The 120,145-nt window shown below is 40.4% G+C and overlaps 2 protein-coding genes across 7 annotated transcripts; one reads left to right on the forward strand and one right to left on the reverse strand.

Moving 5' to 3' along the window:
* The first annotated feature begins 14,205 nt into the window (after nt 1-14,205).
* On the forward strand, nt 14,206-45,126 carry CNGA3 (cyclic nucleotide gated channel subunit alpha 3). 2 transcript variants are annotated; one of them, XM_039714084.1, is made up of 8 exons: nt 14,206-14,277; nt 23,969-24,100; nt 27,704-27,820; nt 29,259-29,438; nt 34,725-34,844; nt 36,907-37,014; nt 37,893-37,999; nt 41,198-45,126. In XM_039714084.1, the coding sequence occupies exons 2-8, from the start codon at nt 24,000-24,002 to the stop codon at nt 42,598-42,600; spliced, it is 2,136 nt and encodes a 711-aa protein (XP_039570018.1). In that variant the 5' UTR covers nt 14,206-14,277; nt 23,969-23,999; the 3' UTR covers nt 42,601-45,126. The 2 variants fall into 2 exon arrangements, with proteins under 2 accessions (XP_039570018.1, XP_039570019.1); XM_039714085.1 differs by lacking the exon at nt 34,725-34,844.
* Nucleotides 45,127-46,032: 906 nt separating this feature from the next.
* Nucleotides 46,033-106,762, reverse strand: UBE3A (ubiquitin protein ligase E3A). 5 transcript variants are annotated; one of them, XR_005628044.1, is made up of 15 exons: nt 106,418-106,762; nt 103,321-103,408; nt 97,864-97,931; nt 89,464-89,582; nt 85,791-85,835; nt 75,841-76,151; nt 71,439-72,694; nt 62,837-62,981; nt 59,047-59,252; nt 56,454-56,618; nt 55,920-56,075; nt 55,753-55,826; nt 55,142-55,285; nt 49,940-54,931; nt 46,033-46,498 (listed from the first exon to the last, which is right to left on the reverse strand). XR_005628044.1 is itself a non-coding variant. In XM_039714081.1 (15 exons), exons 5-15 carry the CDS (start codon nt 89,481-89,483, stop codon nt 54,811-54,813), a joined length of 2,643 nt encoding a protein of 880 aa, XP_039570015.1. In that variant the 5' UTR covers nt 89,484-89,582; nt 90,186-90,332; nt 97,864-97,931; nt 103,321-103,408; nt 106,418-106,762; the 3' UTR covers nt 53,289-54,810. The 5 variants fall into 5 exon arrangements, 4 of the variants coding, with proteins under 4 accessions (XP_039570015.1, XP_039570014.1, XP_039570016.1 ...); XM_039714081.1 differs by lacking the exon at nt 46,033-46,498 and adding an exon at nt 90,186-90,332 and having other exon boundaries at nt 53,289-54,931; XM_039714080.1 differs by lacking the exon at nt 46,033-46,498 and having other exon boundaries at nt 53,289-54,931; nt 103,321-103,526.
* Between the last annotated feature and the right edge of the window lie 13,383 nt (nt 106,763-120,145).

A 120,145-nucleotide genomic window follows, 5' to 3' on the forward strand; every position in this document is an offset into this window, starting at 1 on the left:
TTTGCCTGGCCTGATTTAGGGAAAACTCAAACCCAGGAGAAACTGAAAGGGTCTATCCTGGAGGTTGCAGTTTGCATAGCTCATATTACCTTCTGTTCTTTCCTTCATCATGTCCTAGAGTTTTCTGTTGGAGAATGGAGCTGGCACACACATGGAGTCCCTGGTTACAGGCAGTCACTGAGGGTCTTTTCTGTACACGGAAGAGATATCACTATAGCACAGCATCCATGAAATTTTAAGGCAGGGCATCTGGAAAGAAATACTTTACTGTGAATATGAACATTTCATTTTGTGAAGGAAATGGCACCACCAGTGGGTGGAAAAGCCCCATACCTGATTGTAGAGAAGAAATCTAAATGAAAAGTTTAGATATCTGTTTTATCCCCAAGAATGGCTTTCACTCACACAGACTTTGGAATTTACCTGCTCACATTTTTTGAGGAAGATGTGTCTCAATCAAATTAATTATTGACATGATCGTCTCACCTATGTCTTTTGTGATTACTGTGTGTTTGAGGCTGAGCAGGTGCAATTCCAATGACATGAAGAAAATGGAGTGAGGGCCAATTCTGTATGTAGATACTGTTAAGTGTGTGCAGATGGATTATGTGCCATCCCACATGAAAAAGACTCAGATCCTGTTTCAAAAAGTGGCTGAAGAAACTTACCTTAGTATTACACAGGGTGCAACACAAACTTGTGAGAAATGCAAACAGGAATGTTAACCAAGCACAGGACCAAAACTGTCAGCACAGGTAGTCTGAATGGCTAATTCTGCATAAAGGGTGGCCATCAATCACTGTTGGGTATTTAAACAAGTTACCTTTAAAATCTGATGTATTATAGAAATATGGATGGTGATGCATGAGTTTCCTTTTCATTTGTTATTAAGGATCCATTGCACTGTTCCATTCTGGATGTGCAGTCTGACCTCAAGAAGCCCCTGTCATGGGATAACATTTATTAATTTTCCCTACTGTGGCCACAAGACTTTTTCCTGCCTGAGTTTGGTTAAATGTTTTGTTGCATTGCTTTGCAATATGCTTGGGAATTGTTAGGATGATTTATTCTTTTCATTCAAACATTCCTGTTGGTGCATTTGCACAAAGTGAGCTCTGTCCCGAGTTCCACACTCTGGTGCAGATGTATGGGAGGTTATGCTTTTGTATGCTTGTGTCTGTCCTCCATCTCTTTTAAAAAGAGAGTAGTATTATGATGGCTTGCCAACAAGATGAATTTTCCAGATTTTTTTGGATTTACCAGAGAGCTGAGCCTGACCAGGAAGGCCTAATTTCAGATTCTGTCAAGGGAGTGTAACCAGACCATCAAAAACCCAGGTTGCTGCTTCATCACACTGCCTCACACAAAGTTGGCAGAGGTGGGGTTTGGATTGCCAAGACTATGCTCAAGCTACTTCTTTCTGACTCTTTCCCAGCTACTAAGATGGTACTTCTCCTACTAGCTAAAGGAACATAGCCTACACAGCAGAAACAGCTAAACCCAAGCCCCCAAACAAACAAACAGAAAGGAATATTCACCTGCATGCGTGTTCATCATTCTGGATCAAGCCTTGGGCCCAGGGCCTGGGACTCAGCCCCTGGCATTCAGCTCTGCATGAAAGGCATAAGAGAGAGCACCTGTTAGCTGTCCTGTTGGTACCAGCTCTTAGAACAGCAGGAAGCTGAAAGGTGTTTGAGCCTGAATTCCTTAGAAAGTCACCAGTAACCTCCTACTCAGTTGTGAAAATGGGAAATCAGATCAATGTCCTATCTTTTGAGAAAAAGGGAAGCTTCATGGAAGTTTATATAACAAACTTTTACTTGATCTTCACAGATATGCAATGGACCATTTCTTCCAGGGCTGTTTCCTTGCTTGCCTGGGGCTTGGCTGCTGTGTGAATACAGCAACGCTGTGAGAGAGCACATTGCTCCTCTTAATCACACATCCCCGTGGCCCTGAGTGCTCCAGGGCCAGCTGTAACCCTCTCCTGGTGATAAAACGAGAGTGTTGGCATCAAAGCTGAGGTTTTCCTCCAGCTGGGAGGTGCTTCTCCTGGGAGGGGGCAGTGCTCAGCAGAAAAGGATCCAGGTTCATGCTGAGTGCCCTTGAAAACTGAGCAGTCAGTGATCCCAGTCCTCCCCACAGTGGCTCTGGAGCCAGGCCAACAGCACTAAGCAAGTGCTGTCCCTGCCCAAGCTAGGAGACAAGGTTTGCTGATGCAGCCTTGCTGCTCCTGCACAGACACACCTCAACCTGGCTCGGTGGTGCCCGGGTTCCAATTTAACAGCAAACATGCTGAGGGCAAAACTGTGTGAGGGATGATTTCAACACATTGTAAGCTCAGTCTTCTAATTACAGGGCTGAAAGAAAAGGTCAGGAACAAACAAATACAGACACATGTGGCCTAAACTGAACACCAGCTCTTTTTGCCCAGTTCTTCCACTCCAAAAGCTATTAAGGTTGGGGTCTCAGCAGTGTCATCCCTTGCTGTGAAAGTTGCCCCATGTCTCAGTCCTTAGCAGGTTTAGAAGAGGTAATTGTCCATCTCCAGTGACATTCCCTGCTCCAGACAGTTTCCCTGACAGGTAACCCAGAGCTGAGCATTACAGCATCCAAGCAGCTGCCTGTCTGCCTCTTTTCCACATGATCTTTAATTGCTTGTGGGTTTTGAGGAGGGGATGTTGGGAAATTTGTGATACAGGCTGTGACATGTAGTGGCAGCTACCTGCATGCACTGATCTAGAGCTCAGATTTGTGACTCTAAGCTGAGTTTTTGCTACATCAGACAGTGAGGAGGAGAATGGAGATCCCTGCACACCTCACCTTTGTTTTATATAATGTGTATGCAGATTTTTTTTTTGCAAAACAGCTCTGTCATTCCCCTGAGTCAACCAGAAGCCACCTGGCAGTGGCTGTTGCTGCACTGATCAGCCCAGACAAGGAGCAGCCTGCACTGGTTTGGAACCCACTCTACAATACTGGTGCTCGTAGGCTCAGAGCTAATGCAGAGCTTGGGTGCTTCTGCTTGCAAACAGAATCCGGGACAGCAGTAAGTAATAAATATTTGGGGATGATGACTTTTCAAGCCCAGCATTCTCCTCAGACAGGTCACTGGCATGACAGCCTCCTTGGAGTGTCCTGTTGGCCCCAGGCTGGGGCTCTGCTGCAGCTGGGGCTCTGCAGGTCTCGGAGCACGGCTCTCCCTGCTGGCTGGGATGGGTGCGACAGTGCTGGGAGCATGGCATGTCAGAAATGCTCTTTCTAATCCAGCATGCTGTGAATCTACGCACTCTTCACAGACGAAATGGAAACCAGAGTGTCCTGTTGGCCCCAGGCTGGGGCTCTGCTGCAGCTGGGGCTCTGCAGGTCTCGGAGCACGGCTCTCCCTGCTGGCTGGGATGTCTGGGACTGTGCTGGGAGCATGGCAGGGGTCCTGGGGGAGATGGTCTCCTTATATGCCAGAAATTAATAGAATCACCCTCCCCCTACTAATCCATCATGCTGTGAATCTACCCACTCTTCACAGACGAAATGGAAACCGAAGTCTTTAACTGAGAAATGGGTGAGGGGAGTAATTCAGGCAATGCAGTGAATACAGTTGGCAAATATAGCAGAACTGGGTTTTGTTTTCTTTCTACTATACTTCATATTTTCAACCTTTTCCGCCTGTATGCAAAGCCTGGTTTTGTTCTGAAAGTCTTTTCATGCATAGTGCATTCGTTTACCACTCACAGATGCTGCCTGTTTATTCTCTTCTGCTGTTTTCATTGATCTAACATGAAAGTCACCTTGAAATGAAAGAGCTTTGCCCTTCCTAGGTGTGCAAAGTATTAAGAGATATAAATACAAGCATATGAAATACAAGCACTAAGCAAGTTTTTTGTAGGGGTTACTGTTACAGGAAGTAATGGGTACTGAATCTGAATTGTCCATAAAAAGGCAAGATGCTCTGGGATTTAATAGATAGCTCATAGAATGGTGGCAAACTAGACACCAAGGCAGGGTGTGCTATATGTGTTATACCTGTCATTCTTGATCTTGGTCCTTTTCTTACTGAACAGAAACATATTTTGGCATTTACTGACCATTTTTTTTACTTACATCTTAATGGGTGACACGGAGTAATTTGCTTGTGATAAATTATAAGAGGTATAGAACCAGTGAAAACTTCTTGCACAAGAAAATTCATGGCAGGATTTACCATCAAGCTTTATTTTATGAAGTTGCTGTACAGATGAAGGAAACTCTGATCCTCTCTCAACAAACAAGAGGCAGCACTTCAGCCCAACAGCTTTGTATTGAGTGTCTAAATATCTTTTGCACGTGAATTTAACAATATGTTTCCAGACAATTACATTGTGAGTATGCCTGCAGGGCTGGCAGCTGAGTGTTGGCCTGTTCGTTCCCTTAATTAAATATGTGGCTAAATGCATTCAGCCACATTAGCTCTGGCTGGGATGAGCAATGCTGTGCTTGCTGATCCCTTCAGTTCTGCCAGCCCTTGTGGTCAGAGAGCAGCTACACTCTCTCACTGTTTTCAGCCCAAGCACAAAAGCTACACAGAATTCCTTTGTGTGCTAAAGGACAAAAATTAATTTTCTCTGCCTCTTCTTTCTAATTTTCTCATTATGGAATCTTTAGCTTAATTCTGGCTGTAAGAACAGCAGGAGATTGCAGTTTTTAACTCCATGGAGAAATGGGTTACACTGGAAAGCTTCAGGGGATGTTGTGGCACAAAACAGCAAAACCCCGACATTTTTCATGGTTGGTGGCAATTTTGGGAATCCTTTCTCTCATAAATGTGTGACATTTTGTGCAAGGTGGGTGTCTGATCCACCAAGAGGAACTTTCCTAGTGACAAACTGGCAGCTGACTAATAGCTTGTGGTCCTTTTTTTCCTCCCTTTTCCGAGCCTACCCACTTTGTGTTGCTTTAAGAGATCAATACAATCAAATGACCAGTCTGACCAGTTTTGACCATTACCTGTATAACTGGGCTGCAAAAGCCTTGAAGTTCACAGCATGCCCAAGCACTGAACACAAAATTCCTCACCTCCCACCAGTGACTAAAGCTCTTGTTCCTGTATAAATGTGACCTTGTGTGTTCATGGTTTGCAGGTGCTTTGCAGTGGCAAACACTTTTTAACTTCAAAGAAGTCAGGGAGAAGCTGAGAGGACAAGGCCACTCCTGCACAGAAACCAACAAAGACAGAGCTCAGAATATTTATGCAGTGGCTCTGGCAAAGCAGGTAATAATAAAGAAAGTTTTATTGTATGTTGTATCTATATCTACATGCACATCCATTGCTGTTTGTATTATTTTTTTTTTTAATTAGACTAAGAACACTTCTACAAGGGCTTTGGACTTCTTACAAGCTGCCCTTTTGATCTTCCCAGTAGTGGCCCCAGATAAGTGTGAGGGCTTCTTGATACAGGAACTCTGGACACAATGTGACTCATAATACTTACCTGGTACTCACAACTGCACAATACTTTAAAAATGTGTCTCATTTGTGATGTTCATGGGGTTTTATGAACTAAAATGTAAATTGAAATGTACAAAAAAAAAGGTAGCCAAGTTTGTGGTAAGGCCCACACTTGACAATTTTCATCTGAGTTGAAATCTAAATGCAAGCACTTGGTGTGTGTCCAGGACACAGATTTAGCATCTGAGTGAATGGAAAGGGAGGAAAGTCCCATGATTCAGGATTTCACATGTGAGGATCATGAATGCTATGACCACAAATATGTTTCCGGAGGACCTCTAAATAACTAAAGGAATGTTTAAAATATCTCTATATATTCTTTCTCTTCAGACCTACAGAATTGAAGCAAACAGGATGAAGTCCAGCTGCCCAAGCATCAGTCCAGAGCTATCTGAGATGTTTAAGGGTGTCCAAGACATCTGGTTCAGGCTGGCATATATGACATAATACTTATTAAAGACTAATTTTTTTCTGGCTGCTAGATGCTGGGGGAAATAATCCACAGCACCTAAAATAGCACTGAGCTCTGTCAGTAAAGTCACTGCCTCTGGTGAGTACTGAATGAGAGGCTTAGGTTTGTCCATTTATATCCATTACCATTTATATCTGCCTAATTATGTGACGAGTGGAAGAAATTGTTTTGACATTAGGAAACTGCAGAAGACAAAGGCAAATCTAGTGATACTGAGACATGCTATAAAAAAATCGACTGAAAACATTTTCTGAGCTGCTATGCAGAAAGTCATCAAAAGAATAATTATCCAATCTGCAAGCTACATTGAAAAATCATTCCAGTCTACTAATTAGTCATGAATGACACAAAAACAGAAGGGCAGTCTCTTCTGCCAGGTAACAAATGACAGAATGAGAGGAAATGGCCTCAAACTGCCAGGAGAGGTTCAGATTAGATATTAGGATTGTCAAGCACTGAAACTGGCTGCCCAGATAATGGTGAAGTGGCCATCCCTGGAGGTATTTAAAACCATGGGACACTTGGGGACATGGTTTAGTGGTGCCAGATTAATAGCTGGACTCAATGATCTTAGAGGTCTTTTCCAACCTAAATAATTCTAAAATTCTATTCTTTTAAGAGGGGTTTGTTTGCAATTCTTTTTTTCCCCTTTACTTTGCTCTTGAGGTGAGGTCATGGACAGGTTCCCCAGTGCCATTTACACCAAGATACAAGGTGCTTCTCAGTAGTACCTGATTTTTTCTTGTAGTGAATTGTATTAAACAGGACATATTCCACAGAGTTAACTCAAGTTTTCCTTTAAGCTAACACCCTCTACTGTTCACTCCTGCATATTATCCATAAACAAAACAGCCACAATTAAAGTGATTACTGACTTTGGTGTGGTACAAGAATTTCTAGAGTATTGTCCTAATTTTAGTTTTGTCATTCTTTGAAATAAGTGCAGCAGTGACTTAGTCACCTGACCTCCCTACATCTTTCAGAAAAAGAAACATGCTGCAATGTCCCTTTTCAATAGTTTTTCTGTAGTATATATCATTATTATTTATTTTTGAAAATAACTGTGATTGCTGCAGTGCCAAGAACAGCCTGATCACAAATTTGATGTTGTTGATTGCTGGGGCTTTACTTTAGCAGCCAGAAGTTTCTGAAGTTGACTTCTCTCATTTTTATGCTGTAGTTAAGAAAGTTGAATGGAGTTTCCCTGTGAAGGATGATTGCTCACATTTCAAGGTTTTGATTTTGGAGAAGATGTCCTCCTCTGTTTTTAAGAGTCCATGTGAATGAGTTATCTGACTCAGAACTGCCATGCAAACCAGACATCTGGCTTGCCTACCCTGAATTACAGCCACATGCCAGTCACCAGCTGTTTTATACTGATCAGTCCATGCTTTGAGGGTAAGGACAACATAAATTAAATAGCCCAAGAATTAAATATTATTTGTCACTCAAAGAGGATGCTAATGCCAAAAGAACTCTTAGCTCTTCTCTAGAAAAGATAGCTGCATTGCATGAAGGCTGCATGGCAGAATAAACTGCAGAGCTCTCCTTGCCAGTCCCTCAGGAGCATGACACAAGTGTCTGAAGCTCAGTTCTAATCCCCTTTTTTCTGTATAAGACACCTAGCACATCATGCTTTCTAACAATCCCCACCTCCCTTGGCAAGAAAAGGGATTAAGGATAAACTTTAGGAATGCTGCTTGCTAAGCTCATGAAACTCGTCCTTCAGGGCTATTCTTTATACGTAAGGGAATAAATGGGAAGCAAATCTTAATGAATATATTCTGTGAAACCATTCCTTCCCCTCCAACCATTACCAGCATCAAATCAACTCCTATTTGTTGTTCTGTGCACGGAAAGGTGCAAGTATTGTTAAGTCTTATTAGCCACTCAGGATTTTAGCAGTGTTAATCTCATAAATTCTTCTGTTTTACTGCCAGCCTCTGAAGCTTTTCCCAAAAACTCTCTGGGTCTGTCTCTAGGCCTCAGGAAAACCACTCAGTTTTCCTTGAGCTTCCTCTGTGCTGAAAAGAAGGCACCATTCTGGGAAATCTCTTTTCCCAATGGCAGCTGTGCTGCCATGTCTCATTTGACTTTCAAGTGACATCAGAAGATTAGTTTCAATCTCTGCAGGCTGCTAATCCAGAGTGCTGCATTAAAGTGCCTTGATGTCCCTCTGAATAGGACAATATTTGACAAGAAAGATAATAGTGTTCATAGGTGCTACAGAGATATTTGCAAAGACATTTTGATACCCTTGCCTTGAGGCCCATAGAAATAGCTGTTCCACAGGTCTGCTTGGGCAAAGAAGCACAACTTGAGGCTGTTGAGGCTGTTTTGTCTTGTCATGTCCTGTCACTGGCTGTCTGGGAGAAGAGGCCAACCCCCATCTGGCTGCACCATCCTCTCAAGTGGCTGTAGATACCAATAAGGTGCTCCCCTGAGCCTCCTCTTCTCCAGGCTAAGCAACTCCAGCTCCCTCCTCAAAAGTCCTCCTCATCTCTCACACACAGGCAGCATCAACTTTAAAACTTAGGTTTTGCTGCTATGGAAGGTCTTTGACCACTGTAACAATGCTTTCAAGTGTGTTATTAGTTTGCTGAAATAAAAACCCTGTTGGCATGGAACAGGGACAATCTGGCTTGGAACCAAGATGATTTCACTGTCTGGGAGAATGTCTGCACTGTGGTAAGCTCTCATGGGCTATGCCAGGCCATGGTAGCCACGTGTGTGTGTGTAAGACAGCATGATAGCCAAGCTATCATGCTGTAGCCATGTGTGTGTGTAAGACAAAAGGGGACAGGGCAGGGGGAGCCTGGCACTCTACAAAAGAAGGCGTCTCCCCCAAAGAGAGACAAGAGTCATCCAGCAGGATGCCACCTGTCTCTCCTGCCAGGATTACAGTGAGAGGAGCCAGTAACCTGCTCAGGTCAGGTACATCAGCAGAGCAGCACATCAGGCACTGACCCCAGCTCTCAGACAGTGCATTTGTTTCAGCAAAGCCTGCACACAGAATGTTCCCATTGGCAAAGATTTCCTGAGTCTTTGCCCTTTGTTGTCTGTGGTTGCTTCCACTTCATAAGACAACAGTTCCCACCTGTCCCAGACAGTGATATTTGTTCTTTAAAAGCAATTCTTATTTCAGCATTTCACATTTGCCTTATCTGACTTGTATGAGCTGGACTGCTCCTGCCCTGCTTTAATCTCTGGTCCACAGAAACCCTAGAGAGACATTTAACAGTACCAGATAAATAAAGATTCAGCAGAACTCAGCACTCAACTGAAATATTGAACTTTCTGTCACATTTTCAAATGCTTGATTTTTATGACTACTGAGACATGTCTTACACCTTGAGCCTTGTATACAGCAGATGGAAATAAAGGGTGTTGCCTAAAAAACTCCAAGACAAATCATAGAATCGTAGAATGACTTGGGTTGAACCTTACAGATAATTTAGTTCCAACCCCTAAAATGAAGTGGATAGGATTTTTTCTTCTCCTCTTTCCTCAGTTGTTGAGGTAAGTCACTGCTATTGACTAAGAAGCATTTGACTACTCAAACTGCTGTTAAAATGAGGGTCAGAACAAGGAGGGTCAGAATAAGGGCACTTGGAGCTTTTAGCTCTCAGTAGCCCTCCTATACATGTTTTTTAGTTCTTTGATTTCTGTAGTTCTAAGTTTACAACTTGACACAGTGCTCGCAGAGATCTACCCCTCTCTGACAGTGCAGAGACCCACCACTCATCATTTGTCTCCTGTATCTCAGAACAGTCCCTCACAGAGCCTGTGCAGGCTGTTGTTACATCCAAGTAAAGATATTTCTGAGTTCATGAAAGAGACATCTTTAATCTGTGATTACCAGCATTTGGCTGCAGACTTGTCAGCTGGCTTTCCTCAGACTCATTAGTGAGGTCCAGCAGTGGCAGTGACCGCTATCATATAGCACAATGGGAAAGGTTTTTAAGCTCTAATTTATATTTCACATAAGTGTCTCTCTTTCCTGTGCTTGCTGCTAATGGACCGCCATTATGTGAAATGGAATTCACAAAACTGGAAATGTCAATTCATTAGGTTTGCAGGAGCTGGGCTGTCTCCCTATCTGTGCCTCAGGCCTGACTAGCATTTTGCTGAAATTCCCCTAAGAGACAGCAGGATAGTTTTATTTTCATTAAGAGACAGGATTGTATTGAGAACCATAATAACAAAATAAGTACTCTTGTGTATACTTATTATCTGCAGCTAGCTCCCTGGGGAACACTAACAAGGCTGCATTTGCAAACGTGTTTGTTTAAATAGAGGAGCATGAAAATTCACAGGAGAATTCCCCAGCTCCCTGCTCGTCTGTAGGAGCCCGTGTCTTCAGGCAGTGTGACTCAGGCAGGATGGTAAGGGAGCTCACAGCTCGCCTTGCAGGCAGCAGGAATTTCCACACCTCTCCTAGGCCAGGAGCCTGTGTCCCTGCTGACAGGTGACCGTGTGCTCCCCATCCCTGGGGCTCTCTTGAGACAGAGAACGGGGCTGGGGCACCTGTGAAATGTCACATGTGTTTTGTCACCTGTGGGACAAAACTGCTCCAGCTGCACAGCGCTGCTGGGACAACAGGGGGAAGGATCCTGGCCTGCCTGTGCCCTGCTCTGCTCTGGTGCAAATGCCTCTGCTTGCTGTGGCAGGAACACCAAGCAAAGTTACAGGTAATAGGTTACCTTTCATTCTTGGCACAGTTCAGCCTGTAAGGGCTTGCACTGTGACTTTGCTTGAAAAAATGACTGGTTTTAGGTGGATGCTAAGGCTTTTGTGTACGTAACAAGGACCCAACCCTGTTACACCGAAACCTGGGGGATGCTTTTCATTGATTTCCAAGGGACACAGCAACTACTTTGCATTCCACATTTACTTTTACTCAAGCCAGGTAAAAGCTCATTAATTCTCGTTAAACAAAATAATACCAGACTTGCTCCTTACTGTACCTCACCCCGGTGGTGCAGAGTAAGGTAAAATAAATAGAGCTCATTCACTTATACTTAGGACAACATGGAAATTCCAGTGTAGAACACTACACAGGTCGTGTGACCTTTTGCTTTTATTCATCAGGACATCCTCGGCTCTGGTGGGACTAGTCCATGAAAGCAGCTTGGCCATGTTCAGTTTTTACAGTAGTCAGTTCTTCACAGGATCAAGCTGTTCAAAAACTGAACTGTGAAAATACCTGTGATGTGGATTTTACATGCCTCATTTGGATATTTCTATTCTTTGCTTCTATTTATTCTGTCTTTTGAGTCTTTGTGTCTTGCATTTGCACATATTAACTTCACAGTTTTGTTCAGTGGATCTCTAGTCCTGCAGGTCCTCTCCGGATCATAACTCACATTGTTCAAATGAGAATGGCTCTCTAAGGCAGATCTAATCAATGTTTCTCTTGGGAACAAAACCAAATGAGCTTTTCTAAGGCTGGCAATTCAGTCCAATTATTTCACAGATCTTTGTTCATTTAATTCCTCTGAAGTGGAACAATCAGAAGAAACAGGGCAGAGCTACAACGCAAACAGGAAATTATGGTTTCTCAGTTTGAAGAAAATGAGATTTTATACCACATTCCTCCATTTATTTATTTATTTATTTATCCTTACTCTTTTGTCATGCATCCCAGCAGTGCTTCACTGCAAAGCACAGTGGCCTTGAGAGAACTATCAGAGCACTGTCAGAGCTCCTCAAAATGGAGCTGTGTAGACAAAGCCACAGGTACTGTAAATAAGCTCAACTCCATTGATTACCTGGGACCTATATCAGTTTAGAGCAACTGAGAACTTGGCAGTTTACTGCAGTGAAAGGATGCTTTTTTCACTCCTTGGATAACATCATTATATAGAATCATAAAATGTCCTGAGCTGCAAGGACCCACAAGGATCACTGAAGTCCAATTGTGCTGGAACTCCAGATTTTCCTTTTCTTATTAATTATAATTTCCAGTCACAAACTATCATGGAGGCTTTGATTAATTGCATACATCGTGGCACAAAATTAATCTTTAGTTTGCACATAAAACTGAAAAATACTTTGTTGAAATTAGACATGGTAATTCATGGTTGTGTTTTACAGAGGTGTCTATCTAAGACAAATAACTTTAGGCCACTGAGATAAATCATCAGTAGTGCCTTGATGAACATAATAATTTTGATGGATGATATCTTGCAGCTGTCAGCAGGTTGAACATACTTGTTGGTAGCTCTCAGGGGACTGGCTTAATGATTGCACAAATGAAGCAAGAACTAAACTTGGAAACAAAATTCCATGGACATTATGAATATGTTGGAAAGAAGCAATATTTGCTCCCTGAAAAAGCATGTCTTAATTTATACCTAACCATTCAGAAAATGGAAAAGGAAAACAGAATTTTTTATTCCTGTCATCTTCAATTCCTAGGCAAATGGTTTTGAGGTACTGTGAAGATGTATTACAACTTTAACACAGTCTTTTCTCCACAATTCCTTGCAGCAGTACCACTGAATTCAACAACAGACTTTGGACAGTGATGCCATTCTGGATGTGGACATTCATTATTGCTGATTCAGCCTGATCCCCTTACTGTCCATATCTGGGACCTTCTGGAAGTCTCCAAAGCTTCTTCCTGTGTTCCATTCACAGGCTTCCTTCATGTAGCAACCAGAACATAAGAGCAAGATGTACAACCAGACCTTGTCTAAGGAGGAAGTCAGAACCTGCAAGGGGCATGCATCTACATAGAACACCTGGGAAGTGCAACCAGTGCCTGAGCCTTTGGCAACCAGAACATAAGAGCAAGATGTACAACCAGACCTTGTCTAAGGAGGAAGTCAGGACCTGCAATGTATCTGCATGGAACACATGGGAGGGAAGTGCAACCAGTGCCTGAGCCTTTAGAGGGACAACAGCAGCCTGGCACTTGGTGCACACCTGGCTGGCTAGCTGCGGTCCCAGTGCTTCCAAAATGCTGCCTGGAGAACTCCTGAGGGGTCAGCCCAGCAGGAAAGGACATGAAAAAGGATGCTCTTCAAATGCCTTCTGCCTTTCTGCCTAGGGTTTCTATTCTAATCCTTAAAAACCCTGTTGCTCTGAAGACTGGTGTGACAGCTATAGGAGACAGACACCTCGAGATTCTGATGGGGTTTTACGAGTTTTAGCCATGGTCTTTTCCTCTCCTCAGTCCTTTCTGTGTGATGTGGTTCACCTTTCTTGACAAGCACGATAATAACCCGGGCACTTAGAATGCTTTTCTAATGTCCCGTTGCGTTCAATCCAGCTCAATTGACATGCAGCAAAGTGCAGCAGCCTTTCAGTTAGGAATGACATGGCTTCTGCTGACATTTCCCAGCTGAAGAATCATTTTATGAATCATACACACTCTTTGTTTCCAGCTCTTCTGAACCCTGTGAAAAGCAGAATCAGAACTGAACAGATGGAGTTCGGGGGAGTGTGAAAGCCTTGAGGGAGCTTTAGCACAGGAAAATGAGGGTCAGCACCCTCAGGCAGGTCAGGGAGCGAGGGCGAGAGAGCTGAAGGAGAAACCTATTCATCGGTACCGCGAGCAGAAGCCTCCCACGATGGAGAGGGCTGTGGGGTTCCATCCGTGCCCTCGCGGTTCCCCCGGGGCAGGACGCGCACGGACGGCGGAGCCGGAGCCCTGGGAAATCCACTCCCCGACGGCTGCCGAGAGGGAAGCGCTTCGAGCTGGCAGCGGCACGTCCCCCCCGCCCTCCTGAGCATCCCCGCTGCCTCCGGCCCCTCCGCCGGCGGCAGATGCAGGAGCCGCGGGCGCTGTGTGCGAGGGGAGGGCGGCGGGGAGCCGGCTGTCCCTGCCGGCCCCGAGCTCCGCTGCCCAGCGCGGCCGGGAGCGCCGCCGAGCTCCGCTCCGCCCGGGCCCTCCGGCACCGCGGCCAGCTGAGGCACAGCACCGGGGCACGGCGCCTGCCGCGGGCAGCGGGCCTTGTGGCTGCCCCGCTCGGCCCCGCCGCTTCTCGCCTCGCCGCCCGGGGCTGCGGATCCTCGCTCCCCGGGCCGGCCCTGCCCTGCCCTGTCCTGTCCGCGCCGGGCTCCCAACTTTCCTCGGCGTGGCACGGAATGTGCCGGGGCGCCGCCGAGCCCCTTTGACGTCTTGATCCCCTCCGAGAACTTAACAGGATCGCAAAGCCCTTCGAGCGGCTTTTCCCGGTGAGCCGGGCTTAGGCGCTCGGGCTGCGGCCGTAATCCGGCCGCGCGGCGCGGAGGGGCGGCTACGGACGGACGGACGGACGGACGGACGGAGAGAGCTGCAGGGTTCGGATGCTGCGGAGGAGAGCGTGGGCAGGTGAGTGTGAAGCAGGAGGCAGGACGCCTTCTGTCACGCCTGTGAGAGTGGCATCTTGTCCTGCACCAGGCTTCAATTCCAAGCCTTAGCCCAGAGGCTTGAAATAGAAACGTAAACTTTGTTCGTTTATTTAATTTTACAGAAAAGTGTTAATTTGATTAATTGATGCAGAGATTTGTGTATTGACAATTAAATTGGATTCAGGGCACAAATCTGAGCAGAAGTGGGGCTGAGGGGACTTATTCCACTCCTGTTCACTGACACTTAATTTTACTAGCTTGATTCATGTGTCTCTTCACTTCTCCAGTGTCTGGTGCCTGTGGTGTAAGCATGAGGCTATCAAACTCTGTATAAAAAAAGATGCTAGCAAATACTACAAGCAGTGAAAGGGAATAATTTTCCAGTGATTTCTGGCGCTTCTCATAAATTGACCTTGGTTCCAGAAATAAGACATCTTTTGCAAAATTCCCGTACATAGTCTGCCTAAGAATGTAGAAGATGCAGTAATAATCAGTGTCTGTCTGTAGTGCAAGTCCCCTTATTTACCAAGAGGAAGAGTCTAAAGAAGATAAGGAAAAATGATGCAAACGTTACTTTAGATCTCTGAAGAAATGACGTTAAGTGTAAATGTTGATCTACCTGTTGATCTACCTGTTTTCACTATATTTTGTTTTCCAGATTCGTAGTTGCTGCATTCAAAGCAAACAGTTAAAGGACTTTAGTATTTAAAATTTGTAATTTTCATTTTTACAGCTGAGTAAAACTACATCTGCAGTTTCAGATGTTACCGGTTTTGGAATAGCATAACTGTGTGTCTTTAGCACAATCTTTGTTTTTTTCCTTCTGGTGTTTTTCATGTTGATTTCTTTGAGTATGTCTGCTAAAACCATCTGATCAGAAAAATACATGTTGCAAATGAAAATGGGACTGTCGGGATGTTGAATCAGCAAGGGTAATCATTGTAAACAAGTAGTGAATGACTTGAGGGAAGAACACATCAGCTTTAAAAAATTATACCTCATCCTTCCATATCAGCATGTGTCAGCTTTGCCTTCTGTGTACCGCAGCCTTTGTCATCCAATTTGCATCCAGGCTCAGTCATTTCGGTTCAGCACGTTGTCCGGCAGCCTTCTCCAATGTTGCCATCTCTTTTCATTAGCATCTCTTAAATCCTCTTGGGTAGGATGCCTCCTTACGGCTTGTGAAACGTGACACGGTTTGCCCCTCGTGTTTCCCTTCCCCAGGCAAATGGGATGGCTCCGATGGTTCGCCTGAGCTGTGCAGGGAGTGAATTTAAACGGGTGACGTTCACACGTATGCAAACACACATTTTTGTTTTGTAGGCTGTATATAAACCTGCTATCACACGTATGCAAACACACATTTTTGTTTTATGGGCACACATTCAGGAGTGTAAACCTGCTGTGCTCATGCTGTATTCATGCCCCTGCTATGTTCACTTTTAAGAGTTACTTCAGTGCATGAGTGCATGGACAGGACACACTGGCAGAACCAGTGAATTTTAGACAGTGGCTACAGAAGCACAGAGCTTATTTGCTGTATATAAGCATGGATACCTGCACCCTGTTAACCCATGCTGGCATGAGTGCATGGACAGGACACACTGGCAGAACCAGTGAATTTTAGACAGTGACTACAGAAGCCTGGCACAGAGCATATTTGCTGTTTAGGAACATGGATACCTGCACCCTGTTAATCCATACTGGCTGCAGAAACAACATGATGTGACTTGCTTGTCCAGTCAGCTGTAATTTTTATTTTCTGTGTTTTAATTTACAATATTAATTTCAATACCCACAGCTAGTTTCTTCTGAAAAGTTTCCAATCTAAAAAAGGATTCATCTGCAGAAAATGGTCCTCAGAAAACTTTAGTAAATCTTAGGAAATTGAGCTATAGTTCATAGTTACTACTATTGCTAATAGTTCATAGTTACAGAAGGAAAACTCTGTACAAATAATTAAATTCATTTGAATTATTATTTTGGTACTAAAAGGTGCCAGAGACTCAGCCATCAAATAGATCAAAGGTAATCATGTGTATTTCATTCTAAAACTGTAAATTGTACATACATGAATAATGCAATGCTTTGTGAAGTGCATGCACATCTAAAGTACCTGTGAAAGGTAGGGTGTTTGACATCCTCGGCTGGTCCTGAGGCTACTGGGCTATGTGTATAAATTTTGTGCATTCTCAGGAGATGTCAGCGCTCATAGACTGTAGAAAATGCAATATGATGTAGCAGAGAGTAATACATTTTGAGAAGTGTGCTTTTAAAAGAGGCCCTAGAATTTAAGAATTGTTGATTTAAACTGTAATGAATTCATGAGGGTAGGTTGGTACTGCCGATTGTTTTTTCAGCTCCCTGAGCTTGATCTAATAGCCTTCATAAACAAAGCTGATTTCCATATGAGTGCGCCAGAGTCCAATGTGCAGGTGAATTTGCAAACCTCCAAATCCTTGAAGAAAGGGTTGTGCTTTGTCTTCAAGCCATGTCATTATTTAAAAGTTCCAGTGTCCAGTCTCTGATGTCTGTTTGTTGCCATTATGGTTGCATCATTGGAGCTGCAGCCTGTCACACAGAGCACACACAAGATACATAATGCACAGCTGAGCTACAACTATTAGCAAGTGATATAACAAGGATCATGTAGGTGGAGGTCAAATCCCAGAATAAATCCCTAAGACTTATCAGGGTTGAACCTGAGAGGCTGTGTGAGGATTTGGAACGTGTCTTAACTAAAATGATGTTAGTGATCCTATGCAGCTTATCACTGCTTCCACAGCAATAAATAAAATGCTGAAAGCTTCAAGAACAGCAGTGTTTTAAAAATGACACAAACACACAGGATGCATTATAAAATCGTATGTAAAGTAATTTTTTATTTTGTGGTGGTGATACATATTTCACCTTGAAAAGCTCTTTTTTGAATTCTGCCATATTTTCTTTCTGTAGTCCTTTAAACAAATAAGCCTTAAAAATACTAATTGGTGGTATAAAGAACTCAATCTGTCATTATTACTTGATGAACAACTACATTTACTTTGTATCAGGTGTATTAATTCTTGGTTGGTTAACAATTTTGACTTAAGTTTGGTTGGGTTGATATATTCTGCCCCAAAAGGGAACTGCTAGAGTAGCCCAAACATGAACTCTCAGTGCTTTTGAGAGGGAGACTACAGTGATTCAAAGATCCTTCACAAATATTGGACAGACTGCAGAGCTCACTTTGGTGGCATAGTGGATAGCTATCAACTTCCTAAATTTGTTATAATTTGTGATATTAAAGTGTGTGCCTGTGCGTTAGGGTTTTTTTCCCTGCTGAGAAGGTGCAAAATTGTCTGAAACCCGGGCCACAAAGCTGCTCAGTTGCAGAGCTCACTTTGGTGGCATAGTGGATAGCTATCAACTTCCTAAATTTGTTAGAATTTGTAATATTAAAGTGTGTTAGAGCTTTTTTCCCTGCTGAGAGGGTGCAAAATTGTCTGAAAACCAGGCCACAAAGCTGCTCAGAGGCCTTGAATGTGTCCAGATTGCAGTGGGTGCTGACAACAGATACTGCTGCTGCCATAGGTGTTCTAGAGTGCTGAAAACCCATGAGAAAGCTGTTTGTAGCCCATAATCTACTGGAAGCAGGCTCTGGAAAAAGGAGGAAATTTGGTTTTTTCTTGCTTAATTTGAAACAGACTTGAAAAGGTTTCTTATTTTTGAGGTGCAGCTGCTCAGCACAATGCAATTTGGTGCAAACAGGTGAATCAGCTTGAGAAGGAGGGGAGTTACAGCTGTGAATTGGGTGCCACTCCTTTGGGCCTGGAGTTAGAAGCCCAGTTATTCTCAGTATCCCAGTTCAGTTTCAGTCATTTCATATATGTACCTTCCTTCTTAGTGCCTTGTTCCTGCTCACCTACATTTCTGCATTCCTGCTTCAGGAAACCCACTGCATGGCAGAGCTCCTAAAATTTAGATACTGCAGCCTTCATAGTTCTAGTTCTGGGTCTTTAATGATGTGGTTCTAAAGAGGCAAATAGAACCTGATTTTCAAAATTAGGAAAGACTTACATTAATCTGAAATTTTCATATGTTACTTGAACTCATATTTGTTGTCAAACAACTGGCTGCCTCCTTAGAAATGCTTCTAGACAGTGCCTTGAAAATAGTTTGACACAAAACCTCAGCTGCTATTGGATTCAAAAGGAAGAGGATAGAACAGCCTGACCATTTACATTTCAAGTAGGGAGTGCTGTCTAATGTATGTAATTTGTTGCATTTTCAGTAGGATAATACATCTGTCTTGTTCAGCTGTAGTTTGAGTCTCAGTGATTTAGGCACTGAAAAACAATATTCTTGAGTGTGGAATTACTAATCTCTTTCAGGTAAGTATATTGGGTAGCCAGGAAGAAAAGACTAGGTGAGAAAACATGTTAAAATTCTGTTTAAGGCATTGGTAAAGATGCCAGTCTTTCACGAGCTAGGAGGGATTCAAGTTTTATTTTGCTGGGTGACTAGATTGAGGCTCAGAGGACAATGTGTTTGTCTATCTATCTGTTCTTTTGTTAAATCACTTGTGAGCTAAATACCTGTTTTAAGTGCCTAACATGGATTTACCAGACTTGTCAGCCTTTAGGTAATCAAGTTTTACCCTCAGAGTAATTATTAGCATTAAATATTCAGAGCAGAGAGTGTAGTTCCCAGGTAGGAGCTGTTATTTATAAAAGGCAGGTACCAGGGCGGGGTGGGTGCAGTGCCCAGGGGCTGTCAGGGGGTGATGTGAGCAGCAGCCAGGGCTGCTCACATGGCTCCAGCTCATCCCCTGTGGCCAAGAGGGTGGCATTTCAGGGAAAAAGCACTTAAGAAAGCGTAGGATGCCACAAAGGCAGTGTGAGGGGACTGAGCGGGAAAGGAAGGGTGAAAACCATCTCTGCAGAAAGCAGGGTCGGAGAAGAAGGAGCAGAGATGGTGTTGTGGGCACTGGAGCAGGATTCCCCTGCAAGTCTTGGAGGGCTCCATGATGGAGCAGACATCCACTGTGGAGGACCCTTCAGTGGAGCCATTCCTGCAGCAGACTGCAGCCAGTGAAGAGGAGCCTGTGCAGGAACAGGTTCTCCTGACAAGGACTGTGGTCCATGGAGGACCCACACTGGAGCAGGTTTATCCTGCAGGACTGCAGCCTGTGGATTGGACCCACACTGGAGCAGTTTGTGAAGGACTGCAGCCTGCAGTAAGGACCCACACTGGGTCAGGGCACAGTGTGAGGAGGAAGGAGTGGCAGGGAGGAAACATTATGGACTGACTGCAGCCTCCCATTTGCCAGCCCCTGTGCTGCTGGGTAGGGTAGAGGAGCTGGAGGAGTTGGGAATGTAGGGGTAAAGTTATATGGTAAAAGCAGGACAACCCCGATGAAGGGGAGAAATGATGCATCTGACTCCTTCAATATCAGAAGGCCAATTAGTTACTTTATTATACTCTATTATTCTATACTATATTACATCTAAACTGAAACTGCACAAGCACTCAACTCCCCTGAACAGAATCTTGTGACTGTCTCCTGACTGACAGTCTGGAGATGTGCTTGGCCCTGATAGGCCAAGGAGACAAAACACCATCACTTTGGGTAAACAATCTCCATATTGCATTCTGCTGTAGCACAGCACAGGAGCAGCAAATGAGATAAGAATTGTTTCTTCTTTCTCTGAGGTTCCTCGCTGCGACTCCCAGAAAATGTCCTTGGGAAATTGTACCTTGCTTTTATCTGTGAAGAGAAATGCGGCCACAAAGTTGAATCCAGGGAAAATGAGTGGTAGAGTGTTTTGTCTTTGTTTTCCACCATCCAACTCCATTTTAATTTGCACTAAATTGAGTTTTCCTCTGTTTGAGCCCATTTTGCTTGTGATGACAATTGGTCTTCCAATGTTCTTTTTCTTCCTGTTTTTTCCTCCTGACCCATGATGAGCTTTCATCCACTGAGCAGCTGAGGAGGGGAAGTACAATAGCAGCTGTGTGGGCATCTGCCAGCCAGCCAAGGCCAACCCACCTGGTTTTAAATAAGAAGCTGAGCTCTACTCAGTTCGTAAAACTGCCTTGTAAGAAGTGGCAGTTTTGGGATTGCAGGTCCCAGATGGTTGGAGCTGTCTCTCTGTGTCCTTGCAGAAGGTGTTTGCGGAGCCTCCTGGCTCTTCAGGACTTTCCTGCTGGCTGACTCCTGTTAAGCTGCTCCCAGGTTGATAACTTGCCATATTTTGGATCTAATGTTGAAAAGTCTCCTCCCTAGACTATTAAAAACATTTATCATTAGGGTTCTTAGAGGCCTGGAAGGAGCAAATATTTCTTCTTCATCAGATAGTTCATAATTTGCCAGAACTTTATGGGCTTTATGCAGTGCCAAACCACATTGCTTCAGGGGGTCTCAGCACCTGCACTGTACCCAGATGACCTCACTGTTTATTTCTGTTTGTCCTGTGTTCAGTCTCTCTCTACCACAGCTGGGCACAGGTAACATACTTTCATCTACTCTTCCTACCTCCTTCCAAAAATAATTTTATTGCTTGATGGTAGAGTTGTATTTCTGTGAATTTTTTCCCTCTCCTTTCCTCCCGAATAGTGCAGAATAAGCATCCAGACCACACTGTATATTGAATGAATTTTACAGCTGAAATGATTGTAAGGGATCTGAAATGAGCTGAAATTTTACCTATATACTTTTATTTTATAACTTTATAGTCTTCACCTTTTTAGGGTGAGCAGGCCCCATTTGCCATCCTCTCCCTTTTCCAGGTCTTTAATCATTCTTGCCATGCTGTTATTCAGCTTTATCTTTCTGATTAAGAGAAGGATTTGAAGTGTCTGCTCTGTTGTTTCATGGAGCAGTTTTAGTGGTTTTTGTGTCATTAACGTGTTCCATGTATACATTGTCAGTTGTTGTGTCAGCAAGCCTGTCCTGCAGTGAGCACACTGTTTCACTGAGCTGTACCTATGTCCTAAGTTAATAAATTGGTTTGGGTTGGAAGGGACCATGCAGTTCCAATTCCTCTTGCCCCTGACCAGGTTGCTCAAAGCCTCGTCCAACCTGGCCTTGGACACTTGCAGGGGTGGGGCATCCACAGCTTCTCTGGGCAACATGGTCCAGTGTTTTGACACCATCATAGGGAAGAATTTCTTCCTCATATTTAATCCAAAACTACTCTTTCAGGTTTCTTTTCTGAGTGCATATGGTTCATTTGGAAGTATGTAGGACAGCAGTTTGCATGCTTTTCACCTGTATTCATGGGTTTCCATTTGCCTGTGTTGCACATCACTTATCATCAAATTGAGAAATGGATGTTGGCCACCCTGAGGTTCCTGGCACTCCTTTTGTTTCTCTTGCCTATGCAATTTTTTGCCATCCTGAGATCTTACTGTGTCACCACTTCATCTTTCCATCAGCATCATTAACAACAGATTTTCCTATGGAGCTCTGAGGAATACTGTTATGGAACTTCTGCAGTGGTGAAGGTGACTATTTAGTCCTGTTATTGCTTTCTGTCTTCTTGGGGTTTTTTAAATCCAAAACAGTGTTTGGCTTCATATGCTATTACTTTTTTTTTTTTTTTTAGCTTTTGAGAGTCTGAATAAGGGTTTCTTGTATTCAGTGCTCCACTGGCATACTCAAGCCTTTCAGGAGGTTTGGAGTATCTAATTCCAATATCTATTAAAAGTGTTTAATTCCAGATTAGCCATATCCAATTTCTGCCATTTCAGTTTTAAGTGTAAGAGTTTTAAGTGTAGAGAAATACTGTAGTTCATGTTTTTAAACCAAACTTTTGGGAACTGAAGTTCAAATGCATCTGGAAATCCATGTGCCACTCATCTCCAGTTTCAGAAGCAATGTGTCTTTTCAGTGAGGGAAACCATGGTGTTGGTAGCCAATTATCTACATCACCCCAAGACTTCAGAAGGGTTTCATTATCTCGTGCTTTTATTGTTTTAACAGTTTTATTTGTTTAACAGAGTTGCTTACTTTGATGGAGGTTATAAACCAGGTGACCCTTGTTTTTAAGAACTGCTGTAGGTAGACATCAATCTGATTATGAATCACCAGAACTGATAGGTGTAATGGTTAAGTGTCAGAACTAGTCAAGAACTTCACTCAATGCTAAATTTGCTCTGAAATTGCAACTTCAGAAAAAAGGTTAATGCTTTGTTACTTATGAATAATTCTTCCCACTATCAAGCTTTTAAAACTCTGAGTTATGTTTTTAACATAAATTATCTGCACTTTAGAAGTTAATTCTTCTAGTGAACATTCCAATCTGAGAGTGGGTTGAAAGAATTCAATTTTTTAAATACCAATGTGTAATAAAAATGCCCATTTTCCCCCAGTAAAACTTCAGTTAATCAGCTTGAAAAAGGTTTAGTTTGAGGTGAAACACAGATATTAACTGATTTAAATTGAGGCAAAATTAGTGATGGGGAATACTAATAAAATTTTTGAATATTTAGTGATGTCCAAGGCTGTTTCTTGAGTATTTTCATTATTTCTGGATGAAAAAAAAACCCAAACAAACAAACAAACCACTTTAAAATATATTAAATAACTTTAAAAGTTGTATATTATTTTCTTTAATTGTCTGGGAATTGAGTGGAGGCTAAGTCAGGTATCTGGTTTTCAAGAAAGTGGGTGCATAATGCTCTAATAATGGATAGTGAGCTTTGCTTTAGGAATAATTCAGGTCAGAAAGTTGGTTTCTGAAAGATCTGTATTTAATTTGGTGTCAAAGGTGGATCTTGTGTGGTCAGTGAGACAGAGGATTGCAGGTGAAAAATGGACATGACCTAGTGTGAGGGAGTTGATTGATCCTGAGGGGATTTCATTCTAGTCATATTTCAAACAAAAAAGGTTCCTGAATGGAGTTTCTAAACCTTTTTTTTTCTTTTGGAAAAATTCAAAGCTTTCACTGAAATTCTTGCAGTGTTCCATTTGTAAGACTCGTGTCTTGAGTCTTAAAACTCATTTTGTAAGTAGTAGATGTGATATGAATTTGGAAAGGCATTGAAGATCAAATCTAGAAAGGGATTCAGACAAATATTTTAAAACTTGTAGGAGATGAGCTGCTAAATATCATAACAGAGACTGTTTTGAAGCACTGTAATAAAACCCCCTAGTGTGTGTTTAGTGCAGAGTTTTAATAATATAGAATTATAACATGGCCTACATTAAACTAAGAGGTAAATGTCATTAATTATCTGCTTGGTCAATATGGATTTTTGGAATAAAATTCTTAATAATAAAATAAATAAAATTAGCACAGGGGAATGAATGTGAAGTGGAATGGGTTGTCCTAGCACATGTATGACCTGGCTTTTTTGGTTGACTTCCTCACCAACCTTCTTTTAATGAGATTTTAAATGCAATTTCACTTTGGTATGACAGTGTAGGTAGTCCATAAATCCCAGAGATTAAAAGAATATGTCTTGTAACCCTTTTTCTTTGGTCATGATTAATCTTTGCTAACACTTTTTTCTGTCTACTGCAAATAAATCAAGAAACACTTGTCATAGGTGTGTGTAAATATCACTGACTGTCCCTTGAATGGTTGAAATTGCTTTTTGCTGTTCCACTGTTTTAATAAAGAACTCTTTTTGAGTACTGAACACATTCCTTTTGAAGCCTTCATATTTTTTTTTTCCCATTTCAGCTGTCATTTAGATGTTGATATGTAAAGCAAAATGGCAAAAATCAACACCCAGCACTCCTACCCTGGTGTGCACAGCCTGTCTGTCAGAGCTGCTGATGAAGATATCGAAAGGATTGAAAATGGCTATATCAGGTAATATTTTCCTTTCATCACAGTCAAGAGGACAGATTGATGCATAGGTCGTGGAACTCCTGTAGCTCTGGGAATGGGACCTGGAATTATGGGAATATTGTGTCATGTTATTGCTGGCCCAGTGCACTTTACAGACTTGACAACATCTATCCAAAGCACAGAGGAGACAGACACAGAGAGGTTGTCATGGTTTGCAGTTTTGGAACCAGGAGCTGTATTACCTCAGGAAAAAAGCCCATTTTCACATCAGTGGGAATTACACTAACTCATAAAAGAGAAACCTCTTTCTCAAGTCACTACACAAATAGCAGGGTCTGTGCTTCCAACAGAGTTTGTAGCGTTTGGTGAAAAAAAAGATCCTTCCAGCATCATGCAGTGAGAAGCCTTGGGAACGTTTGGTTTTTTAAAAGCAGCCTCTGCAAATTGCTGAGTTCCTGTGATAGGGAAAATCTGTACTGTATAAAGAGTATCAGCTTTTTTGTACTGGATTTTCAGGGTGTCTCACTGTACAGAGGAAATGTAATAGTTTCTTTACATTCCCTTTGTCTAGTTTTGATAGTTTAAAAATGGCTATTTGAAACATGCCAGTGAGCTTGCACTTACCTATTGCACAGTACCAGTCATTCCTCTAGACTGGGCAAAGCCTGCAGGGTCTGTGGAAAGATGCCTGATGATCCATAGCATCTCTAAAAGGCTGGAAAAGGTTTTCTGCTTTTGGCTTGTTACGGCCAACCACCTGTGTGGAACTTGTCAGGCTGTCTCTTGCTGTTCAAATGCACACCCAGACTAGAGCAGCCAGAATCCTGATGGGCTGATGGGACTCCCTGCATTTTGGTGATTTTTGGATTGCATGTCCCTAGCAGCTGCTGTGGATGTTCTGTTTGAATTGGTCCTTTTTTCTTCTTGCTTTGCTTACATGATACCTGCTGTCACATAGATGTATTTACAGTAGTGAAAATGGATCTGATTTGTTCTGCACAGTAAGCCTTGCTTGCTGTTGTTGCACTACCCCATGGTCTCCTTAGGGAGATTTAAAAGAGCCCTGTCCCTTTCTCTCTATTTACAGTGATGTGTGAGAAAAAGTGAAAACACAGATTGAAATGAGCCTCTTCCTTTCCTTTTTTTAAATGCCCTATTTGTAGTGGATGTCAGTGATTGGCAGCTCACAGAATGGAATTATTGGCTGGGATGTGAGAGTAGGGTTATAAAGGTTTAAATGTAGAATTAAATCCCTGCGGTCATCTGCAATTTCAGAGGCAATGACTTTGACAGATAGAGGGACTGAAATATGAATTGCACTTTATCATCATGGTGATGGTCTTGAAGAGGCATTTTTTTAAAGGAAAGTTTGATATTATCAGCATTAATTGCAGGACTTCATGTATGGGTAAGAAGATACAGTCTTGCTCTGTAAAAGAGATCTCATATTTAAGATTTTTGCATTTTTTGAAATGGGTGCTGTTAAATATATACAATATGTTTATAATAACATTAAATTTTATTTTTTTAATATTCAGATTTGCTTTAGAATATGTCTATATGTCTGTACCAAAAGCTAGAAACCATCCAGGATTTTAGGTTTTCTATGTCTTACATGAAAATATGCAATTATGGATATTGGGAAAAAAGCACATCTGCTAGAGTAACAACATTTCTTCTTTGCCTTTGCTTTCCTCCAGCTCCTATTTGCTATAGTTCAACAGAGCAATTAGACACATTACTTAGTTCTTAATAAAGTCAGTGGGTGTTAAATTTATGCTTAATGCTAAGGAAGTGCTTAAGCACTTTTCTGCTGTGAAATGAGGTGTTACCAAGAAAAAGCATTCACTGCAACAGTTAACAGGAATGCTGTGCTTGTTTATGCTGCAGTGATTCATGTTCCCATATTCTTACTCTGTAGCGTGTTATAAAGTTGGTTCATTTTGTCAAAACAAAAATAAAAAACCCCCCAAAATAACAAATGAATCTCCATTTTTAAAACCCATCCTCTGTATAGAAAGAGCTCAAATAGGAGAGGCAGCACATCAGCTTATAGACACAGGCTGGCTACCTAAAATTGAAAGTAGGATTCAGCTGTGCCCTGTAGACATCTGGATTTCAGTGTCTTTATGTGAGCAGGTGCCTACATTCCTGCTGTCCTGAGTAGAGATGTAGTCAGTACTGATGGTCAGCAGCACCCAGGGAACTGCTCAGCTTACCCTCAAATTCCAAATTCAGTAACTCTTCAGGCTCCTTTGGCTCTCTTGATGATGAGAGGTATTTAGTTGCCTGAAATAGGCATCTAATGCTATTTGAGATACTATGGAGTATTTGAAGCATTTAGCTGGCACTACTGGATGTGAGGAGAGAGCTGTGTGCAAGTCCAATAAAGTATTCTGAGGTGTTACAAATTGTACCAGACTCTACTCTGAAGCAGCTGAATCAAGCCCTGAGATGGGCATTGGCTATAATGGAAACTTAGATACTTCTTAGGCACTGCCATTAACAATATTAGAATATATTGCTAAGATCACACAGAATGTGTATTACTCAGTAAACAGGAACAAAATACTTAAACCAGCCATGGCAGTGCAGTCTAAAACACTAACTAGTCCAGTATCCTTTCTCCAGCAGATCTGTAGCAATTTCTCTAGCAAATACTAAAAGAGGTGGACAAACTCTATATTCTCTCAGCATTCAGCTCAAGAGAGTTCTTGAGTTCTGTGACTCTGTTAATCTGTGATGAATGCCTGTTCCATGAGCTTGTTCATTGTCCCTTAGAAGGATGTTAACTTTGACAACCACAATATTCTCAGCGCTGGCAGCATAAACTAGGTTCTAAATTTTTTTTCAATACTAAATGGTGTTTTGTTATTGGAAGAGAAGTAGAAAACAGTTAACAAGCTGAGAATACTGGGACTGTCTATGTAGCATTTTAGCATTGTTCTTTTGGTAGAAATAATAAAGTTTTAATTCTTTCTTAGTTTCTCAGCTGTGAGTGCACATAAAATCGAGGTGTTGATTATCCTTTTGTGGGCATTCAGAATGCTGCTGCCAGCTCCTGTAAAGATACTGCAAATATCATTTTAGTCAGTGTTTTCCTGACAATATAGATTAACAGACCAATGTGAGAGTTCTTGTTTCCATTACAAAGGGGGAAAAAAGTGACTCTTAATTGTAAAAAAGTCTTGTAGAAGTGAATACTAAAGACTGAAAAACACAGAGAAAACCAAGGAGTATGATAAAAAAATCAGGAGTGAACCTTCATAAAGTCCAGCTTCCAGTGAAGTCAATTTCAAAACTCTATTACTGGAAAATGAGGCTAAAATTTAATCTTTTTTTCCCCTCAAATGCTATTTTTAAGTACTAATAAGTCATCTTCAGCTTCTGAGCTTGCTGGAATGAATGGCAGAACTTCCACTGACTTCAGTTCATATTGGATGTCTCCAGAAGAATAGGAGCACAGGCTTAGCAATAAGGTTGTCAAATATATTCTGTATTACTAGGGAGAGGACAATTTGCTGGACTGTTTCCTGATGCAGTGGTGGAGAGAACCAGATGGGGGAAAGTCTGGTGAAGGCTGCATGGTATTCCTTAAAAAAAGAAAAAAATTGTTCTTTGCAGAACCCATTCACTGCGTGAGGATGCATCTTCAGAACTGCAGGGAGTCATTTCTGTGGAGGGAGGACATGTACCCGAATCCCAGGCGAGCTCCTTCACTGGCAGGGGAGCAATGGCAAGGTAACATCCTAACAGAATTTCCAGTATTGAGTTCAATGTGCTGGAAAAGACTGGTCACAATTCAGAGGCAAAGAAAGAAGAGCCATTGCTTTCCAAAGAAAATGGATGGAGTCCAGCTGAAGAATGTGTGTAAGAAGTAACAGAAGTTGCATTTGACCTTGATTCATCACTTACTTATTGCTAATAAAAGTCTTAGAATCTGAGAGAGGCTGAATAAGCTCAAAGAAATTTTTCAAATATAGAAGAATAAATTATTTTTACATAACTGTATCTGAAAATACATTGAATGCCTGGTAAATGCATGAAGTGAGGCCAAACTGTAAAATAAATGGATAAGTGTTTGGTTCTGGCTGATAGCTGATGCAGTGCTTGTTTCCTGTCAAATAAAACATAATAATTGTCTCCTTTTGGTAGATGGCTCTGGAAAGGGAGGAGACAGGGTGTTTTTGGGTTTTGAGTGCAAGAATTTCTCTCAGTTTTTAGAATCCAGTTATGTTTATAATGGATTTGGAGCCCTAGTCAGCAAAATTGAAGCTGACCATTGTCTTAAGTTGTTTGTGTTACTGGGACTTAAATATAAACCTGAAGTGGAGCTTCAAAACTTCATTGTGTTGCTTTGTGTCTGAGACTGCAGGGCTCTGCCTTCAGATACCATTGCTCCCATAAGACAGACCACAGTCACTTTAAGCACAGTGTATTTCAAAGAGCAAAGAAAAAAATTATTGTAAAGCTAGGGTAATTTAAAGAGTATTGTTCGCACTTCATCATTTTGGATAGTGGAGAATAAACTTGGATTTTACTGCTTGGTTTTCAAACAATGACACCACCAGACGTAGATGACAAAGTCTGCAAGAAGTTGAGTTTAGATGAGAAAAGATCATAGGTGTGTGTTTTGTGTAAACATAATGCATATGAATATATAAATTTGTACTGAGAGCTTCCTTTTAAATCTTTGTTTATAATTTCTTTACCCTTTTCCAGGATAGATTGAATGTGTGTGTAGCTACAGTTATGTATGCTCTGAATATACAGGGAAGTTTCTGATGTAATGCAAACATGAATGCCTAGAAATGTAAATATTAAGGTAACACAGCATGACTTTTGCATGGAAATTCTCAAGGACCTAGGACAACTGCTTCTGGTGGACTTCACTGAGTATCTCACTTTGAGATGCAAAGTCCCCCACTCAGCAAGAATATTCTTTTGCTCCTGCAGTGGGGATGCAGTAGAATAGGAACTGATGTGTGAGGTATTTTCTTGATCCACTGCAGAAGGTGATCTACGAAACTATGGCAAGTTCACACAGTTACTCCATCAAGTTTAATTTCATCACAGGTGGAGATGTAGGGAAAAATCCTGGGCTGGTGTTTGTGGGGGTGTTTTAAGCCACCTCATGTTTCTGTCTGGTTCAGTCATTTTGTGTGTGTGTTCCATGCAGGCTGTCACGATTTGTGTTGTCTGTAAGGTCATGGGCCACAAGACACTCGCAGCGTGCAGACCAAAGGCCTGATTCCTTCCTGGAGCGTATCAGGGGTCCGGAGCTCGTGGAGGTGTCCACCAGGCAAAGCAACATCCGCTCCTTCCTGGGGGCCCGTGAGCGGCCCGGGGCAGCAAACAGGTAAAGAAGATGTGTTTATACTTGAAGATGACAGAGGTTGTAATGTTTTCTTGGTAATTAGGATGTAAGTTGTATTTTAAGAAGAGAGTAAGGAGCTTAGTGTGAGAGATAACAGAGTATCTAATGCTGCCCAGGAATCTTCAGATAACTGAAGTATCGCCCTTTCAACAGATTTTCTTCTTCAAACACGCTGTGACCAAGATCTTGAAGTAAAGGATTTTGGTCATGCTGCTTCAGGCAGAGTAATTTCTCAGAAGTGGAATTTTATCGTATGTAACTTGATGTTGCTAAACTGCTCTCTACTGAGGAGAATGCAATTTCTGTCTCAAGAATCTAGGATGTTTCTACTTTTGGCTTTTCAGGATCTTAATGTGCATTATCTGTAAGTGTTAGGAAGCTCTAAAGAAGCAGTTGTGCAAAATGTGTAATTGCTTTGTTATATCTACTCAGAAGTCCATCTGATAACATTACAGAAAGTTTCTGATGCAAAAATGACAAAATCATTTGGATGCTGACTTCAGTTACTAACACATATGTGGTCTTTGGTATGGAAGGCAGGTTTGGTCTTAATTTTTTCCAGTAAAACAAAAGAGAAACCTTTATGTGTTTACAGTTCTTTGACGTGATGAATTATTATTACTCATAAATGTATGATACGGTGTTTTAAATTTAACTCCAGCTAAAATGGTAAAATGAAATCCCAAGACAAAAGCTGACTTTCTGTTTGGCATTAGGCTTTGAAGCAGAGACTCCTATATTTTTTGTATAATTAAAGACTGGTAGGTAAGCAAGTAATAAGTTTCAAAAATCTTAGCAAGCAATTCAGATTAAAGCAAAAACCTTTGAAGGTCTATGCATTACACAGGTTACTTTGATTTGTTGTAGTCCAATGTGGCCTTATTATCTTCACTTGATCTGCTTCTTGGAAAATCATCTCAAGAGCACTTTTTATTGAATTAGCCAGACTGTTGCCTGATTTCTCAGGTGTCTGGATCAGTAGCAACTGCAGATGGGAAGTAATTAGAGAGAACAACCTTGATCATGGGCCAACAAACCTCTACATAAGGCTGTTTGAAATTAATTCCTTGCCTTCTCAGTTTTATGGTTTTGCTGGTTGACAGTAACTCTCAGTTGTTGGATAATGAAGGCTTAATTCTGCAGCAATGGGTAGGTATGCTCATTACTTATCCACAAGCCTTGACACTGCATCTGTGAAGAGGACTTGAAAGGATTGAAGAAAGCTTAAAATAGTAGCCCAATGAGTACAGGGCTAAAAATAGTGAGGTGCATCTTGCTATGCACTAATACGCCTAAGAACAGGCTTCAGACATCAGATGTGGTCATAAATGTGTATGCCAGGCACATGACAGAAAGGAACTGGTGCCTTGAAGCAGTTATGCAAAGGGGCTTATCACAACAGTCAAAATTGACCTTGCTAATCTTATCAGTGCCTCTGTGAGAAGCTCGTGAGTCCGTCTGTCATGTCGGTAAACACGTGCGTGAAACACCAGCGGCCTTTACTTACACTCTTTAATGTGTTTGATTTAACTTGTTTGCAGTCACTGGCCCTTGGCCAGGTTCAATGTCAACTTTAGCAACAACACCAATGAAGAGTAAGTACTGCTGACTTCCAAAGACCTTGCTACTACCAGCACCTTCTCTTTTTCCCTGTCTAGCCTAGTAACATTTGTAGTATAAACTCCTTAGTTCTTGCTAAGCCTTTCCTAAGAGTATAGTTTTATTGTAGAGGAAGGTCTAGTTTTCTTAGTATGAAAAGCATCCTTTGTGCTCCCTGTGAACTTCTTTTTGTCTGAAGTTACCCCTTCCTCTCAAGGAGTGAATTTGACTAAGCATTTAGTCCCTGCCTTCTGTAGTTCAGCTGGCTGATTTTACTGCATTACCAATTGATGCATTCATTTTTCAGTTTTTAAATGAGATTCATGTGTAAACTTTCTAATAGTGGTTTTCCTCTTTTAACACACTGGTCCCTTTTTGCAAATCAAGTGCCCCAAAAATTTCAGGTTGTCAGATGAGAAGTGGATACTGATTAGGACACCAAAACCCATTTATATGTCCATCTTTTAAAAGTGTGTGTTTCAGTTCAGCAGGTACTGTCATTTTAGAGAGAGTGACAAGCACCATATATTGCCACAGAATGTCTGACAGAAGCTGTCCTTTTGAGTTTATTTTATATAATTGACAAGCTATTTCACAGTATTACACCAAAGAGAAATTGATTTAAAAATGTGAAAAGCTCCTGTAATTTAAAATCACCCTACATTGATGTTTAGGTTGTCTTAGACCACAGCAATCTGAAGACATATCTGCTCTTTAGTATCCAGTAGCAGATCTGTTCTCATGCATAATGGTAGTAGGTTTTTTTCATTACTTTCCAGATGAAAACAAAAAACTTCAAAGTAATCAGTACATCTTCTGATTGTGTCAGAAATACTTCTAGAAAACTCTTGGGTTTTTTTTCTCCCAATAATTCTATCATAGGCAAGTTTAAACTGTACATTTTGAATGATGCTGCAAAACCTTTGTGCACATAGCTGAACAAGAGACCTTTCTGCTCCTAAAGCAACTTTTCAGTTTGTTTTGCATAACTTTTATTCAAAAGGAAAATCTGTGTGCAGTGAACAGTGACAGAAATATGAAGGCTTTTATTTAGACTGATATAAAAGAAGTGCTATAAGCTTGGAGCCAGCCTGCTAGATGGAGCCCAAAGGACTGGTTAGGACAGAAATACTTCTGCCTTACTCTGTTTCTGACAATGACTCAGGTACCTTGGGCAAAACTCTCATCCTTTCACTGTCTCATTGTTTTTAAACGAAGACAAGACCTGTCTGTCTACCTGCCCGACAGTCTCAAACATACTTGATTTGCAGAGTACTTGACAGATGAGAAATGCAAATATTTGAGTCATTCAAAGACTATGACAGTGTTTTTATAAGGGCTGATGAAAAAGGTTTCTAAGTCTAAAGCTGCACACAGCTTAGAAACAGCATGGATGCTGCTGTGTTGGGGTCCAAGAGGACAGACACAAACTGTTCCTATAGTTACTGGATTCCAGTTTACTCAATGTTACTGGTAAAGAAAAAGGAATGTGGACTTTTCACTATGTTAAAGACCTAAGTGTGCCATGTCTGGGGAAACTGTACATGATGCTTTCAAGTCTTTGATTATGGCAAACATTTTCCTCTGAGCAACTTCCAGTCAGACTACAAGCAGACGGGAGTATGATAAATTGGGAGTTACCGCAACAGAAAAATAAACAGAGGCAACATGAATTGAAGAAACTCATTTACAAAAGGTACCTGTAGTTGATAGATGAGTTTGTAGGCGATCTCGGGCCAGAGAAAAGTAAGTGTTGGCATTAGATGCTCTGTGAAATAAAGTTTTTTCACTTTTTAAAAAATAAAGCACAAACATAGGGGGCAGTTGGAATTGTCAAAATACTCCCTCGAAAGTTCACCATCACTGAGACTTTTTAACTGATTCTTGATCTCAGCCTACTTTCCCTGCATAAAAAGATCCACAAATGTACAGGTGGTCCTGCCCTTTGAAAATTTTGCTTACTGAAAATTCTTCCTTTCTGGTAAGAATACCAGGCATTTGAAGTATTGAGGAGCAAAATTAATGCTAACAACAGGAACTGTGCATTTGCCTTTAAATCAGACACCATGCATGGTAATCTGAAGTGAAACCCTAATGTGTTTTTTAAACAGTAAAAACAGGCAGATTGGAAAATGAAGAGGTAAAGTTCTGGACAGTCAGTCCAGAGAAATAAATTTTTGAGAAGCAGTTCCCACTGCTGTGTAGGAATCAGCTTTGGTAAATGAAAATCTCTTTCTTTGATTTGAGATGCAAGTAGAAATAGAAGATCAGTCAAGCCAAAGGTTCTTTTCTCCTCCAGTGCTGCTCCCTTGTACTGTGTAATTTTGCAGGTGTCAGTGGCGTTGGTCAGCTTGGTAGGCATTTCCCTGGATGTGGCAGAGCGTGGGGTCTCGGTGTTTTTTATCAAATGAGTCTTGGCTTTTCCAAAGTACACTGTGGTGGTGCATCACTGCAGAAATGTCTAAGGGTAAGAACTGGAACAGGTGCTCATTGCTGATGGGTGAAAGCTGCTACTATCTTAAAATTGGTGGCTGTCATCGCCTTTGGAGCACTTCTTTCTCCCTGTATTGAGCACTTTCCTAGATGTGACTGCCATTCGCAGCACAGACCTTTCTGTCTGAGCACTGTGAGCAGGTGTGCATGGAAAGCACAAGTCGTGTAAGCAGAATATTACAGATTCTGTCCTTGCTGTGGGATGTTGCTGTCATTAAACTCACTTGTCCTTTCTTGACACCAGTGCAAAGTACCCAGTCTTGGCAGTCTTGGCAGTACAGAGGAGAAAACAGAGCTCTCATGGGAGCAGGAATCCATGGCTTTCATTCACACCTGATGTTACGTGTGGAGAGTTTTGTTATCCACATAAACTGTAGTGTGAAGAACACTCTTAGACTTTCTGTCTAACAGGGACATTTTCTGCTTTAAGGACTAGAAATGTTTCAAATAAAAAAGAATGAGATCTCAGATTATGGATTTTCTGCTTGTGCAAGTGAGCACCATTCTTCACAACACATTACATTATTCTTGACCAAGCTACGTAGCAAATCTAGCTTTAAGATTAAGCATCTTGAGAAAGATGTTAACTTCCTGTAGGTTTGAAAATTATTTGTGGGCCTGTCTGCCTAAGTTAACATATTTCAAGACTCCTCTGTTCAGACAAACATAAGAATGGGGCAATTCGGATCCAGAGGCGAATAATTAATTAACATCTGGCTGATTTTAAAGAATCATGAGTGGAGATTCATCCTCATTTTTTATAATTACTATGAAAGCTTCAGACAGTCAAGTTGAGGTTTTGGCTGTGCAAAGAATGCTGACAGTTTGTTAAGCCATTTCACATTCTGTCATCATTTGATAGCTATCTTTTTAAGTGCCTGGGTCCTTAAAGTCAATCAAACTGAATGCATTTATTTGAAATCAGCCTGGTAGGTACCCTGATGTCTGAAAAGGTCAAGAAGGTGTGGGTGACTAATGCAGAGAATCAGCCAGCTGGTTACCTGATGTGATGGTGTGGTGGTGTCAGGGTGAGAGGTCTCAGCTTGAGAACCCTTTTTTCCAGTTGGATCCCTGTCCTATTCTGTCTGGAGTTTAGAATAGTTTCCCAAACCTCCCCCCTCTCCCTTAATTGCTCAGTATTGGTAATACTGCTAAGCCTTGCATTATGTTGTACAGCAAAAAGGAAGAAAAGAAAGAGGTTAAAGAGGAGAAAAAAGAGGAAAAGAAAGAGGAGAAAAAAGAGGAAAAGAAAGATGACAAAAAAGATGACAAAAAAGATGATAAAAAAAAGGAAGAGTAAGTATAAAGCATGAATGTGTGATTGTAACTACAAAACATGGTATAGCATTTCATTGTAATGTTTACAATTGTTCTGTAGACTGCAGATTCTTAGCCTGTCAAATCTTTAATACATTTTCCCCTTTGGGAAGGTTTCAACTGCTCAGCAAAGTTGTCTTAAAGACCTGTGTTTAGATCTTTTAGAAACAGCTGCCTATGTCAGTAAAAGGGAATTGAGTTACCTCTGGTCACTTTGAGTTGAAATCACTTTTCAATTATGACAGCACTTTAGGGCAGCAGCCTGCTTTGCAGAGCTGCACAGACTTTTCATTGTTCCAGAATTTCCATAATGATTCAGAGCAGATGAACCAAAAGTCTGGTTCATCTTGCCATGTAGAAATATCGTACATGAAGAAAAGTAAAAGTTTGCTAATAAGTTTACTTACTTCACTGACTAGTTATTTAGTTGCCTAATATGGTGGCGTTCATTGCTAGTGATCACTAAATTTCCTTCTGTTGGTTAGGGAATAGTGCATTTCTGCAACAAAAGGAGACAATTTGAATGCTTTTGACAGAAATGGATCCCATTCTTGCTTTGTTTCCTTAAAGCTGACCCAAATACAGTGCAATTTACTATTACCAGTGATTAAAAGTAATGATGATGGCAGATAAAAAGAGAATGCATTTGAGTGCATTTCACAGTTAAGGAGTATGTTGCAGCAATATATTGTAGGTTTGTATGTGTGTATATGGTGGCACCTGCTATATAGACATGAGGACATTCCAAATGGAATCTGATTGATCTCAAGATCTTTATTAATCAAAGCTTTTAATTTTTTTCCAATTACAAAGCCTTTGTTCTAAGCACTCTATTTTGGCTTTAATTACTATGCAGTGAAAGCATGAGTTCACAGTAGCCAAGATGTTTTAAAACATTTTCTCAAAGAAAATTAAAATTTTAATGTCTACAAGGTAGTATACTCTGATGTATAACAACCATATTTCATGGTCAGCAGTTTTGAGGTGGTGATCAGTTTGCTAGAAGAAATGGTTAAAACCAGTAGTGAAGATGAAGTAAAGTAAATACATTTTAGATTAAAACTGCTTCCTTTACTTGCATTGCCTGGGTATTCAGCTGACAGCAATGGCAATGCCAGAAATAAACACAGATTTGAAATAAATTACCATTATATTTTAATATATTTGCATTCTTGGAGATTAGGAAAAGTCCCACAAATACATATTCAAGCACTGCCTCACTGCATATTCTGCACACTATTATACAGTCCACAGATCACAGTTTTACTGTTGAAATAATTCTGCATCTGTGGACCTCAAATCCACTGGTGTTTATTTCCTCTGATTAGAAGCCTAATTGCTCTCTGTTCCATATCAACCTTTCTCATGCTGGAGGTGGGCACTTCTGAGCATACCCTGTGCCATTAGCCATGCTGTTCTTCAGATCTTTACATTCCAGGCCTGTCTGCTTCCTTTGGCATCACTTCCTTGTTGTGAGGCCTAAGGAGCCAGGACTGGATGTGTGAAATTTGCCTTTACATGTTTAGCTCTAGTCACACACACTGCATATGCATATGCACACAGAGTTTCTTACTTGTACAGACATGTATTTGAATACCTACATGGTTTACTTGTTCAAATGCATGCTTATACAGTCATTTCCATAATAGAATTTGCTAAAAAATCAATAATTTGCCTCCAAAGGAAGGCTCTTGCTCTACCAATGAAATATAACCTAATCTGAGTGATAATAAGACACATTTAACAATTGAAGGGGTTTTTTCAGTTTGGGGCTTAATACAGAAGGCTGTGGGTTTCAGCCTGGGAGATATGAATGTCTGTGTTTTCCTTTCCACTCTTACGTAATTTTTCCAAAGCTTTGTCAAACAAAGAAGTAGAGCTATATGGGATATCTGGTGTCTCATCTGCACTGCCTGCATGGATACTTTGTCTTCTCAGGCAGCTGTGAGTTCATGTTGAAATGAGCAGCCTCAAGAAGAGGGAAATCCAGCAGGTTGCTTGCTCACATTTCCAGTGTAAATCTGCATGTTTTACTTTCCAGGCAGAAGAAGGAGGTCTTTGTGATAGATCCTTCAAGCAATCTGTACTACAACTGGCTGACTGTAATTGCAGCACCCGTGTTCTATAACTGGTGTATGCTAGTGTGCAGGTATGGATTTAAGTTAATAACAATTCTGCATTTCAGTCATTATGTTTCCTGTGTAAATCACCCTCTTATCTCCCTGCAGTATCTTTTGAGTGACTTACCTAGAAGGTTTACAGTTCATAAGCCCTTAGGGATGTGTGATGTGTGTACACTGGGAATAGACTGCCAGTGTTTCTTTTTTTCCCCCTTTTTTTGTAAGAGCAGGTGGATGTAACTTGCAGTGAGTGTCCTCATGAGCGCTGGTGTGGCCTTTGTGTGCCACCTGCCGGCTGGCAGCTGAGCTGTGTCCTGGCCCCTGCATCCCAGGGATGAAGGCTTCCCACCACCTAGGAGAGGAGAAAGGAGGGATGTGGGCAGTGGTGGGGCCTCTTAAATTCATATAATGCATCTTTTGGATGCTCGAAGGGCAGAAGCTATAACTCAAGTATTTATTTTCCATGGTAGAATGTAGAAATCAGTTTCAGTGAAAGTGATGGTGAGCTGTAGAAATGGTTTCCTTACACTGTGTAAGGTGGTAGGGAAATATGAGAATGGCTTGCCATTGAGAAACAAATCTTTTATTTGGGAATTATCTTCATGGAGATACGTATCCCGTGAAATCTGATGCACTTTTGATTGTAGGGATATGTGTAATCCTCCATAAGTGCACTTGTGTGGCATTTATGTGTTTGAGTTTTATTCCTGTCCAGAACACTTTGAATTCTGAAAGATCCTGGTATCTGTTTGGACATCGCTCTAGTGTGCAGATGTCTGCACATGAAGATATGCTGCAATATTTCTGGAAAAGAAATGTGCACTAATGTGCTGCTAGGGCATGTAATGCAAGTACTCTGCTTATGCAGTTGGCCTAATTTATTTTTTTTTTATTTTTGTTTCTTTAGAGCCTGCTTTGATGAGCTACAGATGGACCATGTTAAAATGTGGCTGTTCTTGGATTATCTCTCTGATATTATCTATGTTATTGACATGTTTGTCAGGTTCAGAACAGGTGAGTCTTTCTGGGATTTGTTTTCTAATACTGCATGTATTTAAAGGCTGGAAACAAAAAATCCCCTGTGAGGTATGACCACTGTAATATCCTGTCAGAGTGCAACAGTGGTGGCTTTTGGAAGATGAAGTGTCTGATCAGCTTGGATTTTTGAAGGCCGTACTTTCCAACACTTGCTCTTCACTTGTCTCTAAATTCAGTTCTGTCAGTAACAGGAGTGCCAGATGCTGAGTGCATAGCCACTGTAACAGGCTGTGTGGGGAAGGGACAATAGGGCACTTGGGGCAGGAAACCAACTGCACCCCACAAGTGCTGTTCTCTTAACCAAGTTGTGCAGCATCCTGGACAGAAGTGGTTATTGAGTTGGTCAAGTGCAAGACCTGGCACCTGTCTCAGCCTTCAGTCTGTGATCCTATGCCTGGAACAGGCAGTGTGGCCCCTCTGCCACCATCTGTGCTTCCTGCAGCCTCTGTGAGGTCCTGGCAGGGTTTCCCACTGCCTGGTGATAGGATAGGGTTAACTCAGGAACCTGTTTAGGTCCTGCCTTCCTGGAGGAAGTGTGAGCCCAGAGGATCTCTGAGGGCTGTGCCATGCTATGTGTGAAGTGTTCTCATCAGCCTCTTGTCCCTGTTTCTGCAATCCAGGCAGGCTGAGATTCCAGCCTTAAAGTGGTGTCTGTTTTAAACTGAGCAAGGTGATAGTGTAGGCCTAAGCAATGATGTGCAGTGATCCATGTCACCAAGTTGCTGAATAGTCCTTGATGTACTTTGGTGCTTACATTTTGGTCCATGCCAGTGAGCACCCAGTGTCTGGGGACAGCTAGGACAGCAGAGGTTGGGTGCTGTTCATGGTGGTGGTTTTGGAGGGGCCTGGAGGAACTTACATGTGAATAAAAACTGTCATGGTAGCTAGTCTTGGGTCAGAAAACATCTCCTGTCTCATTCTCTTCACTGGTACAGACACAGCTTAAAAATATCCCTTGAAAGGGTCCAAAACAACACTGATCATTTAAAAATTGGAGTAATTTTAGATCTTTCATTTTAACATCTTATCCATTTTTATCTATTTATTTATCTAAAGTTGTGCTGACAGCTTGATGTTAATTATGGCTTGTGAGAAGCTGTAAACATAATTGCAAGATGGGCTAAAAATGATGTCATGTGGGAAGCATTCAACCCATGGCAAGCCAGATTCTTAAACTTAGCAAGTACCCTGTTCAACAGGAAAGTCAGTTTCAGGTACCAGCCAAAATCACAAGAGTGCTGTATTTGGGGCAGAATGGGGAGGGGTGTTCATCTTCTTTATGCAGTTAAAATGTCAACTGTGCCAGCTAAATTTACCTTCTGCAGTTACATATCTGTTAATGTAATGGGAAAGAACAGAGCAGAAATTAGGCATGTCCAGGCAAAGCAAGTTATAAATTTCCATTGGTTATCCTGATAACGATTATATGGCTGTTAAAGCCTGACTGGAATTTGAATTTTCAGGCCTGGCTTGCAACTGCAGAATTGCTGGAGCTGTCTCTCAAATGCTTCAGTGCAGGTGTCTGCTGTAGTTCCAGGCATTCCAAGAAAGAAGTCACTTCTTTTAGGTGGCAAAATCTTTGTCTCTTAAGAGTTCCTCCTGGCTCTGCCTTTGCCTGCTGCCTTTTTGTGTGAGTCCGCAAGGTCCATCTGCCCTGGGGACAGAGGTTCTTGAAGCCTCTGGGGAAGAGTGAGACTTTCTGCTATTTGAGGGCAGGGTCTGCCTTGGAGCTGAGATCTAGGTAGCCCCATGACTACTCTGATCAGCAGCTTCTCCATGGTGCATTTCTGTCTAGCTGCAGGGCCAGTTGAACTGCAGTTCACCTGGTGACTGTGCACTGTGAAACAGAAAAGCGTCATGTCTCAGCAGCTGGTTGTGTTTAGCACACCCTGTGTTCTAATGCTTTCAAATTATTTTACTGTAAGACTTTAGTTCCATAAGGGAACAAAAAGCTGAGAGATATTATCTCCTTTCAGGAGGAAGGTGTTTTCAAAGTTATTTTTTATAACTGTGTATCAGAAATTGATCATTCTGGCCAGCTTTTCTGTTTAGTTGTATAAAAGGGCATATTTGACCAGCTTTTTCAGCAGTGTTCTGGGAGGCAGCACATGCATGGCACAGGAACTACTTCCATTTGCAGTTGATGCCAGTTTGCAGATCCAAAGCCAGATACACACAAATAGATGTGGCATTTACAGATGAACCATACATTCCAGAAATACTGTGCTGTGTAGAGCACAAAGAAATGCAGCTTGGTGCTCCTCAGCAGAGGAGAAAGCTACAGGTGCCTTGTAGGTTGCTAAAGGGTTAGTAAAATGTCTGGGATATACCAGGAATATTTTGGTTTTTTCTCAGTGGACATTTTCTCCTGAGTGGCCCAATGGGCTGACAGTTGGATATCTCCATTGCAATTGCAGCAAGCATTTTACAGTGCATATAGGCTGTTCCTTGTGGAACATTTTCAATGCCCTTGGAGGCACAAAAGAGCACTGTGACTGTACTGTCTGCAGTAAAGGTCTCTCACCGCAGTTTATATCTACTTGTAAATTTTTTTAATGTAATACTTTTCAAAGCCTTTGGAATGAAAAAATGTTGATGTGTGAGAGTCTGCTTAGTAGCCCTCTCACTAGAAACACCAAGTGCAACCCAAGGAAAATCATGTCAGTTTTAACATTGGACACAAGAGGAAAAACATGACTTAGGGAGGGGGGTAACTGCATTTCTTTATCTCAAGGATATCTATATTATTTGGAAAAAGTTTCCAGCAATTTATTATATCTACTTATTCTTGATATTTATTTTAAAATATTCCACTCCTATTTTATACACACTTGCTTAACTTTAGTTATGACTCATGCCAATGATTCATGAAAAATTAGACACTTGAATATCCCTCTTTTTTTCGCAGAGATACTTAAAAGAAAAAGATACAGCTGTTGCAGAAAAGAGTGGAAAGCCTCAGGGAGCACTGTGGTGATAATAGAGTCATTGTTCTTAGTCATTATATATCAGCTGTGAAACTTGATTGAAATATTTAAATATGCAATTAAATGACCTCAATGTCCGTAGGCATAACGGTACAAATTTTAACATTCTTAGGCCTGAAATGTAAGTCACTCACTACTGTTGATGGTATTTTTTTTCTAACAAGTAAAATCTTTTTATTCTCCAAAGGCTTCCTTGAACAAGGCTTGCTAGTTCAGGATGAGAAGAAATTACGAGAACATTATACCAAAACTGTGCAGTTCAAACTGGACGTGCTGTCTCTTGTGCCAACAGACCTGGCATATTTCAAGCTTGGTTTGAACTACCCCGAGCTCCGATTTAACCGCCTGCTGAGGATTGCTCGGCTCTTTGAGTTCTTTGACCGTACTGAGACCAGGACAAATTATCCAAACATGTTCCGTATTGGCAATCTGGTGTTATACATTCTCATCATCATCCACTGGAACGCGTGCATATACTTTGCGATATCGAAGGTGATCGGGTTTGGAACCGACACCTGGGTGTATCCCAACGTGTCCGTTCCGGAGTACGCGCGCCTGTCCAGGAAGTACATTTACAGTCTGTACTGGTCCACGCTCACGCTGACGACCATCGGAGAGACGCCGCCCCCGGTGAAGGACGAGGAGTATCTCTTCGTGGTCATCGACTTCCTGGTGGGCGTGCTCATCTTCGCCACCATTGTCGGTAACGTCGGCTCCATGATTTCCAACATGAATGCTTCCAGGGCAGAGTTCCAGGCCAAAGTGGATTCCATTAAACAGTACATGCAATTCCGAAAGGTGACTAAGGACTTGGAAGCCAGGGTTATTAAGTGGTTTGATTACCTCTGGACCAACAAGAAAACAGTAGATGAGAAGGAAGTTCTCAAAAATCTGCCTGACAAGTTGAAGGCTGAAATTGCCATCAATGTCCATTTGGACACGCTGAGGAAAGTGCGTATATTCCAGGATTGCGAAGCTGGACTTCTCATTGAGCTGGTGCTGAAGCTGAAACCTACGGTCTTCAGTCCTGGTGACTACATTTGCAAAAAAGGAGATATTGGAAGAGAAATGTACATTATTAAAGAGGGAAAATTGGCTGTGGTGGCAGATGATGGCATAACCCAATTTGTAGTCCTAAGCGATGGCAGCTACTTTGGTGAAATTAGCATCCTAAACATCAAAGGTAGCAAATCTGGCAACAGGAGGACAGCCAACATTAGGAGTATTGGTTATTCTGATTTGTTCTGCTTGTCTAAGGATGATTTAATGGAAGCCCTCACAGAATATCCAGAAGCCAAAAAGGCTCTGGAAGAGAAAGGACGTCAAATTCTGATGAAAGACAATTTAATAGATGAGGAGGCAGCAAAAGCGGGAGCTGACCCAAAAGACTTGGAAGAAAAAATAGGACGACTTGAAGTAGCTCTGGATACGCTGCAGACTAGGTTTGCAAGGCTCATGGCAGAATACACTGCATCTCAACAAAAGGTGAAACAGAGACTTGCCAGAGTAGAAACCCGAGTGAAAAAATACGGTAGTGGCAGTTTATCAGTTGCAGAAGCAGAGGCTGAAAAACCTGAGGAGAAAAAGTAGTAATGGAGTATTTATCTTTCCTCATTTACTGGAGAAAGTTGAAGCACTGAAAGCCATAAATGTGTGTAAATATGTGTGTGCATACATAGACATAATTATTTTTATATGAACTCAAGAGAATGGTTTTTAGCATTTTTAACTGAAGCAGTATTTTCTTGTAAATAGAACACTGTCACCTTCTTCTTGGGGAGCGATTTGGTCCAGCATTTGGTACTTTTTTGTACTGAGAGTGGGCTTCTTACAAGTCATGCTCAGAATGTCTGTGTTTGGTACCTGTAGGTCTTGACACACTGTATCTTCCTGCGCATCGTGTGTTAAGAAGGCATTGTACTTGAAGTAGAAGAGATTAAATTTTTCCTTTTTAAGAGCTTAAAAATTGTTTATAGGGTACCCTGCTCTAACTTGCTACTTTAGTAGCTGATTAAATGCACGGATGCATGTCTGAGTTTCTCAAAATTTTTTATTCTTTCACAGTCTGTGCAAACAGTTGGACAACAGCTAAGCAGTGTCAGGTACCTGGCCACTGCAGTGCACCCTGCACGTGTCTGGAACAGCCATGTGTTCAGTTGCTTTAGTCTGATTCTCTCTGATGAGCTGGGCTCTGCACAAAGGACCATGCTGACAGAGTAGCAGTGCTCATTCATGTCCCTTCTGGCAGGGTCTGTGACAGCCTTTGCTGCTCTGCAGCTGCTTCAGCAGGGGAGAGAAGGGAAAATCCCTTCTGGTTCTTTTTAGCCCAGTTCCATCCGCACTGGTAAAATCCTCACTTGGAAAGGAGTCCCCTAAAGCTCACTGGTGGAAGAGTAATATGGCTTCACTGAACCTGGGAAGAGAAAAGAGGGCTCTGGTGTGTGCAGCTCCCATATGTAGGGTGCTGAGTGAACTCCCTGGCAAGTGGGCAGTCCTGAGGGAGGCTACTGAGAAATCCCATGGGCTGGCAGGGCAGGCTGTCACTGCCTGCCAGGCAGCTTGCTCCCACAACAGGGTCTCTGCAAAGCAGGGAGAACAAGCCCTGTGTTGCAAAGTCATTCCAGTCACTTAGGCCTATGTTTTCTTCATTTTTATTTCTTCTAAGGAGGTCTACTCCATCTCCCTTTGCTGTTTACTGCCATCTTTTCTCCAAAGTAGTTGTCACACTACTTTGTTTCTATTAGTTAGGGAGAATTTAGAAGATACTAGTTTTCATTTTTTTTTTGCTGTACAGTATTTTGCTGTCATGCAACTTTCCCTATGTTACATCCTTCTGTATCTCATTGGCTTTTGAAAAGTATGGAGTAGCAGAGGCTGTTCAGCATGTATGGCATTAGATCTTTCAGTGGCATTAGGTATTACTATGGGCAGTGCTCTGACTTCACTTGTCCTCAGGCCTGAGTTATGGCAGCATCTGGGATCAATGGCCTGTTGGAAAATTGGTGAGGAGTCCACTTGAGAAGAGGGTGGTTTAACTGGGTGGGAGTGGAATGAAAAGAGACAGTTTTGCTAAACTGAGTACAACTGCTAAGTCCTCATCTCCAGACAAGCAGCTGTTCCCTTCTATTGACACTTCTGAGCCTGGTGAGGGAGAAAAATCTGTCAGTGATTAAGGAATGGAGCTTTGCCAGCAACACTGGCAAAGGGACAACTGGATAATAATGTCCACACACGGCCCTTGTCTAAACTCCTGTTAGTGTTAGCCTAGAAGCCAACTGTACTTACAGATCTTCCCTAGAGTGGGCTTAACCTCTATTATCAAAACATCCACTGATTGTAATAAGTGGTTTGGAAAGTAGTTGAGATCTGTTTCTGGCCAGTGGTACTCAGAAGTATTGTTACATCAGCTGAATCTTGTTCTTATTTTCTTTAAGGGCTTGAGAGAAATGGGGGAGCTCTGAGAGGCTGGTTTGGCAGGAGTGTAGTGCCCTTATTCCCACCCAGAGGCAGGCAGGGCTGAGGTGGAGCTGGGCTCACTGCAGGGTACCCCTGTGAGCACAGACTGTGCCACAGGCTGCTCAGCTTGCAAATTCCACCTTCCACATCGTGACAGAGCCAGGTACCACACTCACCTTGGCTGACACTCACTGGTGTGTGACTCAAACCCACTGTACCTGGTAGGGGTTTCTTGCATATTGACATGTTCTCCATCAGACATCATTCTCTGTAAATACCTAACTATCTACCCAACATAGCACAGCTGTTCCAGCCCACAAGGTATATATGAGTAAAACTGTTTAAAGTACTCTTTATACCAAATTATATCTGTTTAAAAACCCTAAAAACCACAGGACTGCATCTTTACCTGATGGATCAGAACAGCCTAATCTATCAGTTAAATACATATTTGCTCTTCCCTTTCCGTGCCTCTTGATCTGGTTTTCATACACCAGAAAAAGAGCATTTTGATGCTATTGGCTTCAGTCACTTTGAAACATACAGCTTCTGGCATGATGAAATCACATCCTTTGGCGTCTTTCATCTCTGTAAGATGTTTTTTCCTCTTCTTTAATGTGGCTACAGCATGTACATTAAAATATTTTGAGTAATGTTCAAGCAACTCTGTGTTTTCTCTTACCCATATCCCTTTAGATTTTAGTGTTTCAGACAGACTTTGATCACATCACCATTACATGGCCCAAAAAATTGTTAGCTGGAACAGAGTTCTGAAGTGACAGAAAACTATGTGGAAATGGTGGTCTCCCCTCACTACAGGGCAGCTGGCACACAGCTTTGGTCCTGGGCCGTTTTGACATCATCCCTGCATTTGCAGATAGCACACAGGAGCCTGACCATTATGCCACTGCCCAAGGGGTTCCAGGTCCTATGGGGCAGAGCCTGCCAGGCTGCTGCCACCTGTCTCCCCTTCCCAGCTCCAGGCAGGGTGGCACAGCAGGGACAGTGGCTTGTCTGGCAGAAATAAGTGCAGCTTTCTACTACTTGCACACAGATCACCTACCAAAAATTGCCTGACACAGACTGGGCTGGTTCTTCATCCCTGCTACAAGAGAAAGGAAGGCACAGGGCAGTGCTTACAGAGCATTTGAACATAGGCCCTGAATCTAGAAATAGATTTTAATGGCCACAGCATTCACTTCACGTGGGCCTAAGCAGGTAGCCATGGGCTGGCACTGCTTCTCCAAACTGCCTGTGCTGAGTGAGACACCAGATGGGCAAAGTCTGAGAGGTCTGAACATCTGCTCCACGTGCAAAAGGAGAGGAGAGGTGGTGAAGTGACACACCATGCTCCAGCTACTGCTTGGAGTGAGCTTTTCCAGGGAAAGGGCCTCAAGCTGTGGACCCTCTACCCTGACAGCAAACAATTTCAGCCTTGCTCCTCTCTGAAGTTCTCTCAGTGCTCTCCCCATACTTTTACCCTCATCCCCTATTATTTTACTTTACAGTTTTTACAGCAGAAAACTGCCCTGGCAAATTCAATGAACTGGACTTCAGAAGCAGCAGTAACAGCAGAACAGCTCATGCATTTGTACAGCCAAGAGTTGGGGTTTTCTTTACAGTGCAGCTTTTTCTTCAGAACAGCCCAGGGAAAGTACAGTTGTGTTTTTAAAACTCTTTACTCCAAGGCATCGGCTTTAGAGTTTCATTCCTGCCAAATATTTATTGATGTACAATATGAGACCTCTACTTTATATTAGAAACCAAACTGCTCATTGTCCTTGCCCCCACAAAAGCATTAGTGCTTTCTCTGAGCAGGTCCATGTGTTGGTGGCTTTGGAAGACACACTTGTGTCTGTATCACTGCTAGCACCAAGGATGAGACATTCACGGGCCAAGCCTAGGCCAGGCTGTCCAGTGAGGTGACACAGGCGGACTAAAGGAGAGCTACTCTTCACCCTCAAGATTTGCAAGATGACAGCATTTGCACTTGGCTTCAAGGTCCCCCAGCTCTTCTATTAATGTTTCCAACCTGGAGCAAACAGAATGCATCAAACCCTTGTCTGCATAATTCAGCATTTGCAAAAACATCTCATGTATCCCTGAGAGCAAAACAAATTATCCACTAATTGGATCTGGCAACTCTACAGACAGTTAAAGCACAAGATTTCAGTTGTGGCAGCTTTCCTGAGGGAAGCCATCAATCTGGGACTCCCCTCTCCTCCCCAATCCCATTCAGAGCCCAGAGCATGAGAAGGGTGCCGGAGAGAGGAAAACCACACAAGCTCTGAGGAATAAGTTCTAGGGCTGAAGTTGGTCAGGCCTTTTGTTTCTGAAATTCAGATTTTGCAATAGTTGCCAGCTCACAAGGGCTGAGGCTTGCTGCTGCCAGCTGTTCTTGCAGCTTCACTGCGGCAAATACAGTTCTGCTGTTGTGCATTGGCAATCCTCCCCCTTCCACGCCCTAGGAGCAAAGGGAGGAGGAAAGGCTTGCACTCTTTAAGCAGTTTTTTAGGGATGAACACAAGCATTAGCTTTACTCCAGAAGCAGCAGCAGTTCTCACAGATCTCCTTCATCAGAAGCTGGAAGATCACCTGGGAGAGTGAGGTGCAAGGAGAGTGCAGGCTGCAGTGCCAATGGCTCAGCTTCCATGGGCTGTCTTCCCAAGAGGCTGAGGACAATGGCCAGCTCAAACAGAGACCTCTCTTATTTGTACAGGTAAATCAGGGGTAGAGTACTAAAACCAGAAGTGCAGAAACATGGAAGGAATTTACTAATGGATGCTATTCCATTTTTCTTTCCTTAGCATTTGTGGTGCCTGGTACCAGCCTTTCTGTAAGAGGGCAACTGAAGAACACAAACTTTCATCACAGGGAAAGCATGGCTGTATTCTAGAGTGATGGGCAACTTGCTGAATAGCTATTAATTTCCTAGCTTTTTTTTGTTTTAATATGTAATTTCTTTAGCTTTCTGACAAGAAAAAAATCCCACACTGTTCTATTCTTATAGCCAACAGTAACATTCCCTCATTGCCCTGGAAGGGGAACTAACACAAAGCAGTCACACCCCAGCAGCCCCTTCAGGTGAGTAGCATGGCAAGAACCCAGGGGCACTACTTGCCTTTCCAGAGAAGGACACAGAGAAGCACAAGACCATTTTTTTTGTGTAGTCTGCTGCCAGGTCTGATGAATCAAACCAACTGTGCTGTAAAGATTTACTCTTTTTAGGAGAACCAATTGCCAGTTCCTCATCAAAGTACAAATGTTTTACTTGCAGAATAGTGCAGATAATTGACCCAGTTTCCTGCAGTGGGATTCCCACTGTTTTCAGATTACTTGTAGATTTAGGCTGTTTTAAGCAAGTCCTCAGGCTGCTTGTTCACAGGTCCAATGCTTGGCACAGGAAACCCTCTCTTACAGCAGCAGCTTTGGGTACTATCAGTGAAGGCAATGATCCAGAGGTGGGAATTTTAAGTTCTGACTACTGAAAACCCAATGCCTCATCTCTTAGCAATAAAAGCTAGTGTCTTAGCATCTCTGACCACACTTGCATCAAGGTTAGGAAAAAAGCTTATGTCTAGCAGCACAAAGCTGCAGAGCTTTTCTAAAAAAGCACCTCATGCCTTTCCAAACATATTGGTTGCCTCCACAGCTCATTTAGCCTGTCAGCCACAGCCAGGCTTCTTGGTGCATGGTTCAGCCTGAGCACTGACAGCACAGGGAAGGCTCACGGCTCAAGGCAGATTGACAAAAGAGCTGTCCCAAGCAGAAACACTTTCAATTCAGGGCTTCAAGGCTGTCAGTTTCATTGCCATAATCTGACTGCACCAGCTGTGAGCACTGGCAGCCCAAGAAGGGTAAGTGTGGTGAGGAAGAAAAGGAGCAAGAAAAGAGCCATGCAGCACCTCCAGGCAGCTGGTGGCAGTTCAAAACTGCAGCCACCCTGGAGCTGGGGTGACAAATGTGCTGGGCAAGGGAGACACCCCAAGCTGCTCAGCTTCCTGCCACCAGGGAAGGGAAGCTGGTACAGAAGGGATGCTGTGATCTGGAGCCAGAGAGAGAAAGCAGACAGGGGAGTCCCTAAAGTTTTCTAAAGTGACTTATACTTTGGTGGCCAGAAGGGGCCCCAGCCAGACAAATGGGCAACTGGAATGACTCCAGAAGGGCACGTTCCCCCTCCTCAGCCACTGCCAGTGCTGAGGGCAAACCTGTTGTGCAGCATAGCAGAGCTGCCTGCTCCATATAGGGTTCAGTCCTACACAGCTTCACTCACTTGGGCAGGGCAAAGGGAAAATTTCAGCTCAAACTCGTGAGGTGCTGAGACCAACTGATGCTGCCATCAGCCAGTAGGAGACCCCAGAGGCTGCCATCATGCTCAGGATCCAAGATTCCTAGAGAAAATGATTTAAAGTTGATGTTTTGATGTTCAATATCCAAATCTTTAACTCATTAGGGATTCTCTAAAGGTGAATGCAAAAACGAAAGAAAGCTTCTCCACCAGCTCTTCCACTGAACTCAGTATGATGTCAAGAAACTCCTAGGTATTTTCTAAATAGTTCACCTTGGGTTTGGTTTTCAGTAGAGATTTTTCATTCCAAATGTATGATATAAAAGGACAGATTTAAGTGCAAATAAATCTATAAACTAAGGTATTTGTAAAATGTTCGTGTAGGAGTGTGCAGGATGAGCTAAGGGGAAGGGAAAAGTCTAATTATTTTGTATACTTCTCTCTCCCTGCACTAACTGAAAAGAAGACTAGATTAGCATATTTAGAAAGAAAGAGAGTCCCAAGAAAGAGAGTCCCAAACCCAGGAAACCTTTCCTAAGGCTTAAACAGTGAGACATCCTCTCCTCCAAAATCAAAGCTAGCACGCAAACTGTTTGGGATGACAAAACTTCTTGTCCAAACTGCTGCAGGTCTGGAGCAGGATTGCTTCTGAAAGGCCTGAGGATGTTGTCTGGAACAACTCCTGGCACAGGAGCAATGCTCTCAGCCAGGCTGGCTGCTGGCTACTACAGCTCAGGCAGAAAGCAGAGGCTGGGCTCCAGCCCCTACACCAAATGAGCCAGACAAGAATTTTGCTAGAAAGGACATACTCTCGGGCATTTTAGTTTGGGAATGAGACACTCTCCAGAGAGATTCAAGGTGTAAAAAAAAACCCAAAAAAACAGTGCAAGAGCAACCCTTATCAGATGCTCACAAAGAGGTCTGTGTTGTGCTTTTAAAGGAAAGTACCCATACTGGAGAAACCAAAATGTCATTTGTTTTATTTCAGGCGACTTGCTACAAAATTCATAGTATTCTTCATGCATAGATGACAAAAATTAAAAATCTGTGCATGGCACAAGGGAGATTTTTCTTTTGAAAACATCCTTTCATCTAGAAAACATTCTCCTGCCAAGTTTCCAATTTTTAATTAAAATCAATTATATTAGGAAACAAAACCCCTTCAATAGTAACATATTGGCTTACCTGATCTTTATCCCTTGCTGCTCAAACACAGAGTGCTTGCAAAGGGAAACATTAAATCAAAGGCAGCGACACATGATGTATGGCAGCTCAGCCTGGGACAAGGAAGTTCAACCAGTTGCCATTTCATGGCCACGTGCTCCTGAGCACTGTTACTCCCTCTCTGTCCTATACAGGTCTGGAAGCAGAAGGTTGCAGTGGGAGTTTTAAAGGATTTTCTCTGTACACGATCCCAGTGGCACAGCAGATACACCAGAGCCTTTGGTGATATTAAGAAAGGCTTCATGTTAGCCTTGCATGTAGCAGTTGAACCACAAATCTCTGCAGTTTTTATCTTCACTGGACATTGGTCAGTCCAAGCTGTGAGCCAAGGCTGCAGGAGCAGCAGGATCCCTGCATGTGCAGTTGTTTGCAGTTGAGCTGTGCTGCCTGTCCTTCAAAGGGCACAAGTCTAACTCCAGCAATTGGCTGACTTTCACAGTCAGCTCTGGTCTCTATTTTTAAGTCTCAAAACTATGCAAAAACCTAACCAGCAAAATAATGTAGGAATTCCTAATGCAACCTTATTGTTCTAAAACAGAATAATGATTTCCACCCTCCACTTGCATCCCCAATGCCTTTGTCTCTTAGACACTTCTCCACACAGAAATCCCAACACAGGATCTATATTGAGCAAGACATCTATGAACACATGCACACTTCAGCTATTTATCAGAATCACTCTCCTGATGTATCCTACAAATACAGCAGAACAGAACAAAACTATACTTGTATATCTGCAATTAAAACCACCTTCCCACACACTTTTTAACTGGGTTAATGAAGAAGAACAATAAAAACCAACACCTGAAGACATCTTTAGATGGAGCACTACAGAAAAATACTGACATTTCATGGGTTTTCCAAATTAATTCAGCTGGGTAAAAAATGACCTAAAGACTAATGTCAGTATCAACTCTTATTTTCAAAGCAGCATCTGTTCCATGATTCAGTATAAATCTGAATTTTTAAAAATGAATTTTATTAAGTCCCGAATGGTCTTGCGAATTTTATGACAATTTAAGTAAACTTGCAACTATGAACAAGAACTGTAAGTAACTTATCGCAAACCCTTGTGACTCAGACTAAGCATAATAAACTCAGCTCTTATGAAAGACTTGATTTTGAATAGCTTAACTTGGAAGAAATTCCTGCTCCATCTTGCAGGCTGAAATGATGGCATTTTTCTGCATAATAAATGAAGCATAGCTCAAACATTCCACCCAATTCGTATTCATCATAAAACCTCTTGAGGCAACTAGGAAATTCTTAATCCTCAAGTGGGAATAAAAATTTACCTGGAGGTAACTGGCTATAACTGTGACGGAAACACCTTAAAGCTGATGATTTAGGGATTGTCCTCTTCCAGAACATCAGCAGCATAGAAACCTGTGTCCTGGAAACATCCAGCAGCAGGGAAACCTGTGTCCAATTCCCTGCTTCACAGAGCAGAAACCCAAGCAGGCACCTGGGCAGCTCACACTGCATCTCCCTGGAGCCTAAGCCCACTAGGTCCTTCACACCTGTGTGGTGTCACATGGGACAGGAAGCTCCTGCTTCAGCAGTGAAGCCACTGTTGGATGACAGGCATGGACTGACTACTGTAACATGGAGTTCCTTGGAGCCCTGGGCCCATTTCAGCATCAGCTTTCCTCAGAATGCAGGGTTGGAGGGGGTCCCCTTGGCTGCTACCATCTTGTCTCAGGCTGCTGCCCGCCAAATGGAAGACAAGCCCAGTGAGAAGTTCACAAAACACTACTCCAGTTACCTGAACTCTGCTCACTGCTGACAGCTGTTCCTGTTTATGCAGCATTATGTGCTAACCTACCTCCAGAGCTAAACAAAACCATTTCTTCACTCCTAATTAAATCTGAAACAGTGCCACATGAAGATGATTCTTTCCAGGGCATTACTTCTCTTGCACTACTATCATTTTTGAAGCATGTGATGGTAGAATACACATCTGGGCCTCATGGCCCCTTTGCACAGAGGTTGGAAACACTCAGGCAGTCTCTGTTAGGGTGCAGAAGGAGATACTTGAAGAGGTATTTTTCATTTGTCAAATGAGGCAGTGCCGAGATGTCCGAAATATTTTCCTGTCAACATATTGAAGACACCCTGTGGAGAGAACACCACCACACTGTCATCAGACTACTGCCTTGGAAGAGGAATCTTCTGTCTCACTGAAGAGAGGTATTTCCATGACATATAAGAACACTTAAACACTCCAAGTTTTATAGACCTAAACTATGCTAGACACTGTGAAAGACATTCCAGGTGTGCCAGGAGTCCAGGAAAAAACCCCAAACCAAACCAAACTTAAAATGACATTTTCCCCTTCAAACAGAACACTGGCTGAAACTTCTGTAGGACAGGAATGCAGCCTGCAGCTATAAGACTTCAAGATTTATTTATATTAAACCTCATCAACTGGAACAACTAGTGCACTTATACCAGTCCTAAGGAGATAAGGTTTCAATACAGTGGTATTCAGGGGGAGGCAGTATATATTTACATGAGAAATTAGTCAAATATTAAGTACTTATGTCTTACCTGAAAATGATTCCTTGAAAAACAAGTAATGCTTTTGAAGGCCAATGCAATTATGTACTATTTTAATCTTAATGCTAAAGGGAAACAGAAAGAGCATATTTACAATGTCAACAGTTAAGAGAACTTTGTATTGCTATCCAGTTATGCTGTCTGCACAGCTTTTAGACCTATATAAAAAAACCCAACATGAATCACATACACCTGTCAGCTGGGTGCAACCACAAACTACAGCTAAATTAGAGTAAGAAGAGTTACAGGGATAGAACTTAACACATTAGACTGTGAACACAGTACATACCATACAGCAGTATCATGATCTGTTCGTGCTTGCAGTGAATAACCTTAAGGCACTCGGTAAATGTTGTTACCACCTACAGGAAGAGCTGCTCCAAACTTGAAGGGCTCAGCAGGCACTGTTGTCAACCACTCTACACTGAGAGGTAGGGTATCGTGTTTTCTTCCTCTGGGACATACAACAAGGTGGACATACAAGAGGGCAGGACCTAAGGGCCTCTGAGATTAAAGGCCAGAAGACAGACAGCACCTCTCCCTCCCCAGTAAGTTTCAGTCCTGTGTGTCCAGGCCATCTGGCACTGGCTTGAATTTGAGAAGGGAACATCACAACAGTTCACTTGTAGAGAGCTGTCCGTACCTGCAACCCTCAAATTATTCAGTACTACAACGATGTCTAATCAAACCATTTAATATCTAATTTATCAAAGTAAGAAAGTAACTTGTTTTCTTTTTCACTGAACCATGGTGAAAAAAGGTCATTGTTTTATTCAGCATCATAGTTACATAACAGTTGTCTGTTTCTATTACTAGAAAGAATTTATTAAAATAGTCCTGAAAGACATCTTTTCTTTTTCCAATGATTTCAAAACTAAGCCTTTTAATGCCAATTCCACACAGTCACGGGTTTGATCGGTAGTAGCCAGTTATAGCAATTGTCAAGGCACAAGCTCAGCTCTGCACACCCGCTGCAGCTTGTATTGGAAAAGAGATATGCCAGTTCCATCTGCACTTACAAATGCAGAATCCCTTCATCATATATTGCAACAGGAGAAATTAACATTAAACACAGACTAAGAAAGGTAAAGGATTTATTTCTGATATGATTTGTAGAGTTAAATTAAAAACCTACTGAATACTTTATGTAGTAGATGAACATAACCTTAGTACTTACTTTCTAACAGTTTATTTAATGGTTGGAAGTGTACAACATGAAGTAGACCTCACGTTTAATATTGTTCAATTTTGCTTATTGTTAGATGAGATTAAAATACAGTAGCCATCCCTTTAGACTATGGTGCAACACTGATCATGTGCCTTGATAAGATAGGAAAAATGATTCATTAAATAAATGATGATGACATAACATGTAGGGAAGACTTTGGATTGTCTATTTTAAATGTCAACATAATAGGCAATTAAGAATAGAACTTCATTTAAGTGCACTTCCACATGCTTTGTTTATATTATAGCAAAAACTTCCTATATTTTTCCAGACACTTCACTCCCTACTCTAAAGCTGTTCAGTTGAAAATGCACTTTCCCCAGTAAACTTCTTTTTTAAAAAAGTAACTAAAATTTCTACCCTTTCATATGCTAAGAAATGTTTCCTAATTAAAAACACAGTTTATTACAAGACATGTGAAGACAACATATAGTGAAATGAATTTTAATTGTTGTGCTGTGACTAAAGTAAAGTTCTCAAGGCTGCAATTTAACATTCCAAGTTCTCCCTTCCATCTTTATTGATTCTTAAGATTTTGCACAGAAACTCTTTGGGGGCTAGAACAGCAGTAATTGCATCACACTGTTTTTCAAGACTTCAAGTTTCAAAAGCAAACTCTTCAAAAAGTACAGTTCTTGATTTGATTAGATACAGGGACAAAAATATAGCACATACTTGAAGGTTACATGGTCTACAAATGATGGCAATATTTTCCTTGGGAGAGTACAGTTTGTTTTCTTGTAAATACTCAAAAAGGCTCAACTTCAAGCAGTAATAAACACAAGCAAAAGTGATTTAACCCTTAAAATAAATATTCAGGAAAACCTCTCTGTACATACAAGTGAAAGAATATGTAACACTTTCACGCTAAAAGAAAAAATAAAGATTTTGTTCATATAAGCAGCTGAAATCTGCTGTTCCAGCCCAATGTCCCCAGTAAAGAAGGGAGGCACAAACACAGGTGACTACTGTAGCTCACTATCTTATGGCCTTTTTGGACAGGGACATCATCACCATCATTTTTAAATCCCTTTTGTTATACTTATTACAGCATGCCAAATCCTTTGGCATATGTGATGGCCTTCAGTAATCTTTCTTTAAGCTTTTCTTTGCTTGAGTACTCCGGAAGCAAAAGTACATTAAAGCATGTGTGAGATGTAGGTAACCTGTGGGACAAAAAATACAAGAATTCAGATCTTGGAACATGCAAAAGAAATACACCTCTATTTTACAAGTCCAAAAAGAATGAATTGGAAGAAAATAAACTCTTCTTATACATTCAACTTCCAGATTTAACTAGGTTAATAATTTAAAAACACATAATTCACTTCCATTTATAAAAAACCAAGCAAAACGTAGAATTTATTTTTTTTTACCTCTCTGTATCTGGGCCATTTTTGGCTATGATCATCTTTAACTTTCCAAGTCCTCCCACAGGGGCTCTGTCTGTGCCTGTTGTAAACTGTAAGAATAGTCTTTTCTGTTCATCTGTAAATGAATGGACTATTTCCCAGAATTCCCTATCAAAGAAGAAATTAAAAAAGTAAATAAACTGTAAACTTTCTTTGGTATAAATAAGAATTTCAAAAGTAATTGAGCTTTGATGGTATGAGAATTCTAATCTGTCTTAACAGTTTACATTTGATGCATTCATAAACCAAAACTCTCAGAATGTATTTACCAAGAAATGAGGTTCAGAAATAGAAATCAGAAATATTACTAAACACTGCAGTTTAACTGTCTTTAAACATTAATTTGGCTGTGTCCTGCTATTTTATTATTCCTGTTTCCTAAGGAATTATACTGATTGAACAATGCTTATACCATCTCCTCTTCTGTAATGACAATACTTGAGAAAAGTGAAATTACACATAAGACATTTGCATCTCCAGTACTACAAAAATGCTAAATCTTACAATATTAAAATCATTATGAAGAAACAAGCAGATGAAGTGCTTTTTATCTTTATAAAATTAGAAAAAATTACCTAATTATAAGAGAGTCTCTTGTATAGCCACCATCATATTCTGTAGTTTCTTCTAGTGCTTGAAAATCTAAATTCTGTAAGAAGATGATATTTTTAAAGATGACCACTAATTATATACTCAGTAACAAAAAAAGCTCCACTCTCTAGTTTATATTCAAAATTCTTACCCTACTTCCACAAATAAGTAATTCAATTTCCTCTGGTCTAAATAAATATTTCAAAGGAGATTCATTGGTCACCATGTGGAATCCTCTCCGAAAGGCCTTGAACTGCTTTTCTACTGATTTATTGAGTATATAGTCAGCATACAGATTGACAAATTCCTGCAAGGAAACAAACCCCAAAAAACCTTAGTGTTTCAACACATGCCACTTGAAGTACTTCCAAAAAATACAAGACCCCAAAATACATATAATTCTGTAATTCTATGCAAATAGCACTTTTTATTCAGCAACACAAAATAACAAGTTTCAAATATGGCTCAAACAGGTCTAACATCCTACCCAGAGACTATGTATCCATGTATCAATGCTTTCTTTAACAGAAGCCTTTTCAGTTCACAACCATACTGTGCTATGGCAATTTTAAAAGCCTTTTAAACTTAAAAATTATAAGTGAGACCAAACCTTTGCAGGGTTCTACATAATTCTACATACAGTATATCAAGGAACTCCAGATTCTTATTGAAAAGCTGAGTGTACCTTTCTGTTTTCATTCGTGATAGGAATTTTATCACCATTTTCCTTTAAATCATGCATCATTGGATTGCCAAAGAGATCCGTGTGAGATATTTGAAACGTAATCATCATATCATCTTCCACACTTCCTTCATACTCCAGTAAGTCTCTCAAACTCTGATACAAAACCTAAGAGAGTAAGAAATATATGTCTGTCAAAAATAAGCTTTGATAGATTCCACTGAGTAATACAAGGAGACATGAAACCACCTGCCTCAAAAAAGGGTTGTTATATTCTATGACACAAGTCACCTAAAAATCTCCCATAGCAGCCCAAACAATTATTTATTAAGCTCTGTAAAGAGAAACATTAGCGAAGATAGAGAGAAGATTATTAGAGAAGATATTAAGGTAAAAAAGAAACATGACAATCAGTGATAACTCCCTTAAAAGAGCCTTTTAGTACCTACCAATCTTCCAAAATGCAATGGTCAAACCTGCAGTTTCAGAGCCTTTAATAACATCTTAAGTTTTTTGAATCTGTCTTTACCTTTTAGTACCTACCAATCTTCCAAAATGCAATGGTCAAACCTGCAGTTTAAGAGCCTTTAACAACATCTTCTTAAGTTTTTTGAATTTGTCTTTATTTTAGGCATCCAGAATATGTTACATGAGTAAGGGGAACATTTATGAGTTAAAAATCAAAGAAACACCTGTTATTTCATGTCAGATAAAATTCAGAGAGTAGGCTTTTATCTTCTAGAGTAAGGGGAACATTTATGAGTTAAAAATCAAAGAAACCCATTATTTTATGTCAGATAAAATTCAGACAGTAGACTTTTATCTTCTTATTTAAAACTGAAACCAACTAGGAAGTAATCCTGAAGCAACACAGATGGGGCAGTTTTTAACATAAGAAGACATTTATGAACCAAAAATAAAAAATCACAAGTTTGATCAGAATTTACAAAATGGAATCTGAAATTACCTGTAAGAGTTTGCTCTATTCAAAGGAGCAACCAGCTTTCCTCCCTGCTATGCCTTAGGAAAAGCCCAAGGAAACCAAAGCCTATGCAGCAAAGGGACAATTATTTTCAAAGGAGCAACCAGCTTTCCTCCCTGCTATGCCTTAGGAAAAGCCCAAGACTCTCTTGGAAACCAAAGCCTATGCAGCAAGGGGACAATTATGGGGCTGCAATAGAGGCACAGGGGCTAAAGAATACAAAGCAAAGGTGGAAGTGATAACTGTGTGCAATTGTATTTTTATAGTGAAGTAGAAAAAATAAATTTTGCCCCCCAATGTTTAAGCTCAAACATGAAAGTTAACACATAAGCCTCAGCCTCTCACTATCTCTGTGTTTTTGATTCTTCCATAGGACCTTGCACTGAAAAATCAGTGGACTTGGAACCATTGGTGGTGAGGGCTTGTAAACATCCTATTCTCCATGCTCTACAGCATTAGAAAAAGCACTGAGAGGCCTGACTACTGTGAATTTCATTTTAGGTTTGAGAAGCTCTGAAGTGTTTAAATCATATGACAATACACAGGGTTAAAAAAGAATATTTTAAAAGAAATCAGTTTACGTGTAAGAGGAGAAATGTAAGAACACGGGAGAAAAATTAGGAAATGCCCTGGCTGCCTTCTTGTTCCATAGAAATACATTCACTTTTTTTTGTCACAAAAAGTTTTGAGTATGCAATAAAAGTTAGAGGAAACTCAGGGCACTATTTCTCAACATTATACACAGAAACCGCTCAAATCTGGCATGCTGTTGTATGTAGCCATCCAAAACAGACCAGGATAATGTGTTTTTTGATTAAACATGCCTCATTTTCAAACACGAAAGCCAAATTCTTTTTAGACAGTATCATTTTACTAATCTTTTTTGAAAAGATGAAGATTTTGTACAACTGCTTATAGAAGGGAAGTGTCCCATTGTTTGAAACAAAATGAAGCTTGCTAACAACTCCTAAGAGCAACATGTGGGGAAACCACTGGTGATCTCTGATTGCAGGTGGAGCAGGGCCAAGACATCCTGCACAGACACTTGTGTGCTCCATCTAACAAAGCACATGTACAGCTCAGTGCTTGTGTACAGCCACGGCTGGGAATGGGTGTGCAAAGATGGACACTGATCACTGCTCTGACAGGATATTCCTTAGGGATAGGGATATTCATAAACTGCCTCATCTGTCTCTTGCTTTAGACAAAAACCAGTAAGAACATCACACCTTTGCATATTTATTCTTACTTGCACTTTTTTTTGGTAGAAATTTACTTCTACAAATACTATAAACAGCCCAATTTAACTAGTCTCTTTGGGAAGAGACATGCTTAATAATTCTTAGTAACATTTGGAGTTTATGTAGCAAAAAAATAGAAAGCTTTATTGACACTGAGTCCTATTCATTGATGTTACAATTTTGCCTCCTCCAAACCAAATGTAGCAAGAAGTTTTCTTGCTTATGGATTTATCTTAACAAATACAGACTCATAATGCAAGTCACTGGTTATTTCACTTTCACTTCTGACAGTGATCTTGTGTTTACTTAAAATATAGATTAAATTACTGCATGAAAAATGCACTATTTAACTCGAAGAACATAAGGAACTTACAGGATGAGAGTCTGCCAGATCACGGAAAGTTCCTTTTTTGCCCATTAGCTTCCTGTAGACAACCATGGGAAAATGTACATCCAGTATACAGTTGTTGTAAATAGCCAGGCCCAGTACTATGCCAATCAGGGTAAACTGACCCTCAGTTTCAAATGAGGACGGATTAAACCAAAACAGTTTTGTAGACTCATCATATGTGAACATCCCTGTTAAAAAAAAAAGAACAGATATGGTTACAATTCCACAAGAATGGCACATGAAACATACCATTATAAACCCATTTGCACTTGCCTTTAAGCAATATTTAATTTAGCATTATACTGAATTGAATGGCAAAGAGAAACTACTTAGGGTAACTGGAGCTGCTCAAAACACTGTTACTCACATCACCACTAAAAGCACACAAGAGACCTGTGATACAATATCCTGCAACACTCACTGGAGCTGTACGTACACAAGCTTTCATCCCCTCCACTACTGAGGAACCAGCAGCACACTGATAACAGCGACTGTGACTTTGATAAATACAGCAGTACAAGAAAAGAACACAGTCAAAAGCATGTGGATGTAACAATCCCAAAGGACTCTAATTACTAAGAAGTGACAGCCTTTCCTCAAAGGCCAGTTCCACCAAAGGAACAGGACTAGATGCAGCCCTACTACTTTATTAGAAGCTAAGATGATGGAGCAGGGATTGACCATCACCCATGATTTTAGAGTTAGATGCCCAAGAGATTTGTTTGCTTGTTTCAAAGACCACTGTTATTGCAGCTATTAAACATATCTTAACTTGAGGGGAAAATGGACCATGATCTCACAGAAGGGACTGCAATTTTAACAGCTTGTCCCTGTCTAAAGGGAGTGGTTTTGCTTCTCTCATTCAATTCACTATTTCAGGAGATCAATTTGCTGCCCAGCTCATGAGATGAGCACTGAAGATGTCAACAAACAGTTGAACTGGCACATACCAGAAGCTGCAGGGAGGAAACATGAAGACAAGAGACAGGCAGAGTTTCCTACCCTTTTGGCTGTAGCAAGACATGAGATAGCTCTTGTTTATGAAACTGGAGTGCACAGGCTATAAATTATTTATATAAATATTATTTATATATAAATAAAAGCCACAATGAAATCCATTGGTTACCTGACTAGATACTGAAGCAAGATAAATGCAAACCCTACAGACTTAAGGTGAGAGAGAGACCGCCCTGGACAGGTACAGTCCCAAACACCTTTTGCTTCTACAGCTGTCATGATTTTCCATCAGAGCCTAAGAAAAACTGCCCCAGGCTCCTTACTCTCAACACACCATGTCAGATCCATGTGAAGAATATCAACTACATTTGCCACAAGGATTTATCTTGTCAGCTCTTTTAAGATATTCTTGTTTACCACCTATGCAGATGTACAAACTGATTACAAAACCACATGAACACAAAATTACTCTGAAGACCGAAAATATTATCTTCAGCCAAGAGATAAAAACTCTTTCCTCATTCCATGTATGGCAATAAACTGCAAGCTCATTCAAAGACTCTGGCTATTCCCCAGAATGGATTATGTATCTCAGTAGATGACTAGGGCTGGGCCAGCCATTAGGGGAACACACAGATAACCCATCAGATAAGGCAACTGGAAATTGGAAATGGATTAGCAACTCGGGCACATATAGGCCAAACATTATCTAGAAACCTGTATGCCATTTTCTGAACTGACTGAAGTAACTTCTGGATTACTGGTACGTGAAGCAATGACTTGAACTTTCTGGAATATGATGGAAAAGTTAAACTGTCAAAATCAACAACTCCAGCAAATGTCTAATAATGAAGCATCAACAGTTTACTCAGATCTATATCTGGAAACACCTTAAGGTGTAATACAGTATTTATACCAATCACAAAATTAAGACTACAGTACATTAAAATCATAATGAAACACCAGAAGAAACTGGAATCTGCAAGAAGGCAAAACCAATTGTCCTTGAAGTTATATGAAGTTATCACTTATTCCTTTACCATGGAATATCTTTACCAGTATTTTTCTGAGTTATTGCCTCCTTTGAGTAAGACTTTAAGGTAGTATAATACTGAAATACTCAAAAAGTCAAAGAAACTATAACAACAATATACATCTCTCCAAATATACCTATTGAAAACAGACATTTTAAATTCCACTTAAAGGATCACCTCTGTTTTCTCAGATAAAGAAAGCATTTACAAATCAACACAAGTCACATGTGGTACATCTGGTGCATACGTGAACTGCTATACTGCAATGCATATATATATACACACACAAACACACTCACACTGAATGCGAGCTACATTTTCTGCTTTTACACATTTATGCCAAAAGCCACTGAAAAGCTTTTTCCCCCCCCAGTTACTATGAATACAAAACGTGTACATACTTTTTTACAGTTTTAATACAGGAGTAAAACATGCATGCACATCTAATATGTTACCTGTCTTTAAATTCAGGAAGTATATACACCCTGCTTGGATCTTAGCTTAAGCACACTTTAGCATTACTAAAAAAAGGATATTTCATTACACCCACACAACTTCTGTTTAGATAAACTCCAGTTAAAAATGTATTTATTTTGCTGAATTTGTTTTTTGTTGAAAATAAAATTTAATCAATTGAAGTACTAAGAGTTTTTTACTTTGTCATATATCAAAGTAAGCTAATTCAGATTCCAAATCTCTCTAAGTTAATAGTATTTTTCAGGGTGAGTAAGACTTGTCTATGGTTCTGTACCACTTATAAGAACTGGCTTGCATATGGTGAAGGGCAAAGGCCAATGTTCACATTTTTCCTACTGATTCTGGGTACTTGATACTGATACCTCCTCTCTAATTCAGTCAAAATAGATTTTTGTGTATTTTCATCAATTTTCTAAGCCACAAAACCAAGAACAGCAGCTTTATCTTTTAAAATAGCCCAGTGGAACCAAATTAACAGCCATGAGCTGTTGGGCTTCTTTAATGGAAGCCATTACAAGAAATACAATGTAACATCATATTTCACATAAAATGCAAAATTAGTATAGGAACCTGGCAGGTCTCATTTCTATTCTAACATGAAGTATTCTTATCATTTTATAACATTTTCATCTTTTCAGAGTAGCAGACAAGTTGCACAATAAAAGAAGCATGTCCTTGCATAAATGATTGGTGCAGGGAGCAAGGGGAAAAAGAATGTGATGGAAGAATGACTGTTGAAACACAAATGTAAAATTTTGGCTCTAATATATCAAATTACTCTTGTTTCTTTAACTACAATCAAATTTGACACTGCTGTGACACTTTGGATCTGCAGAACTGAGACTATCAGATTTATTAAGCTGAAGGAAGTGGAGGAAGTAACTCAAAAACTCCCATTGTCTGAATCTTGCTTTATTGCAGAAGCTCTTCCTCTTTGGTCTGATTATTAATTCTAGAAGCTAATTACAAAGCAAAGTGAGGAGAAATGTGAGAGAACAAACAAAGGAACCCAGCAAAGAAACCCTGTACTACTGATTTGTATCCAAACAAGTAATGATGGTTCTCATTGACTGCACAGTTACTCCTTCCATCATTCCTCCTTCAGGAGGATGACTGCTGACAACACAGTGAGCCTCCATGTCTGGCAAATACTCTCCTGACCATCACTGAATCTGGAGAGCTTCAGACAGAAGTAGCAGTGGATACAGAAAGCATAAACACAGAACAATCCAGTCTGGAAGATCATCCAGGCCAACCTTTTGTGAGAAAAATCTGTTAAACCAGTAAATTATTAGAACACATACCGATATCTGGATTGAAGATTTCTTCCACAACCAGTTGAAAAAATTCTTTGGAAACACCTCCTTCATCTACCCCTTGCTCTCCTTCAAATTCAACATACAACTGCTTCTTCAAGTCTGCAGGATTTTCCATGGCAATCATCTCTAGCTATTGAGTGAAGAGACAGAAATATTTCATTAGTAAATCTATTTACTAGAATAGTTTAGTAACAAATAATGAAGCCAAAAGCACCCTCCAAATTTAAGAAGAAAGCAAGCAAAAATCACAACAGTAAAATAAGATAAATCAATAGTAACCCTAAACCACTCTAAACATGTTTTACAACCTCAGGATTAACAGCAAGAAACTTACCACAGAACTGATCTGCCAGCCCATTAAAGCTCACTGGCTGTGAGCATTCTCTATTTCTATTCTTTTAAGCACTTATTTAAAACAAGTTACCATTGTGTTGCACACAATTCACAGAAAAAGGAAGAAAACAAGATGTATTATTGGGATAATTAAATTCATCTGACAATGAAGATTCTGCAATATGATCTACATGTTTGACAATAAACGGCTTTGTGAAGGGATTACACAGATGTATTTTCAGAGGGGGAGACAGAAAACAAGCTTTTGATGAGTACTTGCATCTCTGAAACAAAGAGCTGGGGAAAAAAACCTAAAAACAAAAAAGACACTAGTATTGCAGTTAAATCAACTCCCTCTTCTTGATCCTACTGAAGTCTCAAAACTCTCTTGTTCTTATTTCTTCAGTGCCTTTAAACAGATCTACTGCACTGCTGCTATGAAAGTGAAAATTCAGTTAAGACCAAATAGGAAGTCTGACACTTTACACGAGTTTCAAGTCTATACAAAGGCCATTAGAGGCCACAGAATCACAAAATAGCTTGGGTTGGAAGGGACCTGGAAAGATCATCTAGTTCCAACGCTCCTGCCACGGGCTGGGACATATTCCAGTAAATCAGCTTGTAGGGTTTCAAGTCTATACAAAGGCCATTAGAGGCCACAGAATCACAAAATAGCTTGGGTTGGAAGGGACCTGGAAAGATCATCTAGTTCCAACGCTTCTGGGACATATTCCAGTAAATCAGCTTGCTCAAAGCCCCATCTAGCATGGCCTTAAATAGTTCCAGGGATGGGACATTGCCAGCTTTCCTGGGCAACCTGCTGCAGTGCCTCACCACCTTCGCAGCGAAGAATTTCTTCTGAATATCTAATCTTAACCTCTCCTCTATCATATGAGGTCATTTGCCATTGTCCCATCACTACATGCCTTTGTAAAAACTACACCTCCAGTTCTCATCACCCCCCTTTAGGTGCTGGAAATTTCTATAAGGTCTCCCAGGAGTCTTCTCTTTTGCTGAGCAACCCCAACTCTCTCAGCCTGTCTTTACAGGAGAGGTGCTCCAGCCCTCTGATCATTTTTGCATCCCTCCTCTGGACTCAACCCAACAGGTCCACATCCTTCTTATGCTGGAGACCCAGAGCGGGATGCAGCACTCCAAGGGGCAGTCTCACAGGGGAAGAGTAGAAGGGGACAGTCACCTCCCTGGACCTGCTGGCCATGCTGATTTTGATGCAGCCCAGGGTATGGTTGGATTTCTTTGCCGTGAGTGCACATTGCCAGGCCCTTCACTTGCTTACACCAAAAATGTATCCTTTCAGTAAATCAGAAGTTTAGCAAGAATATTTTGCAGCTGATAAGAAATATGCTACTTAAAAGCATAAACACACTGGTTACACATATGCAGCACAATTAGACAAAACATTTTCTAAAAGAAAACTCAACAGCAGTAAATTAAGGCACAGATGGACCTGTATACTCCTCTACCAAGACCATGTTACTTGTGAGATTTGCCTCTGATGTGGGTTACTGCAAATTGTACTTACCAGCAGGTGTCCTTAATGTGCTAAACCTTACTTTTTACTTCACTCCCCTACCTTATCCACACATGCCAACACACTTTACAGGCCAGAATTTTACTACAGAAGTGTAAAGTAAAACAGGAACAGAACAGAGAAGGTAAAGGCAGCAGCAATGATACTATCAAGTCACAAAATCATACCACCAGCAAGACACATTTTCTCCTGCTAACTGCCAAGTCAGCCAGACATGACCCAAGCAGCGCAGCAGGGCAGGATGCTGCAGAGCCAGGGGGGTTATCATAAGGGGTTTTAAGGCATTGAAGCACCCCATGCAAAAGGAGCATGTGAAGAAAAAATTCAACTACCTGGTATTGACAATTAAATTTCGAAAGAGAGGGAGTGTTAACTTCATAGCACATAAATCTCAGTTAAAAAATACAAAGGCAAGCCATGAAGACCCCAGTAATGAAAGCAAGTGAGTATAGTCTGTATTTCAACCAACAAACCACAACATTTTCTGAAAAACTTAATTATGTACCACCTAAGCCATTTGTGTTAAAAAATCTTTTCCTAGGACAAAAATGGAGCTTAATCCATGTTCCAAATAAAACCGACAACTTTTGAAAAACAAAGAACTAGCATTTATTTTAAAACTGTAAATACAGGTTAGATGTTCAAGCTGAACAGAAATTCAGACAGACAGAAATTATCTCATTTGGATTCTGTCCACTTACAACCAACAGCAATAAAGCTGTGGTTTTTTCCTCCTCAGTCATGACTTTGTTGGCTTCATAGTCTTTACCACCAGTAATTTAATATATATTGCATGATTTATGAATTTGCATGAGTTCTGAGAAAGCATATGCTGTCTCTGCATTTCTTCTGGGACAGCAACCCTATGACAGTGTAAAGACTATTGTGTCATGGAAATGCAGTAAGGAAGGTGTTCATAGCTATACATACAGAGCAGTTAAAGAAATTTCAAAATTATTTTTTGGCTGACAAAAACAGCCTGAAAAAAAAAATAGGAAGGAAACAGTCTTAGTTGAGCAATGCTGGCTAGGCAGATTAGAACAGTGGACTGGATGTCTGCAAGGGAGTCAGATAAAGGATTATCAAAAATCCAGTATTTTGAACAAAGCCTGATGCTCCTTGAAGTAGATTCTATAAGCAGGAAAATGCTGCTAAGCTGCTCAACTCAAAGTTGTGGGTTTAGCTGCTCCTTTGAATATCTGTGTCAACACTGATGCTTCACAATAAAAATTAAATGCAGTAGGCAACAGCAGCAAACACAACACTAAGAAGGCACTGGATAGCAGAACTGCAGCAGTGCTTCTATAGCAGGGAAATATGAACTTCAGTCATTGCTGTCTGGTTCTTGGGTTTTTTGGGGCCAAAACCCCCTTTCTTTGTTTTTAATAATCACAGCTATCTCAACCATGTCAACATAGATGCTGCTAGATAAACACAATCCAGCTGTATGTATTACTGAAGTTGTTTTCTGTCATGATGGTTTTACTGGCCACATCAGTGAAATAATCATTTTGTTTTCCAGGGCCTTCCTAAAAAGCAGGTGTGTAGCATGTTTAAAGCAGCAGAAGAATGTATGAATTGAAAAGTTGAAAGCTGAGAGATGACATCATAAAGAATATCTGTATTTCGTTTGCTGAAACAACAATGTACCACAACTTAAGACACCGGGTGATGTTGCTTTGTTTACAGAATAACAGTGCTTTCCTGAAAGACAGGAATGTTCACGGAACGACACAAATATGACAACATACAAAAGCTTAATTTAATGCCAGTGTTTGGCGACCTGCCTAAAATTGATAGCAACTGAACTAATTTCTATTCAGTTAAAAATGATCACAAACCACCTTAAGTTCTATCATAACATAAAAGTTCTCTTTAAGGCAGAGGCAGGAATACTTTCCACACTAGACAGAAAAATGACAGAACACAGCTAATTTAAGCTTGAAAGTACCAGTGACACATCATGACATAAGTCGGTCAACATGTTTTTCTAAAAAACCAGCATGGAAAGAGTAATAGTTACAGTGACAAAGCAGCCTTTGCTCCAGCTGTACTTTACAGTTCATACGTTTGGAGCCTGTACACATCAATAGCCACATGCTCTGCATCCAACCAATGCATACCAGGGCTGACATTTTCACCTGAACACACAAACTGTAACGTGGTCTGAAACGATGTCAAATCTCCTGAAGTACTTTGCTGCTAATACAGGAGAGAATCTGCCTACTGGCTTCAGGTGTCACAGGAGAGTTTTGGTCATCAACACACTCAGCAGAGACATTTACAAGCAGGAGAGGATTGTTGCCCACTAGCTGTCTGCATTCCATGTGAAATTTGTCAAAGTGAGTTTCTAATTGGTCAAAGTGAGTTTTTGCAAGCAAGTACAAGCCTGATTCTGCTGAAGGAATCCACCACGTTTTCACTTGCAGAAGCTGTGTGTCATAACTCACACCCTTTAAATTACTGCTGCCTGAGAAGAACACCATATTTAACTTGGGCCATGAGGGTGGGAGAAGAGTAAACTCAGAAGAAGGGGATGAAAGAAATAGCTCTTGGGGAATGAAATGGCAGCAGAGAGGATTAAAGGATGTATTTCCTTTCATTACTACCACACTCACACAACGTGACTCAGCAGTACAGCTAACCTATTAAACCTGATAGACAAAAAAAAAAGCATAACTGCCTTCAGGAACTTCTTCCTTTCATTACTACCACACTCACACAACGTGATTCAGCAGTACAGCTAACCTATTAAACCTGCTACACAGAAAAAAGCACAACTGCCTTCATGAACTTTAAACTGAGCTACCAACTCCAAAATAAAAGAATTTCTTAAAAAATACAGGGACTAAAGTGTTAAAAATTCTGACATTCCATTCTTGTCCCCAGGTGACTTTTCAGACTAACATATATACACATAAGTATACAATAAGTATATACTACAAAGAAAGATATTTCATTAAATAATTTCAAATAAAAAAGGCAAAATAAGTCTCTGAGGCAAGTTTTACACATGCAAAGAAACTGAAGGAATTTGTAAATAAATTTTTTCCTTAGATGTATGTGTTTCAGGGAACTAAGTTTCTCTCAGTAAGCAACTTTCAACAAGATTAATGCCTTCAAGGTATTTAAAAAGTATTGCCTCAAATTCTTAGTAAAAGGAAAAAAAGTCTTATGTTGCTAATAGTAACAAAAAAAATCACCAGTGTTCATATTTGCTTTACTGAAGTACAAGAAGTAAGAATATATACATATAGATTTATAAAAGCTGAAATATTAAGTATTTATAGGAGAAAAACAGCTGCTTGGCAATGACTTTATCAGCTCAACTGATTAGCTGAAAGCCAGTACTGAGAGTGTTTGCAAGAAATTGCAAAGGCTGGTCAATATATTTGTTTGAAAAATATTCAACATCAATAAGGAAAATATGAGTAAGACTATCTCAATCTCATTTTAGTCAATATTCTTGAAAATGCTTTTATCATGAAGTTATCAGTTATTCCACAGATACTCAAAAAAGTCTTCACTACTTTTCTGCAAAGACACAGGTCTAGTGACATAAATAGTAGTTGCAATTTTAAAAAGTCTGTAAATGTTCAAACCTCTGAAGTTAAAAAAATATGAAATTTGAGGATAAATATGTTGGTACTCATAATTAATTACCTGTATATTAAGCATGTTCAGAAGCATTTTGTCACTGAACAGATATAAGAACATACTCTCACTAATGAATATTATTATCTTTGAAAGATCTTTCTGGTATTTTTCAGTGAGACTCTTCCTAAGTTCAATACTGTACACTCAAAACTGCAGCCACCCCTGATGCACAGTCATCCAGTGCAGCTTTCACTTAGATTTGATGCTGTCAGTACTGCTACAGAAGCTCATGGTACCCATCTTAGATTCCTATCAGAGACAGAGCAAACTGTTTTAAGGCTTAGGACATAAGACTGAAGAGTGTCCTCCAGAGCTATTTCAGACCGATTAGGAAATAATTGTGAAAATTACTAAAATCGCTTCTGAACCAATTACAAAGACTCCCATAACAACAGCATGCAATTCTTGAACAGACAGGCACTTTCTGACAAAAAACAACAGTGTGGAACAGTATCTCCCCTGGAATAACTTCCCGCTACCAGCACAATTGCAGCTTAGACATTTCCTGAGGTTTGTGTGTGGCTCACACCAAAATGCCTGTAATGTCCATTAGCTTTTGATGGATCTTTCTTTCCTGAAGACTTATGGGGTCCTGGGCAAAGACACCAACCCTCTTGAGGTACACAGTGTGGAAAACAAAATGTCATTTTGCTTATGTTAAGCCTGATTCGTGATAATAAAAGTAGAGGCTACCAGTTATAAAAAACAGCATTTCTCATTCAACTCCTCCATTCATCTTTTATGTTCTCTCCATCATTGTTTTTACCCTTAAGGGGACTTTACAGTTTATTTCAAGAGACTCTGAACTTTCCAAATGTATTTCTACTGCATCTTTTCTGATATTAAAATGAGAAGAAACAAATTAAAAAGAATAGGCACACCGTGGCCAACAGCAACTTTAGAGCATTCCATTCACTAACACTTCCTGGGAAATATTTAAAATATATTCACTGAGCAATGATGCTTTGTATCATCAGTTAAAACACATCAGTAGTTAAAAGATAGATTCTGTACCCACTTCATACAACACAATAAAATTTTCCCTACTTCCACATCATGCCACAACAGCTACCTTGTAACATCTCTTTGGAACAGCACATACTCCCTTCCTCCACTTTGGATGGCACCTCTGTATTCATCTCCATTTTACTGAGTATCATCTATTTTCCATTTACGAGAAATGCCTGGACTGCTCGGTCCTTTTGGCTACCACTACAGTTTAGTTCAGACTACCTGAATTTAGAACAATTTCATCTTTTCCCTTTATTTTCTGTCCCCAAATAAATAGTTTAAAATCCTTACTTTCCTCAAGGCTCTGACAGTCAGGCCACCATAATTTAGCATGCTCTGACAGCTTAAATTAACAGCCATAGGAGGATCCATGGCAACTGCCCAGGCATGTAACTCAGGCTGCTAAGCTGAGCAAGGGCTGCTGCAAGCGCATCATAATTTACATTAGTATGTTTGAGCTTAATCTAATTTAAATTTCCCAAACTTCCTACAGGCCAAGAACGTGCACAGCAGTGACTGCTGTGGCCCTGCTGCAGCTTGATGTTGTCCACAAGCTTCTTAACCCAAACATATTTTTTTTTGTCTTCAAAGATTTCAACTTCTACAACAAGCAGTATGCAAGATAATGCCTTTTCTCATACTTATAGATTTTCCTTCTTATTATCGGATAAAGATGAAGGTTTGCTTTTGCTCTGCTGGAATTGGCATTGAAAAGAACACCCTAAAACTAGCTTTTATGCTCTTTTACCTCTCCATTTCTTAAAGAGAAAGAATTATCCCTCCCTTTTTTCCAGTATTTATGTGGCCAAAGCTGAATATTCAAGGAATAAACTCCATTACAATAATATGACAAAACATAACTGGACACGATTGAAAGTCTGATAGGTAGTGAAATTACAAAGATTATTCTTAAATTAAAAAAACTGGTAGACAGTATTTTTATATTTATTTGCCTAATATAAAGTTGAGTTTACAGACAGAAGCTACTTCTGCACTGCAATTTCATTTTTTCTTTTGGTACTCAAGACCAATTTTTTTCTCCAACAAATCATAATATCAGCAATTCCCATGAAGCAGCTAACTCAGCAGGAAATTCCTAGGCATACAGAAAAATCAAGGCAGGAGGCCATTTAGGGTTCTCACAATTGACCTTCACTGGCAGTTAAAGTCATCAAATTTAACTAAAATTAACAGCTGGGCTGAGAGGCAAAATGAGGTTATTTTCCCAAACGCTCTCTAAACACCTCTCTAGGTCTCCAGTGACAAGTTTTAAAACCATTGGTAAATTTAAAAATTTGCAAACTTTGTGCTTTAATAACAGAACTCCAGAAAATGAGTTTTTGAAAATTACCAGCTTTAACAAAACAAACAAACAAAAAAGGGAAGGGTCCTAAAATAAACAACACATTAAGGTTCCTATACAGACCTGTTTACTGCAAAATAGTTTGTACCTGTATGATTCCCCTCTTCCAAAAATGCATGAAGAAATGGCATTAAGTTTTAATTAAAGAAGTCAGCAGATTCAGAAACAGGCTGCTCTCACACTTCTTTGGTATTAACAAGTCTGTCTTCTTTTCTCAGTTGTATCAGTACTTGCACCAAATTAAAATACTGCTTTATTTCTAGAAATTTGTAAGTCCACAAGAAGAGTACACAACTAAAACATTTTCATTCTAACTTCCATTTTCCCTACCATCAAAGGATGATCCAGGACAGTGCAGAGGACAAAGAAACAGAAGTTGGTCACTCTGTCACCATCAAGATCTGTGCAGGATCTGATAATGGGGAATAAGAGCTATTTGGTACTTTATAACATCTAAATCTGCAATCACTCTGAGCAGCAGTAGTTCTGCTGAATATACAAAATCTTCAGCATCATGCTTAGAATTCAAACAATAAAGCTGTTAGAGATTGTTCTAGAGGAAATCTAGTATATGTGCACCCACACAGAGCCCTTCTCAGTTACTCCAAGCCCATGTAGTTTGCACGAGTCAGAGCCAACAAACCCACAGGCCACGCTGCTGCGGGACTTACCCGGACAAGCGCGTCGTCGATGATGTGATCGCGCCTCACTTTCAGCCGCAAGTAGGGGTTGAGCTGCTGCCCTTGAACTAAGCTGTAGAGCACAGTTATGCGTCTCTCACTGTACATCCGGATCCTATTGTCATAATACAATCCCAGGTTCTTGGTAACAGCATTCAATATGAAGGGACAGGTCATAAATGAGAATTTATTCTCTGTTTCTACTTTGAAGAAAGTGTAGTCTTTGTCCATTTCTAGAACATCATTCAGTGGTTCATTAATAAATTCTTCAAAAGGGATAAGTGGTTTTCTGCAATCTATAGTTTTAACACCAAGTTCAGTTTCCAGTGGGTCTACTCGAGGACCTTTTTTATTTCTTCTTTCCTCACCCAACAGCTCTTGAAGAGTTAATTCACTTGATTCTGGGATGGGTTCTTCATCTTCTTCTTCATTATGATCTGTATCCACATCCCCTCCTACTACATTTGCATAGTAAACCATTTTCAAGCACTTTGAAGCAGCAACAACAGCATCATCATCATTCACTAGGTTACGACTATTGAACTCGTTGCTTATGACTTTGTAAGTAATAAGCTGCTGAAATGTTTCCATCATTCTCCGAATTTGATCTGCTCTGTACTTAGACCACAATCTGACCAGTTTTGCTTGAGCTGCAAGGGGTAGTTTGCTCATTGCTTTGCAAAACAATGGTAGAGCCATTTCCAGATATTCTGGGCTATGAAGATTGCCATTCTCCATAACGATAATAAACAAATTCAGATAGTTAGGATCCCGAGAGTACACATTATGGTAAGTCAAGTCACATTCCACATTAGGTGACAAGTACACAAGTGCATTTAAAAAGGCAGTTTCTATTTTTTCATTAGAAAGTAACCTATCATAGACCCGTCTGACTGCTTCAATATCTACAGACACTTCATCTGGGCCTAGTTTTTGGAGGTTATTATCGCCCTGTGTGTTATCACCTATTCTTGATGACGAAGATGATGATGCACCAGAATCCTCTTCCATAGCAGCAGCCGAACAGGCAGCTTTTTCCTTTTCATCTTCATCTTTGTCTTCATCCTTTCCTTGAAGAGACTTGAGCTCCTCCTTGGTGTGCTGCTTGGTTTTTCGGAAACTCTGTACCAGTGCTTCAGCACTAGAAAACACTCTCCCAATCACCCTGATTAAAGGGGAATAATCCTCTTTTTCTCGACATAGTTCAAGAATTTCATATATCTTGTCTTCTGTTAGGAAGGTCACATCTATAAAAATATAAAGATATTAGTTTTACTAATATAAAAATTAAAAAGATAATATACTTCTGGTTTGCCCTACCTAAGAAACCTGTGTGTCATATCATCACTAAAACTGCAAAAACAGGGTCAGTGCTGAATAAATCCAAGACAGATACTTTATAATTTCATTAACATGAAAAATCATTATTTCATTCACTGACTTAGTAAAATATTTTATTCATGGATGTCAATCAGAGAATGTGCACAATAGTGATACTGTTTTGCAGCCAATTAACTACATTAGGTAGTTAACAGTACTGTATTGTCTAAACAAGTGCAATCAGTAAGAGGTTTAAACTTTAAAAGCCTTAATGAATAAGGCTGTGACAATACAGTCTTCTGGTAAATTTGCATAGTTAATGTGTAAGTCATTAAACTAAACAAACTAGACTGTATCAACCTCTTTTTTTCAAAGCAGACCTTAAAGAAAAGACTCAATCACTTGTTTTGTTGTATATTAATGGCAATATAAGATTTCTTATTTCTCTTTTTAATGCTTTCTGCAATTGTTTTTAGACTAAACTGGTGCCTGAAAACCCTCCCAAACCCCTCAATATATGCTCTGAAATTTATGCTGCCTTCTAAATTACACATAGAGTGTGGCATGTAGATTCTGTCTTTGTACATTAGGCCTCACTAAGATAAGCAACTTGGGTATACTAATCAACATGTTATTCAGAGGAACAAGATGGTTTACACACATCATCTGCTCCAAATACCTGTCTGTTCTCCCTCTCCCCAAACTCCTGATACAAAATATGTCATTCGAAGGGTCCATTTGTTATTTGAAATCTTCCTTTCTCTTTAGAAAAAAGAAAGAAAACATTATTTATAGCTTTCTATGTTACTTCTCAAACAGAACCCACAGATTCTTTCACATCAGGTGACGATTTATAGTAAAATTACTGTAAACATGACCAGACCTGAGAAGATATTCTAGTTTAAGCAGATTCTTCTGAACTAACACATAATTTAGAAATAAAACAGAATCAGTTTATTAGCATCTCTAGAGAAAACATCTCAAAATTGTATTCACCAACCATGCTACAACTACCTACCTCTGTAGAGAGAAGTGTATAATTTAAAAAAAACCCCGTTTAATGAAGATGTTGTATATTAAAATATTTTGAAATGGGATTACCTACACGGCTACTCATTCCAAGAAGTCATTAAATTAAAAATACAAATTAGATGATGCAAAGACAGACAACCTATTGCCTTTCACAGAACCCCAAGCCACTCTTAGAGCACATATAACACAGGAAAGGTTAGGCTTATGTCTTAAGTTTAGACTGACTTCCAATCTGAAGACACTGACAAATCTCAAAACTAACATCTGTCCTGTTAAAAAAATAGCTCTACTGAAAACATTTTTAAAGCATTCAAGCTTAGCACAACATCTATTTTTATCTGCTGCAGTGCATGCTCAGGAAGCAAAACTTGTCTTAAACGAAGTCTTAATTTTCTTGTGTTAAGAGAAATTTGTCTGCTGATACAGATGATATTCCATGACATGGCTCCTCAAAATGAGGACCACAGTCTCAATTTCATTGACTCTGGACCAAAGACATTATTCATAGCATAAAAATCATCAGCACACACTGACAATTCAACAGTATTATAAAATTCAGATTTCTATACTTAAACAGGAATTTCCTCATTCACTCTTTTAAAGGTTTTAGTATTTCAGGAACTCCAGAAAAGTTAATTTAATTATTTCTGAAGCATATTTCTTTAAATTTATTTAGAACTTTTAATCCCATGTCAAGCATAAAAGCAAGCTACACATCCTTTTCCTCAGCTTTGCTAAACTTGGCTGCAGATTTCCCAGTAACTGTTGTAGCAGATCAACCTTAAAAAATTTCAGAGTGCTAGATGCCTTAGACAGCACCCAATTCCAAAGGTAACTAAGCCTCAGATGAGCTTTAAGAATGCGTTAAAAGCCCCCTGTCTATACAGCTACAAAAAAGGTCAATACTTGTGATGCTCCAAGAGAGGAAGTCTGAGTCACTGCTGTAGCCAACAGACTGTCTCTGGAGGTAGGTTCAGAAGACTCTTAAGTACCTGCCTTGGGGAGAGGGGATGGTTAGACAGAATAAGGTAAATTCTGTGTCTGAAAAGCTCCATAAATAATACCAAAAAAATCAAGAAAAAAACCCACAAAACAGACTTAATGTGCCCCTTGCTCATCTAATACTACATTTCCTTCCCTTTCCCCTTCCTACTCTTCAGAGAGTGTTTGCCTCTCTGCTTATTCAGATCATAAGTAATTTGGGTACAAATTTATCCTTGCATCAGATAAAGAAGAAACTGATGCTGGAATATCTTGGATTGCTTATAACACAGTGTTATGTTTTATTGCTAGTTTTGTAGGGATTTTTAAATTTTTCCTGTAAACAATTTCACCTTCTTTAGCTAAAATAAATACATCTGGACTTGTGTTTATACCACTTTTTGCCATAACACTTAAAGGTGGTCTGCTCAAATGTTAATGGCTTTAAAAACCATTTGGCATGATTTCTGGACATGGTTGCATCACAGGTTAAGGTGACAACTAACATTATTCCATTTGTATGTATTTACTATTACAAACTGTTGAAAAGCTAAACAGAAGTTAGAAAACATACATATAGAACAGCATTTCATTTTACACTGGCTTAAAAATAACTGTGCTCAAACATTTTTAAGCTTGGTGAATGTATTGCCTATCAATCACTGTATCATTTTTTTCATCTGTCAAGTTTCTTACCATAGAATCTGAAATTAGTTAAGGTATAACTTTTATAATTTATTAACTGCAGAATAATTGCAAAACTAGTGAAACTAAAACAGTCATACAACAGCACTTAAAGCTTTTCCATATTTGCAAAAATCATTATTCTTGTAAGACATCAAATGCATGTTGATTTTAACAGAGATACGGTCAAAATCCAGATTTGGAAAATCAGTGTTCAGCACTAATCCATCCATTTTTCTGAATACATACTAAAATACTCAATTGTCTAATACTGTATTTTACTGAAGTCAGCAGAATACCATCAGAGTGAATTATGTTGGCATGTACTTGTGCATATGAAACGTGTTTGATTTTAGGAAAACTGTAAACATCTTACCTTTAAAGTCATCTCTTGGGCCTTGCATTTCCTTCTTGTTCATTTTTCTGTCAGTGCAGGAATTGTTATGGGCACCTTTGGAATTGTTTTCTAGGTAAGCTGAGCTCGTTCCTTTCTTGGAGGGATGAGGATCACAGAGTTTTGCATTAATCTTATAAAGCTCGAGGGCCTTAATGGCTGCTGCATTGTTATCCATACGGAGAAAAGTTGGACAGGAAGCACAAAATTCATTCGTGCAGGCTTCATTTCCACAGCCCTCGGTTAACTGGTGGTAGTAGCGCTCTATTAGATGCTTTGCAGCTGCTCGCTTCCTGTAGCAAACATTCAAACAGTAAGTACAAGGATTAGTGGAGCTTTCACATACAAAGCTCATTCAATAGCATCAGCAAGGCAGAGATTAGTCAGGCACTGAAACACAAGATTTCTGTCAGAGAGAATGCAACAGAAAATGTTTTTAAATGCAGGATTCTCATCTTGACAAATGCAAATATATTTAACATAGAATTTAATTTGTGGGTTCTATGTAAGTAAAACATAAATCCCGTTTATGCAGTTTTACATGGTAGTGCTACAGTGGAGACAATGTTGTACAGTTCTGAACAATCTCAACTGTCGCTAAAAAAGAGAGCAATTTGGATGCAAAACAAGGCTGCAACTGAAACAAAACTGGATGTTGTACAGGTGCTGAATCTAATATATAGTACTGAGGCATGGTAGCCACTGACAGATGAAAGAGACATGAAACACAAACAATTCAGACATTTATTTAGCAATGCTATCAATATTATACTATTTTACCCATTTTAACAAGATTTCATATGACTAAATTATCATATTTAGTATATTTAAATCTGTACAAAAAATATTCCTTGATTAATTAAAGTGATGCTAAAACACAATTACAGATGGGCTCAAAGCTGGATCTATTTCTCCTCAGCCTAAGTAAATTATATGGTTGTCTAAATAAAATAAAATAAAAAACCAGAAAGTGCTATCTGCGAAATCCTTCTGTTTCTCCTGCCATTACAGGTGCCAAGTATGTATTCTAAAAAATCACAACTGTATCGCTATACCAGTCTAGTGCTCAGTACTATATATATGCAGAAAAGAGAATGTAACTGCCTTATTAATAAGGTCACAGACTTCCAGAGAAGCATGCAAATAGTAAAGAAATCACTGAAAAGCTGCAGGTAACCAGGACAGAAGCAGCTACATGCAGCACCAAGAGCGCCATGTTTGACCACATTTCAGAAAAACTCCCAAACTTTGACTGCATTTAAAATAGTAAGTTATTAATGAAAACTACCAACAACAAAAGATTTCATATATTCTGACTAGGTTTAACATACAGGCTTTTTACAGAACTTTAGTGATACCGTACTACAAAGATTAGAACATCACAAACTATGATATTAACTTAAAATTGTCTTTCCTGATGTAGATGTATGCACAGATTCTGCAAAGAACAAGTACTTCAGAACTTAAGTGCTAGACCCATCAGCACTACTCAGCACTCGCTGCACCTCGCTGTTAATAATGGCTGGTTAAATAGCAGTTTCAATGCAGTTACTTGAAAAGGGAAAATGTTCTGAGACTGACTGCTGAGGTCTATATTACTCAGCAGTAAGACCTCTGCTTCTTTCTTTTCACCCTTCAAGATCTCATGATCCCAGAGAAGAAAATACATCTTACAAGGAAAACAATTACTTTGATGTCTACCTGAGCTTTCAAATGTCCCAGTATGTTCCAAAGAAAAGAAAACAAACAAAAAACCAACTGAGGAGAAAGGTTTCCATGGCACTTTGAGATGGATGTGGAAAGAAAAAGCAGCATGTGCAATACCATTAAAACCATTACTGTGTAACAGGGAATAAATATATTCTAATCTAAGGGAAGTGTTCTGATCTCTCACATTTTTGTATGTAGACTTACGAAAATCTGCCTCTCTCCATGTACATCTAAAAATAATGGGGTTTTTTTAATCTTGTCTTTCATACCTCAGCTATTAGTATAGAGGCTTTAAGAAAAACCATCCAAATCCCCTCAAAGCAACAGCATTTTAATGCAACTTGGAACAGCAAGTTATTTCAGAGACAACTGTTTCTGAATGCAAAATTTCGTGCTTTGATCATTCCTGACCATCAACCATTCCAGACCTTTAGATTTAGTGTGAAATATTGTAAATTGTAAGCAGGTTAAGCATTTATATATGGAAAAGCTGAATTTTTACACCTGAGCTGTGGTCACCAACATGCACACCTTTCTAGCTCACACTCTAGTTTAAACTGTTAGATCAAGGTATAAACACACAACACATTTTATCATTTTAAACAACACTTCGCTTTAACCAGGTCATGTCTGAGATGCCAGGTAATAAAGCTAAGCTTAGACTTGTCTCTAACAGTTAACTTCTGAAGGACTCAATTTTTCTTTGCTTTTAGTTTTTAGCTACCAATTACTTCTCAAACTTTGCCATGCCTACAATAAGGCTGTTTCTACCAACATATCTATTTTAAATTGTGGCTGGAGACTCACTGACTCAAGTTCTCTGAAACTCTAATAGAGGCAGGAGGTCTGACTGAAGGTTGTATTTTTAATTTTTTTTTAATCAGTATGGAAGCAAACAATATGGTGTACACACAAGAATACAGCAGTATTAGAATTTCATAGAATATCCTTAGTTGGAAGTGACCCACAAGGATCACCGAAGTTCAAGTTCTGGCCCTGCACCTAACCATCACCAAGAATCACACGATGAGCCTAACAAACAATTCTTGAACCCAGGCCTGCACCGTGACCACTTCCCTGGGGAGCCTGTGCCAGTGCCCAACCACCCTCTGGGTGAAGAACCTTTCTTAATATCTAACCTAAACCTTCCCTGACACAGTTTCATGCCATTCCCTCAGGTCCTGTCACCACAGAGATCAGCGTCTGCCCCCTGCTTCCCCTCTTCAGGAAGCTGTAGACCATGATGAGGTCTCCCCTCAGTGTCACTCTCCAGGCTGAACTGCCCAAGTGGAGTCAGACACTCCTCATATGGCTTCTCCTCAAGGCCCTTCACCATCTCTGTACCCCTACTTCATATGCTCTCCAACAGCTTTGTATCTTTATCATATTGCAATATCCAAAAACGCACACAATCTTCATTCAAGGTGAGGCTGCCCCAGTGCAGAGCAGAGCAGGACAGTCCCCTCCCATGCCTGGCTGGCCATGCTGTGCCTGATGCACCCCAGGCTGGCCATCCTGGCTGCCAGGGCACTGCTGATTCATGTTCAACTTGCCACTGACCAGGATCCCCTGGGGGCCTTTCTGTGATGCAGGTCCCAGGAGCACTTGTATTTGTTGAACTTCATGTGTCTGGTGATTACACAACCCTCTAATTTGATGAGGTCTCTCTGCACAACCTGGCTGCCTTCCAGGGAGTCAACAGCACCTCCCAATTTAGTATCCCTGGCAAACCTACTCTGTATACCTTCGAGACCTGCATTCAAGTCATTTATGAAGATGTTGAGGAGGGCCAAGGATGGGGCCCTGTGGAACTGCACTAGTGACAGGTCACCAGTCTGATGTCACTCCATTTACTGAAACCACATGTGCCTGACCTGTGAGCCAGCTGCTCACCCCTCACATGATGTATTTATCCAGCTGTATTCTGGACATTTTATCCAGAAGGATATTGTGAGAGACAGTATTGAAGCTTTCAGGAAACCCAAAAAGATTACATAAACTGGCTTCCCTTGATCAACTAGATGGGTTACCTTGTCATAAAAAGGAATTAGGTTTGACATGAACCAACAGTGGCTATGACTGATATCTGTGATGTCCTTCAGGTCTTTTCCAATAACTCCCAGAATAATCTTGTCCATAATTTTACCAGGCACTGACATGAGATTGACAGTCCTGTAGTTTGGAGGGTCATTCTTCCAGCCCTTCTTGAATATTGGGCCAACATCAGCCAGTGTCCAGTTGACAGAGATGGCTCCAGATTCCCCAGATCATTGAAAAATCCTTGAGAGAAGCCTTGCGATGACATCAGCCATCTCTTTGAGTATTCTTGTATAAGTTCCGAAAGCCCCCATCAACTCACAGGGATCCAGCTGGATCCTGCCCCTCTCTCGTTGGCAGCTACTCCACAGACTTTTCATGTTACTTCAGACAAATGATTTAGGTAAATAAATAAAATAAATAAATTTAAGTGAGGATACAGATCTCAATGTAGAATTTACCAAGCCTTCCACAAGAGCTACCCTTACTGAGGTTCATCAATAAATGGACTTACAGAAAATGCAGCTCTGAGTAAGTCAGTGTGAGATTTTCAGACTTTCCATACCACATTCTAACTGGTGTACTTCAGGTATTATCAGTGTTCATTGCCAAAAGCCCACATTTTCTATTTCTACATTATTCAGCAAACGAATTCAGACAACTCTCTGTATTGTCCAAAAGTGAAACTCTTTCTACATTCCCCTGCTCATTTAGTATGCTGAAAACTAAAGTTCTTGGCCTGAGGCATTAGAATGGGTTCATCAAGCAAAGTAACATAAAACCACTCTCTATTCTTAGCTCATGCTACACCCATGAAGACTGCAGCTCTCTGTAGGCTCCTATAAAGGGATCAGGTCAAGAGCAACTGGTCCCTTAGAAAACTCTAGTGAAGAAAACTTCACTGCCCATGAGTACACACAGTTGCTACTCTAGCTCAGGCTGTAGTGACTGACTTGCATATACATTTCCAAATACTCATTGTTGCTGCACATCCGACTATGAAACTGCACCGGTGTGGCTGAAGTTGTAAACATTTCACAGGCATATTCTTATGACTGAAAGCTAACTTCCCACTCAGTGGGCCTTGTATAACCTCCTCAAGAAATGCTTCAGAGGAGCAGAGGCACCTAAAATAGACACCCAACTTCCTTTCTTGAAGTCCAACAGTTTCACAAGCACACTTTTCTGTTTAAAATGAAATTAGCATTCATTAGTTTGTAGTAGTTACAGAAAAAATAATTGCTTTTAGGCTTTCCATATGTTCTTTAGGTAATAAAAAGCCAGATAGTTAGTACTTTGCATTTGTGATTTAAATGGTGCCAAAATCCAAGAAACATGTATGACCAAGCCAAAGGTGAACTGGGCTGCTGTAGTAATTTTTGAATGTCTAAAACCTACAAAAAAACAAGGATTGAGTGTACAGGTTCAAAAGTTCCTATGAAACAGAATGTAATTTGCATTTCTGAAATACCTTAAACTAAATACAAAAGAAATACCATGTAAAGGAATCTCTTGCCACAAAGAAAAGCAGAAGTTTAAACATTAAAGAAATTTTTGAAATATTTGAAGCATGTAATAATTTAAATTTCACCTACAAAGCATTTAGATTGAAGTTTATATTTACATTCAAACGTGCCTGAAGTTTAAAATATTTGCATAACTGCATCATTTTTGTTTCTAAGTCTACCTAAATTTTAGAAATATAAATGGCTGTTTCATACTTGTCTGGAAATACCAGCATGAAATAACACGCTTCTCAATGGTTTTTGCTTAGGACATAATAACTGTTAGACTATTTTTACAAATAAATCTCACATTGGACAGGAGTGTTGATCTGCTGCAGGGCAGGAAGGGATCTGGACAGGATGGATTGATAGGGCCAAGGCCAACAGCATGAAGTTTAACAAGGTGAAGTGTCAGGTCCTGCATGCGGGCCACAACAACACTGTGCAGTGCTACAGGCTGGAGCAGAGAGGCTGGAAAGCTGCCCAGTGGAAAAGAACCTAGCAGTGCTGCTCCACAGCAGCTGAACATGAGCCAGTGTGTGTGCCGAGAAGGCCAGTGGTGACCTGGCCTGCATCAGCAACAGCCAGCAGGACAAGGCTGTGATCTCCCTGTTCTTGGACCTTGAATCCCATCTCCAGTTTTGGGCCACTCACTGCAAGGAAGTAACTGAGGTGCTGGAGTGTGTCCAGAATAGGGCAATGGAGGTGGTGAGGAGTCTGGAGCAAAAGTCTTAGGAAGACCAGCTGAGGGAGCTAGGGGTGTTTAGCCTGGACAAAAGGAGGGTGCATAGTGACTTAATCACTCCCTACAACCACCTGAAAGGAGGCTGTAGCCAGGTGAGGGTTGGTCTCTTTTCCCAGGCAACCAGTGACAGGACAAGAGGAAAATGGTATCAAACTGTATCAGGGGAAGTTCAGGTTGGACATCAGAAAAAAATTCTTCACTGAAAGGCTGTCAAGCTTTGGAATGGGCAGCCCACAGAGGTGGTGGAGTCACCATCCCTGCCTGGAATTGTTCAAGAAATGACTGGACATGGAACATAGTGCAATGGTCTAACTGATAAGGTGGTGACTGGTCAAGGATTGGACTCCATGATCTTGAAGTTCTTTTCCAGCCTTGATGATTCTATGATTGCTCCAAGATGGCTAATTTTATTAAATGGAAATCTACAACAGCCTGTTTTACAATGGCTATTAGGATCTTAGAAGTTCCAAAATGTTCATAAACAATTTTCTTAATAGGGGGAAAAAAAAGCATTAATATGCATAGAAACCCAGAAAAGTTTTTTCTGTACTAATATCAAAACAACTTTTAATAGATGTGTTTGCAGATGCATAAAGAGACACATCTACAGCAGTTATACTACACTTTGAAAACAAGATGACCAGCATATCAAAAACTGTTATAGAAGGTGTTGCAGATGTGGTCATCTTTGTGAAGTTAAATACTGCTTTGTGCAAGCTTTGGCTTCAAACCTTGCATGCTGGTTTTATTTGCTTCTGTTTAGTTAGAGTAAGAAGCGCAGTGCTAGAAAAGACAGGATTCCAGTAATAGCACTGCCCACACAGAGCCTTTTGAAGAACCCTGCACACCAAACTGCCAAACAGTCCACCCACAGTCAGAGCCCAGCCCTTTGTTCCAGCAGTGCTGGAACACCTTTTACCTGCCTCAGCCTCTGGCAGCACAGCCAAACATGCATCTGGCAAATGTGCAAGTGCATGGAGCTCACATTTTCCAAACTCCATTCTTTCCAGTGTGGTGGACCCCAATAGCAGGGGTGGATTGTGAGCTGTGCTTGGACCATACTGGTTTAACTAAAGGGACCTCCCTTCCCACTGTGTATTCTAGATCCAGCATGCCTCTGGGAACATCATGTGCTGACAAAAGCATGCCGAGGCATTTCCTCAGAAAGGACAACCCTGAGAACAGAAGGTCTGTCCTGGTTACATGGAGCAATGCAGGAAGACAGGGAAAGGGAGTGAGTAACACAGCATCTACCTCACAATCTCGTCTTGGAAAAATTGCCTTGCTACAGTCATATTACAAAAACAGAGAAGGGCTTCAAAATTGCAAAGAATCTCATCCTCAAAAGCAAAGATGAATGCACAGAAAGCCGTATGAAGACAGCCATACCTTTGCCTTGATAAAAAAAAAGTTTAAAAAAATACAGAGTGAAAACACATGAACATATAAGAAGTTATGGTTAAACAATCAAATTATGTGATTTAGTGCTAAAGAGGTTTTAAGAAGGTTATACTAATCAAAGGGGAAAGTCAATGGAGATGTATGACAGGAGAAGACAGAAAATGCTGACCTTAACAATTCTAAGATAAAAAGCCTCCTAACTTTGAGCTAGCACCAAGACGTTCATCACATGGAGACCCAGAATTTGAAAAGCCTGGGATAAGCAAGACATACATATGGAAGATCTTGCTGTGTTAGAATCTGAATATTTTTTTTCAATTTCTTTTCATTCTCACATGTGAAACATATATGACTATGCTCTTGGTATGAAGCTTAGCAATTCAAAACACGGAAATAAATAAAGCAATTATATCAGCCAACCAGAGCAAAACCAACCATTCATTGTGCAAACAAAACACTACTTGCTTTAGTCCTGCATTTACTAATTAATTTTAGGCATGTAAATAACAGTTACTATTTTAGCAACACAGCAGGTCACAACTATACCACTCAACCTGCCATTCCACCCTATGTGGCAAGAGCAGCTATGCAGGATTGCAAAAATTCTCTGTAACAGATGTAGTACACATTACATTGTGATAAGTTTTAAAAAAAACATTTAGTTTTGCAAATATACTGTATAACTCTCATCAAATATGTGAATTCTTACAGCTTGACTGGCTCACATTTATTTTAGAGAAATAGCTAAAATTTATGAAGTCAGAGCCATTCTGATCAATGGTCTACATCAAAAAGAAAAAGTATTCAGCTATAACACAGAAAAGCTTACTACTGTAATTTTTTTAATGTTCGGTTTTAAGGAAAATAGTTCACACACACAAAAGAATTGTCAAACTTCTAGAAGAAATAAAGCTTTACTGCCTTTTCTGTCTGATTTATGCTAGGTTCTTAAAGTCTTTGTTTCACACCAGTCTAGGTGAGTACTGCTGATACATCTTTGCTTAAAATGCATAAAAACAATTAATTCAACTGGTAACATCCAGAGTGGACTACAGCCAGCCTGCAGCCTGAGTTCCTCTATTTGGCTAGGCCAGGGAAACTAAAGAACACAACTCAACTCACTGCAGGAACAATAAACCACAATGCAGCATGGGCTGCTACTGGAGCAGGAATAAGAGACCATGGCAGGGCTTTTACCCTGCGACCTCTAACGCAGCAACACGCAGAGACCAGGCACCAAGAGGTAGAGTCACCTTTCAGGCCAGGGTCCCTGCAACCTTCACTGCATTTCTAAGAAAGCAGCTGGACAGCACTTCTGTAGCAGATGGTATGAGTGATGGAAAATAAATCTGTCATACCAGGAGAACTGCTTCTTCTAGTGCAAGAAAAGGCTTCACTGCAGTGAACTGCTAATAACACATCAGAAAAGCCCTCACTGTTTCCTCCTCCTCATTTTTTAGGTACGCAGTCCAACATATGGGGGGGGGGCTCACTGCAGTTTTGCTCCTCCTTAAGTCGGGCAGCTACAGCAGAGAAGTCCTTGAGCAATTCACACTATGTCACTAGCCTGCAAAACATCCTGAAAATGGCATCCAGCCCACTGCATGTACAATGCTAGACCGCTTGGGGGAAAGGCGTCAAGGAGACAGTTTAAGGTCAGAGAAGAAGTTCATGGCAGAAGAAAAATGAACCCAGATCCTTTGAAGACTCAGACAGCACACCAACTATTGGGCTACAGTCCCTCTATTATTTTGGAACTTGTGCTGTAATCCAGAAGAGCAGTTTGTGGCTTCCCTGTTTGAGTTCTATGACAGGACAGTTTGAATAGCTAGAAAAAACTTTGTTTGCTAACTCACAGAAGAATATAGTCTCAAAAAACTTTTTTTGTTTTTAAATGGTCCTCTGAATTCCTGTAATTCCTTTGAATTTTGAATTGAAATGGACGTTTCAGTCCACCACAATCTTGATTTTAGTTCATCTTGGCTTCTAATCCAATGACAACAGACAAAAAGGTTCAGACCTGTCACCAAGATGTTAGTGAAAGAGAGCTAGTTTTCTCTTTCTAGAAGTAACTGACATATAACTTCACTAAATTAAGTCACAATTTCTTTTTCTTAGTTCAACAATCTGCCACAAGAGATACCAGCAGGTATTGTGCCTTAGTACTGAAGTGTCTTCAAACCCATGCAAGATGTTAGTGAATGACAGGTAGAAATTACATCCCTTCTGTCAAGTCTGAATATAGGCTGTAAAATTTCTGACATTGTATTATGCTACCATCTACTGGTTCACATTAAATTAAACCTCTGAACTTTCCCTCCAACTCATTCACCCTAAAAAAAAAACAAACCCAGTTTCCACAGAGGCTTAGAACTGCAAAAGCTGCAAAATATTAACTTGAAATTTTCTAAGGCAATTTCACAGTTCTACTCAGCTTCTGTCTTCTTTTTATTAAGCAGATGCAAGAGTTACTGTTATATATGTTCAGAATATTTTTATCAAAACAAACCAAACTCATCCACTCATTTACTTACATTCGGCTAGTTTCAATGTTCTCAGAGTGTGGTTCTCCTGGTGATCTGCAAAACCAGACAGAAAACCTTAAGCACTGCTTGTTCTTTTAAGTCATTACAATATGAAATTATGAAAGATGGAATGTGATGGGTGTATTATTGCCACTAAAAGCATTAACTTTTTGATATTTGCAGATTTAACTTATCAAACTCTAGAATACAGTTTTTCACATAAAACACGACAATACAATTAAGCCAAATTTCCCTAACAAGGAGTGCACTTTTTCCCCACGCTTACGCAACAGGAGCCATTAGGGAAGAGATCTGCTGGCAGTACTTCCGCATTCAGGCTGCACAGTGCTCCAGTTCTGGGCTAATTCTTCATAACCACTTCTGTAACCAAAACGTGTACTCAAAGATCATCAGTGAGCAACTGCAACCAACACATCCTCCATAGAGCTGGATTCTAGGAATAGCAGCTCAGAAACAGGGTCCAAAAGGATATCAAAACAAATCTCGCATCCCTTGTCATGGATGCTCCTGAATTCATGGAGCTAACCTCACAGACAGCTTTCTGTTTTCTTCAATCCAGCGAAGAGATCAGCCAGTAATATTCAGAATTAAGTGTTATTGCCTAGCACAAGCAGCACCCATGTTTAGCTTGGTGACCCCACTGACTTAATTTACAGACTAATTCAAGGGGTATAGCTCCATAATAACTTAAAGCAGATTAAATTATAGTTATTTAGCTCCTCCTTCTTCCCATCTTCCGTAACACAGCACTGATTCAACTGTTAACTTTTTTTCAGACAGTGTTTTTTTTTCTCTCTTTGAGGTAGAACTTCCCCCTAGCCAGTGAGTTTGTAGCCAGAGAAGCCAGAAGACAAGGCAGTACAAATGCATCAGTTTTGATTCCCATAATCTTAGAATGCCTTGAAATCGGCCTTTATGGAACCTTTGCTTGGGAACGCTCCTTCTTCCCATCTTCCGTAAGACAGCACTGATTCAACTGTCAACTTTTTTTCAGACAGTGTTTTTTTTTCTCTCTTTGAGGTAGAACTTCCCCCTAGCCAGTGAGTTTGTAGCCAGAGAAGCCAGAAGACAAGGCAGTACAAATGCATCAGTTTTGATTCCCATAATCTTAGAATGCCTTGAAATCAGCCTTTATGGAACCTTTGCTACAGTTGACCAGAACTGCCATGCTGGAAATTCTATGCAAGGAGTGGAAACAAAACACAGCCGTTAGAATAAAACTCTGCAGCTTAGATGAGCAAAAATGTCTTTCATGACAGCTCTTTAAAAACAGAAGTGAGCTAAAATCTGCAAACAGAACTAACTTTTTAGGTTTCACCAGAGTCTGCTGGGAGACTTCAGTTAGGACAGCCAAGCAGACTTTCCCACAGCTTTACAGGGAAAAAAAATCAATCAATATTTACAGGAATGAAATTTCTAAATTTCTCTATTTATTATATAACTATCTATAATATTCTAAATGCTATTGGAAATCTCCACATGTAGCCTGCTACATTCCTTTTTTCCTATTTCATTGTGCTATTTTACTGCATGGTCTCTCCTATTAAAGTTTGGACTGCTCTCCAAACTCTCTACTAAAATTTTAGTTCCTTTTCTGAAGTACCAGATCTTAATAACTTTTTGGATTCTACTAAACAGACCCAGTGCCTAGAGGGCATTTCTGGTAGACAAATTATAATTCCCAAGTTAGCTGGATACTGTGTGGTGACAGACGATGCAGAACACAGTAAATTATTTGTTTGTATTTCACTAACTTATAAAATTTAACACACACTAGAGACAGAATTCTGAACTTCCTATCCAGCTCACATTAGCTTAAAATGTAACTAACCTTTAACTGGAAAATAACATAAAAACTGCCCAATCTCAAAATTTGGCCTTTATTTATTATCTCCAAATTATGTCTCCCTTACTTATTAAATTCAGTATTGACAAGGCAGTTGCTTGACAAAAATAATGCTCAGCAGCAAAACAAACAAGAACTTCCTTTTAATTCCAGTGACCAAAGCAAGCCTCTAAATGCTTAGTGAAAAGCATCTCAATTTTTTTTTCCTACTCATTCACCTGAGCATTTAAGTGTTAGGAGCTGGAATACTAGAAAGACACATGTTTATCCTCATACTGGTTAGCTCCTCTATTTACTTTCAGGACTTCAGAAAATGGTAGCATTCAGAAAATGGTATTACTTTCAGGACTTCAGAAAATGGTAGCAAAATGTCTGGACATTTAAGGCTTCGCTTTCTTCACTCTAGTATTGGGACATACAACACATTGAGGCTTTGGGAAAGTAGTGCTTTTAGTTGCTATGAAAATGCAAAGGAAATAGTGGTATTAAAAGAAAAACATCAAGTATACTTAAAGTTTTTCAGCCTTTAAAATAAACAGCAGCATGAAGAATTACAGAAAAAGAGCAGACTGGCATCTAAACTCTGCATGTAAAAAAAGCAGCCTGGTGATCTGCAGTACAGACATGAAAAAAGCTAGCAGTATATCCAAAATCTTTTCCTATCCTCACTGTGTGTGAGAATATTATTAGGATGACTGTAAAGAGACAATACACTTCGGTATATGTTGCTGAAAAAAAAAAAAAAGGTTGCATCTATAAGATAAACAATATAAGAAAAAATACCATCTAGCTGGGTCAAAAAAGGTTTGGTCCTCTAAGGTAAGTGGTTCTGCAGAACACAGGGTGAGAATTTCTTCAGGTTACTGTTGTCTAAAACATGAACAGACCTACTACAATTATGATCTGTAGAGTTATTAATGGACATATTAACTCCATTTTAAAAGGTTTCAAATGACAATACAAGCACCTAATAAAATAAGCTTTCAATACTCAGTAAAATGAAGTGGAAGATCAATCTAATTACAGGAATTGTACTTGTTTGCTGAGAAACTATTTATTTTGCAATACCCAATTGTTTACAAACAAGATACCTTGTTATTTCCTGTGAGCAGGCAACAGTATTGAAAAACAACTATATAGTACGGCAAGACGTCCTTTCATCATGCTTAAAATCTGAAACAAGAGTTCTGTTCAGAGAAAATCTCAGAGCAAATGCTCTTAAAAATTTCAGCTTTCAATTAGATTGTAGATACTGATCACAAGACACCAACTAATCTGAATAGTGCAGTATGAGCTCGCAAATTCAAATGGTGCCTCATTTCCAATAACAGAGGGAACAACTTCTCCATTCCACAAGCCACTCCTTTTACCTCCAGTGTACCTCTCTAGATGAGGAAAGTAATGGTATGCAAGCTTGCACACACTTCAACATCATCAAGCCTCCTGGATAAATACTTCAAAACAAAAACTGAACACATGCTTGGATAAATATGCTAAACAATTTACACAGAAATTCAGTGCAACAGCAAAAACTACCAGGGACTTTTAAGTGATAGTATTGTTCTTAAGAGGGATATCATGGAGCAATACAGAGCTTGCTTATATTTTAAAAAGCAGGCAAGGACAAACTAAGCGAGCTTTGAAATCACTGTCAGCAAGAGTGTAAGTCAGCTCTGCCAGCTGACTTATCTTAAACAAACAATGCAACTTAATATTATTTATAAAACTAACTTCAGGCCATACAAATTAAATACCTTAAAATAAACATTATAGTAGAAAAACTCCTGAGAAACAACCTGATATGCTTATGCTTACCTTTTACAAGCTGTGGCCATTCGGTGACATCAGGGTGATCACAATTTTGAGTCACTGATCAAAACCGAGCTGTCGCACCAGTCCTCTATCACGCTGGGCTAAGCATAAGCTTAACAATTCTAAATAAGTAAAAATAACATAGTTAAACGTTCTTAAAAATTATTTTCAGCCAATTCTCTAAATAAAAAAAAATAAAAACAAGAAAAATATTGATGCTAACAATTCCTTTATCAGTGAGATTAAGACTTACTTACATTCATTTTTTGCATGGCATTTTAACTTCTACAGTAACTCGCTACAGTACAATCAACTGCTAAACTTGAAAATTCAGCAACTTATTTTTAGTCTTTCTAAAAAATCAAAAGCCATACCCATCTCTTGGATCAGTGCAAAACACCCAATGTCCAGTCAACAAGCATTCAAAGATCTAGAAGTGTGTGCATAAATATGAATTGTACTTTCTAACTACAATAAAATTGTGGTAGATGTGCTGCTGCTATAACTCAGTGAACATTGTTTCTTAGCAAGGCTCTGTTGCCAGGGGAGCAACAAAGTAACCTGAACTTTGTTGTGTGCCTCTCCCCAAAAAGAAGTAAGCTATAGATACATAAAGTTTCACAGGAGCAACCTTTACTATCTATTGCAAATCTTTTAGCTTCTTTGCTCCATTTTTATTATGTGTCCTCTCTCCTCTCCCTTAAATTTTCAAAAGTATATTTTACCTGTCAATTGTTTCCCGTGATCTGGCTCCACTGGTATAAATGGAAGGGTTGGTCCTTTACTTTGTCACGCAGGTGGCAGCCAATGATCACTCAGCAATACTCGTGCCCAGAGCGCCCTGGGACCACCCCAGCTGATTACTTCCATGGCTGAAAAGGAACCAGTTAGTCTCTTACCTACTGCTATTATCTACTCTAAGCTGAAGTTAATGGATAAAATAGTTCCAAACATAATCCTCAACACTCAATTCACCCCATTCTCTCTCCCGCCGAAGCTCCTAAGAGCACTGGAGAAAGCCAGAAAAGAAAAAAGGTCTCTGAAGGAGAATCAGATGACAAACAGCATTTGCTTTCTGCTAATATAAAGTTTTAATAAAAATTGCGATGTTAATATTAGTAAATAAAAAGTCATCTTACTTTCTCTTTAAAGCAGTAGCTATGAAGACAGACCTCTGTACAGTATCCTGAGAAGTTTATTCCTCTGATAACCCAGATGAAACCCCACATTTGCAGGTTGCCATGCAGCAAAAGCCTCACACAGAATGAAGGTGCACAAAGCTATTGATGGCACAACCACAGCTCTCTGCAACACCTGCAGACGTAACAATTTGGTGCAAATACTAAGAGAGCACATCAGACAGCTTTAAATATTTAGAAAATAACATTTCTTTACTGCACCTTCTTTTGTGCTTCAGTCCAATATATCACAAGAGTATTACAGTAAAATCTTAGCAAGGCCCATGATTTTCTAAAGTTTGTCAGAAAAGCTGCCCAGTTTTGCCAATCTACTACAATTTGCCATTCTCTGCCCATAACAAAATTTGTCTTAGTTTCAGAATGATGCTTACTAGTTTTATCATTCACTGAGATAGGCAAAGTGCCATCTGTTGATTTTAACATCAGCAATATTTGAGTGTTCTCATCGTAACACAAGTGCAGTTGACACAAGGAAAGTAAAAAAGAAATAGGCTACCAAAAATCTCCCAACCAAAACAGATTCTCCAGTACTTATGTTTCATGGGTGTAAATTGTCAAGTTTAACTGAGTCAATGCCAGGAGCACAGAACAATGATTAAAAGTCAGTTTAAAAGTCGGTTCTGTCAGCATTACAGAACCGGGTAAAGACTTTCCATTTAACGTTTGTGACCATCAGCTGTACAGAAAGGCAACAACCCAAGATGTTGATGCAAAACTAAGAAGCTGTAAAACACTACTCTGCTTATGATATTCTGATTAAGACCTGAAAACTTCCACTTGCTTTCAGGCAAGCTTTAGTTTTGAGGAAACAGATGCTTATTCTAACACTGCTTCTAGCACTTTGCCCAAGTAACTTTTAGTACACTGGTCAGAGGACAGTGGTATAATCTCTAAAGCCTCATTGGCTGGGAAACCTGCATTATGACTACTGCAAGTATTAGCGCATGTTCTGGAGCGTGCCTGATCAAGGACTCCCTACCTAGACTTGGTCCTACACCACCAGACTACTGACAAAAACTTATTGCAGCAGTCTTCCATTCAAATGGAAGCATGCTGGAACACCAGGCTGCCATCAACCTCAGTAAACCAAAGTTTTCCTGAGGCTGTTTCATATGGGAAAAGTCATGAACGTGATTGACAACAGTGAAGGAGCACATGAAATGCGGGTGCTGGATTCAAACACCACTAGATTTTGGAATGTTAAAAAATATACTTTAAGTTGGCAGCTACAGTCATAGTCAAGACAAGCTTGTGCCAAGGCCTGATCCAGATCCAACTCTGTTAGTCTCATTTACCACACCACCGAACATAGTATCTACAGCAGTTCTGTGATGGGAGGCAGGGTCTGAACTGCCACAAATCTCACTGAGCTGAAGTTAACTCATTTAAGTTTTGGTGTGAAACATGTACCTACAACCTGAATTTGTCATGGGTCAGAGCTCTCAGTCAGGTAGTTTCAGCATTTCTGATTTGTTGTACGATACCTTAAACCTAGACTTACTGTACTGTGGTCTAAAATTTTCATGCTCCTTTTCAGCAGTCTAGATGCAAAAAACCTTAATGAATCATTTCTCTCTTTTATCTCCTTCTCATCCTACCTTTCCCACCTATCCTTGCTGCCACTCCTGTGGGACAGAATATGACTGGCAAGGATTCCCTAGCACAGATGAAAGAATTAATTTTTCTAAAACCTTACTCATTCATGCATCAGCAGAGTAGGGTCTGCTGGCAAAGAGACCAGCACGGTGGAACACAAGGTGGGTGGTGAAGGAGACTGCCATCAAAGATTTATTCTGAATATATTTCAAAGGACATTTTGACTGTTTGATACAAACAATGCACAAGAACCTCCAATCTTGTTAAGAGAGTCAAAAGACACTACTTGATTAGGAAAGGAAAACCACACTGATGAATAGACTAAGATCCTGGAAAACAGTATTATGAATTGTGAATTGGTCTAAATCAATGGCTTTTCTGTCACAAAAATTTCTCTACAAAAAAACTTCCTCTGTTTGTAACTTACCTTACAGAAGACAGAAACAGCAGCCCCAGAGCAGATAGTTATTCATATTACTCAAACGAATTTCTCTGGTCCTCACTGTTATGATCAGCATGGCTTACAGTTTAGGCTTTTACAGACACACTGAGCAGCTGCAGATATGAAAGGAAGTTTGTGCCTATAGAGTATGTCCAAAAAACCCAAGATGGGTGCCAGACTCTTTGAGACTGACACATCTGTGTTGGCCTAGAGACTATTTACTAGACGTAGAATCAACTAGGGCTGCAACTACACCTACTACAGTTAGCAAGACATGAAGACATGTCTTCAAACCATGTATCTGAAGAACTTTGTGACTTGAACTAGCCCTCATGAAAAGGAACAGGATAAATAATGTTTACATGGTGATTTGGAACAACATCTATTTCTCCAAGACGGCACAGGTATTTTCTTAAAAGAATATTCCTATCAGCTCAAGGAGTTAAACAATGAGTGAAAGAACAAGATGTCAGAAAGCAAGTTCAGAAGCATCAAAAGGGATAAAAGCAACTTGGTTGCATAGTCTGATGAAAGGTCTGGGCACATTTACTTAAACCTTGGAAGTCTACAAGCATGAGGCAAGAAGAGGTCCCCAACTTCAACACACAGAACCTAAAGCCACACCCTGGAGACTGTAAGTACTTATTTTTCAGCAACCAAAAAAAAAGGCAAATAACTTCCAGGTTGGAATCATTATTTTAAACATTGTTACCTACATGGTTTCCCTAAATCTGCTAGGGTTTGGAGAAGGTGATCATCAAATATCCTCGGGTTATTTGACGGTCACCTCCTGTGAGAGTATTGCAATCTGGCAGCTGACACACAGTATCTGAGGCCTAGGAAGATCCCCTAGAGGATGAACACTTTCCATATTTAAACTATAACTGCTGATTGCCTTATTGAAAGAGTGACACTTGTAATAATTTAAGTTTCCTTTACAAGGGAATTTTAAGTATCTACCAAAGTAATCTTTGATCCAAATTTAATATTCTCTTTTTGATCTATGATGAAAATCGGGGTAATCCACTGTACAATGAAGTACCATGATCTACCTCACCTTTCAGTACCAGAATTTTAGTTGCTTAATTAAATATAACCATCTCTCTCAGGAATATACCACTAAAGACAGCTTTTGAAGGTCTTCTGAAGAGTTCCTCTGAATGCTCCAAAAATTAATTTTACATATTTTCAGAATGACTTTGAGTACCGCAATGAAACAATCACCTATACAGTAAGAAACTGACACCTCATAGGAGAGTGGGCCTTTTGTAACTAGAGATTGAGTCAAATGTCCTGGAGAATGCTCACCAAGCCCCTAAATTCAATCTTAATTGTCATATGCACAAAAAAAAAAGGGTAATGTAATAGGCATGTTTGAGCCTATATTTCTTCATAAAGGTGGAAGTACAAATTACTTTTCTTGCCTGTATGCTGTTACCAATGCACAAACCATAAAAAGATACATTTTCTTCATCTAATTAGTAGGCAAAATTATTACTGATTCTACAAGTAAAATAAAACAGCCATTAATACAACCTGATCATATAAATCCTAATGGAGCCAAAAAAACAGCCCCAGCCAAACACTAATAAGGCCTCCATATGATTTTCTTTCCCACTGCCTGGTAAACCAAGCAATTCAACTAGTAACAACAAATCAAAATCACAAGAGTTAGAAAACCAAAAGAATTGGGTTCTATCCTGGAAAATGCCAAACTAAAGTGACTAAAGCAGTCACAACTGATGTACAAATGTACACATGCTCCCATGTATTACAAAAAGAATGACAGATATGGCTCATGAAGGGTCCCTGGAAGAGTGTCTGTTTATCTGCACAAAGCACTTCACACATCTTCCAAACTTAAACCCAGTTCTCCAATTATTCAATATTCTTCAAAAGTGTTCCAGAAGTAGTAGAAAAGAGCCACAAAGACATCATGAACATTAAAAAAATGCTTTGTGAATAGACAATAAAAAGAATTCTAAATTAATCAAGCCTATCAATATAGATACTGGAAGAAACTAAGTTTTCTCATAGCACAGAAAGAATACATAAAGATCTTTGAACTGAAAGAATGCATATAAAATCCCCACTAATAGAAACTGAAGGCCCACAAATTCAAATTAGAGGAGGAACACAAGCCTGCACGATAATGAGAACAATTAACACTTGAATAAATTATTTGCAATGGGAATCTGAATTTGTTACTCTCTTCAAATTAAAGTTAGTGCTACTCTGGAATTTTCATTTCAATAAAATCACAAGTTACTGAGTTTCATAAAGGTAGAATTTTGTGGATCTCAATACAAAGAGATCAAACACAGATTTACATAAAAGTTCCATCCTATAATATCTGTATACTTACTTTGCCTTGATGTCAATACTCCCCACTGTACTGGTTTTGACTGGAATAGAGTTAATTTTCTTCATAGTAGCCAGTGTGGGGCTGTGTTTTGCATTTGTGTTAACACAGGGATGTTTTTGTTATTGCTCTTTGTGTTACAGCTTTCACACAGTCAAGGCCTTTTCTGCTCCTCAGCCCACCAGGAAGGAGGCTGGGGGTGCACAGGGAATAAGGAGGGTTCACAGCTGGGACAGCTGACCCCAGCTGACATCCCATATTATAAAGCATCATGCTCAGTGTATAAAGCTGGGGGAAGATGGAAAAAGGGGGAATGTTCACAGTTATGGCATTTGCCTTCCCAAGTCACTGTTACGTATGATGGAGCCCTGCTTTTCTGGAGAGGACAGAACACGTGCCTGTCCATGAGAAGTGGTGAATGAATTCCTTGTTTCACTTTGCTTCATGCACGGCTTTTGTGTTACCTATTAAATTATCTTTATCTCAACCCACAAGTTTTCTCACTTTTACTCCTCCAATTCTCTTCCACATCCCACTGTGTGGGTAGGTGAGAGAGTAGCTGTTTGGTGTTTAGTTGCCAGCTGGGGTTAAACTATGATATCCATAAATCACAGAGTAACAGAAATATCTAATGTTTGCTCCCATTCCCTCCCCTCAGGCCAAAAGCTAGAGGCCTGCATGTTTTTCCCATTTTCTACAGCTGCCCTTGCAACTCTGGACTCTAGCTTTTGCTGCCAATATCTGGTTTCGGTTTAGTATTTCAGTTAGATCATATACATGTCATGTTCACCTTTGTAAAAGCAGGAAAGATCCAAAATTATCTTTAGCTTTAGCTTCTGTGTTTTACACTTAGACCACAGCTGATTTTTTTTTCTTCCACTACACACACACCTCTGGTTGGTTTTTTTTGGTTTTTTTTTTGTTTTTTTTAGCAGAACCATTTGTTTCTATTTCAGTTACATTATACCTGTTACTTCAGGCTCCCTCCAAAATGATACACAGGCAGGAACAAAAAGCCCTTTCTACACCAGCAGGTGAAATCCAACCACCTATTTAAATGCCTTTCACTAACTCTTTTTATTAGCTACTCATCATGTTATTTTGCAGTCAGGTAAGTTTTACAGCTTCACTTCAGTTTTACTACTTAAACTTTTATTCCGTCTGTCCTTTTGTTTATTCTCTATTTTGATTTCTTTTGCCACCCATCTTTCATGCTGCCTTCCATGTAAAGCATCTTTCTGTTCACCAAATTCTTCAGCACGTCTGTTTAAATATAATTGATATTAAAACCAAGCAACCATGCAATTCTCTAGTACAACATTCAGCTTTTCTGATGTTCCATTAGTATTTATTACTCACAACTTGTGGGGGATTAGAGGGGAATTCTTAATCAATTTATGAAGCACATACCACTACAAGACTCTACGCATACATACAGTGGCAAGCAGTTAAACATCCAGAAGAAAAGCAGCCAGCAGGCATAATGGCAATAAAGAAATAATGGCTTAGGTTTGAAGAAGAGCCATCATACACAGAACTGGTATTGACACTGGAGAGCAAGAAGCGGGTGGGTGGTCCCAGTGGTGCTGTGGGTGCAAAAATGAATATACACTACCTGCCAGATGCCTGCTAGAGTAAAGGACCAATCTATACAATTCTCTCAGGAACATCTGGATTGTGACAATGTAACATTGTAGCTTTTTGAGAGACTTACAATTTTTAATTAGTACATACTACAGCTAAAGTTTCAGCTTAGAATTAACAGTTTTATTAGAACCTGTCTATAGCTTCCTACGAAACAGAACTTAAAAAGACATCAAACAACTGCTCTGCAAATTTGAGATTTCTAAACTTTAAGTGTATTTCTAAGTTAATTATCTCGAAAAGAAAAATCCAGACATTAACCCATGGCACAGACAACTCAGATCAGCTTCCCCACAATTTAAGTGGTTAAAAGAGAAAGTACACACATGGCTTAGGAACTGTTATTGAAATAACTACATACAATCTTGTATATGCATTAACTGACCTGTTTAATATGGCAGAAAAATTAACTTGTTGTTTTTCTCAATGTAGTGGTGCTAAAAGTTTCAAAAATTCTCAATGTACCAAGATGCAGAACTACAGAACTTAAAAAGACACTTCAAAGTAGTGCAGTAACACCAGGTATTACTAGAGAACTACACCAAAATTAAGTTAGGAAATGGCAATTAAAATAACTACAAGTTCAAGTTCCAACCCTGCTACAATACATGTACATACTTTTAAGAAGGCTGGACATTTAAGAGCCTAGACAAAAAAAGAGATACCATGTGCCATGGGTTTATGTTAACACTGCCAAAAAAGATTGTATTTCTGTATTTCCCAGCATTCTTATTTGTAAAGTTAACTTACACTGATGATTGCATAAATTTTCTGCAAGTTCTAAATTTATTTTTCAAGTCATAGCCTCACTATAAATATGTTGAGTAGCGAATTAAAAAAAACCATACAGCTTTCAGAAACACACCAGTTCTTATCCAATCCATGGAGAAATAAATGGATGGTAGCAGCATGATGATGAGCTTGTTAAATCAAAAGGGAATTCACCAACGTTTTATCATCAGTATTTATTTTCCCCAAGAAAATCAAATAAGTCAGTTATGACTAAGTAATAGATATCATAGCTAAAAAGGGAAAATTTAATGTGTGCTTCTTCCTGAATTAATTTGCAACCTTTTTTTAAATCTCAGTGCAGGAAAGTATAATTATTTGCTGTTATAATTATTAGCATACAAACAATATAAGTGGAAACATAAACATACCATATCTTTCCAGAGCTGCAGAATCTTGTTCTTTCAAATTCTAAAATGGACTTCTACAGTTCTTGTACCTATAATGCAAAACATTACAATTCAGTTCCTGTACTATGCTTCATGCTAATGTGAAGCTCCGTACAACTTCAAGACAACACATTCAAAAGTGCCTATTTGAATAGTCACAAATCTGCAACTAAAGGAAACACAGAGTCATAGAATATGTCTAGTCAGAAGGGACCTACAAGGATCATCATACCAAGCTCCCCACTCCTCACAGGACTACCTAAAACTAAACCACATAAAACTAAATCACACTTCTCACAGAAAAGCACAACAGAAAATAATTATTATGTTAGATAAGCTACAAAAGCGTGAAGTTCATACACATAGTGTTCCCTATTCTTTCCCCTGTAGTGATGAAATAGAGTTTTATAATTCCATTCATCCAGTTCATTACAAATATCAACTTCCTTTCTCCTTCCCACCCCTTATTTTGTCCTTGTTTTTTCCTTTCTTTAAGAACTGGCATTTATAATAAGAAAAAAAAAACCCACTCAGGAATCAAGACAGAACCAAATCTTTGTTCTGGGTGCATAAAACTGCTAGACTTCAGTATGCTTTTCTATAAATTTATTTATTTTCAGAGAAGTCATAATTAACAAGGTACTAAAACATACTTGAAAGATTTTCAACAAACACCTAAAAGCACAACCAGCCTCGAGGGAAAAGGCGAGAGAAACAGGCACGTATGCACATAACTAAAGAAAGACAGGGGTTGTGGATTCGCCATCACTGAAGGTGTTCAAAACCAAGCTGGATGGGGCTCTCAACAACCTGGTCTAGTGAAAGGTGTCCCTGCCCATGGATGAAGCCTGTAGTTAGATTTTTTTCTTTAAGGTTCCCTACCAACCCAAACCATTCCCTGATTCTATGAAATCTACTAATTACTTTCCAAAAAAGTTAGTAATTTGGCACACATTTCCAGCACTGTGAAGATTTAATATATAATTTCATGGCTTAAAACTCTATTAAGAACAAACAAATCCAATGCAGCTGATTTAGGCTGATCTCCAATATAGATCAGGGTTCCCACATAGGAAACCTCAATCTGGTTACCTTAATGGTACATTCAATTTTATTTTAGAAGATGGCAAACCAGTGAGAAATCATTTGGTGTCAGGGGCCAAATTCTTTATCAGGGAACTGTAATGGGGTGATCCTGGGCCAGTTTTACCACTAAAGCTCCAAGCACTAACAATGTGAGCACACTCTTTTGTATTTAAAAAAAAAATAGTGATATAGGGCAGCCTACAAGTTTTGTGAAAAAGGACTGTTCTTTTAACAAACAATTCTACTAATTATGTAGCTCTCTGTACAGTTAGGATTACTGTGTTAATGATACACAACTGTGTCAATAAAACTGTGCTTCCATACATAAAAACCAGAGGAAAAATTCATCTAAACAACATGAGACAGTATCTGATGATTTTCCTATTTGCAAGTAGCACTTCCACTCCATATCCACAGCAGAAATCCAAGATACCTTATATTCTACTAAAGAATAATTCTTCATTATGTGGTGCCATTAGACAAACTCAGAAGTATTCTGACAAATGCAACCAGTATTTTCACAGCTAGTGTCACAGGACTTCCAGATTCAATGTATACATTTGTTCCTGTACAGACATAGAGCAGTGTCATCTGTATAAAATTCTCTCATTCTCCTCTAAGACACAGAAGCACAAATTTTAAGTATGCACAGAGTAGGAGGAGAGCACCAAGTACAGCTTGAAAAAGTATTGCAAATACATCTACCAGAGTTCTTATGATTATTGCCCGGCAACAGGGACAAAAAAAAAAAGGTTCCCAAAAGAACTGAAGCTATGGAGTAGTGTAGGACCATACAGCTGATAGAGGAAACAAGACCACAATGGAGGAGATGTAGACAGGTTATTTGCATAATAATACACAGCACCAGAAGCGCAAATCCAACAACACAAAACTGAAGTTCCTGGACTTCCAGTTCTTCTCCTTCAGTCTCTCCCCAACAGCTATCACTGCAGAGAACAGAGTTCAGCAGTCTACTAAGTCTAAAGTCTACATTCACTCAAAGACTACATGACAACACAAAAGGAAATAAGGCTCTGTAATGCTTGTCTAAAATGAATGAAAATTATTTAATGAAGTCAGATGTACGTCAACATTCACCTTCAGGATACTTAATTAGCACTAAGCCACATTTGCCTAAAAAAATGCAAATAACAATATGACTTAAAGCTTGGCCAACCTTATTGCTTCCACACCACATTAAAAAAATCATGATTGATCATGTGACCAGAGCCAAAAAGCTGCTTGTTTACAGCTACATCATACATTTTCAATAAGGAGACTTCAAGGCACACTGAATTACATTAACACAGACAGTAAAGCACTGAATTAACCACACTGTCGCATATGGAATTACAAAATATTTAAGAAATTAATTCTAAAATACAAAAAATATTTTGCAACTCTTCATGTCTGGCCTGATAAAAAATATAATGAAATCATCTCTATCAGGTGCTTAGACTATGTTTTATGTTTACATCCTTCTTTCAATCAGATATTCAGGTTATGGGAATCATGCAAAAGGAGTATTTTTCACAACCTTACTATGGAAAGGGCTCAAGCTTTGCAAGCAAGAAATACTAGTGTTTCACAGACGTGTTACACTCTCTCAGAAGCTCCCTTGTCCTTGAAATCTGATGGGATTTGCAGGTTGTGTGGACTCTTAAGTATGTATTTCTACTGGCTACAATAAGCAAGTTTTGCTACACCAGCTGAAACACAAGGTGCTGTTACTCAGCCAGTGTACACTAGTATACCTTGGACTTTCTAAAAATAAACCTGGGTGTACACACATAGTAAAACACAATATTCATCACCAAGACTTTGGGCATGAGATTTCACTATGAAAAAATAAGCAATCATTATCTGAATATGATATACAAATAAGAAAAATGAAAGATTGTATCGGAAACAGAAATTCTGAGTTAGTGATATTACTTCAGTATTATCTAGCTTTGCAGAAGTTTTTGATTCCTTTTAAGAAAATGGCAAATACCACACTGTAAAATGAAATTATTTAAAGTATTAGTTAGCTAAAATATACAACTAACCATAAAGCAAAACTCTTCTGTAGCTATGATAGCCATTCTTCAAGTACTTTGACCTACGACCCATTTGAGAAGTTGAGTTCCTTTAAGAGCCACTCCACCACCTGCTAACAGGCCAAGCCTGCAGAACTGCAGCTGCTCCAGCCTGGGTCCCAGGGAGCATACCAGGGCAGGAGTGCACAAGTAGTGCCAGAGCCTGGCTGCCTGGACAGGCCTGGCATCTCTCTGTGCCGTGCAAGCTTGGCAACTCAAAGAGAGATCACTCTTGTGCCTCCCCTGCACAAAGCTCCTAAGGGTATGGGAGAGGGTGTTTGTCATCCAGATCTCCTCACTTTACTGATTTCTTAAGTGTAATGATTATCAAGGAATTATCAAAAGCCCTAAGAGGAGTCTGACAAAGGAAGCAAAGAGTCTTCTCTATGGAGAGATGAACTAGCTTCACACCTAGAACTCTAGCTTGATCAGAAGTCCTGTCACAGTCCTCAAACAACACCAGAATGAAACACAAACTATGTGGACTAATCATTGCCAGACTGTTATGCAACAGCCACCAAACCCAAACAGAGGTTCTGTAATTTTCTGCTTGTGATCCTACCAATCCACAGGCTACCAAGATCGAATTTCCTTTGGGTTTCAAACTACCCTTTAGTTTTTGGTACTTAAATTTTGTCTTTAGTTGTTCACGTCACAGCTTTGACATTCTGTCACACACACCAGCATGGCTCCACCGAGGGCAACTCCTGCTGGATCAACCTAATGGCCTCCTATGACAGAGTGACTGCATCAATGGACAAGGGAGCCACTACTGATGTCATCTGTTTGGACTTCTGAGGCCTTTGATATGGTCCCCCACAATACCTTTCATTCTAAGTTGGAGAGATAATAGATGGACTCTGGTGGATGAGGAATTGGTTGGATGGTTGCATACAGAGGGTAGTGGTCAATGGCTTAATGTTCAGACGGACACCAATGACAAGAGGTGTCCCTCAGGGCTCCATATTGAGGCCAGCTCATCAATGACAGACCGTGGGACCTAATGTACCCTCAGGAAACCTGCAAACCATACCAAGGGGTGTGGTGTGGCTGATATGCCTGAGGAACGGAATGACATCCAGAGGGGCCTGGACAAGACTGAAAAGTGGCCTCATGAGAACCTCACCCAGTGATTCCAAGTGCAAGGTCCTGAACCTGGGCTGGCAACACCTGATATCAATACAGGCTGGGGGATGAGGGAATTGGCAGCAGAAGTAATAACAGAAGAACTTGGAGATCCCGGCTGTTGGAAGGCCAGCCTTGTCCCAGCAATGCGTGCAGTCCAGAATGTATCCTTGGCTGCATCAAGAGCAGCATGGCCAGCAGGATAAGGAAGACCAGTCTGCCCTTCTACTCCTCTGAGACCCCACCTGCAGTGCTGTATCCAGCTCTGGAGTCCTCAGCACATGACAGGCCTGGACTCATTGGAGAAAGCCCAGAGGAGGGCCACAAAAATGATCAGAGGGCTGGAGCAGCTCTCCTATGAAGAAAGGCTGAAAGAGATAACATTGTTCAGCCTGGAGAAGGATCTGGAGAAAAGTGTTTGCTTTTGTTTAATACTGAAGAGGAGCTTACAAGACAGAGGAGGATAAACTTTTTACAAGGGCCTTATATGACATGGTAAGAGGTAATGGCTTTTAACTAAAAGAGAGTAGATTAAGACGATATCACCAAGTAATTTTTTACAATGAGGGTGGTAAAACACTGGAACAGATTGCCCAGGGATAGGAAATGCCCCATCCCTGGAAATATACACAGTTAAGCTGGACAGGGCTCTGAGCAACCTGATCTGTTTGAAAATGTCCCTGCTTATTGCAGAGGAATTTGGACTAGATGACATTTAAAGGTCCCTTCCAACCCAAACTATTCCAAGTCTGTGAAAAAAAAAAGCCATGCACTCCATATCAAGCAGTCAAGTGGCACATCAGTTTAAGTTGTCCTATATCCACCACCATTGTAATGCACCTCTGAGTGACAGTGCCACTTCTGTCCTACTACAGAAGATAAATGTGATTCTCAGAAGCAAGTTATGTTAGTACACAGAGCATGTTTTTAAAGTTATTTGAATGGGTGCAAACAGCAATGCTTATCAATGAAAAGTACTGGTACAGCTACATACTGTGAATGCCCTTCTCAACCACCAGATCAAAAAAAAAAGAAAAAAAGCATTCTAAGCTCTGCTTTGCTAACTAGAAGTTTCTCTAAAAAAAACAATATATACTTCTGTTCTAAGGAAATGCAAGTAGCTTCAGAAGAAGCAGATCACCCCTCTTACCTAAGATAGTGAAGTGAGGGTCCAGAAGGAAGCCACCCATTTAGTTCCACTCAGCAGAACAACTGCAGCTTCTCCTAATTCTTCACCACTGTAAAACATGGGTAAAGAACCATGCAGGACGGTAATGGAAAGAGTATCGGTAAAGACTGACTTCCACCCCCTTCCTCCATTCAGCAGTTTGCATAATACAGGGAAGCAGGCTCAACCTATTAAAGTAAGTAAGAAGTAGTTAATGCTTCCTTTAAGAGATTCATTCATGAGAGTATTTGTTAGACAGAACTATGATAATATTTAATTCATAATGTAATTTTGCACCCAGCAAGTTATTTTGTCAATAAACTCTATCCCTCCTAACCACAGGAAGGTGCAGCTATTCAAAAATAGCAATTTAAAGTGCTATTTAGTCAGATGTTACATTGCCAAACCTGAATCCTGAATCTCAACATTATTTTTCATATTCTTCCTATGAGGTTATTTTCCTGAAGAAATGTGTCACCAGCTGCTGTAGTTACTGAAGTGCTGCTTCGTTGCAAAATGTTACCTTTAGACTGTATTTGCTGACTTTCTGCTAACCAACCAGATATGTTACACACATTACTATTCCCATGAACCAGCTTTTTTCCAAACTTTAATTCACAGGCAACAGAGCTTTATGAGGCCATCAGGCACTGCCTACTAATACAAGAAGTTAAAGCAATAAATGTTAAGGTCAAAGTATTTAAAGTGACAAAATTCACTTCAAACATGAGATTTCCTCACTGCTGTTGTCTCTGGGAACCAGCTTATAGAACATCTGGGAGGGAGGATTTTTTTTTTTTTTTTAGAAAGTAAACAACATACTCTAGATTTTTTTCATTACAGACCCTGATAGTAAATGTATTACTCCCCTCCTTCCAGGTGCAGGTCACAATTTGATTAGTGACAGAAAACCCTTTAACACTGCTTCTCTAAAAAATTCACAGCTACCTTCAATACACTGGATACTTCAGAAAAATTGTAAAACACACCTCCTTTGTTTAAAAATCAATATAAATTCATTAATTAGAGTGAAGACTTGGCCTACACTGCCAGAAAGGAAGATTGATGCTGGAAATAGGATCTATGCCTACATACTTAATGAATTATATTCCTTTTTCCCTCAATTGCAAGTTCTATTTTTAAAAATTAGTGGCCTTCATCTTCAGGTGTATGGGTAGACTGATGTGGGGAGGGAGAAAGACATTTCCTGCATTTAAAAGAAGATTAATTCTCTCTGGACATTCACTAAGTAAACGAAAACTAAAGTAACAGGGCGGGGGGGGGAATCTTTCCTGCACAGCAAAAATTAGGATGGTGCTAATTTACAAACACATAAAAAATGAATTATTTCCATGGTAAGTGTCATGTCATGAACTATGCTAATCACTGCTTATAGAAAATATGTTTATACATGTCCACAATTAAACATGTTTATAACTTAAAACTCAACTCTGGTTAAGCAGAACCTGTGAATTCTGAGAACTAGGGAAGAATATGTCAACAAAGGAGATAATCATAGTGAAACAAGCACGATTTTATACTGTGCATGCTGGGTCCTGGTGGTACACATAACATTTTATATTTTCAAAAGAGAAGTTAAATGATATGAAAAAGAATCAGGTTTATTTTCTCAAGTTGATTAAAATGACTGGGGACTATTTCCAGGTGCTCTAACAGGCTGAGAACATCCCTAGATGTATTCAAAATATACACACAGTTTCCAATTCCATTCACAAAAGAATCATCGTTCCCATGTTTTTAAACAGCAGCAGCAATTTTTAAAAAAGGAATAGACCAGAAGTCTTGTTTGTTATTTTAAAAAAAGGATCAAATCCACACAACTTTAGAGCTCTGAGGAGGACTTGGACTGAGAAATTTAGGCTTTAAAACACACTGCTGTTCAAGCCTGACTTTTTTTACCAAGTCACAGAACTATACCCTGAAATAAACCCAAACAAATTCAAATACTCATTTTGCTATCTAGTTTGTTGCTTTTGTTTCTATATTCTTGGGAGATGCTCAGGACAAAAAAAAAAAAAAAAGAAGAAAAAGAGAAAGAAGATAAACTGACAATACAATCATGCAGGTCGTTCTTTGTTAAGAAATCAAAGCTAAAATCGGGTACAATTTTCCACTGAGAAACTTTCTGTAGACATGCAAGAAGCATGATAAAACCACTCTGTGAAGCTGATTTCTCACAGGGCTTCAGGTTTGCAGACTCTTACTGAAGCAGGTAAGTTTCCATACAGAGGGACCATCCCTGAAGTGATGTGTAAGACACACATTTAGCCCCAGAATTAGACCAACACATTACACAGAAGGAAACAGAAACAAGTATTTCCATTAACTGCAGAAAAAAGAAAAGGAATAACTACAAGTCTATAAATTACAGGTTCTTGTCACTTAAAGGAGAATTGTGAAACATATTTTGTTTCTTAAGCAGTAGTAACTGCTTAAGAATGACCACAACACATCACCTTAGACATCAGATTTACAAATCAGCAGTGAAGTGTAACATCCCTTAACAGAAATACTGTAGATATGTTTAAAAACTCAAGCCCAGAAAGTCCTGCAGTCAGGAGCGACAGATCACATGCATCAACAAGGCAGCCTGCTCACAGGTTCAGATCCAACTCTTCAGACTGGACCGAAGGTAACACGAGCAAAGTGCTCAGACCCACTTGGTCAGGCAGGCCTGGCCACAGGCTAAGAGACCCTCGCAGCACCTCCCATTCCGGCAGCCGCCCGCGCCGACAGCCCCGCGCCGTCCCATGCCCACAGCAGCCCCGAGGGGTAGTCACCGAACCGGGAAACTGAGGCAGGGGCAGGCTGGGTTCACCCAAGGTCGCCTGGCGAGCCCGCTCTCCCGGGGGGCGGGAGAAGCTCGGAGCCGCCCGCCCGGCCTTCCCGGGGCGGCCCCGCGCCCAGGTGTCTGACGGCGCGGAGCGACAGGAGCCCGGGGCTGCCGCCTTCCCCTCCCCGGCGCGGGGGAGCTGCCACGGCCGCCTCCCTCCCCTTCAGGGCCGGCGTGAGCCGGGCGCCATCCCCGCTGCCGGCCCTGCGCAGCGCTCACACCGACCTGGGCGCCTCGGCTGCTGCTCCCGGCCGCTCCCGCCGCCGCTGCCGCCCGGGGCGGGCGGGCCGGGCCGGGCGGGCGCGTCTGCTGCTCCTGCTCCTGTGTCGGCCGGGCCGCGCTCAGCGCGAGCCCCGCGCCTCCATCTTGGGACAACGCGGATGTCGGCGCGGCGCAGGCTCGGGGCGCGCGGCAAGGAGGGAGGGAGAAAAGGAGGGAGGACCGGCCGTGTCCCGGCGTGCAGCGCGGGCGGGGGCGAGGCGAGGCGGTGGCGGCGGCGCGCTACCCACCGCGGGCAACCATAGAGAGCTGCCGGGCCGCGCCTTCCGGCCGTGTGCACTGGCGGCGGCGCCCGGCCTCGCGGCTGCGCGTGCGCTCGCGCCGGGTGTGGCGCTGTGAGGGAACCGGGGCGTGCGGGACGGGCGCGGTTGTGCGCACACGTACACACATGTACGCACACACGTATATACGTGTACACAAGCATCTGCAAAAAGAAACATATAGACGCGGGTGCAACACGCTGTGACCCGCACACAGACACACACAGGTGCCCAGGGAGGCCGGCGGGCAGTGCAGAGCCTGGTGGCAGTGCACAGCGAGAGGCCGTCGCTGCCCTGGGCAAGGAGAGCGGCCGCAACCAGCTCCGAGTCCCTCGGCAGGTCCCCGCCGAGCTCCACCGGAGTCCAGCCTGTCTGCCAGGCCGCGTGGCAGCCCGCCCGGGGTTTATCGGGCTTAATCTGGGCAGGGAGCCGTGGCCGGCTGGCAGAAGGGAGCAGTGGAAGGGGAGCGGCCGGTGGGTGACCTCTGGAGAGGAGCCCATGCTGGAGCCATGAGTCAGCCAAGGCCTGAGAGGACAGGCAGTGCCAGGCCTGGCCAGCCCTGCCGTGTCCAGGGGAACAGAGGACAGAGAGCCAGAGCTGGGTGACCCATAGGTGGCAAAGCGTGAGGACAGCCTTGTTGTCCCAGCCTGCAGCGCTGGGCAGAGAGCCACCTCGGTGTAAATTTAGGTCATCAAATGCCTGGTGTTATTCAAACCTAGCACCCCGGGGGGCACAGAGGGCAGAGCTGGCTGGTCGGGCTGGAAGGGTCAGGGACTGGGGCCCGGGGATGCAGCCTGCAGGGTGGGTAACACACCCTCTGCTCCTGAGCAGCCCTGCCTGACACCTGGCTCTCCCCTCTTTCCCATGCATAATTTTTCCGTGTCCTCTTGGGTTCCTTCCCCTACCTTCACCCAGGCCTATGCATTGCAAGTACACTTATCGTGTGATGTTAAAAGCACGAGTAAAAGTTTTGTTTTGGCAGGTGAGTGTTAAAAACAGTTTGATTAAATAATTTTAAAACTGGGCAATGCATGCAAAATTTTAATTTTTTTGGACATTGACCTTTTAAAGCTTGAAATATATGGAGCTACAAGCATAGAAGAGGAGAAAGAATAAGTTAAACAAAAGGAAAATAGATCAGACTCTTTTCTATGTTATCCCTTAATAAAGGCAATTAAATAGAGGTGCTTCTCTTTAATTAGAGAGATTATGTTTGTTTTGTTTTGAAAAGCACAGACTAGAAATATGAGTAGTTCTCAAATGCTAGCATGAGCTGTTAAAACCATAAACACAAATTCTCAAAAATATGATACTGAAGCCAGGTTCTGGGCTAGGAAAGAGGTGTTTAGGAGGACATGTCTTGGGCACACTTTTGCAAGACCTATTGTGTTTGTTGCAGGGTAATAGCTGGTAAGACCAGTGGACTCAAATGGCATTATTGCAAATCCGTGCACAGAGTCCTGGTGCTTGCAGAGGACATGGTGGGCAGGGTGTACCATTGAAATATTAAGACTGAATGAAGTATTCTTATACTTCAGTGTGGTCTGAAAGCAGGGTGCATTGCTGTGTTCAGATGGACATCGGTAATCATCTAAAAATAATCACTGGCATGAACACAGCCTTCTGCATCTGGAGGCTCTCCCACATAGCAGCAAAACCTGCCAACTTTCATGTATTAAAATTTCAGATTCAGGCCAAAGTTTATTGTGCCATGATTTTTCCTGTTACCTCAGAAGCAGTAATATTGAAAAAACTGCATCTGGAAAATGCACTGTCTTGCTCCTTCTCCCTTGCTCTGTTGCAGAGCCCACATGTCCAGTCCTTACCTCTTGCTTAACTGTAAGGATGCTATGGGGCAGCAAACTTCTGCTCTCTTCTTACCTACAGAACCTTCTCTTCTCAGCTCAGGCTGGTCAGGCATTATTTGCTTTCGGTATATGGTGTTATTCAAACCTAGGCTGGCTTTTCTCAGTCTGGAAGTTCTTGACCTTACTGTGTCTGGAAATAATCTCCCAGACTTTCAGGTGAAGCTGCTCAGCTGTATCCTCCTTGATATCCTCAGATCTCCTTGCCTGCAGCCCTTGGGGACCTCTCACAGACACTGTGACTATTGAGAGATGGCAGAAGGTGGCTTCACAGTGACATTGGCCAGCTCTGTGTCATCACTTGCCATCTGATCCCATGAGCTTACATATGTCCAGTTTACCTAATGAGTCTCTAACTTCATGCTCCTCATCCAAGAATGGCATCTTTCTCCCTCAGGCTTTGCTGCTATCCATGAGGATCTGGGAGCTGCAAGAGTAGACCATGCCAGCAGTGACGTGCTCTTTTCTGTGTACCTTGCCGCTGGTGCTTTGTTCCATTTAGGATCAATGCCACAATTTCCTTAATCCTCTTTTTGCTGCTGATATACCTACTGATGCTCTTATATGTCCTTCGGATCCCTCACCTGTTTCAACTCCAGTTTAACTCTGGCCTTCACAATTTTCTCCCTGCATACTGAGATGATAGTAGTAACAACTTTACTGGAATTTATGGCAGTCAATCATTGCATGGAAGATGTCTCCATAACTTTTATCAGGACATTGGGTCATCTTCTTGTTTCCTTATATCAGAAAAGACCAGTATCCAAGATAGGACACAATTGATTTATACGATGATGGTGTTTTTAAACCCTAAGTGTTTCCAAATAGCAGCTGACACTTGTTTGGGTTTTTTGGCCATCTGAAATCATCAATTGCATTTATTTTGATGGATTGCAATCCTGAGATCTTGTCCCATGTTAGTAATGAGCAGTTCCTAACCCATCTCTGCTCTGAGGTGATATAGTGTAGATGTGTCACAGGTTTTCTTCTGGAGAAACCATGCAATTATGAGGAAGGAGCAGATGAAATGTGAGCAGCAGGATGCATTGAGCTGCTGTGGATCTGGTGGTTATTTATTGCACTGGCTAGATGCACAGGTAGGGGAAGGAGACTTTTCTGAAAAGGATGCAGGTGTGGGAAGACTCCCCTTCTGTTTTGAGATGTGGGACAAATCACACTGGCAGTGAACAGGCAGAAGATGATACATTAAGGAATATACCCCAAACCAATTGCAGTACAACAGTATTGTACAGATGACCAAACTGCATGACAGATTTTGTTTTGATTCTGCTGGGACAAGTTGCCATTTAGGGAGAAATACTAGATCACTTTTAGGTTTTGTAGCATGTGTTTGGGGCTTCTTTTTTTACTTTGAGATAGTGTGACTAGCAGTAGACTAATTGTGGCCATTGATGTACCTAAGTTGCTTGTGTTACAATGGGGACAGTTGTACTTTCCTGCCTCATTTAAGTGTGTTACATATTCTGAAGTGATGAGTTACTAGGGTGCAGAAATGCTTTTGCTGCCATGAGTGCTTTCAGCTACTTTACATTGGTATAGCCAGCTGCTAGAAAGCAACTGTATCTGCCCAGCTGAGCAGGCTCTGAATTTGTGGAAATGTGACTGGAACTCCCAGTGGAAAGGCCACCACTCCCTCCCTGCTTTCTTGCTAATCCCTGCAACTCTAGGGACTGCTTATGGACTGCAGCTGAAGAGAACAAATGGTTTGACTGTCTTTTGCTGTGATCCCTTCACAGAGCAGGCTCTGGTGAGATGCTTCAATTACATTATTGAAGTAATGCTTGGTAAAAGAGTAAAACTCATCTATTATGGCTAATAACTTGGTCATGAAGTGAAAGTCCTGCAGAAAATCTAGTTTTAATATCTGAATATTTGGAAACAAATAGGTTTTTTTAACTGCTGAAGGGAACAAATACAACTTGTCTCGCAGACAGGTTGTATGGAATAGGCCGTTGTTCCCAGCAGGAGGAAAAAGGCTTTAAAAATAGAATCCCAAGCCTCATCCACAATTTACTTATGATGCTGGAGTAATGCCATCGTGAACCAAGTCTGCTGCATATTAATTTCAGTAATGTTGATATCTCACTTCAGAACTTTGTAGCAAATAATTTCCTGTCTTTGTAAACACACATAGAGTGCTATGTGTGTTCTGTTCTTATTTAATTTGAAAACCCCAATATAAATGGTTTGATAATACTTTTTTTGGCATTCATTTCACCAAGTTATGCGAGTGAAAATTAGATAGTGAAGCTCTGCAAGTGTAACCCCTTAGGAGATAGGGGTGCACTGAAGCGTACAGAGACTTTGTGAGTCAAGCCAAATGCTTCAGCATCCCTTTGCAGATAAAAAGATAAGGGATGGGAAAAGGTCATCAGTGATGGAATGAAATACTGAAGTTTTGAGTTAGGGCTTAGTCTGGGCAACCAGAAGATTCAAGAAATCCCCTTTATGCAGGCATTTCTGAAGGGCTGTGCATACTTCTGAGTCCTGAAAAGCAGACTTGTTCTCCCTTTTCTCTATACAAATAGATGATTTGGTTAAGCTGTGATGTGAAGGTTCATGTCATCTTGAAGTGGCTCCTGTTTCTGAAGACTTATCTTGATTGAGTGAGGTTGTTTCAGTTCCTCCCTGTAAGCTGAGGGAGGTTTCACAAATCATTTGCTGAAATAAGCTTGTCAGGGAGAGTCTTGTTTCCCTGAATGCTTTGCTCAGCCCAGTGGCCTCTGGAAGGAAATAGGGTGAAAGGAGAAGCAGCTCACATGCACATCTTTTTCTCCAAGTCCAATGTATCATCTTTCTGCAAGCCTTGCACTTAGGTCCTCCAGTCTTCTTGTAGATGGAGCAGAATACAGGCAATTTCAGTTCTTTCTCAGGGGGTGAGAGGTTTGTGGTTTGCTGCAGGTTTTCATCACATTTCCGTTGGTCACCTGTGCACATGAACTGGAAAGACTCTATTTTGACCGTTCTGCAGGTTTTGGTGGGATTTTTTTGCCTTTTTACTTGCTGTTGTGCTGTATTACATATTTTTCTACATTCAAAGTCTGGCCCTGGTTCTTGACATATCTGTTTTCAGAAATAAGTCTTGAGCAATTGTAGCTGTGAAAGATGCTTAGGAGCAATGCTTTTGTTTACTCAGAGATTTTGTGGGGACACCTTGTTTTGCATCACTCAACACAGCTGAAGCTGCCTTACATTACATAGCTGTGCAGGTTTGGGCTAGCCATTGTTTTGGTTGTAGAAGAGGAGCCTGACTGACAGCTGTTTTTCTGACCACATGCTTACTTTTTTTTTTTCCTAAGATATATATAGAAGTCTGATTTGCTGAGCAGAGCAAAATGGCTTTGTACAATTAATATTACGTGCTTAATAATGCTTGGAAGGGTGCAGGCAACTGCATTTATAAATCTGCCATGGCCAAAAAAAGAAAAAGTAAAATTTGACAAGCAATCCCAGTGCAAATATGTGTTTTTGTAAAAAAGGGACCACATAGTGCCTAGTTGTAATGTTGCTTTTGAGAAAAAGCACTATTTTTCCAAGAGAACTTGTGTCATGCCAGAAACTCACTTTATCCTTGGATTATCCTACACAGTGACCAATTTAATTTATGACTTTTTTTTTTCTTCTTTGTAATTTTAATGTCATTATTACTTTCCTATTTAAACAGCTCATTCCTTGAATACAGAGTATGGTTTGGTTATTAGCACTGCAGTGGCACCTTGGTGAAATCAGGTTCAACCAGCTCTCCATATTTTTTCCAGTCTATAAATGACTTTTAAAAGGTCATCATGACATAATTGAAAAGTTGAAGGCTCAGGTAATTAGCATCAATATTCAGCTTTCTCCACCCAGTGTTTTATAAGGCGCTTTACTATCACTGTTGTCTGGGGAGGTTTCAATTTGAAAAGGGCATCACAAGGGGCATCTGCATGAAGATGAAACCTTATTTATCTTGATAAGAAATAGCATCAGCCACAGCTCCAACATGTCTTGTCTTAGGTGCAAGAGGATGTTAGAAGACAAGCCTATCCCCCGTCCTTTCTTCAGCAGCAGTACTCGTTTTACTGTAGATGTTGCCACGACAGATCACACCACTACAGCCACACACCAAGTTCAACCTCCTGTAGCTATAAGGACCTACCCTGCAGTATGACCTTACTCTAAAGGTAGAATGTACAACTCACAGCATTTCTTCAGCCGTATATAAACATCAGATGCTTGGCTGGCTGCCCCTTTCAGGAAAACAAGGGGAAGAGGATGGAGAGCTGAAGCTGCTTTATGTGCCTTGTCACAGTGAATTGACTGGGTTTAGTATCAGATGGAAGTTTAATTCCTGTATTTTGTGTCCTGCTGCCTGTCTTACTTCCAAGGAATATCAGAGGAGGAGGAAGAAGGACAAGGGTCTAGGAGGCATTGGTCATTGAAGAGTGTACCTGGGGAGAAGAGGATGAAAATGTTAATTTATTGTCAAAGAGGGTATGACTGTGTTTGAACCCAGAGGTTAAAAGTAGTACAGTTTGTTTGTGTCCTGAGGCAACCACTATCCCCAGTGCCGAGCTCTCCACAGAAGTTTAGGATTGAAAGACACCACACAGATAAAGTTTTGTGCTTGGGGTCCCACTAGAGTGTGTTGGAGGCTGAATCTGACCCATGTGAACTTGGCATGTGACCCTGTCACACCTCTTAACCCCAGAACTGGAATTTATTCTAGACTGGTAATACCCATATTGAAGAAGATATCACCGAGGTTATTTTGTATCCAGCAAAAGCATTCAAAAAGTGTTTAATCTGGCAGAGCATTGAACATCTATCCTGTTCCTATTGATGCAAACATAGATCTGTGGTAAGGGGTCTTGTTTGCATTTGTTCTTTTGCTTTTAGTTTTGCTTTCTTGATTTTGAATTTTTTTAACTTAGAAAATAAAACTTTCTGAATGGCATGATAAATAAATACAGCTATTTTCACTGAGAAGGTAAAAACCTCTGTGACAGAGAAAAGTCAGTTTAAAATATGCTTGAGTTTTTCCCTGAATAAGCACTGAAATGTTTCGCCCTTGGGATGGACATAGACCTTGGACTTTTACCAAGGTGCTTCAGAGATCCTTGCTCTCACTGCTTTTCTCTTTCAAATATGATGACTGGAGCTGTCTGGATGCAAGACTCATTTGAAGTAAAAATAAATATATTTTAAAACAGGATCCTCATTTTCTGGTCTTTCAGAAAGTCTGCTAAGGTATGATACAGTTTTTGGCTCTGATTTTCTAGGCTGGTTTTTAATCTGTGTAAACTGTGAAATGCTGATTTTATTTTATTTACATGGAAAAGACCAAGCTTGTGAGTAAATTATTGTGTTGCTAAAGATCTGATAAGCTTTTTAGTACTAGTTCTTTCCTAACCTTCAGTAGTCATTTATTGCAGGTACTTAAAAATAAAACCAGCCACTTAACTTTGTTTGGAGACATTGAAGAAGAAATATAGAGCTCTTTATGCACAAGGGACTCAGATTCAAACAGATACAATGAATGTTAATTGTGACTTCTTGTCATGTTTTCCTTTGTAAGCCTAAAAGTTCCTTGACAGCCTTGAAATTGTGGAAAAAAATATTTTTGAAAGCCACAGAGAAGATGTGATTCTGTGCTCTGAAGGGCTGAACTGACATCACTTTTACAGAAGGGAGCAATGGGGGAGTGCTTCTATGATTCTTCACAAGTAACATCTGATTTAAGAAGTATCCCTCACCATGCCAGAGAGGAGATTGAAAATTAACATAATCTCACGTGTCTAAATTGATCAAAATTGATGTCATTGCAGACTTAAAGGCATAGTAAAGCTGGATGAGCACTCACAAGGCAAGGTAGGGTAAAACCCTTAAACAATGTAGGTCCTGTAACAGTGGACATCACAGCATGGTCTGCTGGGTTGCAGCTCCATTCATTTGCTGTATGAACAAGACTTGATGTTTGTCTCTTATTTAGGGTTTCTTACCTGTACTGACCATAAAGGAGGTGAAAATGAAAAGTTAATTTTCAATTGGTGTGCTGTTGGACCCAAAGTATTGAGAATTGCATCTTTGAAACTCAGTCACAAACTCCTGTGTTGGAATGGATAATTTTCCTTCAAAACACAGATTACCCTCTCCAGCTTGGAGTGAACAGCTGAAAATTGCTGAAGAATCTGTCCCTTGGAATGAATGGAAATGTGGCAAGATGCATTGTGTAGGATGGGAAGGTTATGTCTTATTAAAATATACACACTGAACTGATGTTAGTAAGACTTGCATGTTACATTCCAGGAGGAATATCCTTCAGTTTCCAATTTTGGTTAATTCCATGCTTACAAATACTGTTATGCTCTTCATTCTTAAACTAAATTAATGAGCCCCTAAATGTAGTAAGTATCACCCCACTACTTTTTTTTCCCCCTTATCCATAAAAATACTCCTACTGAACTCAAAAGCAAGATTTACACAAGAAAATATTTTCCCTGAGAGTGGATACTGCAGCTTGATTTCCCTGTCAAAGCTGCAGATTTTTCAAAAGCTTGTTTATAGGGTCCTCAGGTAAGAGTTGTATAGCACAAGTAAGTGCTTGCAGTAATTTGTGAACTGGAATTAAAGTTGTACCATTATTTCTAATACTATAATGCTTATAATGCTGGAAATAATATTTTCTTACAGCATGTTGTATTCTTCATAACTAATTAAGATGTAACTAGCTGTCATGTCTAAGTAATCTTTCTTTTTTTCCCCCCTTTTTTATTGTCTTCAAGAAAAATTATGCTAAACCTGTGAACTAAAAATAGATTAAAATAATATCAAAATTAGTGTCCAAACACTCAGGTTTGGACATGATCTCTGAAGTTTAACGCAAACTGAAGTTCTGATCCACAGTTTTATTGTGATCAAATGGGATACATTATAATACAATGTAATACATGGGATAGATCAAATATAGGATACATAAGGGACAATGGCTTTTTTCTTCAGGTTGAACCTTCCTTATGTACTGGTTTTATCTGGGGTAGAGTTAATTTTCTTCACAGTGGCTGATATGGGGCTATGTTTTCAATTTGTGCTAAACACAGAGTTGTTAATATAAAGATGTTTTTGTTATTGGTGAGCAGAGCTTACACAGAACCAAGGTCTTTTCTGTTTTTCCTACTGCCAGGCTGGTGTGAAGACTGAGAGTCCATGGGAAATTTAGGAAAGACATAGTTGTGACAGATGACCAAACTGACCAAAGGCATATTCCACACCATGCAAATCCCTCCCTGTATGGAAAGTGGAGGGAAGAAGGAGGAACAGAAAGACATTTGGATTGATGGCATATGCCTTCCCAAGTCACCATTGTGCATGATGGAACCCTGCTGTCCTGGAGATGGCTGAACACCTGCCTGCCTGTGTGAAGCAGTGAACTAATTTCTCCTTTTGTTTTGCTTCCATGCATGGCTTTTGCCTTTCCTATTAAGCTGTCTTTATCTCAGCCTGTGAGGTTTCTGGCTTTTACACTTCTGATTCTTTCCCCAGTCCTGCTGGTGGGGGAGTGAGCAAGTAGCAGCATAGGGTTTGGCTGCTGGCTGGGGTTAAACCATAACACCTTAGAGGAAGAAAAGACCTGTCATGCTGTCCCACAGAGGACATCATGAGATGTCATCAGAGACACAGAGGGCATGTGTGCCTTATCTTCCTTGCACAGACACACGTTTATGGTGAGTGAGAACTGGAGAGGCCACCTCACAGACTGACAGGCATCAACAATTCCTTTGTGCTCATATTTCAGTTTCCACTCCCTTACATTATAAATAAATAAATATCAATCTAGCAAAAGAGAAGACCACTTTTCATGTTGTTTATGCTACAGACTACATGTAAGTCATGTGAATGATGAAATATTTGAACTGCAAGGTATTTTATATTACATTTACATTAAAAAAAGTATTTCCTGCCCTACTTGAGCAAATAATTATCTTGTGTACAGAGATCATGACTTGTCTTGTTTTCAAATGTCTTTTGCTAGCAGTGGTTGGTCTAGAAAATATTTTGTTCTCCCTAGCTTTTCTGTTTGTATTTATGTGTGGGGGGGGGGGACATTGATGCAGGAAAAAAGAAGGAAAATGTATGATGAAGGCTAACATAGGAAAAGGTTGTTTTGGAGTATTAAAACGTATCTGTATTGGGATATCATACATCTGTGGGAAAGAAAATTTTTATTTTTATCTTGATGCTTACTTTAAATTTTTTAAACAAAGGGTCTGAATGAATCCATATACTGTTAAAGTGAAATGGGGATAGCTGGAAGTTGTGGTCAATCTAAATGAGTATTCATAAGGAATGACCTGACTGATAAGACCTTTATATCATGTAGATTCTACATCAGTGGTTATCACTGTCTAGTCTGCTGTTTTACAATTTTTTTTTCACCATTTGGGGATGACTCGGTGTTTGAAAAGATGTGTGATATTGTTAGCTTTGTGGCTGTGAAAATGTTTTCAGTCAAGGCAGCATAGATAAAAGGGCAGCAGGGAAAGCATCAGGGAGGGATGTCTTTGCTCGGCGGGTGCTGACAGAAGTTGATTATTGAAAGAGAGTTGTTCCCTGGACATTTGCACCAGGTTCTGGTAGCTGAAAATAGTGGTGATTGCTGTAGGGCTGTCTGTGAAGAACTAAATTTGATCTGCAGATAAAGCAATTATAAAGGTACTGTGTGTACTGCTATCACAATACTATTTTTCACCCACTTGGGAAAATAATGTGAGAGACTTTGGACAACCTCTGTTGATCTGTAAGCATCAGGGCCCTCAAGCTGAGGAATTGTTGGGCTGAAAGTGCCTTGTACTGGATTTAGAGCAGAGAACTGGATTTGGAAGCCAGTGGAGTTTATGCAGCATTGGAGTCATGTGGCCCCAGGGGACAAACCTGGGTGTGCAGCTGCCTGAGATCTGAGTTAAGCACAGAGCAACAGCACTTGGGGAATTGTAGCAAAGTCCACACCTCCAAGAGGGGCTTCTAATACCTCAGCCAACTGGACAGGAAGAAACATCCCTACTGCTGCTAGCAATTCTATTGCAACAATGTGGGATCCAAGCAGGAGATTTTACTTTTGGGGTTCAGATTCCTGAGGGAGTGCAAAATGGCCCCCTCACATTTTCTGTACTGGGTAACAGATAAGTCATCCTCTCTGCAGAGTTATGCACTGACTAGGGATGGAATTTTTCACTACTGACCTAATAAATTTTTCATTGGTGTTATGCAGAACAGAAGCGAGCCAAAGCTAACCTTTTAGTGCAGCTATTTAAGTAAATGGTGCAAGTCACACCTCATGTGTGAAACTTGCAGGAAGTCCCAGGGTGTCTAGGTGGATGTCTGAGACACACTGAGGGGTGTGACAGAAAAGGAGTTTCCTCCTCAGCTCTCCTGGTTTTTGTTCTCAAAGATTTATAACAGGTTTTGTCAGGATAAACCAAGTGGCTTTTCCCAACTGCATCCTGTAGGTCTGTGGTGCCCAAACTGAATGGCCTTTAACATTAGTCTTTAAATCTTTTAATGTAGTGATTAAACATGACAGGGATTAAGTCCCTGCCCAATAGAAGCTCACCTGGGTACATTGTTGGTTAGAGGCAGAGCACAAAGGCAAATGCTCTTAAGCACCCAAGCATAAGACGGTTTGGAAACGTAGCAAGACCCATCATGTCTTGTGACTAGGAAGCATTTCTTCTTTATTGAAGATAGAGTGGAACAAAAAAGTGGCAAAAAGAAAGCCTTTCAGAGCAAAAGAAATTGATTGTAAACAAAGGTTGGAACAAAAATTGAAAGGCTTTATCCTAAGTGTTTTTAAAATATATGTTTATAGTACGGTTTAGATATATTTATGAGCTACCTACTGTAATGGAAAAAGAACTTAAAATTTCATCATTTCCTCAAGTATCCAGGCAAGAGACTAAATTACGCATTTAAAGCAAATCAAATAGAGCTTGACACACAAACCATTAACTAATACAAACATTCTTCTGGTTGCCAAGTCACTTAAAAATCTCTCAGGAAATGACAGAAATGAGGTGTATGTGTGAGGCATCAAGCCTTTAATTATGCCAATGCATGTACAGTTCATGTGTGATTTAAGCCTTGTTCTGGAGACAAAGTCCTTTGTTTCCTTATTGGCCTTTTCCTATGATGCTAATTACTATAGCAACTGAGTGCTTCCCATGGCTTTATTTTCATAACATCTCAAAATGTTGAGGTGGTAGCATTACTGTACTTTACAGATTAACAACAGAAAGTTTGAGGTAAAAAAAAAATGAAGTTAAGTTTATTCATTTATAGAGGGAAAGTGCCATTTCAAGAAAATTAAATTGTCCATTGTTGAGTTTTGTTTTTAGCTAGAAACCACTCTGGGAACTGTGATTGTGTCACTCTGGAAGTGTGATGATTTTTTCTTCCTACAGAAGAATAAAATCAAAATATTTTCCTTCCATGTGCTTGAATTTCACAGGAACACATATGTATTGTACTGGCTCAAAATATTTCATTTGAAATCTCTTTTCCTAAAACAAAGTGAGCTCAGACAGTGGAGCAGAGTCCTTGGCAGATTATGTCGCCTAATGCAGAGTCTCTCTACAAAAGTTACATGTGCTGCAGCAGATGGAAACACAATTGTAAACCTGGGTTTCTAAAAAGCACAGAAAACATGTGGATTGATCATACTATTGATTTGTGTGGACATGCTAACAGCTGGGACAAAAATGTCAATTTCCTTGTGGAACAATTTCCCTGTGGTAGGTATGCAATGAAGAAGGTGAGAGACAGCAGCTGCCAGCTGCCCTTTGTGGGTTGTCTGGTGGCTTTTGGGAGATCTGGGATGCTTTGCCAGAAACTTACATAGGCATTTCTGGACAGAAAATTTAAAAAAAAGGAGACCCTCAATGCCTCTCAGCTCCCAAAGCTTTTCCTTTCTTTCTACTTTTTCTTTGCATGCTCTTTTGCACCTCTTGCTCTCTTCTGATGCCACATGCTTGCCTTTCTCTGCACCCCTGGTTCTCCCCAGCCTTCTGTGCTTCTTGTACCATGTTTTATTTATGCATCACTCTTCCCACTAACATCAGCCCGTGCTTTGACCTTTCATGCTTTCACTACTCAGCCAGTCCCAGTTTTCCAGTTCCACTCCTCCAAATGTTGTTTTCCTCATTGTCTTGACAGTGTCCAAACCCGTATTCCCCATTTTGTCCTCCTGATCATCTTTGCCTTTTCCTGGTCCAGTTGTTGGTCCTCATCTGCCCGCTGCCTCCCCCAAACTCTGCAGACTGATGATCCCCATCCATTCCAGGTCTGAATTCAGGTGTCTTTTACATGGTACTTGGATGGAATATTGCTATTCACTTTCAGCCACTGCTCAGTCTGAAGTGTTCCAGAGTCATGGAAGTGCAGCTCCAGGCTCAAGGGAGAAGATTGAGCATGTGACAACACTATCAGTCACTTTGAGGAGCCTTTTCTGAGGCCAGAGGGGCTGTGGACATTGGAAAGGCTGCTCATGGACAGGC

This window comes from Passer montanus, unplaced genomic scaffold, assembly GCF_014805655.1.
Source record: "Passer montanus isolate IOZ18808 unplaced genomic scaffold, ASM1480565v1 scaffold3, whole genome shotgun sequence".
Lineage (NCBI taxonomy): Eukaryota > Metazoa > Chordata > Aves > Passeriformes > Passeridae > Passer > Passer montanus.

Excerpts from the sequence above, each read along its gene's own strand:
- UBE3A (XM_039714083.1), bottom strand. The coding sequence starts at position 89,483 with ATGGCCACAGCTTGTAAAAG. Across the intron at positions 59,253-62,836 it reads AATCTTCAATCCAGATATCG|GGATGTTCACATATGATGAG; the intron begins GTATGTGTTCTA and ends TTTTTTTAACAG. Across the intron at positions 56,076-56,453 it reads TCACGAATGAAAACAGAAAG|GAATTTGTCAATCTGTATGC; the intron begins GTACACTCAGCT and ends GTTTCCTTGCAG.
- CNGA3 (XM_039714084.1), top strand. The coding sequence starts at position 24,000 with ATGGCAAAAATCAACACCCAGCACTCCTACCCTGGTGTGCACAGCCTG. Across the intron at positions 37,015-37,892 it reads TGGTGTATGCTAGTGTGCAG|AGCCTGCTTTGATGAGCTAC; the intron begins GTATGGATTTAA and ends TTGTTTCTTTAG. Across the intron at positions 38,000-41,197 it reads GTTTGTCAGGTTCAGAACAG|GCTTCCTTGAACAAGGCTTG; the intron begins GTGAGTCTTTCT and ends TATTCTCCAAAG.